The sequence below is a fragment of the Vidua macroura genome, chromosome 10, assembly GCF_024509145.1.
Source record: "Vidua macroura isolate BioBank_ID:100142 chromosome 10, ASM2450914v1, whole genome shotgun sequence".
NCBI lineage: Eukaryota > Metazoa > Chordata > Aves > Passeriformes > Viduidae > Vidua > Vidua macroura.
In genome coordinates this window covers 4,592,075-4,712,014 of record NC_071580.1, presented here as the reverse complement: position 1 = coordinate 4,712,014, position 119,940 = coordinate 4,592,075, and the positions used below count along the sequence as shown (strand labels likewise).

General features: G+C 46.0%; 1 protein-coding gene and 2 long non-coding RNA genes across 4 annotated transcripts; 2 read left to right on the top strand and 1 right to left on the bottom strand.

Annotated features, from left to right (window-relative positions):
- Positions 1-32,053: 32,053 nt before the first annotated feature.
- LOC128812169 (uncharacterized) lies at positions 32,054-34,259 on the bottom strand. The gene is made up of 3 exons (XR_008438635.1): positions 34,132-34,259; positions 33,617-33,675; positions 32,054-33,235 (listed from the first exon to the last, which is right to left on the bottom strand). It is a non-coding gene; the product is annotated as an uncharacterized LOC128812169 (long non-coding RNA).
- Positions 34,260-35,815: 1,556 nt separating this feature from the next.
- On the top strand, positions 35,816-39,744 carry LOC128812170 (uncharacterized). The gene is made up of 4 exons (XR_008438636.1): positions 35,816-36,002; positions 36,341-36,447; positions 36,886-36,955; positions 39,431-39,744. It is a non-coding gene; the product is annotated as an uncharacterized LOC128812170 (long non-coding RNA).
- A 16,559-nt stretch (positions 39,745-56,303) lies between these two features.
- On the top strand, positions 56,304-118,452 carry PLD1 (phospholipase D1). 2 transcript variants are annotated; one of them, XM_053986238.1, is made up of 27 exons: positions 56,304-56,364; positions 73,448-73,633; positions 73,966-74,093; positions 74,391-74,536; positions 75,277-75,385; positions 76,804-76,869; positions 82,378-82,436; positions 82,966-83,058; positions 85,473-85,625; positions 86,326-86,475; positions 87,261-87,344; positions 89,037-89,118; positions 90,941-91,051; positions 92,291-92,497; positions 93,897-94,113; positions 95,033-95,146; positions 97,167-97,295; positions 97,589-97,707; positions 97,859-97,972; positions 103,517-103,627; positions 104,305-104,393; positions 107,635-107,748; positions 108,831-108,880; positions 109,766-109,900; positions 112,124-112,277; positions 112,904-113,018; positions 113,580-118,452. In XM_053986238.1, the coding sequence occupies exons 2-27, from the start codon at positions 73,480-73,482 to the stop codon at positions 113,802-113,804; spliced, it is 3,228 nt and encodes a 1,075-aa protein (XP_053842213.1). In that variant the 5' UTR covers positions 56,304-56,364; positions 73,448-73,479; the 3' UTR covers positions 113,805-118,452. The 2 variants fall into 2 exon arrangements, with proteins under 2 accessions (XP_053842213.1, XP_053842214.1); XM_053986239.1 differs by lacking the exon at positions 95,033-95,146.
- The last annotated feature ends 1,488 nt before the right edge of the window (positions 118,453-119,940 follow it).

Below are 119,940 nucleotides of genomic sequence, written 5' to 3'. Positions count from 1 at the left end.
AAATGCATGTGTTGTTGCCCTGAGAAAAACACCTGTAAGTCACCCTAGAGACTCTTCTCACCACAGTCTAAACCCAAGATGTTCTCCTGTTATGCTACCAGGGGTATGATGTTTGGGCAAGTGCTGTCTTTCTGATAGAATGTGTAGCACAGAGCATTTCTTCCTTAATCACCAAGTCTTCTCCTCCAGGTCAGGAAAGGTCTTTCCATTAGATTAGCCCAGTCTGGGCTAGTGAATCCCACAGGCAGTTATGACTGAAGTTTTTCAAGAGCCAAATGTCTCTCATGAACTCAAACTTGGGCAGCTGAACCTCCATCTCCAATGATACTTCACACAGGACATTACTTTTTGTCTATCTTAACCAATGTCCTGCAGCAGCACTTGGCTAACTTGTTTCTAAAATAAGCTGCATTTCTATTTCCAAGGGATGGAGATACAGATAAAACAATGTGGTCTCCAGTGCTTCTGGACTCCTATGGCCAACTTATAGTGACTTCAATTAGCCCAGATTCCATTGGATTGGTGCTTAGGTCAATGCTGGGGTGGTTTGTGCTGTAAATGTCAGACCTATTTCTGATCTATAACAAACAGGAGATCTGAAGTTCTACAACAGTCAATATCTGAACCTTCATCTGTATTAGTCCAGTAAAGTAGAATATTTATTTCAGAAAAGAAATTATGAATGTACATGTTGTTTTTCCACCTGTATGAGCCATAGACAGCAAAAATAATTTCATGGAACTGGAAACACCCTTATCAGATTTGAAATCATGATATTACTTCTATATATGGAAGTAGGGCAGTGGCTCTCTGGTTGTTATCATTAAATTTTATTTTATTTTTCTGAAGATTCCAGGTACTGGTATCATAGAAACAACATTAAAACACTAAAACCTCAAGATGTAATGCCCATCACTGTCTCTCTGATATTAGATTTTAGGCTTTGTGCTCTGCTGGCAGTGCAGGGAATAGTGCCTATTTCAGCAGCTGCACCAGAGGGGGAGTTTGCAGCCTTGCCCCTTTCCCCCAGCTGTTCCCTCCAGTACCTGGTGGGTTTTCAGCCCCTGCTCCATGAATTCCCACCTCGCTCCCTGTCCCAGAAATGTCTAAGGATCTGAATGCTTCCAAGGAGGGTTTTCCCCTTGTGCTGAGCCTTGTGCCTGGTGGAATGCAGGTGGTAGACAGCAGTCCGTGATTGCTTCAAGGACTGCAAATAGAGGAAGAAAAACGTACTCAAAGAGATGAAACTCCAGTACAAATGAAATCAGAAGGAATTTAGCTGTTTACATGAATGGAGCCTAGATTACCCCTCTAGCCAAGATGACAAGAGCCTGAAGTTTATCTATACATTTACTCTTGTTTTCTGCCAGCAATAAACACAGTAAAGGGCAAGATAAAAGCTGTATCAAAGAAGCTGACTGAGCTACAAGGGAGATTTCTCCAGGCTTCAGCCGCAGGATTATCTTGCACAAAGCAGTACGTAAGAGAGCCGTTGTGCAAACGCTACACACCATTGTTTATTTTGTCCTATCACAGCTCATCAGAACCCCTTAAAACACTGAGCAGATCTTCTGGGGAGTCAGAACTGCAGAAGGTAAAGGCTGCTGAATGGGAGACCTCACTGCAGCTCATCTGATCTTCAGACTGAAAAGGCTAAGTCCTAAGGTTGTGCCCTGATTAAGGGCACAGACTGTTCTGAATATGGACCTTGACAGACTGCAAGATCTGTCTCATTTACTGTGCCACAAGTAACATTGCCATAGCTTTGTTCGTCCACACTTTGGCAAGGAAAAAAGGTTCCATCACACAGCTTTCCCCAACATCATTAACACTGTGCTGCTCTACCAGAGGGATCTGATTTTAAGATATTACTGGTCACAGCTGTCTGTTCAAGAAGCGTTTGGACAATGATCTTGGGCACATGGTGTGACTCTCGGGGATGGTGATGTGCAGGGCCAGGAGTTGGACTTGATGATCCTTGTGGTTCCCTTCCACCTCAGCATATTCTCTGATTCTGTGAACTCCCTGCATATGACATAACATATAGATGAAGCATCCATTTGTTTAAAGCTATTTTACTTGGGATCAGCCCAGCTTTAATTGTCTCCTAGAAATCATCCAGAAGTGACCATGTGACCTAGAACAACCATTGCATTGTGATGATTTTCCAATCCTCACAAGGAGAAAGAAGACAGAGCTAAGGAAACAAAAGAACATGTGCCATCAAAAGATCATGTGCTGCTGTGGCCACTGCCTTCCTAGCAGAGCTGGCAGCTCACCTGCCTGCACTGCCACAGACTCATAAAGCTCTTTTCCAGCCTAAATGATTCTAAGATCATTGAGTCCACCTCTAAACCTAACCCAGCCGAATCCAAGAAGCTAAAAGGACATCAGCTTTCCTGGTTCTGATGGATCTAACATGTTGCAGCGTTCTTTCTTCCCATCATGTGGCCTGACACAAAGGGAAGAGACAGATTCACAGAGCTCTCCTACCCCCACATCCTGCTGGAGACCTCTCCATGGACACAGAGCACTGGACTTGGCCCATGTGTCAGCAGGATCCAGCCCCATTTCCCTTCTCCTCCTTGTGCTGAATAATCCCCAGCTCATACCAGGCAGCAGTAGACAAATGGAAAAATTTACCTCTTGGTTTATCCACCACCGGTAATGTAAAGTTTAATCATTTATCCCCTGCCACTTGTGTCCCGAGGTTGGCACCTGAAACTGTACTGCAAGTTCAAGGCAGCTGTGATCGGCATCCATTCCCTGTGGTAAGTTCAGGAGCAGCCCAGCTGTGGAAGCAGGGTCATTTTTCAGATCCTACACCGTTCTTGGAGCCAGTGACTGCCCTCCCTTTTTCATCTACAAAGCCAGGCATCGGCGTGTAAATCAGCCGGCTCCTGTCTCACAGTCTGCTAGACAAACTCCCAGCAGAGGTGTGAACTTCCCCAATTAATCTTAATGAAGTGTTAACTTCAAAGCAGAGCTGAAGCCATTTCTAGGTTAACAGAACCTTACAGAAAAAAACCTCCCAGCTTGACTCGTTAAAAACAGCTCCAAGGTGAGAGGATTGGTCAAATTTGGGAGTTATTCTGGGAGCTGGAAAAAATCCCACTTCAGTGGCAGCCTTTGCTCATGCACCACTTCCATTGCAGTTGCATTGTTAGGAAACCAAAGGGTCAGGCAGCCAGACTGGAAAAACTGTACAGTGAATGCATGCTAAAAATATCACTGGAATGGAGCAGATGGAGCAAGATAAGGAGGCCTGGATGATAAAGGCTGTAAGGAATTGTGCAAGCTCTTTGAGCCAAGTGATGAACTTGATCACACTGTCTTTTACCTTATTCAGGTCAGTGAAGGGCAGAGCAAGATTCAAATCTTGAGCCCAGATTTAATCCATGTATTTCCATAACCCTCAGCTACGCAGGGATGCAGATCTTTTAACCCCAAAACAATAAAGTGGAGTCCTCAAATTAGTCTCAGACGCCTGCAGTATTGCCATCAGCTTTGCTAGCACTATGAGTTATTGTGATATTAGTGCATTTGGAAGTGTGAATCCACATCATGAACCCCAAATACAGGTCTCTTGGAACAAAACCTTCATTTGAAGAGCCTTGTACCATTATTTTCGTGATAAAATGCCTCAGAAGTGGAGCATTTGCAAAGAAACCTTCCCTTTTGTGTTTCTGTCTGGTTTGCAGGCAAGGAGCCCACCTAAGAACTTGGAAAGGAGGGTGCAGTTCTGGGAATTAGGCTATGACCCATCAGTACTTATTCACATCCTATTCCCATCATGAACTGGTTGATCTTTGTGCTCATTTGTTACTCAAAAACAGCACAAATGCATTGAGCAGGTCTAGTTGTAGGGACCATATCAACAGACAGGAAACACCCTCCCTGGGGGAAGGTGTCACCAGATCAGACTTTAATGACTTCCACACTCAGGTACTCCAGCAAATGAACATTCCACTGCCTCGTTTTTAACTGTCAAAGGCAATAGGAAAAGCATTTCCTTAGAAACAATTGTATGGATCTGTTTGATACAGCCCCCTAAAGCCAAAGCTGCTGTGCTGAGCAATTCAGATTGCTCTCTGGATACAAGAACTTAAATGTAAAAGAGGTAGATCCTTCACAAGCTCCCTTGAAGAACTCTGACTCAGCTGATTACTAATTGCCAGAACACACCCACATCTGCCTGTGTAAGCTTTTATCATATAAAAAAGCCAAAAAAAACCCTCCAAAAAGCAAAAAACAAAACCAAAAAGGTTAAATTAATTATTCCTGTTTTGAAAAGTTCAAGAGCGAATGGCTGTGTTGCCATGGATGCTGGTTTGTTTATAGTATTGTTTTTTCCCTCGTTATTAGCTACTATGAAATACCATGAAACAAGAGTTCACCTCCAGCATTGTACCATGGCTCTGACCTCCAGGTACTGCCAGTAGCTGCAGTGGGGCACAAGACAGAGAAGTTCACTTTTGCTGAAAGATGGATGTAGGTCAGGTGATGCAGAAGCAGTAGTTCTTCCAGATCCACAAGATTTTCTGCCGGATACCTCAAACCCAGCTCTGCTCACCAGGGTCAGGAAGCAGCTATTGCAAAGTTACTTCATGCTAGCAGCTGCTTTGTGTTCTTCTCCTTCCTATGAAGTGTCTCATTAGAGAAGACAGACTAATAGTCTGAGCTTGGCAGCAGCAGACACAGTCAAGAGTGGAGCAGAGCAAGAGGTCCCACTCATTTCAGGAGCCTTGGGTCACCCCTGACAGGAATAGGAAGTTATTTCAACTTACACAGTTATAAGGTAACTGGGAAAAAAGGGGGCTTTGATCAGCCTCAGGCTGCAAGATCTGTTGAGCTGCTTTGACACAGCTCAGTCATGAAACCAAATTTACAGCTGCCAACAAGTTCTTTCCTAAGTCAGGGAGGCTTTATTTTTCCATTGGAATGGGAATGTTGGTGGATATTTACTATGGCACACAGGCTGCACAGGCTGACAGGGCTCTGCACTGCTTTTCCTAGTCCTGTGCCAGCAGGAAAAGAGCAGTGGTGCTTGTCCCCACCGGGAGCACAGTGCTGATGCTGAGCCACTGCCCATCACCTCCTTCCCAAGGTGTGTTTTCACATGGAACAGTTTGGGCAGCACAGATTGCACTGTCCTCATTAATCCTTTAGAACTGAGCATATAGCACTTCCAAATGCAGTATTTTTTCCAACCAATTCAGTATCCAACTTCAAAGTCTGGTCTGTGTTGCATTTGCCAAAACTTGATCTATATCTATCTACACATATAAAAAAAAAAAAAAAAAAAAAAAAAAGAAAAAAAAATATGGAAACACAATGGAATAGCTGTACTTGAGCTTGATTTGTCAGATAGTCTATGCCCTTTTTAGATTTGATTTCATACCCAGTGTGTTCCTCACTTAGAGAAGACTTTATAGAGCCCAGAAACCAATTACTAACAAAAATCATGACTCTACATTTTACGCATTAATTATTAATGTTTAAAAACTTTGCATTATTCCTCCTCCAAATTTTCACTTGCATAGTAACAGCGGGAGGGAGCACACACCCCACGAGAGAGATGGAATTCTCCACTGACTCCCCTGCTGACTGGGGAGAAGCTGGTGTTTCCCCAAATGCTGCTCTCAGGGCTGCCAAGGCAGATGTAAATAAGACTTTTCCCAGTCTGCGTTGCACAAGAGAGCTTGCAGGAATTTAAACCCACACCAATGAACTGATGCTTTTGGATCACCACAGCCACGGAGGGACAAGTTCTCCAGCATCCCCCAACTCCCAGTTAATTCCAATACTAATAAGCAGAAGTGTGTGTGCACATATGCTTGTGCCTGCATCCATTTCTGATGTAAATATTCTCATAATTAATAACAATAATTAAGTAAACTGTGACTCTCTGGCCCCAAGAGAGATGACTAAGGAGTACAGTAGAGGTTTACAGTGTAAAGTGACATAGAGGAGGAAAATAAAACCCAGTTGTTCACATTATATCACTTTAGGAAGCAATGGGTGTCAGACAGAGGGAGCAGATATGAGGCTTAAGCCAAATAAGATGTTCTTCACATCATATATGGAACTCCTTGCTACAGGACACTGTGGATGCTAAAGGTTTACATGTGTTGTATGAATTGTTTCCAGCCTTTCACAATGTGGATTTTATCAGACCGTGGAAAGCCAGTCTTTATGGAAATCATGGACAATCCTGTGAATCCCTTCCCCTGGCATCTCTGATCACAAAACATTTGTCTGGCAGGGACAACAGCAACATTTATGGAAAAAGAATGGCAGCTGCATCATTGGAGAATTAAGCTGCTGGAAATACGACCACCAGCACCAAACTATCCATTCTCTCTCTGTGGACCACTAATGATATATTTACTAAGGTTGCTGAGCCATGGGAACATACAGTCCTGTACTTAATAACATGAGTCATTCAAATGGAAATTTTCTACTCTGAAATTTTATGGCTCTAATTAAGAGCATTAACAAAAATCTATACTTGCTTCATGCTTTTTTTGGTAACATCTTTGTTTTGAATATTACCTGTATGATATTTCCATTTAGAAGAATCATAGAGGGTAAGTGTTGCAAGTTCTGCTTGCAAAAAAAGGAGAATTCATTGGCCTAAATTCATGTCAAATTCCCCCACACATATACAATTAAGTAAACTAGGTATTTTTCTTGGTTTTTTCCTGCTGATGCAGAAGTGAACTCTCCTCTTAATTAAAAGTGCCATAATGGCAGTTGAAAGTGTTGAGACTTTTGTAGTGTTATTAACAGGGGTAAACAAAGTGCATAGAAAGGTCTGAGGACTGAGCATTTGAAGAAATGCCTTGGTTTCTATAAAACTCAGCAGAAATGGATGACAGTAGTGTCTGTAAGAAAATGGATTTGGCTTATCAAATCCAGCACTTCATCTCTGTTAGGAAAAGTCTCTCAGAATGGGGAAGGAAAAAATGGGAGTGATGGACTGCAAGTGACACACTGCAGGGGCAGCAGTGACAGCAAGCCTAAAATATGCTGCAGGAGACATTGCTGTCCTAGCAACTCTTCATGGAAATGGCAAGGCCAACAGCTGGCTGGAGATGGAAGACCCATCCAGACTTAAAGAGAAATGACCTGAACTACTGCTTGTGATTTGATCTGCAATCAAAGAAAAAATGTGGTTTGTGTTTGGAACAGTCAGTGCTGTCACCTCAGTGTTTGCTGCTCTCTGGGCTCTTGGTTCCAGGCTGATGTTTTCTTCCCATAGAAAAATCACTGGACCTCTACAGAAAATTAAAGCTATGGAACTATAGTTATAAGTGAGCATGGCCATGGATCAGCTCTCATTCAACAGCTTCTTGTTTAGCTTCTACTTGATCATTGCAGCTTTTACCCCAGCCTGCCTTGGCTCCTGGAAGAATACAGTGAAATGCAGTTTATATTTTTAACCAAGGCAGTTTTCATCCCTCATCACATTACTACCAGCTCACCCTGGCAGACTCAAACATAGTGTGATAGAACAGCTTGGGTTGGGAGGGACCTTAAATATCATCTAGAACATCTCAACTTGCTTTCCTAATTCTAGAACATCTCAAATTACTTTCCTAATTCTGGGCTAAACTGTCTGCACATAAAAAATAAGATTATGAAGATAATTTCCATACACACCATGTTGTACCTTACATCACATCCAATCTTACTCTTTCTGTCCACCAGTAGTTCAATATTCTTCAGTTCAGTCAATAATGTCAGTACATTTTCTGGCAATAGTTTTACACACTTGTGGTAAAAAAAAAAACTGGTACCACTTGTTTTCCATTTTCCATCCACCACTTCCAGCCACCAGCTCATTGTTTTCTTTAAAACTCAGCAGTTCAAAACACTGCAGCCATACTGTGGTCAAACAACACAAAACCAGGGCATCTCCATTCTGGTTTTCCAAAACTGATCCTTTTCAGGCTTTACTAATAGAACTTGCACTAATCTCTCAGCTAGATAATTCATCAAGGAGGTGACTTCTAGTACCTGTGTGATTTAATCTGGGTCTTGGAATGAGCCTCAGGGGCTCCTCAGGTTTATGGCTGAGAAAAGGAGTTTCATGGGGATTAATGTAGGGTTTTGTGGGGACTAAGGGGATCAAGTGGGAAGAGATCTGGGGCAAAGTGGCAGAGCATTGGATACTGGGTTTTATCAGTTTGGTAAATTGTAAACATCAAAAAATTAAATTTCATTGTTTTGACCATTTTCCCCACATTAGAATTTGTATAAATTACACATATATTATATGGTATATATAATTACAAAATACTGTAATCTTGATTTATCATTTAAATATAGATACATCCAATGAATCAAGCCCTGAAAGGGACCTCTTATTTTCCTGCTGGGAGCTGAGTCTTTCATCCAATTTAAAGTCTTTTTATAGGTTAGCTGCTCTGGAAGGCAGTCTCCAGGATTGCTCATCAGCTCAGCAGCACTGTTCACATGGTGCATCCATAACTCGACTTTCTCTGCATTTTACTGAACACCACACAATGTAAAAAATCTTTGCTTTTGCCCATTGTTATGTGATCTCAGTCTCCCACAGCATCACCCTTGTTTCACCGCAGCCCTGGTCAAGTTAGGAATAATCCTTTACAGGAACATTTTTGCAAGGAAAATGAAAATTGTATCTTGAAGCTTCATTTAAAGAGATTGAATAAACTGTGAAATTTGTCACCTGCAGATGCTGCTGCTTCTGTATTCTTACTGATTGACAAAGTTATCTTTAGAGATAATCCTTGATTTCAGGAGACCATGGGCTAGAATCAAGTACTCAAATCTGGGGCAAGACTCTTAGAAACTCCACAGCCTGAGATATATCCCTGAGATATGAGCAGCAGGGCTGTCTGGAGTGGGAATAACTGGAATTTATATCAGGGTGATGGTGATGTAATTTGGGACAGCTCGGATATCACATGAAAGACAAAGAAAAATAAGAAACAACACATCCACAAACACAGACACAGACACACAGATTAGCAGGAAGTTTCACCTCAGGAAATCATTGTGGCTCCCTGTTCCTGACAGTAACGTGTCTGCAAATGTCACCCAGCAGCAGTGCACCACCCCAGGAGCAGCCACAGAACACAGAGGCAACCAAAAGGGTGATGAGGAAGAGATTGCCAAATACTTTTGAAACAAATCAGGGATTGGGCCTGTGGGAAGAGAAATTACGCAATCAAATAAACAGCTTTTGCCAAGAAAACCAAGACTGAGGGAGGAAGTTGCCTGTGCCAGTCCTGGCCACAGAGGAGAAGGCTGTTTCTCTGGGAAGGACAGTGAAGTCAGATTAAATATTTACTTCTTGTCCTTGTCATCTTTCTTCTCTACTTAATGTCTGTGACAATGAAATTGGTGTCAGACAGCAAATTTGGTTCACCTGGTCTTCAGACCAAAGCTCCCTTGCAAATGGTGTGTGACTCACTGAACTGGATTTTAGCAGGTATACATGGCATGGGAGAATAATTACTCCAGAGAAGCTCTCTTTTCTTCTTCCCTTTACAGCAGAGCTCTGTTGTCTGCCATTGGAAGACCTCTTTTATCTTTATTATAGGCAAACAATTAGAGATAAAATGGGAAAACCACACTCCCAGGAATGGCTAATTCCATTCTCTGTTCTCTGTGAGCACATCTACCCTGCTCACTGAAACAAGAGCAGGGTTGGTCACCATGGACCTTTAGATGCACGTGAAAAAGCCACAGAGGTGCATGTCTCTCCCAGGACTCAGTGCTGGGAAAAATCTCTGCAGTTTAATCTGCTGGTGCCCTGTGCTGGTGATCTGACCTGGAGCCCACAGGCTGGAGAGCCACTGTCCCTTCTGGGGACACTCAGCCTCGGATGCTGTGCCAACACTGCCACTGGTAATCTCCAGTCTGGGAGGAAATGAAGTCACAACAGTCACTGGAATAACTTCAGGAAAGCTTTCCATGAGGCAGCAAGGACAGAAAACCATTACTGACAAGGGGTGAACGAGGAACAGTGGAAAACTCTGTGTGTCATTAGCAGTTGCCACAATGTATGGATTAGGGGGATTAATCTGGCTGCTGGTGCCATATGCTGCTCCAGGTGGGCTGAGGGAGGACTTGGCTCCACCGAGCACTCAGACTTTTAACAGGTTAATACTGGCAAGTTTATTTAATGCACTGAGCTCAGTTCCTGTTGGCTGATGTTAATGTTGGCACAATGAGGCTGATGAAAACACTGTGCAGATGTCCTCTGGTGATCCAGTCCCTCCCCAACTCTTGCAGCTATCAGATAGTAAACCCTTTTTCCAAGGTGGCTCTGGCTGGTGATTCACTGCAGATTCCTTACACTGGTTCTCCACTTCCTTTAGGAATGTGTCTGGATTCCTTACCTAACTCACTTCTTTCTTCTCCACCACTCTTGTCATTGGCCAGCCACAATTTCTCTGGGATTTCTTGCTGCTTGCAGAGAGTGGAGTTTAGCAGGGAGGCTCCAGGACTGCCCTCGTGATCACATCACATCTCACTGCTTTATTTTAAACTGCTACAAATACTTCAGCTGGCTGGAATGTTCTCTTCTTGTTCTCTTCTTTTTCTCTTCTCTTTTTCTTCTTTATTCTTCTTTTTTCTTCTTTTTTTCCCCTCTGTTTTCTTCCTTCTTTTTCTTCTCTAGGAGCTTTTTCTCCTAATTAAACTTGTCTTCTATACAGCTAATTCCCTGCTAATGTTTACTATATTATTATATATTATAATTAAAACATATTAATTAAATCTATATTCATTACGTTGTTATATGTATTATAATTATTTATTATTAATATAATGGTAATTTATATGAATATTGATACTGAAACACAATGGCAAATTTAAGCCCCTGCCTTATTGAAGCCTCCATTTAGACTATCCAGAGCAAATACCAGTTTTCCTATGGATGTTTAACTAATTCTTGTCCATCATTTTTCCTTTTTGCACATCAGCTTTGCAATCTTACTCCTACTTTTCATGAAGTTCACATTTCCTACAATCATTGGTAATGAACAACAGGAAAATTAGGGGAGGATGTTGAAAAAACAGTGGCTCCTTATAGGTACCTGTTGTTCAATATTCAAGCGGAGGTATGGAAAAAGCAATCCATAAGGCAATTGCTGGCTGTAAGATCTTGGGAGCATGAGGAAAAATGTCAAACCTTTATTCTCTGAAGAGTGGTGGCATCACATACTGGGACCACTCTTCCAGTTCTCTTGGCAGCAACCTCTATCAACATGAAATCCAGGACAGATTTTGGCTGCTCTGCTTGACCCCATATATGCTTTTTTCCAGCTCAGGAATAAATTCTGAGGCTCTGAAGCATTTCAGCTTTTTTACCATTGTTCTGCAAAGGCCTGTATCAGTGGGGTGGAAAGCAGACTGTAAAAGGACATGCTGGAAGCAGTTTTATGCCTGGAAGGAGGAATAAGTGTTTCACAGCATTCAGACAGCTCCTCAGCCTGGGTGTGTTGTCAGCTCAGTGCCCAAATTCCAGGCTTTTCTCTGTATTTTCCTTTCCATGGGAGGGAAATTTGTATGTCTGGTCCAGATTAAGGTCACTGCGTGGTGTAATCAGATTCTGGGGCAGAATAATCAAGGTCCAAGACCATGGGACATCCAGAGTGTATCCCCACAGCTCAGCTGAATCATCACCTGGTAGCAGCAGCCCTTCTTGCCTGTGGGGGACAAAGCCCTTGATGTGATCTGCAGAAGGCAGGCTGCTCCCGTGGTGCTGACTTTTCTCTGCTGCTGGAGCATATTAAACAAGCCTTTTCCCAGTGTTACTCTGCTTTAGTTGCCATAGGGATGCCTTGTGCCTGCGACTGGCAGGGATCTCAAGGCCATCTCTCTGGTGATGTGATGTCTGCTGTCAGGGAGTGAAAGCCCTGACTCATTTGCATTTCACAGCTACAGGGATGTTTATTGCCAGCATCGGAGCAGAAGAAAAGAATGATTTGTTTTACTAATTTTTTTTTTTTTCTATCAGGCCAGTTACAATTCTATTTTATATTCCCTTTTAATAGAAGTCAACATGGATCAAGCCTAGAAACTCATCATCTGAGGCAAGAAACACAGTGGTGACCTTCTCTGCAATCTAAAGATGTCACACAGATTTCCAGGAAACATAAAGCCTAAGGATTGATCTGTGCATGGAGGGAATCAGAGCTGATCTGTGCATGGTGGGTGGCAGTGGTCAGCTGTGTGCTTCAAAAGGCATCCTCAGCATCAGCCATTTATCTGCAAGCAGCCTTCCTTCCACTGTGTCATGTCAATCTGCAGAAGGACGTGGTGGACAGCATTGTTCCTTAATTAAAAATATTTTGGGAATGAGATCTGATAAATATGAACCTCTAAGGAGAAAAATTAAGTGGATATTTTCATAATCATCCAAGCTAAGTGTGAGTTGTTATTCAGCAAACAGTTCTGAGGAATCTGTCCTTATTTTTTAAAAATAACTATCTAGATAGAAACAGAAATGAAATCTGTAACACTTTTCCTTGTCACAAGTGACCATCCTGCACCTGGCACTACAAGAGCCATGGACTTACACTGTCTTCATCTCCAATAGGGTGAGAAATGAGGGATTGTTTTAGCAGCATTGAGGAAAGGAATTCATTTCTCCTTGATGCCTCCTGCCCAAAAGTTAACAGTTAAGGTGAATTTTCTTTGCAGGACCACTGCACACAGGAAGGGCAGGGGCCAGGGACCAAATTGTGAGGCTGAAAAAGAAAAAATCAGGGGGAAAAATGCGAGAACATGCCTATATGGACACATGCCTATATGCCCTGTGGCATCCCTCTGACACTGAATTTGCAGTGATTATGACTCTGAATGTAGAAAGTAATGAATCTTAATAATGCCTGGTCCATGAGAGGCTGAATGAGTTTTGTAGGTGAGTGGTTTTAGCTGAGCTTTTCCTGGAGGAACAGAAGTGCAAATTGACCTAGACTTTCATTAGGGGTTTGTCTTCCACATGAGCTTCTGAGATGATGGAGAGGACAAAGTGTAACTGGAAGAATGGATACTATTAGTGACCTCTGAAAGCATCCTTAAACCAGCTTTCAGATTAAGTCTCCAAATTAGCTTGGCAGAAGACAGGGCTGCCTTCTACTCCTTGTCCATGTGAGCAGATTTAAGACAGGCTATTCCAAACTACAGGGCCAGTAGTGCTTTCCAATTATGGGTTACATCCAAGCAGCTTTCTACTGTCTTCCCCTGTGCTCAAATCTCCATGGAAAGGAAAGGCAGCAAAGTGCTCCCCATGCAGGTTTTCAGCTGAACAAGACCTCACGAGAAATCTTTAAAAGAGTGTTTCACACACAGTCTACACGTTACCAGAATGAGCACCACCCCATCCCTCTGGTGAAAACAGTTGTCATCATCTCTCTGTCACTCCCTGCTGGTCCTAATCATTGCCTTCTCCACTTGGAGCTTTCCACTGCTTTCCTACTCCATTGCTATCTCTGCTTTTTCCTCTTCCCCGTCTCGTTTCCGCTCCTGCTCCACCCTGCTCCTTCCCTTGCTTCCCTCAGTCTTTACTCCTCACATGGGCGAAAAATCCTAATGGAATAGGCAGGATGCTGCCAAACAGGCAGGAGGAACTGGCAGAGGATAACTGGATGTACAGACAACTTCAGACTGTCACAGTGCTGCCTGTCAGCAAGTGACAGGGAAACAGGGGCTGCATCGCACGGCAGAGAAGGAAAATGATGCTGTACCCATGAATCCCAGCCAAGGCTGCCAAGGCTGAACTGAAGAGCTTCAAAACACCCACGCTGTCAAAGGGGTCCCACTGAATGACTCAGAAAGGCAAAAAGCTTTCAAGCTTGACAAATAAAACTGCAAAGCGACATCCGTGAGAAGTAACAAGGCTAAGCGCAGTGTCTGGAACTTCCCAAGGCTTTGCTCGCCCTGCTCCTGGTGCTCTGTGTGTGTTACCTCCCTGAAAACAGCGAGGCCCGTGTGAAGCAGGAGGCACAGGGCAGAATAAACATTTGTAGAGAGGGTGACTCACACAGAAACAAAACCGTTCTTGCAATTAAAGCCCAGGAAAGCATCCTAAATCCCTCTCACTCAAGTATCTCAGGATACCCGGTGCACACTCAGTAACTGATCCGTGGCTGCTGACTGCAGGCACTGGGCTGTTCTGTGCATCCAGCCTGCTCAGTGCTCCAATTGAAAACTTGGGAAAAGCATCACAACTTCCCATTGAGAGACTTCACATCTCGCTGAGAGGCCCATTTACATTTTTAACCCCACTGACTGTTGACATATTTGCTCTAATAGTGTTCTCAGACAAACCTGGGAAGCTCGGGGGCGCAGAGTGCTCCTGATTTCATGAGGATTGCTGGCGCTTTGAGTAGACATTTACCAGCAGCTGGGAGCTCGGAGATACAGCATCTATTCTTTCCTTTCACATTTGCCTACAGAGCTGTAAATGTCAAAGCCTTTCAAGTGCCCCTCAAACAAAACGAGTTAGTAAATCAGCAAATGAGGCACCGCACACACTCATGTGGTGCATGTTAAGCTACTGTACTTCATTCACTTCTTTATCCGATGGCTCCGTGAGAAACAGAGCTCGCTGAGGCGCCGAGATGCCTTAGTCATTTTGTTTGTTTTTTCACATGGCTACTGTTCTTGTTTTGTTTTGTCCCAAAAGCTGCGTCAGATGTGCTTAGCATTCAACTCAACTCGATACATTGGATGAAAAGGCCATTTTCTCTTCACTGATGAAATATAATTGAACCCACTTATAATGAACTCACATACCAAATAATGAAACTCCATTTGTGTGACCGGGGCTCTTTTCCGAACCCCACAATTCCCAGTCCCCTAAGGGAATGTTTTATGTGCTTTTCCACCAGTTTCACTGACATCACAATTTGGCACATCGGCTTTTTGCTTTGTTCTTTATTGTCTCTATACCAGAGAGAAGCAATTTTGTAAAAAGAAAAGACAAAGAGTAGGAGCAATTTAATTAGCAATCAGTGTTGTTTGAAAACCATCTCTTTAGCACACACTTTTTCCCAGTCCTGTGTTTTAGCATTCCACTTCACTGCAACTCGTGGTTTCCTGGGTGTCTTCTTCACCTTCAACCAGTTTTAAGCTATCTCCTGCAAATTCTGCACGAAGCTGCCAGTTTTGGCACAGCCCTGCAATCTATTCCCTTGAAAGCTGTAAGGGCCTTGTTAAGGAGCAGGGCAGCACAAGGCAAACACTTGTATTGTGTCTTTGGGGCTCCCGCAGAGATAAAACTCTGCCTTTGGTTCAAATATGGGAAGATGTCCCCAACCTCCTTTACGTGCAAACATCAAGGATAAGGAGGGTGCTTAGCCAAAAAGTCTCTGTCTGACCTCATGAGTGTATCTGGAGAATGTCAGAGCTGCTGGCTGAAGATAAGGAAGAAGGCTCAGCCCCAGACAGGGAAGATGTAGAAGGAAGGGTGGGCTACACTGTCTATACATGCTGGATTTTAGGAAAAATAAATTTATTGTGCACTTATTAAAATCTGACTGGCTAAAGCCAGGCATTTCTTTTCCTCTGAGCTCTGCCCCAGGGGAACGGGTATGTGAGGAAATCAAACCAACTGAAACAGTCTCTGGATTTAAAAGGAGTGATGTGTTTTTTCTAAGGCGACATTAACCTGGGAAATTTGGGAACTTGGTAAAAAAATTCACTAAGTTTGACCACACTGCTACTGTCTGTTGTCAGCTGAGCATTTCCATCAACAGAGTGGCTGACAATCCTGGGTGATCTGGGAGGCAGTTGCCACCAGAGCCCAGTGGTACAGCAGAGCCATGGCACTTTATCATGGGATCATTCTGGGAGACGTCCTGATCTGTGGCTGTTGTCTGCCTTTGCTCTCACACAGAAATAAATCTGTTTGGCTTCATGCATGGTGTTTGAAATCAACATCATCATCAGGTTTATTTGTCAGAACTTTATGTGAATATGATGCCCTGAGCAGCCTCACCTGGGACCTCAGCCCCACCTGGCCTTGGGCCCTATTTCAGCTCAGCCCAGGGCCCTTTCCTGTGTCTGAGCTGTGCTGCAGTTTGGGTGCTGTCAGTGGTTCTTGGGCTATTGCTGTAAGTAGTTCTGAGAAGGGGCATAACTTTTTTAACTGTGAGCCAAAAATAGTAGCTAACGACTTCTGGATTGTATGACACTTCATTCCTGCTCTGAGAGGGTCATTCTGGCACAGGCAGGGTCTCTGAACGCATTTCTGTGACTGCTACCATGCTTTCACTGATGAGTGACATTTCTAACCATCTAATGGGGTTTTTTTTTCTATTATAAAATTTACTGTTAGCAAACAATGCTTTTGTAGACATGGACTTTAAATTCTGGCATGAACAAATAATTCTAGTTCATAGGAAAGTCCTCATCTTCCTAACTGAAGCACACATCTCTGAGTGACTCTTAGCTGTGTGTCTGGCTGGTGACAAACCACGTCTGTCAGGCTAAAGAAGTGGCTGTACCTCTGCTAAAGCACTATGCAGGCTGAGGAGAGCTGTTGTGAGTGTATGTGTGCCAGCCTCAGTGGAATGGGAGACAGACAGGGGATGGGGAGGTGTCTGGGAAGTCTTCCCTCTTCCTGGCTACAGTGTGGGGAAGTGGGTGGTTGCTGGATGCTGTTTTTCCAACACCTGGGACTACAGCACTAGACAAGACTCATCTGATTTGTTTTTCTTGGGCTCCTTGGCTTTTCTGAAGTCTCATTTTATTGGTTCTGTGTCTAGGTGACCCCCCAATGTGCTGAGTTTCTGATCATGTTGAGGCAGGTCACATCCCTTTTTTATCACTCTCATTTTCCTTTTGGAGCTGCTGGGAGGCTGAACTAGGTGAGTTCATACCCAGTTGAATTTGCTCTGCTAAGTGAATTATTCCTAATATCCATGGAAGGAACTTCTTGGAGGTGCTGCCGAGATAATACAAATGCAAATGGTGTACAAAATAGAAGAAGATAGAGGCAATGCCTAGCAGAGAGCAGTAATCTAGCGAGGTCTGTGCCTGGGAGCTTCCTGGTTTCGGTTTCTTACTACAGTTAAATAGAGCTTCAGTGGAAGTCCTGATGGCAGCTGGTCTGGATTTGGTAAAGGCTGGCCTTTTAAAAATCAATTCTGAGAAGGATATCAGCTGCTACTGCAATCAGCAAAGAACTAAAGTGTGAGAGTGAATAAATATTGCTCATTTCTTAAAATAAATTAACTGGTGTTCTGCAGCCTGGCTCCAGACGGGTTCCCCTGCTGATGTGCAACCCCTCACTCTTCAACAGGAGCTGGAGTGGCAAGTCTCACTTGAGTTTGAAAGAAAATTGCACGGCACTTCAAACTGGGAGCTGAGAGTGAGGATGGAGGCTGTTGGTTGTTGCTGTGATGAAATTAATCCAGTCCGAAGGAGGATAAAGGGTTGCTTAGCAATACTTTAGCAGTGACTAACAATGCTTTACGAGGCTTTTGCTGTTGACTAAGTCTTTAATAGTGGCTCAGTGGGTTTTTTAGTGGAATGTCTTTACTATTTTTGTAATGGTCTCTCCTCTTGAGAAACTGTCAAACTCATCATGTATAATGAACAGACAGCAGTCAGCAAGCATTTGATTGCTGCTCATGTGTTGATTTTTGGCCTGGCCTCATTAAGATTCCTTATCTCTACCTTCTCTTTCCCTAGGAGTTCTTAAATTAGCTACAGAGATCAGATTATTTAAGTGCTTTTTTTTTATTATTTTTTTTAATGCCTCCTAGTCTGTTTGTTTTTCCTGAGACACCCCTGTGTCCATGTGGAAGCCCATTTTGGGTCTTAAAGGAGAGATGTAAGAATGTCTGAACTAGTCCAGACTCATACCTTGTAGAAAACTTCATCATGGTATTCTGTAAAGCTCTTCAGCAGGGCAAGATGTATATTGCTCTGCTTAATATTCCTTGACTATTAAGAAAAGTTGCCTTCTTGATGGCAAGAGGCTGCTGCAAGCCATGTAGTATATTAAAATAATTCCCATGAAAAGGTGTACTGAGGTCCAAGTGTTCCACTCATGGTTTTGGGGTTCAGTTGCAAGTACACACCAAATAAATGCCTTTTCCCCTTTCCTGCTGAGGTATCTGAGTCATGGCTGTCACTGTAGAAAAAGTGTAGTAGTGTTTTGAGGAAAGGAAAACCCATTAAGGCTGAGGACTGCATCTGGATTCTTTAAGCATTCCCCGTGGCCATATCCATGCTTTGGAGTTGATGTTATCAGGGGAAGCAGTTAACAACACAGTAATCCCCAGAAAAACACAGATCACATTTTAGCTGTGCTCAGAGACTACTGTGCAAGCAAGTGCTGCTGTGGGACTTCACAGTGCCACATGATGAGTCCCCCAGCCAGACCCCTCAGCATGACAGCCAGAGCTCTTTGCTCCAGCTGGGAGCAGGGATCCCCCTCAATCACTGCTGTGGGCAGTGTAGGGCTTGTTGGCAGCATGATGGGCTTCAAAATATTGGTAGCCAGTGTTGATCCAACAGCCCAGTAGGAGTTTTCACCTCAGGAGCTCTGCAGAGAGCAGCATGTGGCAGGGCTGCCAGGGCTTTAGCAAACCCACCAGGTGGGACACAACAGCCCTACAGAGGATGTGAAATTCTGAATAACTGTGTCTGTGCAGCCTCGTGACCATTCCACTGTTATAATACTGATTACTATGAGATGGGGTGAGTCTCTGGTCTTGTGAACACCAGTACAGTTTCCAGGATTCTGGAGGATGCTGTCCCTCAGTCCTTTGGCTCCAATCTGTGCAAACTGGGAATGAAGAAGAGAGAAGCTCAGCACATTAATGGAAGTTCCTGGTGCTTGCTGTGTTCTGAGATTCACTTTTTTAATTATCACAGGAATTTATGTATCTGTCACTATTCAGCTGGGAAGCTGAATTTCTTTCAGCACTGCTGGTTCCATTAACTTCTTCAACTTCAGCACAATTAGGAAAAGTGGAATTGAACGTCTAGGAGCTCAAGTGGGATCCTGCAGCACAGTCACCTTGGTTTGAGGTGTGAGGCACAGCCTGGTGTGGTTTTGTGGGCACCCCAGGTGAGCTCTTCCCTCTGATGTGGTGCCTGTGCTCAGCACAGAAATGATGCTCCTGGTGTCCCCAGAGCTGAGCCAGCTGCCCTGTCACCCATCTGTCATCGTGCTGATCACACAGGGAAGGTTTGGTGGTTAAACACTGTGGAGCACAAAGGCACCTCTGATCTTTGAAGTTTTTAGAGGCAAGATGAAGAAAGCACTCTCCTTTTGAATTTTCTCTCAATTTCATAGTGTAGCTGTAACCTCAACAGTACTGGCATGGAAAGGGAGAATGAGAATGGACTTTGAAGTTATAATTCATGTTTTAGTCATTCCCAGCCATAACATGGCTATTACCCCAAAATCCAAAGCTTTCAAATTTGTCAGTAATCACTTGAAATCTGAATATCAACCGCTAAACCCATGAGTTAACCACAGGAGTGCCCTGGATAAATGTCATCTTTGATCCTTTAACAATATTGTCAGAGCCTCGAGCACAGCAAAGAATTAGCAGTGACATTTCTAGTGATCTGATGGTATCTGAGTCTCCTCAAGAGTCCTTCAGGCTTTTTAAAATTGGAAAGACATCTTCCAGGTCAGATTTAAACAAGAGAATCACTTTACCACTAACCTCATACCACTGCTACTTAATGATGTGTGCTCTGTGTATCAACACAGACATTTCACTTGTATTTTATTGCTGGTATTTTTATAAGGTATTTGTCTAGCTATCTGTGGGAATCCTTCAGCACAGAGCTATTCCTGCATGTCTGTTTTTAGACAGTCTCATGAAATCAGTGTTTTGGTGCTTTCTTGGTATGTGTAGTCTAATAAAATCCAGCATATTCATCTTTTCTGCTCACTTTTTCCAAGCCTGTCTTTCTCAATGGCCTTCAGTGAGTACAGATGTCTGACACTGGAGGTTTATCTGAGGCTTTTCTAATACCCTGCTGTAGCTGACTGCAGTCATTCCACAATATTTATTACCTGAATGTAAGGCTTAGCAGCTGTGAGAGGAAGGGAAAGCCACACAATAACAACAGTATGTGTGAGACTTAGCACATTCCCACCAAGTGCAAACTTCCACTTTGGAAGAAGGATGAGGATTCCTCATAAAAGCAAATTTGGGCTACATTTCCTAGCATGAGCCTCCTGTGATAATCTGGGAAGCCTCACTTGGCAGTGCTCAGTAACAGGGGTGTGTGCAGGCATGTCAAGTTCAAACTCCTTTTGGGTTCTGGAGCTTGTTTTTCTGTTTTCTGTGCCCTGCCTAGAAGTGTAAAGAGAAGACAAACGTCTGCACCTAGCTCAGGGTAACAAAAACATCACTAACCTTTGGGGATTTCCCTGGGTGGGGTAACCAAACTGCTGGAAGCTGCCTGAGGTTTAGCTAAGGGTGCCAGGCTTGCCTTATGCTCTTTATTGACCCTCACATGAAAGGGTTGAGAGCCTGATTTTTAAATTAGAAAGGGATTTTCTCTGAAGTATTTTTAGGCAAGGCAAGAAAAGGTTCACAATCTTTCCAAGAGAAGCAGGCAGGTGAGGGAGGAAGAGACAGGAATTCCCTCATAATCGAGCATTCATTTTTTTACAGGGCTCTCCTAAGCACACAAGGAACATGCTTCAGAGCAGAGGACTAGACACACAGGGAAGCATTTTAATCCCCCAAAGGTAGGAAAATGTGCTTGAGGTCTGTATTGTTTGCATAGTCCAGGTCCTAGCCAAGCTGTGCTTGTTTTGGAGCTGGCCTGCTGGCTGTGCACGTCACACGCCTCTGTCCTGTGGCTCAGAGCATGGGCAGGAGCCCTCCAAAAGCACAGGGCTGAATAGTTTGGATGGTTTAGTGAGCTGAATCATCTTACCCAGGGGTCAGACAGGCAAGGTGAAAGGAAAGTGGTAGGAATAGCTGACTTGGACCATCATAAGCTGTGTGGGTGACACTGAGATGTTGAAGTGACTCAGGTACACCATGACACCCTTAGAGACAAGTGCTGGAGTGAGAACAGAGGGAAAGGCTCAGACACCAAAAACGCAGGTTCTGATTCAGACCAAGAGTCTGTGTGGGTCTCAGCTACTGAGAAGAAAATAACTCTAGTGTGGCTGAAACCAGGACAACATCCTCCTGCCCTTGGCTCAGCATTTGGGGCTTTGGGCTTTCTATGAGGTAAATGACTTCTGCTGCATATGGGGACTCCAGCAACTTGGTGTTACTGGTGTGAGTGGGAATTTGCCCTGGGAAGCAGACACCCATCAGCCAGGCATCACTTATGTTGGCATCTTGGTCTTCTGATGGGTCTGAGCTGCCATAAACGGGCCAATCATCATCTTAGGGAAGGCAAGTAGAAGACTTCAGCAGGATTGAGCTCAATCTCCAAACTGGCAATTTTCAGGAAATAGAAATTGTTAAGCCAGCCATTGTGTTAGTAGCCTTTGAGGAGGACACTCACCTATTCCACAAACAGAAGTTACTGTAACAGTTTATAGAAGACATATAATAATGCCATTGTTTTGAAATTATTTTCTGAGTGTGCACGTGCATCTTGTTTCAAAGGAACTTTATAAGAATTGGCTCATTGGATTCTTATTCATCAGCTATTGCCTTCAAAGACAGGGCTTCTTTTTTTTAAGAAAATATGGCCATTAACTAATGCCTTTACTTTTCTTTGATCTTTGCCAGCAAATTCTTTTTTTCTTGAATTTCTTCTGTAGTCCTTCTCCCATGTACAGTTTGTGGCATGCACACTTATTTGTTCTTCGATTGGTTCCCAATTATCAGAGGCAGTTATAAAAATTTCCATCCAATATTATAAAAAGGCAATTTCTTTAATAGCTGTAAAATCAGCCACACACTGTTTCCTTTCATGTGGTTTGACTTTAACCTACACTGCCCTGAAGGTAAGAGATGAGGAGATGAACTGCTCCCGAGTTCTGACGGGCATTTGCAGTCAAGTCGGATGTTAGCACAAGGCAGGAAGCACTTTGTCAATAATAAATCAGGTGTCCCAAGGAGGAAAAGGCTTACAGGGGCTTCAGTGCTGTTTTGTCTCCTTATTAGTACCTGCACAGTAGGATTAATGTCTGGTGTGATGTTTTCTGAGGTGAGCCAAGTGTAAAAGCTTGAAGCTGGACGGAAGGATCAGGGTGTGCTCAGGAGCTAGATAGGGGTTGGTGGTGGAACACCCACACATCCCCCCAGCACAGCCATAGCCAGGGATGGGGAATGTGAACTTCTATAACCTCCCTGCACACAGGGAAACACAATTGCACTTCGCACACTTGAAAATACGTCCGAAATTTCCAAGTCTTCAGTAAAATATCTTGTTTGCTGACAACAGCTTTCTTAGTGTTTTTCCTGTGAAAGGATTATTTGGCTTTGTTTATTTACATGCTGTATTATCAGCATTAAACCTCTCCATCTGTGTGAGGAGCAAGTAGTCTCAGGTCACTCCTCTGCTCTGGACAAGTGTCATGGCAATTGGATCCAGCTCTTCCCTTCACAAAATTGTCACCTTTCCTGCTCTGCCTTTTACATTCACACAGTGGCTGGAATATTTGGGAAGACTTGTCCATTTCTCCTGCTCTGACCACAGCAGGAGCTGCCAGCATTCCTTTTTACTGTCCTGCTACCAACACAGGTGACCATGGTTGGTGAGGCATTCATGAAAACACCACCCAGAGACACCTGAGCATCCTGTGGAAAGCTGGGGTGCTGCTGCTAATGATTTCCTCCTGACATGATAAACAGGATTTTACTGTCTAGAATTACACATTCAGTGCTGAAGGTATTTTTTAAACAAGCAAAATTACCTGTGTCTCAGTGCTGTAGCACTATTTAGATCCTGATTTGTCCTACTAAAGAGGCATCAGGTTTGTGAAGAGCAGGAAAAGGGTGGCAGACTGGCCACGTCACCTGGAGCTGCTGTACATGGCATCTTCATTAGAACCCTGGTGGTATTAATTACCCAGAAACCCCATTTGTGGGCAATTACAGCTCAATCAGGAAGCATGCTGAACCGAGATGGAAATTATAACACTTGCAGAGAAAATGGCTTCTGTGAGCTTGCTGCCCCAGGAGCAGAACTGCTGACTCAAAACCCCAGAGACTGCAGAGGTTATGGGGCAGGAGTGTGCTGATTACCTGCCATAAAGCCCTGGACTCAGCTGTGCACACCATCACCTGCTGCAATGTTGCCTGACTAATGATTATAGGTTTAGGCTTTAACTCTGCCATCTGCTTTGTGTGCACATGGACACCTGCACTGGCTGCTGCTAGAGGAGGACCCACACTCAGGGATGATTTTTGTTTCCTGAAATGCCTCACAAATTCTGCCTTTCTGTTTTGGTAGGAATGTCTCTCAGCAGGTCTAAGATTTATCCAGTGACTATGACAGCTCAAGGCTGTGGTTAACCAAGACCAGTGAAAACAGCATTGCTGTTTCCAAAATCTAAGTAACGTTACTGTTTCCATAAACACCACACAGCATTTCCTCGCAGTTTAGAAACTGCAGTTGAATTATGGAGAGTGAAATTGTAACACAGGCTTACGTAGGTCATTAGCTATCAGGGCTTCCAGACTTCCCTTGTCTGGATGAGATAGTATCTTGGCTTGAGCTGTAGTTATTGTCCCTCTGGGCAAAAAGACCTTGGGAGGTGAGGCTGGCTGAAGCTGCAAGGAACTTTCCTTTGCATTTCTCGTTAGGAGCTGGTGGATGGAAAATCTAAGTAGTGGGATAAAGGATTCCAGGGTGATGCTGACCCTGAGCCACAGACTGAAGAGTCAGGGAGTGTAGATTTGGGGAAAGGACAGTGATGTTTGTGTGGGAGACAGGATGAATGAAGGTGATGGGCTGTTTCACAGAAAATGAGTCAGAGATGGGAGGAACCCATGACCAGGAATGATGTTTGGAGCTGCAGGAGTCAGGGACACAAGTCTGTGATCTCATGCCTGGAAGGTGGTGCTCAAATCTGGTGGTGTAGAAGCATCAAAATGTGAGGCAGTGAGCTGGGACCTGAGTCCAAGTGCCAGCCTTACACACATAGATAAAGGTTTTCTTCCTGAAAGTAATGCAACAACCCAGATCTTTCTACTTTGCTGCTGTAAATTAAGGTGTTTTCTGATGTATGAAAAAGCCTGTGTCTGAGCAGGCAATGGAAAGACTGTAACTTCATTGCTTCAGGTGATGCACTGACATTCCCAGATGAAACCCACAGTTTTACAGCACAGTTGCATTTTAGATCCCATCCAACTTGCATCCTGATTAGCACCATATTTTTTACAGCACTTGTGTCATGCTGAGCACAGCAGCATCACCTCTGTGTCTGCTACAGGTCTGTGCTGAAGCGTTTTGTGGAGTCAGGGCCTTTACACCTTTATTTTTAGGCCAAGCATCTAATATTAGGTGTTTTACCACTTAAGTGTATTTAAGTGTCTTACCTTCCACTTTTACCTTTGCATGTCTGCATGATATAAGTTTGATAACTCAGTAAAATGGATACCACCTACAGTCAAATTTAACTGCATTGAAATCAAATAGCAAAATAAGTTTTTCTGCTGAGAACCCTTAGCATCAGGCTGAGATAAGGCTGTGTGCAGCATCTTACCTCCAAGTGGATTAATCCATCCATTTTTGCATTGAATTCAACTGGAAGAACCTGTAGGATCAAGAGAGGCCTTGCTGTGGAGGACATGCTCTGTCTCTAGAGTCTGTATCAGCTACAATCACTTGGGTTTGAAAATGTTCTCCTTGTCAAGGGCAGGATATTTCAATTTCTGCTCTGTACAGAGCTGCCTGCAGTCAGGGCTGCCCTGTGCAGGTGTCAATACTGGCATTAGGCTGTGAGGTTTCCTTCATTGCTGTATCTTCCTGATGCAACCATTAAATTAACAGCTTCCTCTGAGGGAGCTGGAGGTTAACAGGATGTCAATTCATAGAACAAATTTTATTAATGTCAGCGCAGAGCCTTTGTTGTCCCTTTTAGTCACAGTGCCAAAATAGAAAGGTGTTCCTGCTCACAGGGGATCCCATCCCCAAACTGGTGTAACTGGTCAACACCCTTCCACTGATTCCTGTGGCTTTTGGGGTCAGCCTTTGAGCATGGAACAGTTTGACCCTCCTGACTAATGCAGAAATCATGTTTGGAAAAGCTCTGTGTCGAGCTGATTCCATGCTGGGTGTTTTTCCCCTGTGTTTATAGTTATGGGAGCATTTTAATACTGGTAATTATTAAATAGGGTCACCTGGAAAGGCACAAGCACTCCAGCTCTTGCCAACAAACCACTTAAGCACCTGCTTAGAGATAAGCACACACATTAAGGTAAATGAAGTTGCTTCTGGGCTTGGTGTTGAGCAGATGTTTACAGTTTCTGGATTAGGTAAAACTTGCTTGCAATCATAATCTTTTACATTTAATGAGTAGAAATTAGTTTCTATTATGAGAATTAATTTTTATTAACAAAATATAAAATTCTCTGTGTGCCGAAAAACTAGATGGAATAAGGTAAGAATTAGGTCAAAGCTTCTCCATGCAGATCCTTAGAGCAGTGCCATTCATTAGGAAGGAGTGATGTAGGGAGAAGTTATTGCATGTGCACTTCAAAATACCTTGTTGGAACTTAAAATATCCAGGTTTAAAATTACAGACCTGCTTTGGATGTTGCAAAACAATGTATGGAGAGACAACATCTCACTCTGAATCATACCTGACCTTATCCTGCTGGGAATACTGCAGGAATGTGCAAAAGCTGAGATGGAGGGAGCTCCTGGGTTAGTGGATATCCTGAAGAGAAATATAAATGGTAAAAAAACATTCTGAATCCTACTTCTCCCTTGGAACACCACTGCTGTGCTGAAGTGTGTCAGCATCAAAACAGAGGAAAGATCTTTCCAGAGAAATGCAGCACAACTGAGCCTTTCCACTACCCTTGATGGGAAACTTTATAACCCTGGCCCTTCTCTTGGTGACTGTCTGAGGGTTTCATAGGGTGGAGTATCCCCAGCTGAGGTATGGGGCAGTGTGTGCTGGCATGTCCCCCATGAGCAAAACTGAAGGGAAAAAAAAATGTGGGAGAAAAAATTATCATCAGACCTTGTGTGGGAATTATTTTGAACATTAAAGATGGATAACCTGTCTTTTTGGGAGGAAGGCGGTGAGTTGAGCAGCACTTATGTTACAGGGATCTGCAGCATCAGGCTTTAAACCAAGTCATTAAAATCTTGGTTTGAGCTGTGCCCACAGTGATGGAGGAAAGGGAGCTGTGCCCTGCTCCCACATGCAGATGAGGATTTTCAGGACTAGAGCTGAAACATTTGGTGAGTGAGTGCACAAAGCTGAAGGTTACCTGCAGGCAGCTGCTGCCCAGCCTGGGGGCGTTTATATGGCTATTTAATTTCATGTTGCTCAGTCCTAAATGAGTGAGACTTACATGAACAACTACAGCAACACAAGTGCTGCTGCCTCTGAGATAAAGGATCTCATCTGAGAAACAAATGCTTAACTAATAGCACCCCAGGCCCTGTGCACTTTTAAAAGTCTGTACTTATCTCTGATAGGAAAGAAAAGGTCTAGTTCTTAAAAATAAACCCAAAAACATTTGAAGGATGTTTTTTCCCCCCTCCATTTTTCTATTCTTTTCCCAGGTTGCAAAAATAACATCCAATAATGAAATGAAAACAAGCTGAATAGTTACATTCAGTGGAGGAGGGAAGAGGTAGTCACAGACAGCTGGAGCATGTCTGGGCCAGTGTCTCAGTTCCTTTCTTTCTGCTCCTTCAGTGCCCCTCCAAGAATGCAGACAATGCTGGCCACGACTGTTTCATATTTGATTTCCACACTTAAATCTGTGCCTGTTAAATGAAACCCCATTGTCAGGCTGGCACACATCCACCACGCTGCCTCCTTGGGTGCCACTCCGGAGCCTGCTGTCTGGGCAAGGCTCAAATCCCTTCAGCGAGGATCAGGTATGAAAAGAGCACTTTGCTGCTTTTGTGCTGCTTGTGGCATTGCAGCAAAAGCTTTTGGACTCCTCTTGCAGCCACATCCTCATAAATCTTGGTCTGAGGGCAGACAGGGTGCTGCAGGGAAGGGATGAGGGTTTGGAGCTGCCTCAGGAGTGGTGGATCAATGGGGCACTCAGCTGGAGCCAGTCTCTGGGAAATGTGCTGGGAGAAAACACTTGGGTAAGCAGGGCCTGACTCTGCAAAGGGCTGGTCCCCTGCCCTGCTCAGGGAGAGGGGGAAAAGGGGATGCTTTGGGTCTTGGTGAGGTCCCAGGGTGCTCTGCTGGGACAGGACCATTGGGTCCAGAGCTTTGCTCAGTGTAGGCAGGAGAAGTGTTGTGTGCTGGGAGCAAAGCAGGGACTGAGCAACAAAGAATCCCTCCATATCCCCTGTAAAATACCACGGAGGGCATGAAAATTATGAATCTGATTAATAAACTTGGGGGATTATAAAATACAACAGCTGTCCAGTCCTTCAGGCTGCAGACCCTTCTGGCCTTTCTCCCCCACCAGGTGGTTCTGTGGTCCTGTGTACCTGCCCCTGCACCCCCTGTGCAGTGTGGCTTGTCAGCACCATCACTGTGACAGGGATGCCACAGCAGGCAGAGCTCTGCCTTTTGGCCCTTTGCAGCCCACTGCAGCATGAGAGGGGAGAGGATGTGGCTGTGGTACCACGGGGTGTGATGCTGGAGCAGCAGAAAGCACTGGCAGTGTTTTGATTCTTCAGGTGCCCCAGAGGAGTCCACTGCTGGGCTGTTGTCATGGAAACACTGTTATTTTTGGGGTTTTCCAGACTGGCTCCAAACAAAGGTTAAAAGGAAGAAAAACCCCGAGTGGTGGCATGCACAGAAGGCAAAATTTCCCTCAGCACAGCAAAACTTGTGATTATCTGAACCAACAGCAAGCTCTCCAAGGTGAATGGGCTGGAGGAATGACAGGGCTGGAAATCAATGCCGTGCCTCACCCATTTTTCCTCCTGCACTGTCAGGGTGCTCCTGCCCAAGGCTCTGCCTGGAGCAGAGATACCACATGCTGAATGGTGGCTATTTTTTACACCTCTCCTGCTGTTGATGTCTATGTTGCTGTGTTTATCTCAGAGCTAGGTCTGTGCAGGTTTTGATGGCCCTGGGTGTTACTGGCAGAGCAATGTTGTCAGTCACAAGGAGGAGCAGAAAGGCAAATCTTCAGGTTCTGCTGTCTGTAATGTCAAAAGCAAACGGTGTAATTTCCATTAAATTTTGCCAAGCCTTTAAATTCAGAGGCCCAGGCTATGCATGCAAAAGGCGTGATGGGGCTGAAGGGCCAAATTAAAGGTTCGTAAGATGATCTAATGGAATGAACCACACGGCTTCAGGGGTGCTTCTGATCCCAATTTGAGTGCATTCAGGACCTGTCCTTGCCCAGCCATGCCACTCTCCTGGCAATCCACCTTCCCAACCAGCCTGATTCTTATCTTTAAATGTGCAAATTGGAGCAGCTTCACAGAAGTCCTCACAGAACCCAAAGCTGCACAGAACACAACCAAACTCAAACATGGGTCCAGTGTTTGCAGGGTGAGGGGGCACCACTCATAACGTGATGGTTGTTTGCAGAGATTTGGGAAGCCAGTGCAGGGAAAAGGGAACAGGACTAACCCAGGTGGCTGATCCCAACCAGGGAGCAGTAGCAGGATGGGCCAAGGAAGGGAAGTAACAGCAGGAGCAAATTGCACTGAGGCTCCTATGATGCTCAGGATATTAAAGGCAAAACTGGTTTCCCACTGAAATGGAGACAAAAGCATTTTATCACTTTTATGACCTGCTGAGTGGTTATTTATAAAAAAAAAAAAAAAAAAAAACTCTTTAAAGAGTGTTTTTGTATTTCTTCATTTCCAACTTGGGAATGGGATAAACCCTCTTTTAAAAATATATATTTCATCTCCTTTATTCCATGTCCAAAAAAAGGATGTGATGGTAAGGAAAATTAGTAGCTTGAATGTCATGAACTTATTAAAGAGAAATGGAGATTTACAGTTTTTTTTTTTTACAGGGAAGACCAAGTCATTGAAACCATATTATACTAAGAATACCAGAAGAATAAGTTGGAACAGGTATACAGTTTGTCATATAGTGTTTAAGGACAATGGGTGGCCTTTAAAATTTAAATTGCACAGTTAAATACACAAAAATTCCTTGTTATAAAACAGAAGATGTGGTAGGAAGTGGGAGACTGACTGTGCTGGTGGGACATTTCATGTGCAGCCTCAAATGAGCCCTGGACAGCACCTGTAACCCACAATGTTAACAAGAAAAGTGGTTTTCTTTTGAAATGCATCATCCAGGTTGACGCTGCTGCTCCCTTCCTGCCTCCTGCATGTGACACCCTATTGACTCCTCGACTTGTCCCCCTGCACGGTGGCACCACCTAGCCCTGCCCTCAGCAGGATTTTGGCGTGGCTGAGCCCAGCTCTGAGGTAGGTGGGTGAAAAGCTTTGCTTGGGTGCTCAACTCCCCCAGCTCTTGTTCCTCCTCCTTGTCCCAGCACATCCCTGCCCCGGAGGGGTTTGCTGCGGAGCCAGTTCCACCCTTTTGTGCCAGCTGAGAGGCTTTTCTATACTGGGGGAAGCCTTAGAAGAGCTTTTAGGAATAATTTGAATGTTCTTTGATCCAGCAGCTCTGCAGATAGAACACTGATGCTGTTAGAGCAGGCAATGCTGTTCTGGAGCCTCTCAGGGAGCAGAAGGGGCTCTTCTCCAGCAGGCTGGAATGACTGTTCTGTGCTTCTCCCCTGTCCAGTGCTCAGGGAGGCCTTTAAAAGGGATTGGATTGTGCACAGTAACGGCAGGACCATGCTTCTGCTGGTGAGCACTCAAAGCCAGCTGGGAGGGCCTTGGAGGAAAGGCTGAAATTCACCTTTGGTGGACTCTGACATGACACAACGTCCTTGCTGTGCACCGCATGGTCACACAGAGGCTGTTTAGTGTTGGCTGCCAAAAGGCCACTGAAAACTGTTCTGTGCATCTCCTGCCTTTGCTACTCCATGCTCCTGAGTGTCCTGACCCTGAGGAACCTCAGGGCACTGGAAAGACATGGCCATCCCTTACAGGACACTACCATGCTGGCACTGACCATCACCACGCACCAACTTTCTCATGCTGGCAAATGGGGAGCAGAGAAGAAAACCAGGATGCCACAAACAGGAGTGCCTGAAGGAAACCCCAGGCAGTGCAGAAGGAAGGTTATTAGGGTTATTTCAATTTCTGCTTTATGCTGCTTTTTTCACTCTGGGCAGGAAGTGAGTTTGAGGTTGGTTTTTTTTCCTGAGTGCTGCCAAAGGCCCAGCAGACACTGTGTTGTTCACCAGGTTCCCATCAGGGCAGGGTATGTTTCATCCCTGTCCTTACTTAGAGCCAGTTTTGTCTGGGGAGACTATCTGTGACACACACAGGCAATTGTTCATTTGCATACAGCAGCACTGGCTCTGCCTGGTGGGGTGGAATCTTTTTCCCAATGTAAGCATCTTGGACCCACGTGTGTCTGTGCTCCTGACTTCAGGCTGCTGAAGGGGAAGAAGAGCTGAATTTGTGCTAAAGGCAAAGTCGGTGTCTGAGATCACAGAGAACAGCACAATCTGGGCTGTGATTTCTGGTTCAATGTAGGAGACTCTACCAACACAGAACATTGAGCAGCATTGTCCTGTGGTTGTTTTCCATTCTGGCATGCTAAAATGCAGTAAGACCCAGGGGGGGTTTTGTGGCACTTTCCATTTTTGATTTAGGGAGTTTGAAAAATACTTGTCTTAAGGCTGAGCCTGAAGTTATGATCTTGGCATGTCCATACCATTAAATTCCCGTGGATAAAAGCAGAAACATCTGGATTAATGAGTGGATGTTGGCTAAATCCACCAGAAAAAAAACAAAAAACAAAAAAAAAACCCAAAAAAAAACCAAAAAAAAAAAAAACAACTCTTCAGGGGATCCTACAGGGTTCTAGCCAGGATAAATAATACAACAAAACAAGAGTGCTATTAAGAGTCATTGTAATACTGAAGCTGAATTATAAGATGAGGGCCAAGCCCTTTACACAATCTGCTTTTCCAGCAAAGAGCCCTTCAATTTACACTTAACACACATGTGGCTGATGGAACAAAGGAAAAGTTGAAGGAAGATGAAAGCAGTGCAGAGATTATTCAGTCTTGCTGGTTTAGCTCCAGGCACATCGTTTAAATGAGTAGATGATCAGTTTCCAGTTTGTTTTAAATTTTTCTGGCAAGAAATTTTACACTCTATCCCAAAGTTGAATGCGCTTAGAACTCTTGTGTTTTTATTTTAAGAGTCTACCATTTTTTTATTTCTGAAGGCAAGGTTCTGGAAGTGCTCTGCAGGATACACCTGGGTGCTGGGGCTAGAGGGGCAGCCCAGTTGTGTCACCAAGGGAGCCTCATCCCTGTTCCCAACGCTATGGGGGAACAGTTTCTCCTCTTCTCCCACACCTCTGGGAGGCTGAGCCATGTGCTGTACCTGAGTTTCACAGCACCCAGAGTCAAGGGAAGTGGCCAAAACTGTTGTGTCCCACACACTTGCAGCCTCTTTGGCTGCACCCTGTTGTACCAGCACTGCTTGCCTGACTTAAAGCTAGTGGATGGAGAAAAGTTTGTACTCCTCTCCCCTTACATCTCCTTTTCAGGTTTTTAGGATTAGAACCTGCTGAACAGCACAGCCTCTGGTACCCAGCCCCTCCTTTGTGGGTCTCCTCCTTGCAGCAGGTCTCCAAAGCTGCCACCAGCACCAGGTCGTGCAGGAAGCCTCCCTGGAATGGGGTGAGTGACACCCATGGCACATGAATAAAAAGTAAGTTTTGTGTTCCTGAAAATACCCCTAGAACACAAACCCTTCCCAAACACTATACTCAGAGCTTCTCCTGACCTGGACTTTGCCCATGCAGATCTGCCTTTCCCTCACTCACCTTGCCCATCACCCTTTCCCATTCCTGGAAAACCTTGGATCTTTGCCTGCTCTCAGGGTGCATCCAATGCAACCAATGCATCTCAGGGCAAGTTACTTCATTGTGGAATAAAACCCCCATTGGTCAGCCCTTGTTCCATCCTCCTCCTCTGCTGTCCTTTTCTTCCTGTTGTCCATACCACAGCTGACCTGAGGGAGCTGATCTCTTGGTTCCACTCCAGTAGGTCCTTCTCTGTGGCCAGCCTTTAGGTTGTCCTCCATGGAGATGTTTTTTGGGATGTACTGGGACTGTTTAATGCTCCCTGAAGGCTGCTGGGAGGCTCTGAATGATGTGATGTGTGTTTAGGGTGAGGCAAAACGTGAAACATGACTGGGAATACCAGTGATGCACAAATGATGACGTCTGGGCTGCCATATGTCCCACAGAGGGAATAATCCTGTTTACACTGTAAGGAGTGGGAGTTCAATCTGCCTTAAAATAGCCTCAATGTATCTAGGAAATCCATAAAAAGGATACACCAGCATTTCTTAGGACTTTATTTTCAGCAGCTCTTGTTATTTATTTTGCTGCCAACATCTGTCATTTCCTGCACTGTGTATTTCCCAGCACCCACAGGCTGTGTCTGAACTGAAAGCTGACAGGACCTAACACTAAATAATGGAGCGCTGCTTCCCGTTAGCATCTCGGCCATCAAAGTAAAACAGGGAAATGCTTCTGCTCATAGCCGTTGCAAAATATTTGTTTTAGATTAGCTGCTATCCCTGCCACAGTCCACGTTGGCAGCTGTGTCCCTCCACCCAACTGGAAGGCAGCAGGAAGGTCTGCTGGACCTGCAGGGCTCTGGGCTGGGGGCAAACAGTTTGAGGAGCTGAGGAATGAGGGATGAAGCAGAGCTAAGTTTAGAACCTGAGATAAGAAAATACCTGTATCTTCACGGTGCACTATGGTTTTATTTTGGAGGCACAAAACACACCTCGGTGTTGCAGGGCTGTTTGCAGATTGTACCGGCTCAAAGGAGGCTCGTGGAAAAAAAGGCTTTGATGTCTTCAGTAAACAAATAGCAGTGTTAAAAGATCTTCAGTTCTTGTTAGCATGCTGCAAACAGCTATGTTTGAAGAAAAATAAACATCCCAAGGTTGATGGAAGGGTAGGGAAGCCATAAAGTACTGCAGTCATCTTCTTGGTAGGAGGACAGCAGAAATGACAGTGCCACGAAAAAACCTTTTCTTTGTCCTTTTGGATTAAAAAGAAAAGAATGAACTGTGTCAAGGCTTACCAGTTAGGTGGTGGGAATACATGAGTATAAAACGCCCTGACTAAATCACTGCATTGAAGTCACAATAATAACATTGAGTCCCCTGGAAAACCAAGAGTAGCATTCCACTGGAGATCCTTCTCCAGCTGTTGGGATGAGGTGGAGAAGATGCCCCTTTTCTTCGACCCCCACCTTGACTCTGCTTCCTCAGCCCCTCTGAACTCCTGCAGCCGTGGGGCCTCATCCCAAAGCCCCCACCAGCTTTTATGCTGGGCAAAGAGGCAGTTTCCAGGAGGAGGCACCAGGTGTGTATTGTGCCCTCAGTGAGGAGGATGCGGATTTCCCAGCCACGAGCCTACCTGAGCTTTTAGTCCTTCAAGCTTGTTGTGCTTGTCCCACTGCATCACTTAAAGCACCCCTTTGGAAATGCAAAAACTTAGGCAAAGCACCAAAGAAAAGCACTAAATAATTATCACATTAACAACTAGCACAACCTGAGTGATCCTAATTTACATTTATACCCTTCTAACAATCCAAATCAGGGTAAGAAAGTGAAAGTTTGGGGGTTCTCTGAGAAGGGAAATTAAAAATCAGCAGGTCATGACAATAATCAATATGCCAATATTTACTGCAAATTTAAATCTTATCAAGAGCCTCCAGGGAGCCTCTTGCTTTAGTTTCATGTAATTCTGAGCATTTCTCTGTTTAAATATAGTTCACAGAAAGTAGAAAATAGATAATTCAGACATAGTTGACTTTTTAATGCCTCTGTAGGATCACTAACATCTTTTCTTTGATAACACTTTTGTTCTGCCTACCAAAGGTCCATTCTAAATAGGTCTGGTGAGACTCCATCCAAAGAACCAGCACTTACATAAAAAAACACAGCAAAAATGCAAAAATCCAGGGTGGGGGGAAAGGCTTATAATCCCAAAGGTAGTAAGTATCCCTCTGGCAACTCCATACAAGTTCTTCCCTTCCTTGTGAGCCTCTCCCTGCTGGGTTTGCAGGGAGGGTTTGTCACTAAGGCCGAGGCAGGGATGGCTCATAATAAACAGCAGCTCCTTAGAGACCGTAGCCATGGCATGCAAGAGCTGTTTACCTGGCACCACAAGCACTATTCTGTTTGTCTTCAGATGTTCCTACAGAAACAGAAGGTTTTACACTCTGGTGAATAAGGCTCCTTCTCCCCCAGAGATGTTTGGGGGTTTTGTTTTCCAAATGTGCTGCTCTTCCCTGTCAGCTGCAGAAAGCCTGTCCTGTGATTGCTCTTTAACCTGCCCTCCCCGAGAGGAGAGGCTCCTTCCCAGTGCAGAGAGACAGGACTTGCTGACAGAGCTGCTTGTTCCCAGCACTGACCTGCCCATCACAGCCAGCATCAATCCAGCCTCTGCAGCACAGGGGTGTGTCCTCCTGCACGGGACCACCTTCCCCTGGGACAGTTACTGTTGGTGTAATGGGTGTGTAACAAGTGACTTAGAGGGAAGAGGTTCCAGCTGGTAGTCTGAAATCAAATGAATCATACACCTAATGCAGTTGGTGCCTTTCATTGACCCAAATATGAAAGAGAAGGGCTCTGAGACCCTTGAGAGCTGCTTTGAAGGTGGGAGGTCACTCTGAGGATCTGTTCCTGGGCACAGTGAGGAAAGGCCTTTTGTTTTAGAGGGATTAGAGCAGGGCCCCTCCTGTTGCTGGAACACTGTTTCTCCCTACCTGCCACAGCAAATATTTTGATTGCAAGATCCAATGCAATTGTGTACTTTATCATCTGCAATCCTATCCTCAACCTCATTTCAGACCTGTCAGCTGCAGCTGGATGCTGCCATCAGCCAGGGTGACACTGGGCACAACCACGTGCCCCTGAGCATATCCTGTTTCTCCTAAAGCAGGCTGGAAAGGGATAATTGTGCTCCAGGCCAAGCGTGTGTGCACAGTGGTGGCACCTTGGGCTGCTGAGATGACAATGTCCTCTCTGCATGCTGGGGAAGGCAGAGTGGGAATTTTGTAATTAAACTCACACTTCTGAAGATCCCTTTATACCAAATTGACCCTGTCAGGAGGAATCCAGCACTGAGCTGATTTAGGGCAGAGTGCAGTGGGCTGTGTGGAGAGTGTTTGTTCAAATAATACCAGCCCCCTTTACCAAGCACTGTTTTATTTCTAGTTGAATTAAACACACATTTAGCAAGGCTTGAAATTTTCTTAAATGTGCCTAATCTTCAATGAAATTAATATTAATGTCTGTTCAGGGTGCAAGTCAGTAAAGTGACACGTGGAAAATTGCACATTCTTGACTCAGCAATGCAGCTTGAGGATGACTTCATGCCCCTGAATGAGAGGATCAGCATGCCAGATGTGCTTGGTGCCTGACCCCTTTACAGGCTCTGAAAGATCACACATTGCTTTAAAATATCATTTCATGCATGCAGGAGGAAGAAAGAGAGTCTGATCTCGCTTCGTGTTACTGAGCTGCCCGTTTAATTTTGTCAGGGTGCTGTGAATGTCTTAATAACATGAAGCAGAGCTCTGATCTCTGCTCTGGCTGTGTGCTTCCAATAGACACCCTGATGCCTTTTCAGGGCCAGAGTGGGTGACAATCTGTATTTTCTTGCTATTAATTTTAAGCTGTATTTCATTCTGACTTTGAACAAGCCTCGCAGCATAGCTGACAAGCTTGAAGTCCTCACTTCCAGTCAGGCATTGAATTCTGCTGAATTGTTTTTTCTTGAGGCAAAAGTAGCAAATGTGAGTATAGAATTAATACCCTTTTAAATTGTGATTGTATTGCTAAGCCACAAAATTCAGGTGGTAGTCAGACTTTCCTGGTCTTGGCTCCATTCTCTGTGATAGACTTGAATGTCCTTTCTTTTTCCTTGCCTAACTGCTCGCTTCCAAAATCCTGATGAAAAGAATCCAGAGAGTGATCCAGGTCTCTGTAATAATCACGTTCCCATAGCAAATTATATAATGGAATTTTGTACACTTGTATTTTTTCCTCTCCTCCAGTGCATTCCACGCACCTACACAGTCACGCTAATTAGATCATGTAATAAACTTAAATGTGGCAAAAAATCTGTTCACAGGGGGTTGCAAGACAGCTGGACTTGGAAAGCAGCCAGTCATTAATTTTGTTTTGTTTGAGAAAACCTAAAGGACATTATCTTACTGAAGATGAAGCAAACTTCATATGGTAGGAGCTGTAATCTAAGTAGACAAATTATTTCATTTAAATAGTCCACAGTGAATCCTGATGTAAAGGTTTGCTTATATGAAAAAACAAATCTGTGAGAGTTTAACAAAGTCATTAAAAATTAAACTAAAAAGCTAAACTAATGTTGTTAGACTTGATTAGCTTAGTTAAATTTAAGTAATCAAAACTAAATGAATGCTTATCCATTATATATACCTACAGAAGAGCTAAGTAGCAAGAACTTAACTTTGAGCCTCTGAGGTGTCTTTTAAATAAAAAGAGGTGTCTGCATAAGATATGCACCTCAATCAATTTTTTAAAATCGATTGTCTTAAACTGTGCATAATGCAGTAATCCCTGCATTTGTGGGGAAATACAGGAGGGTGAAAGCAGGGCCTGCTCTAAGACACCACTTTCCACTTGCACTCTCATTTCTAGGGAAAGGAATAACTTTGAGTGCTTTGCCAGTTTGACAGCAGCGTTTACTGGTAAAGGGATCAGCTCTGAGGTAGGAATCACTTTCTTTATTTCAGTTCAGATGTTTAAAGTTTTGGCCACTGTTGTGCTGAATCACATTTAAATCTGTAGCTTTATTGCACTGGTGCTTAAGTAGAAGCCCAGTGATTCTCCTGATGATCCAGGCAGACTGGGAGCATTCCCAGGTGGCTGCACTTCTGCAGAGCTAACCCAGGCAGTGGCACGGAGCTGACACAGTAGGGAACACGGGGAGAAGGAGCTGAGGCTGGGCAGTGGTGTCACGGTCCAGGAAACACTTAATTTCTTCGAAATACCATTAACAAAGCATGCGATAACTTCCAGCTATATTCCTGATCAACACTAGATGTTGCTGTGCTGCTGCTCATATAAAACTATACATTAGCAAGGTTTTTAAACGGTATTTACTGCAATTTCCTCTTTCCTGTTTCTGTTAGTCACTATATCCTGACACTATATGCTGGGGAAACAGCTATTTTAATTTACTTTTCCTTTGAAGTTTCAACTGTATTTGGATAATATCAAGTTTATAATTCCCCCTGCAATGCACACGTAAAACTTTACAAGATAAAGAGACTCTTCAAGTGATAACATGAAGCAACTCCTATATGAATGTCAAATATTTACTTAACTCTGTTTCTGGATTTTTTGCAATCCAAGGGGAATGACATTGTTAACCGGACAATTCCGGGAACAGACTGACAGCTGCAAGGCCACGGAGGGAAGTTTGTTTATAAGGGGACAAAAAAAATATAAAAAACAATTAAAAAAAAATGTTTAGTCCTGCTGGGTTTCAGGCTTTCTACTCCCACGTGTTTGAGTGGGAGAAAGGACAAATCTTAGGACGTTGATTTCCCCATGGCAACAGAAAACGGAAATTACTTTAACCCCATCTAGTGACAGATGACTCATTGCTCAGCCTGCTGCTATGTTCCAAGCACTAAAACAATACAGCTGCAAAGAAAAGGCCAGCCTGTATTATCTCATAGGCTGAGCACCAGGCTCGTGGGAGAGGGCAGTTCTCTGGCTGCCTTTCTGTCAAAGAAAGGCAGAGCTGGAGCCTTTTGGTTGCTGTTTTATTGAGTAAAGCAAACGTGCCCATGTGCTCTCCATCCCTGCGCTGCTGAAGGCAAACCCGGGGTGTCCCCAGGATGGAGGTGATGCAGCGTGGGATGAGGTGCTGGTGGGTGTCCTATTGCTCAGTCCTGCTCACTCTGGATATCATGGAATGGTTTGGGTTGAAAGGGATCCTAAAGATCATCTCCTTCCAACCACAGGCAGGGACAACTTCCACTAGACGAGGCTGCTCCAAACTCCATCCAACCTGTCCCTGGCCACTTTCAGGGATGGGACAGCCACAGCTCCTCTGGGCAACCTGGGCCTGGGCCTTACCACCCTCACAAAGAACCTTTTTCTAATATACAGTTTATAAATCTTTCCTCTTTTGGTTTAAACCTGTTTCCTCTTGTCCCATCTTGCACCCAGGGATCTGACAGGACATCACTGTGCTTTCAATTTAAATACAGGAACAACTTGTTCCCAAATGCAGCCTGGTGAGGGGACAGCAGGGATGAGCAGGGTTTCCAGGCCCCTAGCTATCAAAAAGGTATCTGATGGCAGAAGTGCACCCTGTATTGCTGGGGAAGTCATAACAAACTCCCCCAGGGTGTGCTGTAATAGGAATATTCATCTTTGAAAGCTTATTATGGGTGAAAGGTTAGTACCCTCTCCTCTTGCTGGTTTTCCCAAATCCTAGTAAGGATTCTGTAAGGCTTCAGAAGTGAGGCTGGTAAGGCTTACTGAGCCTGAGGTTCATTTTGTGCATAAGATACGACACCATTGCACGGGGAAGGTACAGTGTTACCCCTGAGATGATAGACTGAATAATTGGTCAGTTAACATCACTTTATTCACCACAAACTGGGATCAGATATCACAGTATTAGGAAATCCAGGATCCCAGGAAAACTGCATGGTGGGATGGTGTCATGGGCTATGTGAATCATTTTCTTTCTGGGAAGGACAGGCTAAATTGCTGGTATAATAGCTGAGTCTTTACTCAATCTCATCATTTGTATGCTGGTATGATTACCTTTCTCTTTCTAATAGCAGAAAATCAGGTCCAAAGGGTTCTGTTTGGACAGCATAATTAACAAAAAGAATAGCTCCATTACCAGGTTGTTCTGGAAACCAAAGTCTGCCTTAGTGGCACAAAAATTACCTTTCTGCAGGAATCAACGCATACCAACGTGAACTGCTGGCTAAACCCAGACCTTGAATGAGGGCTCCAGCAGCACACTGCTATCTGTTTGTTATCTGGGAACACCCTGGGGTTGGCTGCAGCTGTCCCAAAGCCGTCATGTCAACAGCAGCTGGACAAGGCTGCTCAGGCCAGCACTGATTTCTGGGGAATGAACCAGCCGGGTTCTGCTGGGGAGGTGCTGCTGGGCTGTGAGGTGCTATCTTATTCTGATAAGATTTTCTTACAGTTCTGCTCAGTGCTCTCCTACAACACAAAATATCCCCTTCCAAAACTGCAACAGCCCTGTGAAACTGCCAGCTGTGGGGAAGGAGAACCAGAGATCACCAAGTCTTACTGTTGGAACAGAAATGAAGACTATTCCTGTCTAAACTTACAGCAGCCCAGTAGAGCCAGAGAAAGATGTGGGAAATCAGATTAAATTCCACCTTTTGAGACTCCATCCATCAGCATTCTGGTTTAGAAGCCCGTGAGTTAGAACACTGAACAAAAAGAGTGTTCCTCTCAGAGAAGAAACGATTGCCAAAATGTCCATGTAGAAAATGAGAATAACAGTTCTAATATAGGTTTTTCTGCTTTAGTGTTCCCTCCACTTCTTTACCTAGAAAATGGCTATATTACCTGGAATAAAAAAAAAAAATTGTATTTTGCTGCTTGAGGGCAAAAGAGCTAATTAAATTTGTAAAAGTGGAAAATAATGTTAAGAGGTCTTTGTAGGCCTGTGGTTCTGACTGCTGGTGTCAGCTTTACTGCCAATATGTGCAGATGGTAATGAATGAGCTACCATCAAGCTTCCTTTATTGTCCTAGGGCCTCACTCAGCTCATAAATGTCTTCACTGGTTATTATTTCCAGTTATTTAGTGTTCAGCTGGTGAGTGCAGCACTCCCATTGATGCTGCACTCCAAACCACCAGAGCAGGGTAAGTAATGGCAGTTTTTCAACCAAGCCCTCTAACCCAGCTCAGAGAGGCTGCAGAGGATGTGCTGCAGCAGCTGCACGTGAGCCAACATCAGTGCTGAAACCAAGCCCTCCCCAGCTGAGTTGTTTGTACATAAATACGACTTTCTAGCAACAGCCTGGGCCCCTGGGATACGTGGAGCACCAAGCCAAGGCCAGGCACTGCCCCGAGGGAGAGGGACAGTGTGCAGGGCTGCTGGCTGTGCAAGTGGGCTTGAGAGGAGTGATGGAAGATGGTGGATCTCCCAGTGGGCTCCAGGACTTTTGGATAATGCATTCAGGCTTTCCACAGAACATGCTGTGCAGAATTTTGCATAGCCAGAGGACAGCATTTCTTCTCTCAAACAAGGACCTAATAGTCTTTTCCAGAATAAGATAAATGACTTTCCCTCTAAGAGCATGTGAAGCTGTGGGCAAGCACAGTATTCACTCTCTGATTTACCAGCCTGACGCCTGTGCTGGGTTCAGCTCTTCAGTCGTGCATAGAAACACTTCCTCTGCCTCTTTCAGCCTGCAAACACTGCGGTGGCTTCTGGAAACCACAAACAACCGCTGTGCACTTTCTATCAGTAATTCTTCATTCCTACCAATGGGTTCTTCTTCCAGTTGTATCCATATTTCTGCTCTGCCTTGCACCTCATCCCCAGGCAAAAGCAGCAGGAAGAGCAGCTCTTCTCCTCTGCCAGGCTGGTGCAGATTGGGGTCCAAAGTTTCCATCTCCATTTTGAAAACCTGCTTTCTTCAACTCTGGCAGAATATTTTCATGCCTGTTAAGCCATAAAGGCTCAACTGTGGCTGGCTCTCTGGCCAGCCAATGCTCTCTCCTCAAGCAGCCTTCAAACCTCCCATGGAACCCCAAGGCTAGTTTCCCTATGACTAGGGACTCCAAGAAATACCACCCTTTTCCAATCCTCATCATGGCAGAAAGAGTTTCTTTCTTGGTATCTAATTCTCCTAAACATGTTCAAGTTTTCCTACTGGAGCTTACTAATTTCCAACCAGACTTGCCTGTAAAAATTTCCCTCAATTTCAGCACATTTTCCCTTGCACTGGGACTATGGAAACAGCTGCAGGCTGCCAGCTTTCCTGGCTCACCTTCCCAGAAAGGCTGCAAATTTGTGTTTCCTGGGACTACAATTCCCAGAAGACAATTTTCTTCCCCCAAACCAGGAACCAAGGCTTGCTGGGTCTGTTGCATCTTTCGAAAGATCCTTCCTTCTTGAGTGAGGAAGGGATGAGCCTTCCTGCAGCAAACTGGGAGCAGGAGGAGAATGTATAGGAGACAAAGCATCCTTCTCAGCACAGCTCCTACCCTGTCACAGCTCTGTGCAGTTCGGGGAGAGCATCTGAGGTCAATGCCTGAGGGCACTGCTTCCACTTTCATAGAACTGCAACATCCCAAGCAAAAGTCGAGATTAAAGGGCTGGCTGGTGTTAATTTAAGTGTTTTTGGGACTGCGTGAGAATGTTTGAAATGCCCTCCTCAGCTGTGTGTCTCCACTGAAGTAATATTTCAGCATGTCTATTCTTAAGAGACCACAAAATCCTCCTCTGGAGCCTCTGATCAGACACGTTTCTGGTTCCTGCTGCAACAGTGATGCCAAACACCCCAGTGGCTTCTTCCTCCCAGGGCAACAGTCTTAGGAAAATTTTTAAAGGAAGGACTGAACTCCATGGCCCTAAGCAATCTCTGTCCTGTTCCGTGTGATGTGACTCAGTACCGTACTTGGTCACTTAACGACTCTTAGTGTTCCTAATTAAAACCAGCCTTTGCCCAGTCTGTCATTGTGTGAGTGCTGTCTCCATCAGCTAAGTCATTAACAGTCACCCTAAACAACCCTATTTGAATGGGGGGGCTGTAATCTCCTGAAGGAATCCCTGTGGGTTTTTTGCAATCAGAAGGCAAAGGTGTTCCTTTTACAACATCCTTCTAAAGTCTGCTTTTCAAAAGATTGCAAGATCACGACTTTGGAGTCACAAGGAGCCTCCCAAAAATCAGCAGAGTGTGTCACTGGCAGGTTAAAAGGTCCCAGGCTGGTGTTTGCAGTGCAGAAAGGCCAGGATGGGTTTTCAGCTAGCCAGAGGGGTTGGGTAAAGAGCAGCATCGTGTGTTCAGTGCTTTAAAAATGCAGCAGGATTTGGGGTGAAAACATGAAAAAGTCAGCCATGGTGTTTCACAAGGACGCTTCTCCCCGTGTGCACAAGGCAGGATGACTCAGCTGCTCACTGATAGCAAGTCTGCTGAAACAAATACTGACCTTCAAACAGTCACTATACATTATCACTAATACAAATACCAACCTGAATACAATAAACCTAACCCTCGCGGGTTTTTTTCCTCCACTACTCTGTTTCCAGGTGGTTTTTCATTTAGATCTCTCCCAGGGGATCTCAGCATCCCTTTTCATCCTTACTGAAGCTTAAGGAGAGCTCTGTGGGTTCAGCCTATCAAAAGAAAAAGGAAATGGAAAAGAAAAGCCATTCAGAATAAAGATGAGACAACCTTCCCAACACTTAGACTGAAGCACTTCTGAGGAGTTTATAAGAAATATCCCCACTTGCCACCTGTTTGCACAAAAATCATATTTGTGCAAAAAATCATATTTGTGCACAAAAATCGTATTTGGACACCTAAATATGTCACAACTGTCTTGCTCAGTGATCGTGGAGTGTGCTCCCTCCTCACTTTGTTCCTGGGAAGCAGCCTGGCACTGGCTGTGTCCTGTGGGAGCAGATGCTGTGAGAACCTGGCTGCCCTGGGACCAGAGACAGGCACCAGAGACAGCAGAAGAAAAGCAGAACCATCCTGCCAAGATATTTTAGCAAATTTGAAACACCCCAGTGGTTTCATACCACAGGAGCACACTGTACCTGGGCTGGGTGTTCGGAGCCAGCACTTGCAGCCCTGAAGAACCTTTTCCTCAGCTTTCACTGTGCAGCCCCTCACTTGCCTGCCTCTATTCACCCACTTTTAAAGTAGTGTGAGTGTCCTAACAGCGCAGATATACCAGAAATGATGAAGAATGCCTGGCCAGGTTTTCTGAAAACTTCAGGAGATTTTTCCTTTCCATTTAGCAAGCTTAGATGCAGGAATATAATACATTTTTTTTTTCCTCAGAGATAAAAAGTCACTTCTCCCCACATTCAAAGCAATAAGAATTGAACTACTTATTATAAAAGAAGAAGAAAAAGGGCCATGAACCACTTGCTGTTTGGTCCTTCCGTGTAACACCAGAGTGACGTTGGAAAGAGGAAGCGCCTGGGAGCTGGAGCTGTGCCGGGCGATCCCGCGCTGCTCCTGGCGTGTCCTCACCCGCTTATCTCCCCACTTCACCCACTCGTGGGGCATCTCCGTCCCAGAGCAGCGGTGCTGCCTCACAAGTCCTCTCTGAAGGGCTCCAGAGACAGCTGTGTGCACAGCACAGTGCTGGGATCTCTCGGCTTCCCATGGATTAATGCCCAAGCAGAGCATTCCCATCGTTCCTGGAGGCTTCGCAGGGAGTTCAGCTCAGATCCAGGTAAGTGCTGGCTGCTTGGAGCAGGAGTTTGCTGGGGCTGGCTCAGTGGGGTGCTTGTTGATGGCATGGTTAATTTTGGGAATTCCACAGACAGCAGGAGAAAGTGATGTGAAATTGTCCTCTGCCTCGTTGGTTTGATTTCATTCCTGACTCCAAAGCGTAGTTTTGCTTTAAATGGGGGAGGAACAGCGCTGCCAGGAGATAAGGGTGTTTGGATCTGGGATGGGCAGTTTGCTCACAGCAGCCCTTGGTTTATTAAGTCAGTACCAAACACTGACATGCAGTTCTGAATCACTCCCAGCAGCAGCCTCTGCTCCCCTCAACCAGCCTGGAGATGTTTGCTTATGGGGAGAAGCCAAAGATTTGGAAACAGGCATCCTCAGAAGCAGCTTTTCAGTTACACATTAATGCAAATTCCAAGTAAATGCTGGTCATTTGCATAAGGACCTGCCTGGAGAGATGCCAGGAATTGTGGTGTGACCCTCAAATAAATGCCAACCCCTTTATGAGCACAGCAGCCTCCAGTGTCCTCAGCTGGAAAGTGAGTGCTGTGCAGCAAATGCCAACCAAACCCCTCAAATTCATGGCATCTACCTACATGCAGGAGAGCCAGAAAATTCCAGCAGTGACCTTCCTCTGGCCTCTGAAATAATTGGGTATCCAGGTATGCATTAGGGACTGACAGAAAGTTAAAAACCAAAGACTGTTAAAAAATAAAGCTAAGTGTCCCATTTCTGGGTGCACTGCTGTTACCAGCTGCTGTTTGTGATCCTTACAATTAAATTGCTGAAGAACCGGTTCTGGGTCAGGTTCATGTTCCCTCAGTAAGTGTGACAGAGGGTAAAATGGGAATCTGGAACTTCAGGACCACTTTCATTTGAAGGTTTAATAAAGACTAACACCTCCAAGGCTGTGTGCCACTGGCTCCTCAGTTTGTTACTGCTGCTCGTGTATTTGTTCATTATTATCAGAAATCTACAGTGGAACACCAACTGGCAGCTAAGGGGGTGCAAAAACCAGGTGAAATGCAAAAATTGTCAATGTTTTTTCTTTAACTTTTCCCTCTGCTTAAAGAAGACCTGATGGGTTAGCTGGGCAAATGGGCATTTCACTCACATTGGTAATTACCCCTCTTAATTACTCCCCGTGCTGATCCCAGCCCCACCTCTGTCCAGTTATTGCCTTCAGAAAGGTTCCACGTGAAGGCGACTCATCCTGTGCTGTACACTTGGGTGTTTGTATCTGCTGAGCATGCTGAGATTTGTAACGCTCTGCTCTTCCCAGATTTATGGATGGAGTTAGAGGAAGGTGAGACTGTACCTCCAGCTGAGGTATATTCTGAGGGCTGTGCAGCCCTGTGCTGGTGAGTGCAAGCAGAAATGACTGACTGGACTCTGCTGGGGCTTCGTATGTTGGGTTCTGTCTTTCTTTAATTGTTCTGTGGATTTTATTTTTCACTTGTTCTTCCTTTTTCAGTTTTCACCCTATGGCAAAGCCTGGTTTTACGTGTTTTATTTGAACTGTGCAAAACAACTGGAAGCTGGGGAAAAGAAGGAGGAATAGAGAATTATGCTACTGGTTTTAGTGGGGGGCCGGAGCAAACTGGGAGCAGAGTGCAGGGAACTGGGACTGATGGCAGCTTTGAGTTTGGCCTAAACTCTGGAAAGGCAGTGCTCAGTGTTTCTGATTGCCTTTTTTGCATGTGTGCTTGGCAAATAGGAAAAGTACTTTTTTGATACTAGCTTTATGTTTCCTGATGGATTTTCAGCAGGAAAAATAAAACTTTTCTTCACGGGCCTTGTGTTGGGGGATGGGATCTGCTCCATCCCACGTTCCCCTTCCCTATGTTGTGTGGTGCCATGGTGTGTCCAGTGGGTTTTTCCAGCTCATGGTGTGTTAAAAGTTTCATGACTCATTCAAACCCTTTTTTTTTTCCCTATTGCCACCACATAAAAATCCTCTTTCCTGTGGCCTCCCTGCCCCTGGGCTCCCTGTGAGACAGTGTGTGCAGCCTTGAGGGAGTCAGCGTGGTGGCTGCAGGGGACAGAGCTGTCCTGGCTGCTAAAACCCATGGCCCCAGCACGGGGACTTCAGCAGAAGCACTCACTGCCGAGTGTGTGAAGGAGCAAGGTCTGGGAGATGCCTCTGGCTCTCCAAACTCTTGAGCGAGTCAACTTCTGATCTACAGCAGTCACAAGCTGGGAGGACACTAAAGCAGGAATAATCATTGATAAAACACTGGCTTTCCATCACTAGCAGGATCGAGTGCAGTTTTCTAACAAAGTTTTGAAAGTTATAACACAGCTCAGATATAAAAGAAAACAAGTGAAAGCAGCTGCATGATTGACCTCTGGGCTAGAAGTGGCTGCCTCAGCAGGACTGTAGGTGAATTTTGAGCATTTAAGAGCAGAAACAGCAACTCCCTTATCTTGTTTGACCATCTCTCTACCAGATGCAGTTGCAGTTTGTCCGGATATTTGTAAGTTTTTCAGCATGAATACCAGAATAAACTCTTCTGATCATCTAGTCTGACCTGCAGTGTCAGGTGAACCACAGGATTTATGGTTTCCTTGAACCAGTGTAGCCTTTGGAAGGAAAAAACCTCCAGTCTTTAATTACAGCATTTTTAATGATGGTGATTTTACTTTACCTGATGAAGGACTGGTTCCATGTTTGGATTTGTGTCAATTTCAGCATTGCCTGGTTCAGATTCTGACATGAGTAACTTTCCAACAGTATGAACAAGGATGTGAGGAACCTGGAAAGTGGAATATTTCAAAAGCATGCAAATAAGCTCATTCCTGTGATAATAAAATATTAAAGTGATGAGCTAATTCTGAGTATTTTAACAGTGTGAGGGAACAAAGCTAGAGTTTAAATGAAAAGATTCAAAACTAATACTCCCACTGCTTATAGGCACATGTAAGCTGACAGATTGTTTTAGATGCAGAGCATAACTGGAATACACAGAGCTAATACCATGCAAAAATAAGAATATAGGGGAAAATGCAGCTATAGAAAGACATGTGTTACAGAAAGAGATTTTGTCGTGCCTTCTCTGTATGGGATCATACACAGTCAGAACAGCAATGAAGAAAAAAAAGGTGTTGACTAAAGCTAATAAGGAAAATAAATTCACAGAAGAAAGAACACAGAATATTGTGAAAGAAGCAAACAGTAGCTCTGAGTAGGATATATTTGCATATCTTTAACTAAAACAGAGGGGGAAAGAAATAAAGGGGGAAGGTTGGAGCAGTGCTGAATCCAGAGACATGAGAGCAATGCAGAATTGGTGTCATGCTGGGAAGCATGAGATATCTCAGAAGCAAGTGAGATTTACAGCAGATAAAACCAAAATTATGCAATGACTAGCACAATTCCTATCCCCCCCTCCCCCCTCATCTTGAAACCTGATTTAAAAATAAAACACTAGGAGGAACTTCAGAAACTGTTGCTTTTAAAGTAAACAAGGAAACATAGAGATATAAAATCAGGGGGAAATGATTCAGGGAACAGGCACATAAATAAAGCAGTATTATATCCTTGATATTCAGGGGGCTGGAGCCAGGCTGAAACAGTTGGGGTGCTCTGCCTGGAGAAGAGAAGGCTCCAGTGAGACCTTGGAGCCCTGTCCAGTGCCTGAAGGGGCTCCAGGAGAGCTGGAGAGGGATGGTGGACAAGGACATGGAGTGACAGGACAAGGGAGATTAGATTCAAATTAACAGAGGATATGTTCAGATTGGTTATTAGGAAAAAAAAATCTCCCTGGTGAGGAACTGGGACAGGTTGCCCAGGGAAGCTGTGGCTGCCCTATCCGTGGAAGTGTCCAAGGTCAGGTAGGATGGCATTGGAGCACCTGGGATAGTGGAAGTTGTCCCTGCCCATGGCAGGGGTTGGAACTGGATGATCTATATGGTTCCTTCCAACCCAAACCATTCTATGATTCTATGTCCAGACCAGATGACAAACTTCTACTAAAACTGGAAAAAATGCAGCTGCTTAATTTCAGCCAGTCCAGCCCTGCAAAGAGAGTAAAGCATTTGTTACAGAGGCACCAACCAGCCTCACCTGTGGCTGATGTAGCCTCACTTGGGCTGAGTCATGGGTGTAAATGCCAGGAAAGAGTGGTTTGGGAAGGGGGGTGGTGGTGGTTGTCTGCCAGGGGAGGTGATGGGGCAGCAGGAAGTTTGGAGGCTGAAGAAGGAACTCTGGGGAAGAATGACCAAAGAGGCTGCATGAAAGCAAAAGTTGTTGGGGAGGAAGGACTGACTGAGACCTGGAAATAGTTTCTGGTGAAGAAATGGGCTGGCAGGTGGCAAAAGGGGAAGGAGGTGCCAGCTGAATAGTGATGGAGGTGACAGCAACATGTCATGTCCTATGCCTCCCAAGGCTGAGCTGGGGAATTGCTTTGGGGAAGTGTTGAAGCATTCCTGGGGCTTGAGCAGTGAGGGTGCCAGCTCTGGGGATCCGGGCTCTGCAGAGCAGCCCTGGTGCAGCAGGAGGGGTGCTGCAGTGGTGACTGCCAGTCCTGAAAGGCAAAAAAAAAAAAAAAGAGCTGAAGGGGCACCAGATGAGTCTGTGGCAGGCTGTGATGCTGCACAGGGGAGTTTGCTGCTCTTTTGAGGATAGAAATGTCACTGTGGGGACTGTTAGCAGGCAGTTTCTTTGCCTCATGAGATCCCATCAAATATGTGAAATTTTGAGATGTCAACTGATGTGGTACCACCCACACTGGATGCTGGTGGCCACAGCCCCGATCTCAGCAGGGCAGGAAGTGCCCGAAGTGCTCACATTACAGGAAGCTAAAAATCTTTTGGCCTTGTGCCTAAGATAATTTTTTTCCTCAAGAAAAATCCTGCATCCCAAAGTAATCTGTGAGGGGGTGTCTCAAGGTTTTTGTGAAAGAGGAGCTGTTTCCTTGCAATAACACAAGGAAAAGCCCGTGATGAGCATCACCCAGCACAGTGAGCAGGGTATGTCTGGTGCAGGCTGATTCACAAGAACAGAGAGTTTTGACATTGCTGAAAGACAAAAAAAAAGTGGTGCATGCTGATGGCTGTCACAGGAAAGAGTCGCTCCTTTCAGCGCCTTGGTGCTGCAAAATACACTTTTTACAAGACAAAGGTCTCTTCTCAGGATTTTGAATGGCTGTTCCTTAGCTATTGACAAGCCTGGAGTTAGCAAAATAGGCTCTTTTTTCTTTTATGTAAGGTGATAAATATAAATGTCCTATGATAAATAGTCAATGGAATATAATAAGTTCTTACACAAGTAAATGTGTTTAATTTTGTTCCCAGACAACAGCGACAAAGGGATGTTGCACTGAATGCCTCGAAGTGATAGAGTTTCAGTAGTGAGAGGAAATGAGATCTTTCTGAAAGGGAAGAGAGAGAGGCTTTGTGAATGAAGAACAAATCTGAAAGGTGCTGCTTCTTCCCTCTGTTTATGCTCTAATATCAATACAGGGAATAACAGTGGAAGCTGCAGCTGGAGAGGGCACTAGGGGTCACCCCTGTCTTATCTATGTCATCTGGATTTAATTCTGAAGTAAGATAAATAACATTACAGAAAACAAAGCCTGGCTATTCTGATTTATTTTTCTTCTTCTTTTTTTTTTTTTTTTTTTTTTTAATTGTGTGGGCCAGACAGCTTGCATTTAATTTCTTCATTTTCCCCTCCTGCCTGCCTTCTGTCTGTCTCTCCTTTAAAACAAAGCCCCAAAAAGCCAGTGGGTTGCAGCCAGGAAGGATGCTATAGATGCAGGAGACTTGCATCAAAATTCCCTCTGTGAAGGGAATTTATTTAGAGCAAAGGTCAGGCAACCTCAAACACTAAGTCAGTCGGGCAGAGTCACAGAGCAGCCTTGGCATGTTCCTGCAAGTACCGCAGAGCAAACTGATTGCAGCCATGAATGGCTCCCTTGTAGTCCAGAGAGTAACTCCTGACACGTTTTGCTCTGCCTGCCCAAAAATCCCGTGCCTAAAGATCTTTCTCTCCCCTTTTCTTCCTCCCAACCAGAAAAGTGTCCCTGACTTCTCATTCAACTGCATCTGATACCCTGCATTTAGAGGATTTGGTGTCTGGGCTATGAAGAGAATTGCAAATTTTCTTCTCTGAGACTTTTTTTTGACCTTGTGTCTAGGAAGCAGCCACTGCTGTCAGCTGAATCTGCCGTGTGAGTGTTGGAATTGTGCATTTTAAGGTGTGATGCAAGATGTCTAGGGAGGAAAAGTATTTCTTTATGGAGACAGATGATTTTTCTCAAGACAGACAGGCTTTCAGGCATACAAGATGTGATGAAGAGGCTGCATCCCCTACCAGCCTGCCTTTTTTAGCTCTAGTAATTAATGTTGCAAGACATAGATCCCCTTTTCTCTGTAGATGAATTATGGTAAATTGTGGTGGGTTTTGTTGCATGATGTGGTGGAAGTTGAAAGTTCATGAGAACTTAAGACCTGACCTGTTAATTTATTGAAAGAATCACATGCCAGGAGCTGGGAAACTACAAAACAGAACTTCTGTCTTGGAAAATCCCTTTCCTGAAGATCCCTGGAGACAGGAAGAGCTGCAGAGAAGCTTCCCATAACCATGCCCCACTTTTATGCTCCTTCCTAAGCCGCAGTTATAATTCTCTTGGGATGACACCCTGGGGTTGGGTGGTGTTTAGCCTGCCCTGCCACACAAGAACAGAGACACATTCTTGGATCATCACAGGGATGATAAATCTTCTTGGAGTGCGTTACTGTAGGGGCTGTTTCCGGAGCAGTACGAGGGCAGATCCAGACTCGCCCCCCGAGCTGTGCTCAGGGCTGGTGGCAGCACACACAGGACACCTCTGTCCCTGTCACCGGCTCCTGCCAGCTCCAGGCCTGGCTGTCGGCTGCCTCTTAGCTCGGAGCTGGTTCAGGGTCAGTTCAGGTATCCGTGGGCTGCAGCAAAGCCATCACCCAAAGGTGGGGGAGTGCTCCCGCTCCCTATTTCAGGGTTTTATGTAACATCCTGCTTATATAAGCCTTTGTCTGTTAACAAAATGGGTGGAGCGTGTCTCGCTTGGATTCCTGCTAAAGAAACGCTCATTACTTAACACTTACTCAAGTGCTCCTCACATACTTTAATTTATTTAGTTCCTTTCCTGTTGCTAATAATAACGCGGCGACTTGACAACCTGTTATGGACAAATGATAAAACATGTAATTCTCCATTCAATGAACTGCACCTTGGAATAAATGAGAAGCAGTGCTGGTGAGGTAGACGAGGGGAAACTGAGACATACCCCAGAGGTACTTAATGGGAGAATAAGGCATTCCCCAGAGGCGCAGGGTGGAAGAATAAGGCATAGCCCAAACCCTGACCCTGGGCTGTGTATTGCTTTCTTCTTGCTGCCTCCTGGCAGGAGACAGCTTTAGGGTGCTGGTAGAGGAGGAAGGATGTTCTGGCTTTGCCAGGATGGTTTGGCTTTGCCAGGATGATTTGGCCTGCAGGATGTGCCTGGGGACACAGCGTTGGTAGCACAATCCTCCTCTTCAGGGTTCCACCCAGCATTGTTTCCCACGTGGAGGGAAAAGGGAGGGGTGGGCAGGCAGCAGCACTAAACACTCTGCAGCGCATGTCCTCATCCCAAAGCTGATTTGGACCCCAGGGAAGTCCCACTGGTCCCTGTCATTAATTAAATACCTTTCCACATCCAGAGGTCTGTCCTCCAGCAGGAAAAGGTGGGTTGTATCCTGCTGTGTGGGAATGGTAAGGCATTAGAAGCTGTCAGATAACCAGACCCCATAGTAGAGAGGACCATGTAAAGTGTTTTCAGAAGGACTTGCTGAGCTCACTCAAACCTGGCATTCACGTTCCTGCAGGGCTTTAAATAGAAAGAGAGTGTGTGTCTGAGCTCAACACCATACGGAGCTGGTTTGCACTCTCTCCTTCCTCCAGATCCTGTGCTTCATCTACTGACGTGCTTGGCATTCCTTGAAGTTTTTGTGAATTGCTGCAAAAAACCCCAACCCTCCTTTTTATTTTATTTTATTTCCCCCCTTCTTCTTCTCCCTTAAAGCCTTGCCTTTCCCTGCAGCCCTGTCCCTCTCGCTGTCCCTCCACCGCTGCTCGGAGCAGCTGCCACACGGTGGCATCCAGGTATCTGTGGAACGATGCACCAGTGAGGAAAAGGGCGGGACAGCCTGGATTCGGGCGTTTCCTCCCCAAAAGCAAGTTTTGATACAAGAAATACGTATTCTTTTAGTTCTGAGGCACATTTCTCAGTCCCCTGAGGCTCTGAAGGGGTGAAACAGAGGGGAGATGCGCTGCTGCCAGGAAAATCAAGCTAGACGTGGTATCTCATGTATTATTTTATATATTTTTTCTTCTTCTCCTTTTTTTTTTTTTAATGGTTAAGTTTTTCATTTACCATTTTCATCCACATCCCCCCTCACCGAGAGAAGGAAAAAGGCCCCAACCAAACCCAAACAGCAACAGCATTGTTTGTGTTTCCATGGGAATTCTGTTAGAGGAGAAGGGTGTGAAAGCAAACTAAAATATTCTGGCCAAATCTGATAAGGTTTGGATGCTGAGCAGCCCCTGGTGTTGTCTTGCAGCAACCAAAATCCAGGGGTCCCTCTGTCCCCTGACTGTGCAGGGGAGTTGCTGCTGTGTCATGGGAGGTATTACACTGCTGTGGAATTGTGCCAGGAAAAGCAGTTTTTATGGGAGAAGACAAGACTACAACTCCCAGGAGGCTCCGTGGTCCAGTCAGGCACTTGATGCTGAAGTGCCTTTAAACAAAACTTCCTCCCCTGCCTGTTCCCTCAGAGGTAGGAGGACAATAGTGGTCTTTGAAGGGAAGAGGAGAAAAAAAAAGTACTTGACAATGTGATTTCTACAAGCAACCCTGCCTTTTCCTTTTGGAATACTGGTCTTATGGGACAAAACAATAACAATTTAATTTTTTTGGTGCATATATGTGGCTTCATGCCAGCTGGCCCACTTTGGGTTGTCTTGGGTGGCTCCATCCTTTGCAGTGTCACCAGTGGCTGCCTCAGTGTGGATCCAAAGGGTTTTTTTTGGAATGTCTGGTGCACACTCTCTGAAATGGCTACAGAAAAACACATTTCCAGTCCCTAGTGAGGTGACATTCTGGCATACAGGGTAAAATAGCCCTTTTGTCTTAAGGACCTGCAGAGTCACTGTGCTGTGGGGCACAAAAACCTTTGCTCTGCAGTCAGGACATCTTCAGCAGAGGTTGGGGACAGGTTGCAGGAGCAGGAGGCACGGTGATGTCCCAAGCTGGAGCCTGACTTTAGACACAGCCAAAGTAAACCATCATCCCACCAAGGGTGATAAAGCTGATTCCTCCCTCTCCTGGGGCTCTGCAGGTTCCTTCCCAAATGTGACCCAACTGGAGGAAAAACAATTCTTTATTTTTTCCCCTGGTTTCCCTCTGGCCCCCACAGCTTTGCAGAGGCACCAACATGACCCACACTCAGTGTCAGGGAGCCCCTGAGTGGCTAAAGGGGAACTATAAGGAGGAAAAAGGCCCTTTCAATGCCTGCAGGTATGAAAGACACTCCAGGCTCCACCGTGGCATTTGATGGTTTTTTTTTTATTTTTCCATCTTTGATGTGTGGATTGCTGTGAACAGTGTCAGGAGCATTGGGCTGGGGAATAGCCCATTATTGGTGACACTGTGAATAACACAGGACTGGGATTTGTACTGGTGTAGCTGGACTCATTTAACAAAGGAAAAGCAAATGGGTGATTAAAAATCTCTATGGGTAAAACCCTCTATTTAGGTGGCACCTGTGTTCAACATGTCAGACAGATTCCTGATGTGGCTCTGCTGAGATCCTTCCTGCACTCCAACCCATTGGAAAAACTGCCTTTTGCCACAGAGGAAGGAGAGAGTGTTTTTCAGGTTGTGAAAAAATGGTTTGAGAGGTTTGGAGAAGGTGATGCTTCTCTGTGCTGTCACATGTTTGAAACTCCAGCCTGCTCTTAGTTTGGCATTTATTTTTCCCCCCCTTTTTTTTCCCCTTAAAGCCTTTTCTTGTTTGGCATTTCTCTAGTGTCTTGCAGCTCTCTGGTCCTCCTCCTTCTCCCTGTGTCGTGGTGACAAAGATTAAAGACAATGTCCTTATTTTAAAAGAATGCCTGTTTCTTTTCCTGCATTATCTTTCAGCTGGTGGATTTGGTTTAGTGTGCAGTAGCATAGGCTTTTAGTTCACCAAGAGCCCTTCTGCAGACAGCTCTACATGGCACTTTTGGCCACCTCATTGGGCATGGAAGTGAAAATCTTTAGAGAGAAGGAAAAAATATGAAGTACAACTAAATAATAATAATAAAATAAAGATTGCTAATATCAGCACCTTGGTTTTACAGACTGCAGCAGCCTCAATCCCTGACTGTCACTCAGAGCACTCTTTGCACCAGAGTCTCACCTTAAATAAGAAAACTTCATGCCACTGTGATGGCACCAGGCATCCTCTGAGGGATGTGTGGAAGTTCCTGAAGAATGAAAAACAGCTGGGAGAGAACCAAAGAAACTCCCAACAGATAATACTGTGTCTCTTAGATATTTTCGAGGGCATGTGCCAAGTATCTGCTTCATGAATTGCCTCTGGGACAAAGAAGGTTCTGGGAAGTGTAGAAAACCACTAATGGGATGTGGGCATAGACAGTGGTGTTTCTGCTCTGTTGTGGTGCTGCAGAGGGGAGAATTGTGCAAAGTAGAGGCCAAAATGCTCACCTACACTGCCAGGTCTCTTCTGCTACTGATCTGGCCCTGCTCACTGCCAACATAAACCTATAGCAGGGAGATTAAATACACGTTAGGTGAGCTAAGGTTTATAGATTTGGAAAGATTTGCCAGAAATCAGCCAGTCACATAGGGGATGAGCACTGAAGTGAACTCTGGGCAGGAGGGAAGGGGTTTGTCTGCAGAGAAAGTTGTGTTTCTCTGTGTCTGATATGTCCCTGCTCTGCATCAACACACACGGAGAGCTGTGCAGAGATGGGAGGTGGCAGAGGTCCTCTGCAGCCCACTGTCCTCCTGCCCCAGGGAGCTGGGGGGTTTACAGAGATGCGTCCAGAGAGGATGGCAGAGATTGGGCATCCTGGGCAGGTGGGTGCCCTGAGAGATACTCCCTGTGCTATATCTCCACTCATTCCTATTCCATATGTTTAGCATGAAACCTCTCTGCAGTGTGGGGTAATGTGACTGGGACAATGGCTCTGCCCACTCTTTGGGGTGGAAATGGCAGTGATATAGGGCAACTTTGAGTATTTCCCATTGCCTTGCAGTGTTCCACCCCAGCTTCTTCTCTTGCTTTGCTCTCTCTCCTGACAGTGAGTGCCACAAATGTCTGTGCTGACTTTTTCCTTGCTCAGTGCAGCCAGCACTGCTGAGCCACCTTGACTCACAGCTCTCCAATGCCGAACGGGGTAGTGTGTGAGCCCAGCCCCACGAGCTGAAGGAAGCTGTGTTGCAATGCTATTGGGAACCCACCTTAGATTTGTACGTTTGATTTTAGGTGTGACGCACATCACTCACACTGGTTTTGTTAAGGTGTTGGTAAGCCAAGTCACAGTAAACCCAGTGTAAACGAGCTGAGCCAGTGTGTTACAGGTGTGCCCATAAACAAGGCAGGTGCTGCTCTGGTGGAGAATGTGATGCTTCAATATTGTACTGCCAGAGTAGGGGACAGAGCCTGCCTCTGAACCAGCATTCATCAAAGTTAGGTTATTTAGCTCATCTACATTGGACGACTGTGGTTCAGTTTTCTGTGATTTAAAGAAATAAAAATTAAAATCATTTAAGGAAGAAAAATATCCTAATAACCATGCTGAAGTCTTGCTGTAGATATAGAAGTGGAATCACTGAGTTCGCTGGAAGAAATCACCAAGATCTCCCTGTACAGCCGCTGCAGTGAGGGCTGCAGTGCTGCAGACAAATTTTGGGCGTTTCACCAGCACTCAGGGCTGGGTTATAGCTGGAACCTGCTGGGAATTTTGCTTATCCGCATGTCAGTTCAATGCTTCTGCAAGCACAAAAATTTTCTCTCTCGCTCAAAAATCTGCTCCTTGCATATTAAAAAGGGTATATGGTAAATGCAGCATGTGTAGGGGAGGACAGCTCGGATCCAAACAGCACCGGACTGTAATTATTGGGTTGTCTTACGCTTAAAAAAAAAAAAAAAAATAGCATGTGCAATTAATAATTGTTAATTTGCACAGGCTTTTTAAATCTGTTTCCCTGGCCAAACGCAGTTTCTCGGTGACGGTTTCTTGGCTTCTCCCTCCTGGAGTGTCCGGAGAACCGTGCTCCCTGTGGAAGCGGCACTCGGAGCGCGCAGTAGTCTCAAATCCCCTCCGCACGCCGCAAAGTTGGGCTGAAACAACCGAGTTACTCCTCTTTCGATCACTCTGCGCTTCCCTCGGCTCCTCACGCCCACCCCGGGGCGGGGCGGGGGTGCCCGTCCCTCCCCTGGGCCGTGTCCCGCTCCCGGGAGCGGCCGCGGTGCCCTCAGCGGGGCGGGCCCGGGGGCCGGGCCTGGGCAGCGCTCCTGGAGCACAGCGGGCGGGGGCGGGCTAGGGAGGCTCCTTGGGCTGCCTTCTCCGGCTGCTGCTGCCCCGCGAGAGGGACGGCACCCGGCTGGCTCTGACGGCACCATGGGGCACCCGCGGCCGCGGGGGCCGGAGGTAGGTGCGGGCGGGTGCGGCCGCGGGGGTGCCCCGCAGTGGGCGCCCGTCCCGGGGCGCTGCGGTGACTTCAGCGCAGAGCGTCTGTTTTCAAGTGAATGCCCTGCTCTTTGCTTGGGCAGGCTTTGCTGCGGGGAGGTGTTTGTCGCCTGTCGGACACACTCGGGATGGTTTGCGCGTTTGTCGTGCTGTGGAAAGGGTGGGTTTGGGTCGGTGCGGTCGTGCCCGGTCAGCGCGGGCTGGGGAGCTCGGCGATGTGCTGAACTTCAGCGTCCCCGGCACTGCTGAAGCCGTGACCCTGCCACGTCCCTTCCGCACCCGCCGTTCTTGGGCTATGAGAAAACCCTGAGAGTTACCAAACGTGCTGACACAACCCGTTCTACCGAGCTGCGGGGCGGGTTTCTTGCCGTGAAAGCCTTTTCTGCCTGTTGCTGTTTTTTTTTTATTTGGCGTGATGCTCTCTAGAAATCTTCAGCCCCAAGGTGCCTCCGGTCCGAGCTGGACCGTGGTTCGAGTCAGTGCAGCTCCATTGGCTTTGGAAGCGTTTCCAGGGCTGAGCAGGGCTCTCTGCACACAGAAGGACAGTGCCTCCCCGCATCCCTCCTTTCAGTAAATCTGCACGATGCCTCCAGTGGGGCTGTCTGGGGCCAGGCACCGGCAGTTGCACTGGGTGGATGAAGCTCTGCTGATTTGACACTGGTGGAAGATGGTAACTGTGGATGTCACGGCGAGGCCGGCGTGCCCGTGGCTGCTGGGACAAAAGCTCCCTGTTTGCGTACGGCGTTGTGTTTCGAGCTGCCTGTGTTTGCAGCTTGAAGGGTGGTAGCTCTCTTTTGAGTGTCTTTAATCACTCAAGAATTCGTGTTTTCCCTCCTGTGCTGCCTCTGTCATTTGATAAATGTGAGCTCATGCCAAAGGCTTGCAGGTAACCAGGGAACTTAATTTCCAACCACCTCTTGATGCTCACAGGAGCGTTAGCCCTGTGACTTGGGTCTCATGGCCAAATCCAGCCCAGCTTAGCCAGAAATTGGAAAGCTCTGAGTTTGAGTCTGTGGGCTCCCCTTCCTTTGCTGCTTTTCTCAGGGTCACTGTTACCCTGTGATGCTGAGCACTCCCCAGCGATGCTGGGATCCCCAATCCGGGCTCAGGGGGTTGCTGCAGAGTTCCCCCCAACAGTTCCCTCTGTGCACCTGCCGTGCCCTTGCCTGCGGCTGAAAGAAGCCCTTCCTCCCGTCCTTCTGCCATCAGGTAGCTCTAAGCCTGTAAAATCAGGTTTTTTGCAGTGGGAAAGTGTGTCTGGCCTCTCCCAGGCCTGGGGGTGCAGACATGGGTGACGTCCCACGATGTCCCCATCACCTGTCTTGCTGCTGGGTTTGCTGGCTGGGATACTGAGCCCTGGATCTGCCCTCCCCTCTGGAGAGGAGGCCAGCCCCAGGCTTGGTCAGAGCTCCCTGTGGGACAGGGCCAAGGTCAGATCCCTCTGAAAAAACCTGTTAAAAATTTAGAGATTGGTGTAGACTCTGCTTCAGCCGACTGAATGAAAGTTTGAGAGGTAGAGTGATTGAATTTGGTTTTGCCAAGATTTAACTTTCCTAAGTAGAGACGATTGAAGGGTTTCACTTAAATGCTCATTTGTGTTTTTAATTTTATCTTGATATCTATATATATATATATATATAACATAATCCTTTTCAGGATTATTGAAAATTAGTGTTGAGGCTCTGATCTTCCTGGAGAAGACTTAATAAATTCACTTTTCCTGGAGGCCATGATGCTCTTCTTATTTTGAGAGGCTTGAACTCCTGGCACAGAAAATGCTGTTGTTGACAGATGTCTCCCGAGCTCTCGCAGCTGAGAAAGAGTGTGCTGGTATCAGAATTGCACATTCTTTGAACTGCTGAAGGTGCTGTTTCACGTGTGTGAGTGAAATTGTAAGTACTAGGTAGGTCATCATTGCTGGTGAAATTAATCTTTCACAAAGCAGGCTGCAGTCTTGTGCTTCTCCTAGAAATTTTTGTTACTTTTAATAGGAACAAAGTGTAAAAAGTTGTGTCATTTTGACATTGTTACTCCTGTAAATTAGGAAGTGCTCGTTTGACTACAGGTGTGTGTGTGCTGTAGGAAAGATGTTTTAAGGGAGTGGGTTTTATCTCCAGCAGTGATTTGAGAAATCTCTTCCATGATTAAGTGAAATTTCAGCCAGCTGAACTTGGGTTTTACAGTTATTTTTTCTCTGAAAATTGATTTAAAGCAGGTTATCACACCTTCAGGGAAAGAAATTTCAGGAGAATGCACTTAAATGCTGGCATTGCCACAAGTGTTATTCCTTGAAATGGCATAATGAGAAAGATATAAGTTACTGATGTTCATAGAGGCTTCTAGTTTATCTTCTCTCTGTTTGTACCCTGTGAATACATCAAAGGGGAAACTCAGGGACTGAAATTGCTAGAGTTCTGCAGGAAGCCATCGTAGTCCATGAGGAGCAGCACCTTTCTGATGCCTTTGTTGCAAACAGGTGGTTCCTTAATTTCATGTTGCTACAGCTATTTTGCAGCAAGTCATTTAAAATAATAATAATAAAGCTTTAGTGAGAGTCAGAATTGGCCAGCGGTCCTAAATCTGTGTATAACAGAGCTGAAAAAGCAATTTGATTTTCTTCTGGAGTGTCTGATGTCAGCACCTGGTCTTGGCTAAGAGTGAGGAAGGAGGAGGGCGAGAGCAAACCTTTACATGCCTTTTGCCTGACTGGCAATTATTTGATGATGTGTTTTTAACTTGCTCTCACATGCCCTGTACCCTGGAAGCTCCTGCAGGGACTGAAATTTGGTCATGATCATTTGCCTGACAGGAGTTGTGGCTCTGTCTTTTTTTATTTCCCTTCACAAAACCTTGGCCAGCCTTTTTTTGGATTTTTTTTTTCCAAAATAAGAGCTTTTTCAGTCCATATTTAGGTACTGCTTGCTGTGCTTCTTCTGAGAGGTGGGATGTGTGTGCAGCTTGTGTGCAGCCTGGCTTCTCTGCACCCACCTATGCAGGGCCAGACTTCAGCTCTGCTGAGCTGCAGGATAGAGATAGATATATAGTGTCAATTCTTTTTTTTTTTTTTGTTTTGTTTTGTTTTTGTTTGTGGGTTTTTTTGTTTTGTTTTAGATGTTTAAATAAGTTTTTAACAAGACATTTAGCCAGGTGCGTCTGCCCTGTCCCTCGCTTCCATGGACTTGTGATCATCTGGTACATGTACATACCAGCTCTGCGTGTGCAGACACCCTGGAAGGCAGAAAGTGGTGGAGGGACTTACAGAAAAAGCTCCATTTGCCAGGTTTTATTTACAAAATATTTGCCACATTGCTCCCTCACCTGCTTGACACAGGGTGTCCAGGGTGGCACAGGGCAGTCATGGCCCTTGTGATGGGACATTCACCCTCACCCTGGCTCCTGTGCAAGGGGTGGAACAAACAGGAGTGAAATGTGGTTTAGAAGATCATGAATTTTATATTTATATATATTTCTGTCTTTGGAATTCGGAGTTTTCTCTGTTTCCACGCAGTAGCAGTGGGAGCATCGTGTGCCGTCGCCACTGCCCCGAGCACTTCGCACATCCCTCGCTCCTCGTGCCCACGCGCTGTGGTGGCATTTAGTAATTTCTGGATCCTTTGAGCAGATAAACACCCAAACCTGGGGGTTTACATAACAAAGTGAGAGTGGGGCTTGTGTCTGTCAGACAGCTCGGCACCCATCTGATGGTGTGGGGAGAGGGGGAGAGAAGCTGTCTGGTGGCTGCTGCTCCCACACTGGAGAGCTGGGATTGCACCAGGCAGAGAGGAAGCCACACACCCCAGAAGGGAGGCCAGTTTTGTCTCAGAGAATAAAAACTTCTGTTTAAAAACAGTTGTGGTTTGCACGGGTCTAAATAGATGCAGGTCAGGGCAATCTTGCTGAAAAAGGGTCAGGGAAGGGGCATGGGGCAAATGCCAGAGGATCTGCTGTTGCTCCTGCAGCGAGCATGGTATCAGCTCCGCAAGGGTGAGAGCCTGCCCAGGGCTTGTTGCCAAAACAGAATGTGGGGCTTTAATATTGAGGTAATTACCTGGCATAGTCTTTCTGGGCTACCGTGCTTGCTTGGATGCCAATAAAAAGTGTCTGAGCGTAGGGCTGGGTGGGAATAAACCCTGGCACTCAGGCTGTGCCCATCTGTGCCAAGTCTGCACTGAAGCCGGTGTTGGCTGCGTGTGGTGTTCTTACCTTTGTGCTCTTTGGTTTTCTGTGATTTGTTTGCCCTTAAATCTTCCCTTTTGCTCCCTGGGGACACAGAGTGGACCACACTGAGCTCCATCAAATAAAATGGTGCTACACCTCCAGTAGGATTTGACAGCAAAATAGTCAGTTTGCATTAGTTACCTTAGAGTAACAGCACTGTCCCTTCCTCTTCTATGCAGTTTTCTATGGCAGAGGAGGAATAGATAAAATAAGTGATCTTCTGCACTAAGGAACTCACTGTTTAGGGAGAAAGGCTGTAATAAAAGGGCAAGCGTAATTAAAATAGTGAGTAGTGGTGGGGTGTATGTTTTTCAGAAGAGAAAGAGCACCCTTCCATTGTTCACCCATGGTAAGCCTCTGGGAGAGGAGCTGCAGGGCTGAGGATGAGAAACCTCATCAGTATTGGCAGATTTACTTGACAGAAGGAGACTTTTCTGTCTGGGTGGGGGAGTCCTGTGCACACTATACTGACAGCAGCAAATATTTAGAATATTCATGGTTTTGAGGTCTGTTTCCCTGGCTTACACCTGCTGGTGAAGAAAGAATTAAACTCCGTTTCCTGGATTGCGTTTTTCAGGTCAGGCTGTGAGTGGGCTTGATTCCTGATTACATTTTTCTTTCTGCCAGTGCAGTGATCCTTCGTGTGCAGTCTTCACATCAGGGTTCTTTTTGAGAAGAAATAAGATAAACCTACTGATAAACCCTGGCAGCAAGATCCTAGTGAGCTGGGGGCACTTTACATTTTCTTCCCCAGGGCTGGGTGAGGTGGTCCTGGCACAGAGGGTCCTCTCTTCTCTGAGTAAGTGTTCCAGAGCACAGAGACAAAAGGCAGTGCCAGGCAGACAATGTCCCACAGAGCAGTGCTCTGACAGCCTCTGTCGCAGCCTGTGCAGGTGGCTGATTCAGAGCCAGTTGCAGTTTCTGGTTGTCTGGCTGTGCAAGAACTTGCTTCTCTTTTCCCTCCAGGATCTGCTGAGGCTGTGTCCCAGGGCTTTTCCTTGCCACTAGCACTCTCTCATCGCTGAACCACTTCCTAGAAACTTCTCCCATTTTACCAGCCAGACTTCTGGCAGGATTTTATTAATCAGAAATACTCATTTCTTGTTCTTCCTGCTTTTCTCTGTCCCACCCAGAAAACACCCGCTGGTGAGCACAGTGCTCACTGCGTTGCATTTGAGTCAGATGAACCATCTCTCACCATCAGCTGGGCTGACTCCTGCTTGAAGCCTCCAGGAAGCCCTCAGGCGGGGGAAAAATAAACCAGCAATAGTAATTAATTGGACCTTTCCAACACTTGCAGTAGCTGAGGTGTTGTGGTCATGGCAGGACCTCTAACTGCAACCCAGTACCTGGCTAAAGCCGACCCTGCTGCTGGCGCTTTTCTTTATTTAAAAAGTAAGTGTTCTTACTCCCAACCAGCTTTGAATGTGACACTCAAGAGGTGAAGTAATTGGATAGTTTGCACTTGTATTTTCTCTTTCAGTTCAAGTAAGATGCAGTTACATGATGCAGTTGACTTCACATGAAGAACACAAATCTGCCTTACTTGTGGTTCTCTTGGGTGCACTCATGGCTGCTGGGGTCTTCTAGGGAGATCAACTGTCCTCTCTCTGTCGCAGCTGAAAGGCTACTGAAACAATTTGGAGAGCAGGCAGTGCATCGTAGTCTTGTCAGAAAGAAGTACTTTGTTTTCTCATTTCTCTTTTGCTATTTATGTAGTCCCTGTGAGATGTTCTGAAGTATATTTTTCCATGACTGAGGTTTCCTGCAAATTGATTTTTTTTTTCTGTGTCCCACCCAGTGTTAAGTCGTACCAAGAAAGAATAGTTAGATGACTCACGGTGGCTTTGAAATCTCTGTGGTTCGACCCGATCCTGCAGAGTTTTGGCAGCAGTTATGGCAAGTGAGCCATTTTGTTCACCAGGAGAAAGAACTGGCAAGATGGGAACTGCTGTCTGAGCCTGTGTAGCCTTTTTTACTTCTCTCCCAAAACTACTGCATTTCTTCCTGCCAAACAGCTTTCTTGTACATGCAGAAGACTCTCTGCAAACACTTTTCTGGGCAATGCTGCTCCAGAAGGTCATGGCAGTTGAAAGAAAAATAGTCTTTAATTTTTGCCTCATTATGTGCTAAGGTCTGGAAGGTTAAGCTTGTATTAATGCTCTGATTTCCTCTAGGAATTTGTGGGGAAAATACCGTAAAGGAGTTTCCATAAAAGGAGAATGAACTGCAGGGTGACTGCCTTGGCCAGACACCCTTGTTGCTTGTAAGGTGCTGGAGGTCTGGAGATCTGGGTGGGGGAGAGGAGAGAGGAGACAGCTGAGGCTTGATTTGAGCTCTGAGACGAGCATCATCTTTCCCTGACTGCCATCAGTGGGCTCCTGTGCAGGCTTGATCGAGGCATTGTTTCTCCCCTCTAGGAAAGTGGTTAAAAAAAAATTTGTCCACAGCATCTATTTTGTTCTAAGCAAGCTGTCAGTATTGTCAATGTATGTAAATGAGATATTTTGCATAAATTTGCAGGTGTTTAGTTGTATTTAAGAAAGAAACATAAGGGAGCTATTCTGTTTCTGAAAGTTACTGCTTCATAACAGGCAATTTCTTATTAAATTTGCCTGGATTTGATCTCAGTCTGAAACCTCAGCCATAATTCCAGAATTATTTGCGAAATCAGAACCCAATTACTGTAATTACTTACTCATCCTTAATTCTGATAATGAATCAAACACTTCAAGGTATAGAAAAATTAACTTTTCACTAGCTTGAGTACCCTGTGTCCTAGGTGCTGTTATGTTACCATGTAGGGTGTCCATGGGAGAGGCTGGTTTGCAAAGCCACCTGGAGCCCTCTGTGAAGTCTTGGGGACAGTATCACCTCTGCCCTCTGAGCTTGGCATAATGGATTCTGTTACATGTACCTCTGGGACTTCCCCAAGCCACCTGTTTTGTTCTTGTAAACAAGACAGCCACAAATACTTTTTTTTAGCTGGCCACTAAAGAAGAGAAGGAAAATGCAGTTCTTGTGAGACCTTGGTGTTACTCTAATCCACTGATGAAGCTGTTTGGGAACTGGTTGGGGTTTTCTGGGTGAAAGGGAGGCTGAGGGCTGGTGTCTGTCTGTGTTGCTGCTGACTATGCTGAGGAAAAGCAGCTGTTCTTGGAAATGTGGATCAGGAGCAGACATGCACCCTACTGTTGTCACCTCTGGCACCTGCTGTTGCTGGTTTTTTTGGAATGATGCCTGACTGTACAACAGCCTTTTAGTGCTGGGTGTCCCAGCTCGATGGTGGGAGCTGCAGCCATTGAGCACTGCAGCTTTAAGAGTAGAATGGAAAATAACTGAAGTCAAATGAGGACAGAGACATCAAATTCTTGTGGAGTTTATCAACCAGAATGCATCAAACACGTTTAAAAGCGTTGCTAAATGAAACATTAAAAATCACTAGGGAGCTTCAGTTTGGAAAGGTGCTGAATCCAGGTTTGCAGGCAGGAGTACAGGAGCGTTTTGGGGTGATGAGAGTGTCTGCACCACATCATGGGGCTTTGCACTTTGGCTCCTTTCAGTAACAGTGCTTTCAGGGTGGTGCAGTGTCCTGTTTGGGATGGGGAAGCAGCAGGATTCTGGCTGAGGAGCAGAGAGAGGAGCTGGGACATTCCCTTGCTGGGACAGCCTGGTGACCCCAAGGTGCCACAGTTCCTCTCACACCCATTAACCAGAAGTCATCCCGTGCTTTGGGTTACCAAAGTACACTTCTGGCAGAGAGTGTGCACAGTCAGCAAAAGCTGGGCAGAGGTTCATGTTCAGCCTGAGCAGTCACAGGCTTGGTTAACACTGCCAGGAAGGATCAGCGTGGGATGGCACCGTGCAGACATCTGTGTGGGCCTGCGTGTGGGTCCCAGCCCTGCACTTGGAGCTGCCTCTAAGAGGGACAGAAGCATCAGTAAAACTGTGGTGGTGGTCACCCTGCAGTGGTTGTCCTTGAGGCTGGTGGTGGTGTGGTGAAGCCACCCTGGGAGATGAGCCTGTGCCTTGCACTCCTCAGGCAGGGGAGGGAGTTGGACTTGGCCGCTCATGTGAGAACATTTGATTTCTGCACTGTAGTGGGGACTACAGTAACAGTAAGACTCTTTAGTGGGAGGATTGCTTTCCTCCTCCATCATGGCCCTCTGCTCCCTGCCAACTGTTTGGTATTTTTTTAAATGGAAAATATTTGAAAAGTTTCATTAGGGCAAGCAAACTCCCAAAAGTCAAGACAATAGAAACAGCATTTTATTGAAGTGTTAAACTTTTAGTTGAACTATTAGTAAAAATACACGGTCTAAATCTGCTACTCCTTGTTGCTGTGATACCCACGGGAATTTCTCATTTCTTTGAGTAGGTCACGCAAAGGGTCAACAAAATCACCTCTCTGTGTTTTCACATGGAAAAAAGCAGAAGGAGAAAGAAAAGTCATGTTCCCACTTAATGGGAACAGTTCAGTCAGCAGCAGGGTGGCAGCAGGAATGGTGACATGACCTCCTGACACATCCCTGTGCTCTTTGCCGTGATCTAGAGCTGCTGCCAGGAGCCAGTGCCCGTGCAGGGCTGAGATCCTGTTGCAGTTGCTGAATCCCTCCCGAGCACAGGCTGCAGTGCTTTCCCTGGAATTAGCTTGGCTGGTAGGAGATACGTGAAGGTCTGTGTTTGCATTTATCAGCTGCCACCTAACCTCACTGTGGGAGGAAGGAAGGGAGGGATGGAGGTGTTGGGCTGCCTGCCAGCATGCCCGCTTGTCTCCGAGCTGCCGGAATTCCCTGCGGAAATGTGGCTTGGCAGGTGGCGGTTGCTGGAGTACACGTGGCACTGGGAGATACCAGAATAGTGTTGAGTGATGTACAGGACATCAGCCCTATAGATATCTATACATTTAGGTCACAAAAATATGTGCTGTATTTGTGTGATGTGTTCAGATAAGAGCTGCAGCCATGCGTATCATCCTGTGAGCATTGTGGTGGTCCCTGTTATCCCTGATCCTCATGGAGATGGTCACTCTAAGAGTCCTGTGCATTACACCATCACTTTGGTTAGCTCCTTGCTTTTAGGATTTTATGAGGCTTTTGTGAGTTCTGTCTTGTGCCAAGCTCTGTGTGTCTGTCAGTGCCCAGAAGTGCTGTATGCTTTGGCCTTCCTGCTGTTTGCTCTTTGCAGCAGGCAGTTTTCCCCCTCTTTTCCATCAGCCCAGGACTCTATTGACCACTCTGTTGCCTCTTGGATGTGTGGCTTGGGGATGCTGAGATGGAGCCGATCCCCAAGGTGCTGTCACCTGGTTCCCTTTGCCTGCATGCAGTTATAGTGCTAGTGGGTATGTGGGGGTGAGTAACCAGGTTCCAGAGGCTCTGGGCATCCCCTGTCCTGGTTTTCAGGGGTGTTATGTGCAGTGCTCCTGGGTTTAGGGCTGCAGGGTGTTTCCCATGGACCACATCAGGGAGTGCAGGACTGGTGGTGATCCCTGAAGGATGCACAGCCCCAGGTGTGTGTGCTGTGCTTAAACACTTTTGTCCATGCCTGAGCAATCCAAAACAAGGTGATGAATTAGTATGTGTAGGGCCAGCCTTAATTACCAATAAACACCTAATGATCAGCTTCCTGGGGAGGCTGCACTTCCTATGGCAGCCCAGGGAGCAGGGATGGTGCTCCTGGGGTGCTGCTGGAGATGGAGCCACAGCAACCAGTACATCAGCATGAGATCAGGCGCTGCCCATCTGAGGATGTTTATGTTTTCCCTTTACTGTTCTGTAAAGCAAATGAAACGAGTCCTTGGGAGGTGCCTGACGCTTAGGCTGGGCCTGGGTGTGGGGACAAACCAGCACGGAGGGGCTTTCTGGCTGAAGCCGTGGCTTAGTCACCAGTGCCTTACCTCATCCTTTCCCTTGACCTGCCTGGCTTTTCTGTGTCCTTTTCTGTAGCACAAGTGCTGTGGGATGGATGCTGCAGAGCCATGTGCAGGGGCAGAACGGGCTTTGCTCAGTGTGGCTAGTGCAACAGGGACTTCCAAAGGTGAACCTGTTATTTCCAGGCCATCCCAGCCTTGAAGCATCTCGTGCCCTGTTACAAACAGGCTGTGTGGATTCCTGTGACTTTGCTGTTCCTGTGGGCAGGCTGTGGCTTGGCAATAAGCCTCACGTGGCAAGGACTGTGGAAATCAATAATGCAGAGCCAGGGAACTGGGCTGCAGGAAGCACTAATTGGTTTCTGCTTTTAGAGGTATTGCTATTAAATGTGGGCACTTTGTGGGAATAATTGTTTTGGAAACAATATTTTAAAATATTTTGGTTTTATTAAGATTGGAGTAAAGATAAGCAAATTAGGTCTGGATGATGTTTTAATGTGTCTATTGTTGATCTGGATTTTTATTTCAGTTCTCCAGCTCCAGATCTTTCCAGGGTAGGAGCAATGCTTTGGTTCTTATTCAAGGACTTTTTTGTGTGTTTTAAAAAACAAACTCTAATCCTTTTGCACTGCCCCTGCATTATGAGCATCCAGAAGGGCAGATTTTCAGGAGGCGTCTGCATTTGCTGTTGCTGGCTGTTGGCTCCTCTGGCTGCGTGTTTTCCATGTACTGAACTGAAGAACAGGGTTAAGGCATTGCTGAGCATTTTTCAACCCTTCTGTCTTTTAGTTTCATACTTAGGAAATGTAACATGCTACCTACAAGAGCCCTGTATTTTTGATTAAATATTGAGGGAAAAATAAAATCAGTGTCTATTTTGCTTGGTGTGAGTATGGCGATTTTTCCTGGGCCGGAAAAGCAGGATGCTCTTTGCAGGTGCTGGCAGGCATCCTGAGCACAGGGAACACTTCCTAACTGTGATGGAGGGCTGACCTCTGCCCAGAGCTGTGGAAGGAAGGTGTACCAGGGCATAAATCTGGGGTGCTGGCAAGCCCAGCTTCTCCTGGAGGAGAACTCCTCAGAAATGGCTCTTACTAAATGAGAGTATTTCCCCAACACAGAGTGGTCCAAAGCTAATTTTAGGTTTAAAATGGGATGAATTAGGAAATATTTACATGCATGAAAGATTCACCACCACTAGACAGAACAAAAAGCTGTTGAGGGCATCGTACATGGGAATTCCTTGGAATTTCATTTGGGTTCTTGGTGCCCTTATTCCACCCAGGCTCCTGGCAGCAGCAGGAGGAGAGAGAGAGAATTCAAGGCTCAGATTCTTTGGGCTTTGTTTTGTTTGTTTGGTGTTTAGTGACCCCATTTCACTGCCCAGTTTTGGCCTGAGCCTGTCTGTTCTGCTCCAGGCAGCCTGGGAGGTTTTTGTGTGTCCCACCATGGGCACTGCCTGCAGGAGAAAACCAAGTATGGGAAGAGAGGTCACTTGTCACAGCCCCTGCCAAAAGGTCACTGTACTGAGAGAGATGTCATGAGAACAGGAATGAGATAATTTTCAGGGATTATAGTGTTTCTCACCATAGGGATGAGTTGAGACAGCATCAAACCCTGGGAGGCATTAGCAGGAAATGTCTGTTTTTCCTGGATGTATTTTCTCTGCTTCTCATTTTTTCCAAATGAAGTTCTTCTGGGTTTCATAGCTTCGTGTGGTCCTTTTCAGCATCGGAACCTCATTAAGGAGCTGTAATTATCTGAGCTTGTTTCAGATCTGCCACGATACAGAATAAACTTAGGCTGACCAAGTTTTAGGTAGTCTGTGCTATTATCAGCTGCATACATTTTCACATCAGGACGTCAGTGTCTTCAAAACACAGAACTGTTCATGAATATTTACAAAAATATGTGTTTTCTGCCTTCCAGTTTCCACGCCTTTAAAGCTGTGCTTTTGTTGTCCTGTGCAACAAGTAGAAAAAAATTTTCTTTAGTGAAGTCTGAGATGGTCATATGATCCCTGAAGTAATAACTTGGGGTTAAAGCATAACCAAAATGGCAAATAACGAGTAGATATCGGGCTTGCAAAGTTGCAGCATGGAGCTACAGGTTTGCAGTATATTTACAAGGTCTCAGGGATTAGTATAGTTATTTTGTATTTTTTTAGTCATTGGCCCTGCAGTTGAAATCTTGGCTGATTCTTGGTGCAGTCATTATTTCCAGTGTATATATTTTACTAGTTCAAGAGGTTGGGGGTCATGTGCAGTGGGAACAGCCTGGGACAGAAGGCAGAGAGCTTAAGTGGTGCTTCAAGAGGAAGTAATTAATATGAGAACTGAGTTGGACAAAGGCAGTGTCAGCTGTCTTTATAGGGTTTGTAGTATGTAAAACTCTTCCAGTTTTTAATCATCTCCTGTTTTCCCTATCTGTTCTTTTTTTCCCAAGGTTTTCCTTTACTGCTGAGTCTTTTCATTGTGTTTTCCTTCTTGCTGCATTTGCCCAGGCAGACTTTGAGCCCGATAAAGCCAGAGCAGCACCTTCCCTCTGTTCAAACACAGGTTGCCACACCAGCTCCTGGCTGCCCCAGCAGCAGGTTTGGGGTGTGGGTGCTGGGGTCCAACTGTTCCTCTGCCTTCCTCAGCCCTGGGGTTCTGCAAACTCCTCCTCAGGCAGTGCCATGTCTTTGCAATTAGATAGGGCTTTCTCCATAGTCTCTGATTCAGACCAGCAGTGAAACTGGTCTAAGAGAGAGTAGGTTTAGATTAGATATTGGGAACAAATTCCTGCCTTTGAGGGTGCTGAGTCATTGGTTGTCCAGAGAAGCTGTGGATGCCCCATCCCTGGAAATGTTCAAGGCTAGGTTGGAGGGGGCTTGGAGCAACCTGGGATAATGGAAGATTTCCCTGCCCATGGCTGGGGGTTAGAACTGGATGATCTTTGAGATCCTTTCCAACCTAAACCATTCTGTGATTCTCATTCAGAGCACTTCTCCCTTGTCCACCCTGATCACAGCAACCTTCTGCAGGGCTGCAGTCTGCTATCACATTTCTCTGCCTTCTCTCAGTATTGAGACTGTTCTCACAGGTCACATGCTTTAGGTCTGAGTTTTCCTGTGTTCTTCATCATCTCTTCCTTCCTGGCTCACAGGCAATAGTCCTGTTTGTTCATCTTGGCACAGATTTTGCCTTTGTTCGGATTGCTGGTTCTTGACTCAGTCAGACCCTGCTTTTTCTCTTTTGGTTGTTTGGGTTTATTTTCCTTTAAAAAACACACTGTTTATTTTCTATCTTGAATGGCAACAGCTGAATGCTGAAATGCAGCACTTATTTCTCTGAAGTTTCATCCTGTTATTTGCAGTCTCCTGTGATTTGCTGGTATCACTTGAGTTCAGTATCAGAGGTTTATAATTCCCTTCTGTAGTCCATCAGCAGTGCAAGCAGTGAGTGGCACTGGACAGACAGGGCCTTCTTGGTGTAGCCTGCCTGATTTATGGTAAAATCCTGGATATCCGTGTCTGGTGCCTGTTTGCACCCAGTCTGTTGCAGATTAACCCAGGCATTCCTCAGCTTGCCCATGGGAATGCAGAGTGTCCATATGGAAACTCTGCCCAAGAGTTTAAATAGCTCTTATGGAGCAGAGCTCTGTAAAGCAATTTGGCAAAGCTTTCAGAGGGGTGTGGTATGTCCTGTCTTTCCAGCTGACCCCAGTGCCATCTGCCCTGCCCAGCTCTGGGTTTGCCCTGTATCCCCTGGCTCTGCAGCAGCCAGCTGTGACAGGGAAGCGTGGCCACTGCCCAGGCTCATGGGGCTGTTGACAGGGCCACGGGCAAGTCACATTTTCCTTCTCAACCCCAAAATTTGGCTCTAATCTCGATGGAGGGAATCTTGCTGCTGGGACTCACTCAGTCCATCTGACTTTGGACTCTTCTTTATTGCAGGATTTGTCTGTGCCAGCTGTGAAAACAGCTTCAGCTTAAAAAAAAATAAAAATCCTGAGTTATGGAGCCCTGCTGTGGTCCCTTGGAAATAATCATTGCATACACTGGTTAATTGTTTATCCATTAACCAACTGTGTCAATTAATCTGACAAAGAGCCCAGCTGTACCTGGCACGATGGGGAGGAGAGAAGGAGGAGGAGGGAGGATGAGCATCTCCTCTCTCTGTTGAGTCCCCTCTGTTGCTCTTCCTCCAGCCCTGTTGATGTGGTATTTGTCTGCTGGTTTCCTTCATGTGTAATTGCTGGCATGGCACGTCCAGAGTGTGTTTGGGCTTATGTTCTCTTTGACCATGGAAAACTTCTTTGGAAAGGGCATTAAGTTTCCATGAAGTAAAGGCATCTTCTAATGGAGAAAAAAAAAACAAATTCGGTTTTGTTTCTAAATGTGAATGCAGACAGAAATACAAAGCAAGATGCTGCTTTATTCCCAGCTAGAAATACACAAAAAAAAAATCTTTGCATGAAGTGCTGAGTAGGAAACTGAGTAGGAAATAGGATTTTAATGTATGTATTAGTGCAGAGTGAGGCCCTGGGCTCCCTTCTGCTATCCCCAGGGTTATTTCGGAAAGCCTGGTAGCATGGCCTCCCTTGGGAATGCTGTTTATGTATGCCTGCTTTCCAGGGAGAAAATCAAACATCCCAAGCCAGTCTATATCAGGTGGAATGACTTCACTCCAAACAAATGAAAATGTACCTTATGCTCTCTGAATAATTGAAGGTCCCTGCAGTACTTTTTTAGAATAGGAAAAGTGTAAAGCTTCCAAGAGGGAGAACTGGCTTTCCATGAAGTGGTGACAAGGGAGGTGTGGAGCAGTGCCAGTGCCAAATTCCTGCTGCAGAGAGGCTGCACGGGCTGGGTAGGGTGGCATCAGTGGGGTGAGAACAGTTTCATAATGGAAACTAAATAAAATACAGTAATAATTGTCATGAAAGGGGAATAACACTGGTGGAAAGAAGTAATTCATGATACAGCAATTGCTCACCGTCCCCTGACCAGTGCCCAGCCCCCAGCAGCAGCTGGCACCCCCCAGCCAATTTCCCCAGCTGATATCCTGGGAATGGTGTCCTGTAGAGTGGAATATCCCTTTGGCCACTTTGGGTCAGCTGTCCTGGCCATGCTGCCCCACAGCTTTTTGTGCACCTCCTCATTGTCAGAGCATTGGAAACTGGGAAGTCCTTGAATTAGGGGAAGCAGGACTTAGCAACAACTCAAACATCAGTGTGTTATCAACATTCTTCTGGTCCTAAATCCAAAACACAACACGGTACCAGCTAATAAGAAAATTAACTCTATCCCAGCTGAAACCAGGATGTTGCCCCAAAGTTCAGTGTATCACTGGGAAAGGACGTACCCACGTGTGTTTATATTTGAATTATTCATGCAGGTCTCTTGAAGTGACCTGGGGGCCCAGTGATTCCCCTGGTCTGGTCCTAAAGCCTTTTGTGCTCTGGTGGCTTTTCCTGCCCCTGGTGGAAGGTGACAGAGCCACCCAGGTCCTTGGAGAACTCACTCCCAAGATGAAGCTATTGGTTCTACATTTACTTTGGTATAAGAGAAGAGATTGACCCAGTTTTTCTTGATTCAAGTCTGTGTGCAAATGGATTTTTTTTCTGAAGGCAGCTGCTTCTAGCATGTTTTTAGGCATACATGGTATCAGCCCTATGTAGTAATGAAATAATGGACTTATTTCAAGAGGAAACAATAATAAAGAATGTTCTTTCAAAAGCAGCTAAACACATGATTTATTAAAATGTTAAATTATTTCCAAGTTACGGCATACCCAGCTCTTGTTGTGGAGCTCACTCAAGAATAATTGCACAGTGTTCTTTGCAGATCTTAACATCAGAAATGTCACACTTTTTTGGAAAAATCATTCTTTAACACAATGTGACAGCTTCCACAAGGATAAATGGGCATCCTTGTATTGGCTTCTGTAAAATGTTGCCAGTTTGTCCCATCCATATTTTTTCAGTGTAGCTGTCGAGCTGTGACATTTATTGCAGAGCAGGACAAAGATTGAAGGGACTTTTTATCATCATCAGGGAGATGGCCAGAAGCTGGAGCCTGGCTGTGTGCAGGGGCCAGCAGCCAGCTCCACAGCCCCATGGTGAGATGCAGAGCCTGGAGGAGGAAGAGGGTTTGCAAATACTCATGAGCAGAGAAGGCTTGTGCTAGTGTCAGTGGCCATACCTCATATATCGATTTACTTTTGTTTCCTTATTTTTTTTGCTTCTTCCTTCCCCATTTTTCTCGTGACTCAGGCTCCTGGAATGGATGGGTGGGAATAAAGGTGGGAAGTGCTGTAGTCACCAGTGCCCAAATACCTCTAAGTGCCACTGCCTGAGTGCCCTGAGCAGGCTGCAGCCTTTTCCCTGGCCGTGTCCCCATCACTAAGGGACAGTGGGCTGGTTCCCTACAGACACCTGGGATGTTGGAGGGGTGAGCACAGAAGATGTTGGCTCCACCTTGTTGATCCCAGGCTTTCTGTGGGGGTCAGGATGCTCCTGACCCCAAAGAGGAACCTTTAGAGCTGTAACTTTTGAGCCTGCTGAGAGGATGAAGCCTTGGGGGAGCACAAGGCATGCAGACACTACAGGCAGTTGTGTAAGGTGCACAGAAATAGAGGCAATCTTAATAATGCCAGGAGTTTCTAGCACTACTTCACTCAAAGGAAGAACATCTAGCAAAAACTCCTACTGATTTTCTGAGTGAGCTTTTCTTTCATGTAGCCTGACCTGGGAAACTCAGCACCAGGTGAATTAAGTCTGGGATGTGGCCGGGCAATGATATGGTTTGTAGCTTTATAGCTGAACCTTTGCCATTGGGTGTGTAGGGTGGGGATAGTTGGGATGAATGTGTGTAAAGGGATGGAAGGAAGATGTGTCCATGCATTGCCAGTGGTTTCCCTCAGCCCTGTGTTGCAGAGAAAGTGGTGACAGCTCTGCCCTGTCTCTCCCCAGCGCCCCGCGGCTCCTGAGCGCAGGCCCCTGAGATGTCTCTGAGAGCAGAAAGCCATGCAGCCACATCCACGCTGAAGAAGCTCGCTGCAGACATGAGCAACATCATCGAGAGCCTGGACACCAGGGAGCTCCATGTGGAGGGGGAGGAGGTGGACTCAGAGGTGCTCACTGACCCCAAAGGCACCGGTGAGTTGACAGCCGTTTGCTCTCATCCCATGTCCTGCCTGGGTTTTAACAACCTGTTGGCAGGTAGGCTACAGCCTCAGGGGTTTTGCCAAGCCCAGCACTGACCCTGATTTAGAACCAGGAGGCTCTTAATACTTGAGCTCCTCAAGTCAAGTCCCTTCTGTGTAACCTTGTCTTTGAGCTCTCCTTAATAAAAATCGCTCTCTTTTGCTGAAATTAATGCTGCTGTATAAATGCTCCCAAGTTAAAGCATTGCTGTCTGCTGCCTTTCATGCCCCGATTGTTACAAGGCTGTTGAGCTAACAGTTTTGTGGGGTTTGTGGTCCTTGCAGTGTGCATTCCCTTCTCTGCCATCTACCACACCCATGGGTTCAAAGAGCCGGGCACGCAGACGTACCTCACAGGATGTCCTGTCCGAGTGCGTGTGTTGGAAGTTGAACGCTTTACTTCCACTAAGAAGGTCAGAACTTCCCAAGATTTTGTTTGATTTCTGTAGAATTGTATTTAAAATGCTGTTTGTGCCTTAATTTTGCGCTTGCTTGTTGATGGGCTGAGGAAGCAGCGATGACTGTGTCTCAGAAAATGCTTAGGAGAGAAGGTTATCTGTCTATTTATAAAACCTAATAAAGCAGAACAAGAAATTGAGAGACACAATAATCCTTAAGTAAAGCCGAATAAAGGCTCTTTAGATGAGCAGCTGCAGGAAAATGGCTTATTTCAAAACTTGCATCCCATGTGGTGATGTTCTCCCCTGCAGGTACCAAGCCCCAATGTTTACACCATCGAGCTGACCCATGGAGAGTTTGTCTGGCACGTGAAAAGGAAGTTCAAGCACTTCCAGGAGTTTCACAGGGAGCTGCTGAGGTACAAAGCCTTCGTGCGCATCCCTATCCCCACCAGGAGGTGAGTGTGCGTCCCTGTGGACACAGTGGGCTTTGGGAGATGTCATCTGTTTTATTATCATATCTATTTGGCTTCACTGGTCCTATTTGCTTTGCTGTAAGGAGGAGAGGGCAGAGGAATTCAGTCTCCATGAATATTTAGCAGCTATAATAAAAGTATTTAATCTATGTGATGGGCAGCCAGAATCTAAGCGATGCAAACATCTCTCTGCTGACGCAGAAAACGTCTCCTGGGTCATCAGCTTTTGAGCTGGATTTGCCTTGAACTTGGGGAAGGGTTATGATAATGCTAATAGAAATTGCTAGAGCTTTGTGGCTTTCTGACAGTGTGGGCAGGAGGTGGGAGGTATGGGGGTCCCGGCTGGCCTTGGTGCTTGGGATGGCTGGAAATATGAGAGGAAAGGAAAAAGAAGTGTGAAGAGAAGTGGTGTAGGTGTGTGAGAGCCTTCTGATGTAGAGAAATGTTGGGATATGATAGGAAAGGTAAAAGTATGAGGGGTTAAGAGCTGGAGGAACATAATGCCCTAAAAATAGGATGTAGGCTCCTTTTCCTTATGAGACCAAAAGCTGGCCTTCAGAAATCAAACTGATACTTCTGTGTTGTGTTTCAGTTTGTAAGACACTTGGAGCTGGCTTCTCAGATAGAAAAAATAAAGGCATTGCAGCAGAGGGGTTATGTGTTGAGGCATACAGACACTTGCAGCACTGAGACTTGATGTTGGGTTGTGCTTTTCCTTCCAGTCACACGGTGAGAAGACAATCCATCAAAAGGGGAGAGCAGAGGCAGATGCCGAGTCTGCCGCACACCGCAGAGAGCACGGTGCGGGAGGAGCACTTCTCCAGCAGGAGGGTAAGTGCCCATCTCACTCTGGGGGCCAGAGGGATGCTCTGAGGTGCAGAGAAGCCTGGCAGGTTGCTTGCAAAGCCACCCACTATCAAAACGCTTGTTTGGTATCGTTACAGTATTTTGCTTGACAAAGTTTGGCTTTGACAAGCCCAGCTTTAATGCCAGATTCTCTGCTGTGCAATGATGAGGATGCTGCTCCTGGGGTTCATGCAGGCAAAGCTTTCCTCTGCAGTTGCTGAACACCATGATGCTGGGAGTGGTGGTTCCCCTCTTCCCACCTGCTCTGATTTAAAGATAGAGAAGGCAGTTTTCAGAGGCAAGTGATGGAGGCAGCCCCGTGGCCATCAAAATCTGAGAGATTTCAGTGCCGTCCCCCTCTGAAAGAGGAGATGACAGTCAGGCTATTGATGCTGAAGTGGGTAATTTTAGCCCAGGCACACGTGTTCTGTGTAACTTCATCAGATGTTAACAGATGGGCCCTTCCATGGAGAGGGTGGATGTCTTCCTACCTCTTCATTGCAGCTTTGCTGCTCGCAAGTTAAAAACCCCATGTTTGTTCAGGCTGTGCTTGTCGTTCTCTTTCTGCTTCTCCCTCCCTCTCTCCCTGGGCTTTGTGCCACTGGAACTTCAAGGCCCAAAGGATTAAAGGATTGTGTCTTGTGGCTGTGCCATGCAGAAACCCTGCTGTTCACAGCTTCTCTGATGTGTGGGAAGTTTGAGGAGAGAGATGTGGGTTTAAAAGAGGAATAAAACTGTTGTATAGATGCTTTTTATTTTTTTAGCTCATGTTTCCTTTCAGTTTGCTTTGTGTCCTGTAGGACTCTGCCCAGTTTCCCATGCCCAGATAGTCTAATTTTTTCTTTTCCCTTTTACAATGAGGATGGAAAGAGATTGCTTCTCCCATAATGGTTTCTTCTCTTCTCCCCTCCTGGCTGGGGAGGACAGGCCCAGCCACTGCTCTCTCTGTGTCCTTTGGACAGGACAGCATGGTCCCTGTGTCTGTCACTACATGAACCTTTTGTTCTGGTTAAACAGGCTCTCTCAGTTGCCTCTGAGCCTGTTTTCTCACAAAACTGATTCCTGTGGGTCAGAAACAATGGGGCCTGATTTGGTACTTAAAATGGTTCTGAAACTTTATCTCAGTCACAAAAGTTGACCTCCAAAGTGACCCTGCCACAGAACACGTCTGCTGGTGGAAGGTACAAACAGAGAACTATGATAAGTAAACAACCTATGACCAAACTGTTTATGGTGCTGAGTTATGATATCCTGTGAGCACATAATAATGGATTTATTTATCCACTCAAACTGAAAAGTGGATCTGATTTCTTGATTGTTTCCTAATGCCAAGCAGTTGGATTACAGGAATTTTCAAGAAAAACCTCCATATCCTATCTAAAGTTTCAACATTTTAATTGTAGAAACAGCTGGAGGATTACTTGACAAATATCCTGAAAATGCCAATGTACAGGAACTACCATGGAACAGTAAGTAGAAATTAATTTGCTTAATTGTCTAAAGAATATTCGCTTTACAAATGCTGAATTCCTTGGAAGAAAACATGCAGCTTCTGCAAGAAACATTTTACAGCTGTTTTGTGAGCATTTTGGCTTAGCTGATTTCTCCAACACAGATGTAATATGATTAAAACCAAAGGAATGACTCAGTGTTAGAGGTTGCTGGTACAGCACAGTGATAACCTCCTCAAGCTGGTTCAGTCCAGCAGCTGGTTGTACATGTATGATGTAGTGAGATTCTGTTTAATTCTGCAGACTCTGCAGTTACGGTTTTAAATACTTAAAAAATTGGAGTCCAAACCATATTTGTAATTGCTCCTTCAGTCTGGGCTTTTTGTGTGGTTCTGGGTGCAGATTTGTCTCAGCTTTCTATTCTGTGCAGTTTCCCTGGACATTAGTGATGTTGAGTTTGTGTGTGTGGTATACCCAGAGAGGTGAATGAGTATTTTGTCAGTTCCAAAGGGAGATGGTAGTTGGCTTATTTCCCCGAGTCAACACTGTTTGAAATGAGGAGAGATGTCAAATCCAGCTTCAGGCCTATTTTAAGGAAAAACATTTCTTTTGAAATTCATCCTCGAATGTTTCTTCAGAAGCCCTCACCTGTCAGCTGCAGGTGTGGCATCTCTTGGGGATGGTAATTTATTTCCCCTTTTTTCGGCTCCATAATGACTGTGTTACTTCATCTTTTGTATTACCAGCAAAATCTGATGCATGCACTGAGTAGCTGCCAAGTTTAGTGACATTTCTGAGCACAGATTGATAGCTGGGAACACCTGGTTTTCAAACAAGCCAAAAATACAGACTGAACTTTGGATTTCTGTAGCAGGAACTTCTCTTCCACTTTTGCTGTTGTTAGGTATCTTCTATTTTGCAGGATTTCCGTTGTGTAGAGATGTTGGGCAGCTCATAGCTGGATGTTGTGTATAAAAACTTAAAAACTGTGTGTGTTCTCTTGCAGAGCTCAGTGTTGAGCAGTGCTTGTTCCATGGGACCAAGTTCCCATTGGGATTGGCCATTGTGCTCTGGATGGCAGGAAATCTTCAGGCTGAGGCTGAGGAAGCTGCATTCCTTAGAGTGCTCCTTTAGGGGACAGGCTGTGGAGCTTAATTTCAATGCAGTGAAGAGCTGTGTTAGTCTGCATGTGGAAAAGAGTCATCTTTTGTTCTAGAAGCAAGACTGGGATAACTTGGCAATTTTGATCAGTAGCATATGCAGAGCGGGGGAGAGTTATTTTACAGTGTGGATCCATCTTGTCACTTTTAGGCAGGCGTTGCCTTTTTAAAATATTTTGGAATGTTTCTGCTCCTATGAGAACGTGGGTGATGCTTTGGCCAGGCTGCGGTTTGAGACAGGCTGCACAGTGGGGGCTGGGAGAGGAGATGGGCGGCCTTGCCTTCCCAGGCAGCTGTGGGGTGCTCCCTCCTGCGCTGAATCACCCTTCTGTCCCCAGCCCCTGGAGCCAGATGTCCCTTTTGCACATAAATTCTCAGTTTATTGTTGGCTTTCACTGGATTTGGCCACAGAGAAGTGTTCAGGGAGGATTTGCTGCCCGTGGTGGCAGCACGGGTCCTGCAGGCGATGCTGGAAGAAAGCACAGGGAAGGAAGTGCTTCCTTTAAAACAGCACCCAAACACCCCCACCATTCTCAGACGAGACTAAATGAAGATTTCTGGCACTTTCCCTGAAACTGTATTTGTCCTCCTGAGAACAAAATGAGGGCTTTGCTCTTCCTGTGGTTGAGAAGTCTTTTGCCCGGATGCTGACAAATGCTGTAACTGTCTTAATCTTGGAGCACATTTGGACTCCTCTGTGCTCCTCTCATCAAATCCATGCACTGAGGACTTTTTTAAAATCAGGAACTCTGTTAAATCAGGCATGGAGTTGCAAAGGCAAGTTGAGACCTGCCTGGAGTGTAACCCTTGTCATTGTGAAGAGCCTGCTTAGGTCAGTAGCATCTCTGAGGAGATGTTTTTTACATCTGAGCTGCACAATTTAATGAATTTGCTTTTTTTACTTTTTTTATTTTTGCATTTGTGGTCAATTTATTATTTGCCAGTGAGAGCAAAGTGCTTTATACACTGTCTGGAGGATGTGCCATGCACTTCAACAGTCGAGCCTGCAAGTCAGGCTTGTGGTTTTGCAGACCTGAAGTCACTGGTTGGGTTAAGGATCAGGTCCACAGTGACTACATGGCATTGGAGAGGTTGTACATCGTCTAGCTTTTTATATTTAATATATTTTTTAAAATTATTTATGTGATTAAATCTCGTGTCTTCTTCTTCTTTCCAAAACCTTTTTATAGTACTTTTGGGCTGAAGAGCTTTAAGACAATTACGATTAAAATGAATGTTGTGGGAATCTCAGTGTGTTAACTGTTCACACTTTTTTTCCCTGAAAATGTGGAGGAATATAGCCTCAAAATGTTGAGGCTTAATTGGATTCTGTTTAAAAAATTTATTAATTGGACTTTTGTGTGTGTAATGTTTTGTATGAACTTTAGAGAGAGTAAAAACCTCATCTTAATTAAGAACAGCTGAGAACTGAGAGAGGCCCCTGGTTTGCCTCTGATACAGTGCTTGGATCTGCAGACCTTTGTGGAGGTCCCCACCCAACCCACCAATATTTCAAGCTATTACACTTGAAATGCAGCACATTTAGGGTTTCTTTTGATGTGTGTTTTGTATAAGCAAATTTTTTTTGTGTGTATGTAAGAAATTGTGCTGAACAATATCTTTCTGAAGAGTGTGTAATTCCACGTTATGGCTAGTGACCAGTGCTAATCAGCTTTTGATGCATTTCTGAACCCGCTAAATAAAGAGCAAGAGTCAAAATGAAAAAATACAGCATGGAGAAGCTGAATCCTTTCTGAAATGCAGATGCTCTGTGAAATTTTTACTTAAATAAATCATTCATGTTCCACATTGCTGGCAAGACAGGATGGTTTGAACACCTTGCACCTGGTCCTCCACCTTCCGTAGCCTGTCCTCCTGCAGCCCATCATGCCTGTCTGCCACAACAATGTCATTGAAGCTGCATTCTCCAGGCCCATATCTCATACCAAAACCATCCTGCTGCGGGTCTCTCTGAAACCAGAGTGGGATGCCAGATCCCAGGGAGGCAGCTGGGCAGCGCAGGAATTCCGATGTGACGGAGATGAAAGCTCCTGGCTGCCCTGCCTGCCTCTCCCAGCCTCTCTGTGAATGATGAGCACCTCAGATGAGGCACTGTGACAGTAAAAATAGCTAATTGTAACAATAAATCATTCCATCAGATGTTTTGCGCTACGCTGAGGAATTTTCCTTCTAACTGCAGGAATTTATTTAAGTTTTTTTTTTTTTACATACCAACGCTTGATCAATGTGTTGGATGGGCTCCTGTCATTGCTGTTCCAGAGACTGCTTGGCTGAAGAGGAGGTTGCTGTTCTGCCAGACAATCTTTGCTTCTCTTTTATGTAGTGGTAGTTCTGTTTCTGCAAGTAATTTTTCTTCTTGGTTTTTCTTTTTGTTTCTTTGAGGACCATTATTTCTCTGCATGCAGTGCTCCTCAAATTCCTGCCAGCTTTCTGGTTCCAGCCAGCATTTTCAAAGGGTTTTGACATTTCTGGTTTTTTTGTGTATATGCCCACTGTGAGAGAGATGTCTGGGTTTCTGATTTGTCTGATATGAAATGCCATGAAGTTAAAATGGGATCCAGACAAAGAACTGGCCTGAGAATTTGCTTGGGATCTCTGATAAGGGCTTGTAAGATACACTGGATTTTTTCAGGCACTTCCCACCTAAGTGTCACTGCAGAAACAGCTGAAACATTCATTGGTCACACCTGGTGCTCTTCCAGAACACTTAGGGAGAACAGAGAGAGCAAGATGGTTGGTAAAATAGCATGGAATTACTTGTTTTAACCACTTTCTGAAAACAGGCTGAAATCACCTTAAAATCAAAGCATTAAAATTGCCTCAGCTGAGTAGAGGTTACTTTATGTCCTTGAGATACTCAGAGGAAAGCAGTAGTGTCTTTTGTTCTTCTTCATGGCCTTGGCTGATATGAGAAGTTTGGGAAGATCCCAGGAGCAGCTGAGCATGAGGAGATGGAAGGATCTTCAGTCCTACCGCTGTTTTCTGGGAAAAAAATGATGGTATTGGGAAGGGAGCCTGTGCTAACCTCATCATAATGGCAAGACAGACTTTGACCCCAAATTTACTGATACTTTTTTGTTATACTTAGTGTCTGAAAATGTCATTGAGGCTTAGGGGTCCACCCATGTAATTCCTGTGCAAAATTGGATTTTGCTGATGAGGACCCTGAGGCTGGTTTGCCAAAGAGAGATGACAGTGGCCCTTTCCTGGAGAAGAGAAAGCCTTTTCTTGGAGTTGCTGTGGGTATGGGTAGCATATCCTAAAGCTGGTACAGAGGCTGCCTCCTGTCCCCATTCCAATCAGGAGCATGGGCTGAGCCCTGGACTGCAGCCCCAGCAGGGTTCATTGCCAAAATGTGCTGTGAGAGGTTCCCTCTGGCTTGCTGCCTGGCCAGAGGGACAGTGACACCTGCCCTTAGCACCTTTCTGCACTTGGACAACTTGCTGTGACAATAAATTAGGTGCAGACAGGGTTCTGCTGTGCAAGGCGACTCCTTCCCAGGGCTGTGCCTGCCCCAGCCCTGTCCTGCACAGGACACCCTGGGAGAATTTCTCCCTGCTAAAGGGGCCCAGGGCTAATAACCAGCAGACTGCCAGGAATGTCCTGCTGTGCCAAGAAAAGCCTGCTCGGTCAAAATTGCCCAGTGTCCTATTTTTAGAGGTGAATGTAATCGTGCTGAGCTTTCTCACCGGCTTTGCTCACTGTTATGTTCCCTGCAACCCCTGCTGAAGCAGGAGGCAGGTTTCTTGACTTTGGGGTTTGAACTTACTGTTCTCCTACCCCACTGTGGTTTTCCTGTGGCTTTTTGGGTCCTGGAACCAGGTGGGCAATGATGTGTGTTCAGCACTGACCTGCTGCAGTGGCCTTGGAGGATGCTCATGGATTGTGGGGCTGAACCTTCCTGTGGTGTCTCCATGGGGTAGGGGGCTCAAAGGGTGCTCCCTGCTCCAGGCATGTATCCTCATTTCCTTTGCAGTCTTTCTTTGAGGGTCTCTGGAGGGAGGAGATTATTCAGGTAGCCATCCAAGATCACACAGACTCCTGAGCAGTGTCAAACTTGAGTCCTTTTTCAGCCAAAGATCTAAAAGGGAGAATACCAGGGAGTCCCTGTGATGTATTTGAGCTTAATTGTCCTGAAATGTGTTTTCCAAAGTACATCTAAAATAAACAAACAGAAAACTCAATCAAAATACTTTCCTTGGTTTTCTTGGAGATGCTTAAGTGACGGTGGATAATATCTGTTCTGGATGTTCTGTAGGTCTTTATGGCAAGTCACTTATATAAAGCAAAAAATGTTGTGGATTTCAGGGTTATAAAGATGGGGGAATCTCTTTTTCTTTCCCAGATGGAGTTTGTTGGAGTAAGCCAGTTGTCATTCATCCACGACCTGGGACCAAAGGGCATGTGAGTTGTGAGCTGTCTTTGTGAGTTATGATTCACTAAGAGCATGGCTTTATACATAAATACTGTTAAAATTAATAGCTTTCCTTTCTCAGCACGAACTGACTGGGGAATATTTTGCCATCTAGATATGAAAAATTATTACTGTTTAGACAGAAATGCTACAATTTGGAGAAATGATTTTGAGAGTGGGCTGCTTTATGAGACAGAGCTTTTGGGGTTTTCACCCCTCCCTCCCTGCAGCCCTCCCTGTTGAGCCACTTAATTTTCTGCTTCCTGTTTTATAAAGTGGGACCTTGTGCTTCTTAAAACTCCATTATTTTCTTTTTTTTGGGCGGGGGGGGGGGGGGGGGTAATTTTTGCCCTTCATCCAGTTTTTAGGGCACAGCACAGAGGCTGCTTGGGCACAGTTGGAGAGGCAGCCCTAGGCACAAGGGCCGGGGGTTCAGCAAGCAAAGCACCCCCTCCAAATCCCCCCTGCAGCTCCAGGTGAGCCCCATCCCTCACCCTGACCCTGTTCCTGTCCTTGCAGAGAAGGGTTCATCATGAAGCGCTCCGGGGGCCACCGCATTCCTGGCCTCAACTGCTGTGGCCAAGGGAGGATGTGCTACCGCTGGTCCAAAAGGTACTGCTGGGGTGGCAGAGGTGGGGATGCCACGTGCTCCCTGGGCACACAAAAATCCCCATTTGTCTCTTTCTCCCAAAAAAATCTGTCGGAGAGAATCTTGCTATTTTTACGAAAGCCACAGATTTTCAGGTTGGAAGGGCCTGTGGGCTATTCCCTGCCTCACCCTTCTGTGTGGTGGGGTTTTTTTTCTCCTTTGGAGTTCACAGAAGGGACATGTTACTCCAGAGAAAATCTGGGATTTCCTAGAGCTGACAGAAATCCCAGACTGTGCCCAGCTTTCCCTGCTGCAGGAGCACAGGTGGCTCTGTGCCTTTGGGAGGGAATGTGCCTGGTGACCTGCCCCAGACAGATTTCAGCCTGGCCTTCTGAGCTTCCCTTCCTCAATTTACAAAATGAAAACCAATTAATTGAAACACTCTTTGGACTGCTTCAGGGCAGGATTAAATCAGATGTGACCTGCAGCTCTAAGGAGCTGTTTGGTGCAATTAACCTTGGCATTAAATACATTGCCTCTTGCTGATTAGTGTAGATATTGAATCCCAATATTTTCTCCTGTTCCCATGTCCCTTCCTGCTGCAGACAGACATAATTTGCTGTTCCCATCCCTTTACTCTCTGTGTTAGGTCTCTGTGTTGCCTGGGGCTGCAGCACAGGGAGATGTGTGCTGTGGGGGAGTACCTGAGGTACCAGCCAGTCTCCAAAAAATGCAGGGTGTATTTCCTGGAGCATGCCCTTCCCAGGCAAATCTTTCCATTTCAAAATCCAAATAGCCCATACAGCATTGCCTTACAGCAACAATTTCTTAGTCGATGGAGCTTCCCCAGGCATTATGCACCTTTGGATTTTAGCATCACCCATGGACTGTTATTAGTTTTATCTTTAATTGTTCAGTTTTCCAACAAAACCTTTCTGCATTCTTGTGAAGAAAAGGTCCTATTTCTTTCCAACATTTCTTAATTTAGGTTTACAGAAGATCTCTATAATGAGGGTACAGGGAGAAAAAGATGTGACCTTCCTTCAGGTCAAATCATTAAATCATCACCAATTCTTGTTTTTTTAATGGAAAAATGCCTTTTCCTCCTGATACTCCCCAGTTAACCCTTTCTTGTGTTGTCCAGAGCTCAAGCTGTAGTGGGGACAGTAGCACACCCAGCTCTGATGGATCTCCATTTTTCTTTAGAGCCTAGAAGGGGGGTGGGAGAAGTGTTTGAGTGGGATTGTGTACAGAATATCACAAGTGAGACACTAAATTCCCATCTTGGCCCACTGGGACTGATAGTTTATGCATCAATAAATCAGCAAATAACATTAATATTTCCCAGAGAGAGTTATTAAAGGAAGGATTTTAGGACCTGGAGGAGGATAGTGGCATGAAGCTGTGACTGGGCACAGGCAGGACTCCTCAGGCATGTAGAGCTGCCTGGGAAACACAGAAGGAGAGTGTTTGGAAATATACCCCGTGGGATGTTTAAGAGTGAAATTATAGGCCAAATAGAGATGGGAGGTATTTTGGCACCAAATGAGAGCTGATGCTGGGTAACTCTTTCAGGGCCCTGAAAGCAAGGAAAAAAAACCTACGGGATCTAATAAAAAAATATGGGAAGTAGATGAGGAGCTGAGGCTGTTACTAAAGATACAAGAATGAACAGATTTTTGCAGTGTTTTGTGCTGCTTTGCGTGCTTCTGAGTGTGCAGAAGAATGAAGCAAAGGTCTGGTGATGGAGACCTGTGTGGGACAGAGGGGGCTGGTTACCCCAGCTACGCTGCAGAGGGAGAAAAAATTAGAAATGTCATTCACAGTAAAAAATGTGTTTTTTCCCAGAGTTGCCTTCAGGCTACAGTATTTATGTGAAACCTGACGGTCATCCCTCCTCATGTGTTTCTAACAGGGTGCCTGTTGCTTGGCAATAAAAGCTTTCCAAAATGCCTTGTTCATATATTTTGATAGGAGTGAAAGTGATCCTAGCATCAGAATTAATGTAAGAAATGTCAAATAACTCCCATATAGCATACAAGCTGAATAAAAATCAGGGATGGAGGAATGCTTGTTGCACCTTGCCTCATGCTTAGAAGTTTATGACCAGGGAGGTTCTCATGGGTTCTGTTTAACAAGGGAACCTGTATTTTTAAAGACTCCTGTAAAAAGGAGTTATATACATATCTCTAAAAGTCCTATATTGAATTAAAACTCATTACCCAAGTTCATAAAATAGACACTTTTCTGCTCTAGAAAACCACCCCCAGTCTAGTTCCTGAGAATAATTTTTATCATTTAGTAGATTTCCCAGATAAATGATTTGCATGTGTTTTGAAGAAGCACTTTCCCATTTTATTAACTCTTTTTGTGGCTCACATTTTGAGGCTTGGCATGGGTGCGAAATCCAGGTGACGTGGTTGCTGTGTCTGTGCAGGTGGCTGGTGGTGAAGGACTCATTCCTGATGTACATGAAGCCTGATTCAGGAGCCATTTCCTTTGTCCTGCTGGTCGATAAGGAATTCAGCATCAAGATAGGCCAGAAAGAAACAGAAACAAAATACGGTTTGCAGATCGACAATCTCTCCAGGTAAGAAAACAACTTTGTTTATCCCTTTTTAGTTTGCTTTTGCTTTTTTAAGGAGAAATCGATGCTGCTCTGCAGGAGGGGTTAACAAACCTGGGTGGCTGCTGTTGGTGTGCTCAGACCTGCTGAGGATTTGGCCCTAATGCTGATTATTTCCCATGCCTTAATGAGGCATTTGGAGCTTCTGTTTGTCCATCCCTGTGGTTATTGCTGGGGCCTGGGGGCACGGTGCATGCTGAGTTGCACAGTCTGGTTTGGCAGCAATTGCTTAGGTAATTTTTTAGGCACTCTGTTCTCTTTAAGCTGCAAGCAGGGATGTTTTCTCCTGCATCCCAATGGAGTATTGCTCAAAAGACATGCTAGTGGGGGATAAAGAGATATTTAATGTTTTTATGTTAGCATACAGTATAAATTCATCTCTTAAAAAATACAACATTAGCTGGCTCCAACTCCAAGTTAAGCTGTGCTAATAATTTAAACATGGGTGGGTTTTTTATGCTTGGCAGTGCAATACTGTTAGTCACTCAGAGCAGCTCAGTGCTGTGCGTTCTTTGGCAAACAAAACAGCGACGTCCCTACTTTTTGCGTAAATAAAATATGACTGGTACAGATGCACTTACCAACATGGACAGGCAGCGAGGAGCAGCCCAATTAAAGGGAAATGGCTTCAGCCTCCTGCCCTGTGCTTTGTGTGTTCTTACAGGTCACTGATTCTGAAGTGTAACAGCTACAGACATGCCCAGTGGTGGAGGCAGGGCATAGACGAGTTCATCCGGAAACACGGCAAGGACTTTCTGACGGAGCATCGCTTCGGCTCCTACGCGGCCGTGCAGGAGAACACCCTGGCCAAGTGGTGAGTGCCTGTTACCTGCCTGGCCTCAGCACCTCTGCTCAACAGAGCTGGTAGCCTTTGGTAGCTGTGGGGACTGGTGATAACTAAAGAAAATGCAAAAAAAAAAATGAGGTTCCTTCACCAGGGACAGAGTAGCAGTGCTGGTGGCAGGAGCTCTGCGTCACAGCTCATTGTGTTTTGCAAGTCAAGTTGCATTTACATTCAAAGGGGTTGGGTATTTGTCATTGTAAGGATAAAGAGAAGAAGAGGGAATCAACAAATGCAGATCTGAGTATAGTTGGGAGGGTGGGCTGGGCTTTATGCACACAGCAGCCCCTGAGAAATCATTCTGTCCCCCAGTGTAACCTGACTGCACTAATCCATTCCCAGAAGTGCCTCAAAAACTGGATTCTAGCTGGAATCAGATCAGTGCTTTCCCTGCACTGTCTGCCTCGCAACAACCTCTGCCCGAGTACTTTCCATAAATCAAAGGAAACATCGTTCCATCATCCTTTCCTGAGACACAAACCTGGCTTGCATGTCAAGCAGAACCCAGGAATATTGTGTGAATTTGGCAGAAGTGCCAAGAGGCACTTAATATTCCCTTATTGTGCTGTTTCATCAAGCTACTGATAGCAGCAAAGAATTCTCCCTGCATGTTATCCTGATTCTGGAAATTAGGATTGTGTTTGCTTTCGAGAAGAGAACGTAAATGTCATTAACACAGAGCCCCATTGCTCTTCAGTTGTGTACTTTGTTTAATGAAGGGGAGGAGGCATAACTCTGCACTCTGTTTGCTTTTGCAGGTATGTCAATGCCAAGTGGTACTTTGAAGATGTCGCAAATGCCATGGAAGCTGCTAAGGAAGAAATTTTCATCACAGATTGGTGGTTCGTACTGACATGTTTGGGTGTTGCCCAGCTGTCTCCCCGGGGACGCTCCTGACAATGCGGCACTGTTCGGAGCCCTACAGTATGGCAGCTAGCCCTGCAGCCAGATGGTTTGGCAGCACACCCAAACCTCTCCTTGTGTTGTATTCAAAGGCCTTTTCAGGAGGGCTGGCAGCAAAAGCACACGCTTCAGATCAACAGCTTGGTTGTCTCCCTCCACGGAAAAGCCTGAAATCACATGGAGGCACCACCTGAACTGCAAATGTGGTGGCTTGAGGGGCTCCTCAGGAGTGTAAATAGCTGCAAATCTGAGGGGCATGGGTGTCTTTCAGTGTGTCAGGGAAAAAGGATGCTCAACAGTGCTATAGGATCCTGCATGGGATCCCCTTTCAGCTCCTTCTCACTGCCTTGGGAAGCCTCATGCCAAGTGTGAGGGCATCTTGTGGTGTGTCCTTTTTATCTGCTCTTAAATGGGCCAGATAAGGGAGGAGGGGAGTTTTGTCGCCTTTTTTGAGCTGTGTGTCTGCCAAAGGACCTGGCTCTGCCCACTTGTTACCTAGTTTATGTGTTTATGCAGTGCTCTGGTTCCTGTTTGTGTCAGGTGCTCTGTGGAAAGGGTGCTCTCACAGACTGGGCAGAGTCTCCTGGCTGGGTGCTGCTTGTGGCTGCCCATGTCTTGCCTTTCTGGAGGTTAATCTGCCTGAGCCAGCCTGGACCATGGGCATGGGAGGCTTCCAAGACATGATTCAGATTTCCTTAGGCACGTCTCTGTGCTCCTCTTTCTCTGTCTGTGAAATGAACCTCTGGCTGCTTATCTGCTGCCTCTGGGAACTCGAAGAATTCGTTTCTAGGAGGAAATAATGAGAAAACTACATATCATGTTAGCATTTGGTGGGGTAAATCTGTTTCTTGCCATGACCACAGTTAAGCCTAATGCTCATGGATTCCCCCTATGCAACATCAGGTGGCAGTTCAAGAGCATCTCATTTCAGACCCATTGTCTCTTAATTAGTGTTTTATTCAGATAATTGTTAAAGTATCATGGAATTCCAAAACTTACCCAAAACTTGATGTATGAGATAAAAATAGGATGTAGTTATATGCTTTATCCGAGCCCAAGTTGCTATGCTTGGTACAAAAGTAAAGGAATGAAATTCTGTCACCTTGCTGTGCAGGTGTTAGATGAGATTGCTTAACTATTTCTTGTAATCCTTAAAGCAATAACATGTTCTTTTGAGAGATCCTATTGCTTTGTCCTTAGGCAGCAGGGAAAATTCAGCACAAGTCTGTTCTGCTGAGATAGCTCAGGTGCCGGGAGAACTCAAATCCCACTCTTACTTATTTTTTGTGTCTACATATTTCTTTCAGAAAATCCTCAGGGTTTTCTTTTGTTGCATCTTTCTTTCACAGATAGAGTCCAAATTTCCCTATTTATACAACACTGTTCAACCTGGTCTCATGGGTTGTTGAATATGAAGATGAATATGCTGGACATGTCCCCTGCCCTCTGTAATGCTCAGTTATTAAAGAACAAAGAGCAGGATATTGGAGAATGCATCACTCTGAGACATGAGCTTTCACATCCACTTTATTTAAACTTCAATTCCTTTGCTTCCCAAGTTGGTTGTTTAGACCAGTGCTTTGTTTGCAGGCTACATCTGCTGTGGTTTTTATACACCTTTATTTTCTTAGGCTGAGCCCGGAAATCTTCATGAAGCGACCGGTGGTGGAAGGGAATCGCTGGCGGCTGGACTGCATCCTCAAGAGGAAAGCAGTAAGTGAGCTCCAGCTGCACCCTTCACCCTGCACCCACCCAGCCAGGGGCTCATACTGGGGCTGCAGCCCTTCCACCATTCATTTTGGTAGAGAGTTAAAGCCTCACATCAGATGGCCTTGGAAAAGCACATGTTTTCATTTGTTCCCCTCGTTTGGATTTGGAAGAGCTCAGAGGCAGAAGGTTAGATCCCCTGATTGCCCCAGGTTTGGGTCACAGCCTTGCTTAACACTGGTGCTAAAAAGAGCTTGCCCATATCAGCAGTGAGTCACAAGGTTTGTTCCCGTGCTTGGACTCTTGCTGTAGTAGAAGGACAGAATTCCATGCATTCCATGGACACAGACTTTAAACTAAAAGGGGGCAGGTTTAGGTTAGCTATTAGGAAGAAATTCTTCCCTGTGAGGGTGGTGAGGCCCTGGCACAGGTTGCCTGAGAAATTGTGGCTGCCCCATCCCTGGAATTGTTCAAGGCTGGGTTGAATGGTGCTTTGAGCAACGTGGTCTAGTGGAAGGTGTCCCTGCTCATGGCTGGAGGTGGAAGAAGATGGCCTTGAAGTTCCCTTCCAACCCAAACAATTCTGTGATTTTGTGACATGCTGAAATAGTCTTTGGCTCTTTCCCCTTTCAAGCCAGTTGTCATCACAGTCCTCACTCCTTCACATACCTAGATAAAAAATGAGAGCTTTGTTGATTTGGAATTACTCTTATTTTCTGGCAAAAATAAACTGGCCACAAGGCATCACTCACTCAAAGGAGGAACTTGGCTTCTTTTTGTCACATTGACATGGATTTTCTTATGACCATAAAAACACTGTGGTAAGGTGAGTGAGGTCAGTCCCTGGAAATGCTTGCTCTGTCACTTGTGGTGTTCCTTTGACTCAACAGGGCAGTCAGCAAGCTGTTGTCATGGTGTAGGGCTGAGGCTGTCCTTGCTGTGTGTGCAGCGTTGCCTTGGACTCCCCTGGGTGCAGTGGAGAGCAGAATATCATCCACAATTTGGAGATTGCCTTAGCTCTTAGAGCAGCTTTATGGGAATAGACATTCAAAGTTTAGGTTCCAAGTTTAAGCTGGCAAACTCTAGTGCAAGCTGTTAATCCATGCTGATTTATGGGAAGTGGAGGTGTCCCAGTGTGTGACCAGTATTTGCCAAGGTTTGGCAGGCACTTGGCACATTTGAAAGTGCTTTAACAAGAAAAACCCTGCCATGGGTACGATGCTGGTCACAAAAAGCACCATGTTTTTAGCTGCTCAGTGTGGAACACACTGTTCAGTGTGTTCCAGGAGCTTGTTGAGCTCCACCAGCAGAAAGAACCTCTTTGCTGGTGTTGAGTTGGTGACAGCCCCTTCAGGAGGAGGATGTCTGTATGACCTCGCTGCTCGTGTCATCCTGCAATGACATTTAACTATGGGCAACCCTCAGGGCAGCACGAAGCAGCAGAACACTGAACTTTAATGGATGAACATGATTGGAGTGAATCATGCTTGCAAAATCTACCTCAAAGGGTGTATAAAAGGAGCTGCTGTAGGAATCACCTGTGGATGGGCCTTGGAATAGCTCAGACAAAAACATCAAAACCCACACAAACCCAGCTACTGAGCCCTTCTCAAAAAGCTGGAGAGCTTTCCCAAGCAGGCAGGTCCTACCAGGCTGTGGGGTCCCCATGTAGGATCTGGAAGAGCATAACAAAGAACAAGTAACCTTAGTCAGCATTTCCATCAGCAGACACAACACATTTACTGCCTCTTAGCTTTTCCTCCCTTTGGAAACAGACACTATCCGTTGATGTGCCTGCATTTTGTGTGTTCTTTTTTATTTCTGACAGCAACAAGGAGTGAGAATTTTTGTTATGCTGTACAAAGAGGTGGAGCTTGCCCTGGGGATCAACAGTGAATACAGCAAGCGGACGCTCATGCACCTCCATCCAAACATCAAGGTAATTGCACAGGGCTGTGTGGAGAGTGTTTGCATTCAATTGTTCTTGGTGGCTGGTGCTGACCCCGGTGTCTTTGGGTGGGAACTTCAGGTTCAGGAGTGTTTCCCTCCATTGCAGTGTGTCTGACAAGGCACACCCATGTGGTGATGCCACATCTGGCAACTTCATTTCTTTAGATTCTGATGGACCATAAAATTGCTTAGTTTAGATTTGCCAAAACAACTGCTCACCTTAATTCGCATGAAGTGTATTTCATGTGACCAGTTAATGGGGTTACATCAAATTGAAAATTACAAATTGAGAGTGTTGTCTCATTTCAGCATTTCTGCTCAAATGTAAATGATGAGAGTCCACACTGGATGTTAACATTCTCACCACAGAAGAACAGCATTGCACTGTCCTCTGCTGTTACACTGCTGTTCTGGCACCAAGCAGAATATCAGTTGTGGCAGGCAAACCAGTAGATAAGGCTAGATCCAGTCTCTTAGAGACACATACACCTTAATGAGCAGTAAGATACTTGTTATGCTAGAATAATTGATTTATTTTCACTTGATCAGTTGTCACAGCGAAAGGAAGCATCTGTTCATCATCTTTGTAGCAAAACTGGACAATACACATGAGTTGTGTCACAGGTTTTGGGAGCAGCCAGGTGAAACTTGGTTGCTTTTTCTCCAGGAGACTGATCTAGTGGCTCTAACATCTTAAATAAAACTCTGAGCTTAGATACAGAAATTAGGGTTCCATAGACACTTGTCAAAAAGAAATTCCTAAACAAATACCAAACAACTTGATTTTAAGTTGGGGCGGGGGGGGGAAGGCCCAGCTTCTCATTTCACTTGTGTGGTGGCAACAACCAAAGAAGTGACTCAGATCACCAATATGTTGTTTTCTTTCAGAGCAGGCTCTGTGTTTGAAAGCTCAGCTATTACAGCTCAAATGAAGCAGTTTCATTGACTATGGTCCTCTTATGAAGCTGTTGTAAGGGTGACCTATCCCAGCATCAGTAATCATTGCTGCTTGGGATTCCTGCATCCTGGGGAAACACCTGGCTGCCATGTGGCTGACACCAGCTATGGGGAAATTGAGTAGCTTCAGTAATTAAGCAGTGGATGCATCCAGTAACAACTCCAGCATTTCCCCATCACCCCAAACAGCCAAAAAAGGCTGACCAGCTCTCTGCCTGGAAGGATTTAAACTTGACAACGATGCTGAGCTCGAGTGCTGGTTTCCTCACAGGTGATGAGGCACCCGGACCACGTGTCCTCCTCCGTGTACCTGTGGGCCCACCACGAGAAGCTGGTGATCGTGGACCAGTCCGTGGCGTTCGTGGGCGGCATTGACCTGGCGTACGGGCGCTGGGACGACGACGAGCACCGCCTGACCGATGTGGGCAGCGTCAAGCGTGCCGCCGCCGTCAAGTCGGTGTCCACCGCCAACCTGGCGGTAAGTGTGTTGTGGTGGTGGTGGTGGATGCAACCCTCTCCAAGAGCCAGTGGGTAGGAGCCACGAGAGCACCAGCACACACACATACACATACAACGCAGCTTGGCAGTGAAGACATGGGAGGGTCCAGGCATGGAGTTCCAACGTGCTTTAATGCAGGGCAATGCTGAAGGAGTCCAGGGGCCAAAGACAAAGGAGGGTCCAAGGTATAAATACAGGGAAAGAGGGGGTGGAGAAGAGCATCAGGGATCCAATGGTCTGAGGGCTCAGGGGCGGTACAGAGGGAAGGGACCAGTAGGAAATGCCAGGGTGGATGGGTGGGGTTACACAAACCAATGGGAAAACAGGGAAGGGAGAACTCACTAGAATATTAACATATAAAGGTAAAAGGGGTAGGGAAGGCCAATGAGAAACACAGAATAGGGACAAATTAACATAGTGCTGCAGAGCACCATGGGAGAAGCCTCTTTCTTCACCCTATTCTATGGGGAATGCCCAGAGCCAATGGTGCATCTCTCCAGGGTATTGTCATTGCCTGTTCCCCAGTAGGTTTCTGGGCCTGCACATAAGTGGGCAGGGTCCAGCTGGTGGCCATGGTCAGCCATGGCAGGTCTGGAGGGGTGAATTGGCTGTGTTCTCTTCTGAGTATAGGGTTGGGTTTTGGAGCTTTAATGACAAATAAGTGATGAGAGGAAGGATCTAAGAGTGAAATTACTCTTTAGGTCTAGGTGCTGACAAGGGCTTGCTAGGGCACAGAAATAAGAGAGCTGGATTTCCACTGGAGCTTGGAACAGCAGCCACAATTTGAAGTCTTAAAATCTTAGAATCTTAGAATGGTTTGGGTTGGAAAGGACCTTAAAGATCATGTTGTTCCAATCTCCATCATGGGCAGGGACACCTTCCAGTAGAGCAGGTTGCTCCATGTCATGTCCAGTCTGGCCTTGAACACTTCAGGGATGGGGCATCCACAGCTTCTCTGGGAACCTCTCTTTTCTTAACAAAACTTAGAAATGCAGAGTAAGCACTTGCAGAGTGCTCTGAAATGTTGTTTGTTTGTGCCCTTAGCAGCTGCCTTGTTTGCTGAGCTCTCTGCTAACCTGGATCTGTATGCAACCACATATCTCTAAAAATTTGAGAGGTCTAGGTTGATGAGAATTTCAAGGGGAGTAATAATCCAGAGTAAATTTATGGATCCAAATGCTGCTAATAGGCTTTCCTAGTGAGTACCTCCTCAGTACAGACTCTCCCCAGAAAGCATGCCTAGTTTCCACTGAAGTGTGTTTGTCACAGAGCAAAATTTGGCTTGTGGTTGTTTCTGACCACTGATCTGCACAAGAATCTGTAATTAAAGGGGAAGTTCTTCTTACCTGACCTGCAGCCATGTCTTGTGTCTTTTAAGGCTGCAGCAGAGTCGACTGAACGTGTCCCACTGCAGCCTCAAGGTCTGGCCCCAGAGAGCCACTTGTTCGAGAGAAATGCTGATGATGCCCCAGACACATCAAAGATGAAAGGAGTAGGAAAACCCAAAAAGTTTTCAAGGTTCAGCATTTACAAGCACCTGCACAAGCATGGCATGCACCATGCTGACAGCGTCAGCAGCATCGACAGTGAGTCAAGTAAGTGATGTTCAGCTAAATAATGTATATAAAGGATGTGTGGAGGTGGATGGGTGGGTGTATGTGCACGTTCACGTGATTTCTAGGGCAATGTGTTCTTTGTATGGAAGGAAAGTTGACAGGTTACCTAACTATCATAATAATAGCTGTGTGCAGCCAACATGTAAATTTGTGTCACTGCAAAACAGAGAAGGAAGGTTTTACACAGATTTTTTATTTAGCTAATTAGCAATTTTCATGAGCCATCAGATGATGTGATACAGTGTATGTGATTCTTAATGTTTGTATTGTTGGAAAGTGTTTGTTCCTTAAAGGGAGAATTGAATCTTTCGTTTTTCAACTTGGATTTATTATAACAAGCAAATAATTTCTGAATGAGATTATCCCCTCTCATAAACTAGTGTTAAAAGCTAGGTTTTAAATAAGTTCACTTAAATGGAAATATTCCAAATTTACCCACTTACGAGAGAGGAAAGTCTGTTCAACAGTTGAATGTTTAAATGCAGCTTTTAATTCCTGACATTAAAGATAACTTCAGTGCTAAAATTACAAGGATCAGCTTGGCAATTGTTCCAGAATGAAATCCTTCCTGAAAGTCCTCAGCTTCTGAAGATGGAGGAACTTACTGGAATTTCCATCCCTCCCTGATGATCTTTCTCTTGTCTTTGGCTCCTTATGGGGGTCTTGGTTGCAGTCAGCTCAGGACAGAGCCATGGCTTTGTACTTCATTACAACTGTTCGGGTTAAAACCAGCTGGGTCCTGAATTAGGTCCTTTGCCTGGCAGCCACTTTTAGTTCCAGCAAACTGACGTGTGGTTTGAGTTCCTGTCTGCCAGGTGTCTTCAGACAGGAGCAGGCACCAGGGTGCAGAGGTGGACGTGTGTTTTTGCCATGAATAGAGCATCTTGACTTTCTGCAGGTTACACTAACCCCACTAGGAGCCCGCCGAATATAATCCAGAGTTTAAGGCCCCATCTGAAAATGTTCCATCACCACAGTGAATCCAAACAGGGGCTCGCTGAGCCTCGGGAGGGTAAGTGGAGGAAGGCAGAGCTGTGGACCCCTTCAGGCTTTAGCTGCTGATGTTTTTGCATTATAACTATGGTAAGAGTGAGGCTGGGTGCCAGGATCAGCCTTCGCTTCTTGTTGTTCTCCCAGCATCCTTATCCCTCCTCTGTGGGCATCCTGGCAGAAGAGCCTTCTCCAGAAACTACAAATGCTGCAGCATAAATAAATAAGAATTAAAAACCCCCAAACAACAACAACAAACTAAAATCAAACAAATGAGCAAACAAAAAATTGCAATAAAGACAGCAGGGAACAGTTGCAGAAATAATTCTGATTCTGGTATGCGATGATTTCAGCAGCTCTCATCCTGTAAAGGAAAGAGCTGTTACTGGAACTGGGAAGTTCTGTATTGGAATATTTTTAAAGTAAGCCTGATGCAGGAAGACATGCAAACAGAGAGAGGAAGCAGCAGAGTGGCTGCTGCCAGTCCTATGTTTGGACAAAGACTAGGGTCCCCTCTTTTGCTTCTAATTAAAACCAAGGAAAGCACACTCAATTGAAACAGGAGTTGGGTGGATGTGAGCACTGAGCTGTTCCCATCTCTGGACTGGTGTTGGAAGGGCCTATCCCAGTCTGGTACCTTTCCAAGAAGGCTTTGGGTTCAGGAATTAAGTGAGGAGCAGTTCTTCAGCATCATCCTCTTGCAAACATCTTCCTCTAAGGCATTAATTGCCAATTATAGAATATTGGTTACAAAGTAGTGGCAGGCAACAAAGCACTTCCATGTCTTTGTGGAGACAATGTGCAGTCTCCCCTGTGGCCATTCATGCTCACTCATGAGTCACCGTGCAGTCATCAGAGCGTGGCACACGGAGCGTGTGTTGGCCTGTGTCCCACTCATTCCCATTCCCACCCAGGCATGTTGAGTCAGTGATTCCCCAGCTCCACCTGGACTCTCACTAGAGGCTGGAGTTTCCCAAGGCAGCTGTGGTGCAAACCTGCTGCATGGCATTTCTGGCATGGCTTGGCTCAGCTCGGCTCGGTGGGGTCACAGCAGCGCTGGCAGGGCTTGCTTTGTGTCCCCTGGTCTTGTGCTGCTGCCAGTGACTGTGTTTTGTGTGTTTTGCTGACTGTTGAAAGTTGGTTTTTCTGTGTGCTAAGGGGTTTTGTGGTTACCTGGTGGTGTGGTTGGGTTAGGAGGAGGTTTCTGCTCGTGGCGTTGCTGTATAATTACTGCATTAATATTTGGTGTCACAGATGCAGGCTGCTCTCACAGTCAGGAAATAACACCAGGTAACTGTTTATGGTCTAGGCCAACATTTTTGGATTTTTTAAGAGCCTGGAAAAAGAGTTCACTGCACCAAAGTATGTGCTCTGGAAAAGGGATCCTGTTAGGAGGGAACATCCCTACGTACAATATTTCAGGCCATTTTTAATCAACATGAATTTGGAATTCAGGATCCATTTGTTCAACATGTAAAATTGTATCAAAAATACACTGCTATTTGGAAAAAAACAAAATTATACTAAGAAAACCCACAATACTTCATGAGGGAACATAAACATCTCATTCTAGATAATAAATACTACTTCTATTAGAGGAGATACACCCTGCTAGAGAGGCAAAATAATAAACTCTCTAGCAGAGAAGATGGAATTAGTTCGCTATTAATGTAAAATATATGAAGTACATGATATATACATGATCTACCATATGGAAATATTTAGGTTTTATTGAACTGGGGAAAGGCAAATGGTTATAGGGTGATGTAGTCCAAGATAAAATTCAGCATCTGCTTTTCATTTCCATAACAGACTCCTATTTATAACCTCTTCTGATTGTACAAGAAATACTAAAATAGGGAAGAAAAAATACTGACATACATCCCTTGAAAGTAACAGGAGGACTAGGGAGAAACCAGCTTCAGCTGCTTGGGACTGGCAGGTCCCACCAGTGCTGTTCCATGGCTGTGAGTCTCTCACTGCTGTGTGCAATGGATGGCCATGACTTTGGAGCATGTTTTTGTTTTGTTTGCCTGGGACAGATAAAGGATCCATCCGTAGCCTGAAGACAGGTGTTGGAGAGCTGCTTGGGGAAACCAGGTTCTGGCACGGAAAAGACTACTGCAACTTTGTCTTTAAAGACTGGGTTCAACTCGACAAGCCTTTTGCTGGTGAGTGGGAGCCTTTGCATTCCCCAGACTTTCTTCTGTACCTTTTTGATCTCAGATCTTATTTTTCCTGCCTCCAAGCCAGAGGTAACAAGGCTGGTTTGGTGTGGTTGCTAGGAAAAAGCAGCAAAACTCCTTTTGAGGGATTTTAGGGCTAATTATGCTGTTGCAGTCCAAGTCATCTGCCTTGGGGGTGCTTGGTGCCAGAAACCTCAGTCTGAGGAGGGGGATGCTGTGCTTTTCCATACTCATGTCCTTTGTCTGAGGAAGTTCAGCTGTGCTCCCCTGTCCCACAGACTTCATTGACAGATACACCACGCCCAGGATGCCCTGGCACGACATCTCCTCCGTGGTGCACGGCAGAGCCGCGCGCGACGTCGCCCGGCACTTCATCCAGCGCTGGAACTTCACCAAGGTGGGTGTGGGTGTCACTGCTGGGGGCATGGAGATAAGCACAGCCTTGCCTCATCCCCCTGCCCTCTGCAGGCATCTGTTATATTTCCTTGTGTTGTTTGATATGTTGCAAGCATTTTTTCTTTATCTGTTTTTCCCTCACCGCTGTGCAGATTATGAAACCCAAATACCGGTCCCTGTCCTACCCATTCCTGTTGCCAAAATCCCAGCAAACTGCTAACGAGTTGAAGTATCAGGTGCCCGATGCTGTTCCTGCCACAGTCCAGGTGGGTGTTGGTCTCCTGCTCACATACTCCTCAGAGGGCTTGTTCTGCATCCTCCCAGGAAGTCTGAATGCCTGACAGACCCTCTGCAGAACTTGAATTATAAGATGCAAAACTCATCTCTAATTCAACTCATAGATTAGGTGACCAGATCCTTAATCACAGTAGAATAATGCAGCTCTTTTAAGTAGAGAGGCATTAATTTATATTTCCACCTTTGAGGTAAGGGGACTGAAGTGTCTGCAGTACTCAAGTGGTGGGAACACTGTGACTTTGCACAGCCATGTGGTTTAATAGTTTGTTTTCTGCTGCTCTTCATCGAACACCTAACATTTGGGCTTTATGATTCAAGAAGGCCTGATGCATTGAGGTTACCCACTGAGTATTTATCTCAGATCTTAGAGCAGTCTGCCAGGCCCTGATGCCTCGCTCAGACGGGTGGTGGTCAGTGAGAGCCAGAGTTAAGTGGAGTCTTGGGGCTGGAGTCTTGCTTTCTGCCTTGAGCTTCATCTGCACTTTATTATGCAGTCCTGCACCCCTGTGGCTCCTCTGCAGTTCCACACAGTCAGCCCACAATCTGATTTGTGACAATCAGTCTCACAGTCAGAATTGCCAAGATACCTCTGTTTAAGAGCCCAGTTTGATCTGTCAAGTGCACCTACTTGAATACTGCTGTTACCCAGCAGAAATAGGAACTTGTTGAAGAGTACAAAGTCAAAATAGTTATGCTGAAGCAGCAAAACCATTGTGTGTGGATGAAAAATGTATGAAGTAAGAGCAGTTAGACCAAAACCAGGAAAAATGCATGACTTTGCTCTTTGTAAGGAGTGGTCTTCCCAGACGACAGCACTGCTTGGGGAAGCTTAGTGAAATAAGATGCTTTTTTCTGGGTTTGAGGGTTGCCAGGGCATTGTCTGCTCCTCTCTGTGTGGTGGGAGGGATGGGCAGCACAGGGATCTTGTGTCAGGGTTCTGGGGTGTTTTACATCAGCCTCCAAAGCAAGACTCCCAGCTTGCTGGGAAGTAGTTTCCTTCAGGCATCATCCTGTTCCCTGTGGTTCTAAATGACTCCTTGTCTGTATCTGATGCCAGCTTTTTGGGAAATCTTGTTCTCATGGAATTGATGGGGCTTGTGTCCCCTGAGCACACTTTAACCACAAGATAAGCCACAACTTCTAAATCACAGGGTTTGCTGTAGCAAAAAGTTAAGCTCTACTGATTACAGAACTGGAAGCATTTCCCAAAGGAGAAATTAAACTGAGAAAAACCTAGATGCAGCTTCTCTTCAGTCCAGCTGCAGAGCTGCTGGCTCAGGGCATCAGGCCGTGGGAGAGGAGGATGGAGCTCAAACGGTGACTGCGGAATCCGCAGACTCCGGTGCTGAGTGATGGGTGAGCAGTTGGAAAACCAGCCTGGCCACCACATTGCAGAGGCATTGCAAATAACTGATACATCCAGGAAATGAGGAGCTGCTCTCAATGATGCCATAAACAGCAAAAAGAGAGCAGGTTTGTCTTGTAAATTATTCACTTGAAACTACCTTGCTCATTTCTTATTTATGCATCTGTCAAAACAGCCCTGCATGTAGACAGATAAATAAACCTACGTGATATTAGGGTGCAAATGTGTTGTCCTGAAATCTACCAACCTTCCCAGTAAGAGGGAAAACTGGTGGGGAAGAGCATTTGTAGTGCCAAGCCTGGTGGAATCAGTGAGGGGGGCTCCTCTGCCCAGGCTGGGGCACCCTGCCTGGGTGCAGGTCCCCAGGCTGCTTCAGCTGGGTTATGATTTCTGGGTGACCTCCTCAAGCTCCAAGGCAGGGATTTGCAGGCACATAGTAAAATGTTTACTGTCTCCTCCCTAATATCCACACTGGCCTGGTTTCCCTTGGTCCCCAGGTGACACAAGTGCCCTGAGCATCCCTGAAGTCCCACAGTGAATCTGAAAGTGACAGTCTCTCCTCCTGATGGAGGTTTCAGATTTGGCTGCTGTAGGAAGTGGGGACAGGGGAGGACACCTGTGGCCTGGATCTGAACTTCCCATCCTGGTTGCCTTTTTCTGGAGCTCCCAGGGGGTCCATCAGGGCATCCCTGTATGATTCCTCCTTTTCTGCAGGGACAGAAATATCCACCACTTGCCTGTCCAGTTTATTCATTTTGGAGCAGAGGGTTCAGGTGCTCGCATCTCCTCTCAGTGGTACAGTTCTGCACAGAAATAAGCAGATATACTAAAATCTTTTACCAACTTTTTATCCAGAAAAACTACAGCAATATTCTTGTTCTTCTTAGTATTGAATCCTTTGGCTGGCCAGCAGCCAATCCTGTTATCTCCATTTGAGTTCTGTGTAGGGATTTTATCGGCAGAAGTTACTGCCCCAAGGTAAAATCCAGCATCCCAGGACTGTCCTTGCCTGTGAGGTGATTGAGGAAAGCCTGGCTGTTAGGTTTCTTGTTTCTGACCTTGTTTGCAAGGGGTAGATCAGAGGAGGGAAAACACAAAGGATCCTTGGAGATTGCAATGTTGCTGCAAGCCCACACCATTGACCTGTCAGCAGCAGATTCCAACCTCATTGTACCATCTGGTTTTGCTCTCCTCTGTGAGAGGAGAGGAGTGGGAAAGCATTTCTGGGAGGATAGAGCACTGACAAGGGCTTTCCCCTGGGCAGGGAGGATGAATGCAGTGTGTGTGGGAAACACTGTGGAGGTACAGGCTGGGAAGGAGGAAAAGCAGTCTGGCATGCTCTCCCATCCTCTTTCATTTGAACTTCAGGGCTTTGCTTGCAATAAGCAACATGATTTTTGCAAGAGCACATTGATGCTTGCAAGAGTCAAATAGAGATCTGCCAAAGGCAGTGCCAGATTTTTTTCCACTATTCCATCTCCCAATTTCCACTCCAGAGTTTGCAGTTATCTGCCAAAGCCAGCATTGCAAAAGAAGTGATGTGGTGAGGCAACATCCCATTCCTGATGGAAATGCAATGAAAGTTTAATGCTCTGGCAGCAGCTGACGCCCTCACCTCTTTGAAGTCTTCGTGAGAGCCCTGCTTTGTTCAGGGTTTATGCACTAGCCCTCAGCAAACATCACCTTTATTACCCTTGTATCAGTTAGAGAAGTTAAAGGGATGACAAGCTATTGAGAGGCTCAAGGGAGGGGAAGGGAGAGGCTGGAACATGCAGACTCCAGCTCTGGATGGGAGGGGCTCTGCTGGGCAGCATGTGGCCTTTTCTCCCCAGGAAATAGGTTGGGTTTGAACCAGCTGCCCTTAAATACCTTAACAGGAAAGAGAGGTGTCCAGAAATGTGAGATGGAACATCAGTGATAAGGGAAGGGCTGTGTAGCAAACTTCCAGGTGTGGGTATGTGTGTCTGTGAGTGCCACAGCTGTGTCTCCATGGGATGCTGCCTTGGTGGCATTGTCCTGTCCCTGTGGCTGCAGACCTGTTAAAAACAACTTTATTTTGAGGAGATCCAAGATGAAACACCTTATACTCATTCTGCTGTCCCATCCAACATTTTCTGACACCTCTTCTTCCCTTTGCAGGGGGATTAGAGGTTGTACCTGATGGGAGCTTTTTGAGTGGTGCTGTGCCAGCTTTTTGGAATTAGCCATGACACATTGTTCTGGGGTGAGGCAGAGAGATGATGGCCCTGTAACCAGGGCAGCCTGGGGTGTGGAATGTGCTGGGGTGCCAGTTATGTGGAGGGGTGAGGAGGAATGTAGGGAAGGGCGGGTGGATGATGCACTGGGAAGTCATGGTGCTGCAAAGGGATGGTCCTGAGTGATGGTTCTGTTGTGTTAATTACCAAAAAAAAAAAAAAAATCAGATTTTGTGCACTAAAAAGCTACAATCTGCCACTTTCTGAAGTGCAGTTCCAGATTGCTGTGGTGCTGAGAGTGGAAGTGCTGTGAGCTCCAGTCTAGGCTGCATATGGAATAATTAGCCTGCTTTCTACCCAGAAAAAAACTGGTTTTTTCTGTTCTTATTAATGCCACTAACATGTTATTAATGCCAGTGGTGGAATTTTGTTCAAGATCTCAGTCTGCCATGGTGCTCAGTGTTGTTTCAGCAGTGCCCAGCTTGGGATGAGTGGGAACTCTCAGCCTTGGCTTTGTATACCAAATGAGTGATTAAAAACCTTTGGGAATGATCAGCATGGCCTTGCAGAGGCTTGTGCAGGCAAAGGGCAGCTGTTTGGCACTGCTAAAGGCTGTGACAGCCCTTGCATTCAGGCTGGCTCCCTCAATCCAACATCTGTGACCCCAACACTCAGTTAGGGAGACTGCAGAGTGCACCCTCCTGTTGGCCAAGAGAGCAGCCAAATACAAGAGTTGCAGGGGCTGTTTTTTACTGGGAAAAACAGATGTGGGAGAAAGCCCCTGTCCAGGTGAAGGGATCAGCTCAGGAGTCATCTGCTGTTAAACAGCCATGGCCCTGAGTGCCACCTCCAGAGAGCCTCTGGAGACAAGAGGATTGGTTTGGTGGGTTCCCAAGAGAGCAGGATTTTGCTGGAACTGAGACACACATTTCACAGATCCCCAGCCCCTGGGTCTTGTGCTGTGTGGGACTGGCCCCGAGTTCCAGTATAATGGTTATATTGAGATACTTTAAGGCTATTGTTTCAATGTTTTTGTCTTGACAATGTTTAAAGAGAGAGGCTAATAACAAGTAACTATTCTCCCAAGCACATACTCTGCCAACACTTAATTAAAAACTACATTTCCATCTAGGAAAGTGTCACTTGGGGTGTAGTGTGGCTGCCTCTTGACTCAAAGTGCAGGAGCAGGAGGTGCCACAGCATCTCTGGCTGGGGGAGACAGGATGCTAACTGCTGTGGGGCTTGCTCAGCCTGGCCCACAGCACAAACAAAGGTTGTTTCTCATGTTGGGTGGCTCTCTTGCACAAAAACTGCAGGGTGGAGGGGTAGGACGTGCCCTGGTGATCCTGCAGGAATCTACTTTAAAAGTGGATTTCCAGTAAAAACTAAGAAATAAATGTGGGCAGCTGACCAAAAAATTTACAAGTTGTATCATCACAAATGGGATTGTGCAAGAATTGGGCAGAAGAAATAAATGACCTCAAGTGCTGAGGGCAGAGGCATGGCCTGCGTTATCAGACTGACTGTATGATTCTGTACAGCCTCCTTGGGGAAAAAACACCCTGCCCCAGCTGGAGACCAGCTTTAAAGTGCTGGGCAGAGATCACTGATGGGGATGTGCATCCCTAAAGCTTGGAAATGTCAGTTGTTTTAAAAGCAGTTTATAATAAGACCTTAAGCAAGAGCAAGCATCTGGAGCTGCTCAGGTGGGAGAGACCAGTAGTACAGCAATGGGACAGGGCTCTTAATGTTTCTAATCTTGCTAAGCATTAATACTATTTCTGACTGCCCTCTCTCTCTCAATTACAAATGCACTATAAATGTTGCACTTACTACCTAATTTAGTGAAAGCCTGGCTGTGCCAGGGAAGAGCCTTGCCCCTGGGATAATTCAGGTGCCATGGTGCTGTCCTGGATGGACAGAGCTGAAGGTGTCTCTCTCTTGCTTTCCAGGTGATCCGCTCTGCTGCTGACTGGTCTGCTGGCATTAAATACCACGAGGAGTCCATCCACAAAGCCTACATCAGCGTGATAGAGAACAGCAAGCACTACATCTACATAGAGGTCAGTGGCAGGGAGGAAAGGCAGGAGGGTCCTGATGCTCTGGGCATGGCTTGTAGCCATCAGGAGGGTAATTACTTCTTGAGGTTTGGTCCTAAGTTTTTATGCATTTAGACATTTTATGCATTTACCTTCAGTGGTCTTCAGGCCAGACTGATGGCTGTGTACCCTGACAGCCATCTGACCACGAGGTGGAAAAAAGTAGACCTTTCCTTTATAAGGCTCTTTGAAAAATTGCCAGCAGCATTCATGGCCTGTGCAATGGTCTCCCTGTCCCTTCAGTGGCTTTGCAGTGTCCCTTGTGCATGCCTAAACCTCCCACTCACAGGGCAGCTCTTCATCCACACAGCCTTCAGCTGCAGCAATCTCTTGTGTCAGAGTGACACTCAGTGCTGGCTGAATGAAGATGCTTGTTCTCCTCATTTTTTTTTTTTTTCTTAGGTTCTTGTTAGGTTGCTCTTTACATGAACTTTCTAAGGAGTGTGGTTAATAAGGACTAATTCATTCCCTAAGCAAGCACAGACACACATATCATTTAATCATAATTTTAAAAAGCCTCCGCTCCAATGGCACACAAACCCAGCTATCTTTAGTTGCTCTTGGTCTGAAATAAAGCATGCAAATATTTTGGGTTGGTTGCTGGCAGTGTCTGACAGTAGCTTCACTTGCTTTTCCTGCAGAACCAGTTTTTTATTAGCTGTGCTGATGACAAAGTTGTCTGGAACAAGATCGGTGATGCTATCGCTCAGAGGATTCTTAAAGCTCACAGGTAACCTGTTCTTAATGAGGCAGTGAACTCTTCAGGTGCATTTCCATGGTGGGGTGCAAAACATAACCCCTCAGTGGCCACAGTTGGACAGAACTGAAGAGGACAAGCATCTGCATTTGCAGCAGTGAGACTCCTGAGTGGTTTCTTAGCATCCAGAAAGAGATTTTTCTGGATTTACCCCAGTGTAAATGTATTTTTAACTACTTGTTTAAAGGCAAGTCCTTTGTGCTCTGGTTCAGTGACACCTTTGCTCCATTGCCAATTTGCCTTGAGCTGGGTGGTCAGGCAATTTCATGGGTGGGAAGCATGAACTGGGATTTGTGGTTTATTTAAATCATCTAGAGAGGAGCGGCTTCAAATTGGGGAAGCAAACACATTTTGAGGATTTAACTGCAGGGTTCTGCTATTGTTTGAACAACTTTTTCTGGTACATGCTGGAGGGTGTTCACCACCTCCATTCTTTGCAAGGGGACCGTTGTTTGTTCCTGGATGGATTGAATCCAACCATGTTTTAGACACTCCTTCAGCACACCTAACCCTGTGTTAACATTAATGCCACAGGTAGTGGCTTGCCTTCACTTTGATCCTGGGCAGCCTTGCTTAGGGTTGCTCCCCTGGAGTCTCTTTGAGACATACATTTCATAGTATAAAACTGTACCCTGCTCCTGCTGGGCTGAAATACAGGAAACTTTCTAAACTTCTCCCTTTCATCTCTTGTGGGCTTTTTTGTCACACACGGATATGTTTTCTTGCGTGGATTATTTTTTCCATATTGTAGTTGTCCAGAACTCTGCAGGGCCTGCTTTTCCAGAGGTTCTCTCTCCAAGGTTGCAGGAAGTTTGTTCTTTTTTGCACTTGAGCTTGGAAATTCCCGCTTGGATAAAGGTACCCAACCTGAGACAGCCACCAGAGTGCAGGAAATGTCTGCAAGGCCACAGGAGCTGCCCTGGGCCAGGCTTTGTTCAGAGCACTGTGGAAAGAAGAGCACTATTGCATCAGGGAGAGCCTGGGTGTTATCTGCTGTGCTATTAACAAGGGGTGGAGTTGCCTGTGACCCATGTGAGCTGCAGTGAATGGCCCAAAAAATTGAAATTAGCTGAGGATGAAAAGGTGGGATGGATTTTCTCACCTGTGGTAAATGAGGAGCAGTGCCAGTGCTGCTGGAAATGCTGCTGCTGTGTTTGTATTGCAGCTTGAGGCTCAGAGGCAGCTGGACGGAGCATCTTAGGGGCTAGAGGAGAGCTGGAGAAGGACTTTGGAAATGGCTTTGAAGTGAAAGAGGATCAGATGGAATATTGGGAAGAAATTCTTCCCAATGAGGGTGATGAGGGCCTGGCACAGGGTGCCCAGAGAAGCTGTGGCTGCCCCATCCCTGGGAGTGTGCAAGGCCAGGTTGAACTGGCCTTGGAGCAGCCTGGGACAGTGCAAGGTATCCCTGCCCATGGCTTTAGAACTGGAGGAGCTGTGAGATCCCTTCCACCCAAACCATTCTGGGATCCTGTGATCTCTGTGCTGATTGATGTCCCCCTGGAAAGGCTCTCTGGGTTGCCTTTCCTGCCTTTGGGAACTGACTGCCACAGGTCCTTTGCATCAGGTGCCTGCTGTTAGCAATGCTGCTGAGGCAGCAGCAAATTCTCCAGGTAATCTGTTAAGGTTTTCCTGTTATGTGAAGTTTATGTAGGGGGTGTCATTCTGTCCAGATACTAAAAGTCTGTCACAAAAAGGGGTCACACAGATTCTTAGTGACCCATTTCCAGATATGACGCTCACTTCTGCATTACTCCAGTTGTATGCCAGTAGTGTGCTGGCTTGATGTTGGCAATTCCTAACTGAATATAAGGTTCAGATTCTGCATTACCTAAGATTAAAAGTAAATTCAAACCTAAATGTTTGTATCATAATGCTGATTTTCCAAACTGCCCCAGGAGAACAGCATTAATTATAAATTAAGGTCTGTGGTGAGCTTGTATACTTCTTACTCTTCTAGACTAAATATTTTCTACTGATGTTATTAAAAATGTTCTTTTCTTGGCTTACTGTTTTTTTCATGGGTGGCTCTCCAAGCAGTTTAGTAAACACTGTCCTTATACAAACAAGCTGCTTTTTGGGGAATGCTTTTGTTGGTAGACCTTTCTCTTGATACAAAGAGACTTGATTTCACAGTCTCTTGTGTCTGGGTAAGGCCTCATTAACTATTTCTGAGCTCTGCTGGTGAACCAGTCTCCCTCCCAGCTCAGATAGGACCCCAGTGCCTCACAATTCCCACACCCCTAAATTCACAGGCATGGCTTTCCCGAGGAAGGAGTGCTGCTAGCAAAAACTGCAGACTGGCTCATCCTCCAGAGTGTTTCTGAAATGGTTTTGTGCTGATTAAACTGTGTTTGCCATCTAGTGGCAGCATCCTTCCATGGAGCATAATCCTTGTCCTCTTCCTCCTCCGTGGCACAGAGCAGGGAATTCCCAGCACAGAGGGGCACCTGGAAAGTGCTCTTAGAGCAGATGCACCTGGCATTTGTCAGCAGAGGAAACCCAAAGGGAGCTTTGAGAAAAGCCCCAAGCAGTGCCACAATAGTATCTTTTGTTCTGAATGGGATCACGATTAGGGTATGGATTCGTTTGGAGAACTCTGGAACTGAGATTTTTGGGTTCTGTGGTGTATCAAGGATATATTTGCCTTCCCCCAGTGATCAATGCTTTGCTTGTGCCCTGAACTTTTTCTGTCTTTTGTGGTGTTTCTGACTTCTGGAAACTGGGAGGCAGTGGGAACGTTGGGTTAGGTTTTGGGTTTCTGCCTGTGATAGCTCTGTAAGCTTTGCTGTGCCCTGCCAGGCAGCTGTCCCCACCAGTCTGCACCACTATCAGTGTGACTATTGGGGTGCTCAAACAAGCTTCTATAGTGGCAGACACAATCTCAAAAATCCTTAGCCTATCCTGGAATTTCAGTAAAAATGTGTTTCTTTTCCTTCAGCTTCTTTTATTGTTTGCTGAGAGTAAATTATTCCCTCTGCTCCTGAAGGAGCACTCAGAGAAGCACTGATGGCAGGTGATGATTTCCTGAAACTGGAAATGCACTTCACACTTTGCTCCCTTAAAATCTGTGTGGTGGCGTTGGATGGGAACCAACTCAGTCATCTCAGGGGAAGTGAAACCAAGGGGACTTCACCTTGTGTGAAGCTGTGACTTGTCCAGGCTGGTGTAACCCTCCCAGGCTGATATTCCCCCACACTCCCTTGTTTCTCAGGGAGAACAAGCGTTTCCGAGTGTACGTGGTGATCCCGCTGCTGCCCGGCTTTGAAGGGGACATCTCGACGGGCGGGGGGAACGCGCTGCAGGCCATCATGCACTTCAACTACAGGTACCTCAGCCAGGGTGTCAGACCCCTGCACACCTCCACTGCTGCAGGGGCTCCCCAAACCCCACCTGCCATCAGTGGGACCAGTATGGACAGAGCTTTGGGCAACCTGGCCTTGGGGATTGTGTCCCTGCCCATCGCAGGGGGATGGAGCTGGATGAGCTATAAGGCTCAACCAACCCAAACCATTCCATGCTTGTTTTCCACTTTGCTGATTAATCGGCCTTGCTGACCAAGATCTGTCTCCAAATCTGCCTTTTTGGCTGATATTTGGCCTGGCTCTGCCTGTTGGCCCCATGCAGGCAATGTCATCTTCCCCAGTGTGATTCCCCTGCTCCAGGATGGATGTTTTGGGGGGACATTTGCAACCCAGCAGGTCTCATAGGAAGGAGTGAGAAGCAGCAGGGTAGTCCTTGTGTTGAGAAATGGTAGAAGGCAAAACAGCCCAAGATGGTTTTACTGGAAAGCTGCTATGTTAGATTATGGCCAGGGTACAGTCAGTGTGCAGAGACTGCTGCAACCCTCAGAGTGAAATCCCCCTTGTCTGCTGGCCCTCCAGGAGGATGAGTGGGGCAGAGGACACAAGCAGATGGAAAATAGCATGTCCCCTGACTCTTTTGCCTGAGCTTCCTCCTGCAAGGGCAGCCAGAGGAAATTGCCCATGGGTTGGTTAGTTCTCAGTGGAATTCCAGCTGTGGCTTTTCCAGCCCAGCCGTAATCACACAAACTCACTGACCTGGTGTTCTGCACGTGTCAACGTTTTTCTTACCGTGATTTCACACCCAGGCCTGGCACAGGGGGTAGCAGCCCTGCTTGTCACACGTTTACAATCATTGCCACGTACTCTAGAAGGCAGAAGTGCTCCCCAGCTCCTCTCCAGGTTGGTATGAGCTCCTTTTGGAACATGAGCAGTCCTAGATGTAGTAACAGTCATTTGGGGAAAAAAAATGTGCTCTGGAGGCACCCTGTTTCTCCTGCTCTTTGAGAGACAGCTGTGTTTGTGATTTACCCCACTCGGTTCTGCTCCAGCACAAGCTGCTGTCAGGAGCCACGGGGGTGCTGATGGCTGCCTACCTTCTTTCCAGGACCATGTGCCGGGGGGAAAACTCCATCCTGGGCCAGCTGAAGGCAGAGGGTAAGAACTTTATTCCTCTCCTCTGTGTTGTTTACTTTGGATGCTGCTGCTTGATGAATGTATCTGTAATGCAGCACGTGCCACGGGCTCGTGGGGCTGAGAGCAACCTCCTCCTTGTCTGTCCTCCCATGGCGAGCTCTGTCAGGTCACACAAGCCATGGCCACTTGTCAGACTTCAGACCTGGCTGCAGCCCTGATCCAGAGGAGGGCAACGCCCCAGGGAGGAGCACAGCACAGTTGCAGCTGCTCAGGATTGTGTTATTTGGAAAATGTCCTGAGCAGGGTCACGCTTCTGGGAGCCATGAGCCTTCAGCCTTCCCCGTGGATCCCACACAGTTGTCAGATGTGGAGAGGAAGAACCTGCCTAAGCAGGAGGCTGTTTCCTTGCCATGAGGAATCCTGCTGGAATTTGCTCTGCTGGGAATTGGAGCACTGTGAAAACCCACATATCACAAACCTTAGGACCGTGCATAATGCCTCATTTGTTCTAGGTCCTGGTGTAAATCTGAACTGCACACAAGAGCATTAGGACACATTTGCCATACTGACCATGGACAAAACACCTGCTTCCAGCCTCCTTTCTGCAGGATCTGCAGAAAACCAGGCTCACAGTCCACCTATTGTGCTGTGCCCAGGAGACTGGAGTCATTTCTCACTGAAGTAGGAGTCTCTGAGCAGGCAGCAGATCAGAGCAGCACAGTGAGCTCACAAGCAAATTTTCAAGTCTATTTTCTAAAAAAAAACTATTTCTGTTATCTGTTCATTTATAAGTTTTAAAAGTCAAAAGTGAACTGTTATTCATAGGGGTCTTCATGTAAACAAGATTTTTTTTTTTTCTCTTCCACGTCCCTCATCCCATCAGTTTTCTTGTCTTCTAATTTTCAGTTGGAGATAAGTGGATAAACTACATATCATTCTGTGGCCTTCGAACTTATGCAGAGCTGGAAGGAAAACTGGTCACGGAGCTCATCTATGTGCACAGCAAACTGCTCATTGCTGATGACAACACGGTTATAATCGGTGAGCAGAGGCTCTCAGGAGGGGTTTGGGGCACTGGGTTTATACCTGGATCAATCCCTTCCCATCCCCATGCACAGTGCAGGCTGCAGGGCCATGGACTTTTCTGTGTTGTCATTTCTTTCCTGAGAAATACTCTACTGTTTAAAAAAAAGCAAAACCAAACTCATAAATTCATCAAGAGGGAAGAAAGGATTCAGAGGGCTGTCATTTCATTTGTTTTTCTAAAAATCTTTTAAATCTGTGTGTAACCATGAAGAGAATCCCAGTGCAGGGAATATTGTCCATCTGTCTTGTATCAAACTCTGCTCTAGCAGGAAGACTTGTGAGACTTGTCATCTGTTCCTGAAAGAACAGAATGTGCTGTAAAATTTGGAAGGTTTGGACAACATGTGTCATGTATCAGCTCCATTTCCTAAGAATGGGACAATATGCTATAGGGAGTAATAGATATCATTTCATCCTCTTCTCTTACCATATTTATTATGAGAACATGAAGCAAAGACAAGAGAGTTCAGGCTCAGAGTTCCACACTGCAGCAGAATTTCAGCCTGTTTCTTTAAAGAAGCCCTTTTTGAGCTGTTACATGAGCAATAAAAACTTTGCCAATGAATACCTTAATACCAGATTTTACAAGACTCAAAATACTCTCTCCCTTCAAAGAAGTGCTCTTAGATGACCTGTGGTGAGGTTTGCTCTTCTGTCACCTTCTCAGGGGCCAGATGCTGTCTCCAGTGCACCGAGTGGCTCTGAGGTGGTTTGATATCACAGCAGGAGCTGTGTTGTTCCAGCTGAGATGGTCTGAGGGGCCTGAGGCAGCTCTTAGTTTTTATTTTCTGCACCTATAAGCTTGAGGGTAGATTTTTATACAGCCTGTGCATCTCTGCTGCCTGGTGAGGGGATGGGAAGTCATCCCTTTTCCACGTAAGAGAGAGTGCATGGAAATCAAGTGCTCATGGAGCTACTGGGCTGGAGGAGGGGGTGAAAGGACAGAGGAGCACTTAGCTGGTTTTTCCTCTGGAGGTGTTGGCTCCCCTGGAGTTAATCCAGTTCCTGAGAAGGCTCAATGGCTAACTGCAGCCTGGGGGTCTCTTACAGCTGTGTCTGGAAAGTTTTTATTGTTGTTTTGGTAATTTCTGTGGGTTAATGACCTCATTATGCCTATCCTTCCCTGCATCTTGCTGTTCCCTTGGAGCCAACAGCTGCAAGCAGTGTTCCCCCATGCCCTGTTTTCTGATGTCTGTGTGGGACAGAGAAACCTGTCTGGGGGGACAAAGCCTCAGCTGGTCTTAAGCAGACCACCCTGTAGGGCACAGCAATCTGGTCTAGTGGAAGGTTTCCCTGACCATGGCAGGGAGGTTAAAAGGAGAGGAGCTTGAAAGTCTTTTCCAAGGCAAACCATTCTGTGATTTACCCACAGAGCCCATCCTGCCTCAGGTTACTGGGTATCCAAACCAAATGCAGGTCAGACCTTTGAAAGCTGTGGCTCCTTCAGCAGAAGCATCTGAGAAGTTGCAGAAAGAGCAAAGTTTGAAAATGTTGGCCTGGGCTTGGCTGTGATTTAATTTTCTTCCCTTGAAGCCTCCAAAAATTAGTTGGGTTTTTTTCCTCTCCCCCAACTCCTCTCAAGGTCTGTGTTTCCATAAGGAAGCCCCCCAGTTGATGCCTGGAATGGGCTTACCTAGAAACAGAGGCCAGACAAAGTTAAAAAGATAAAAGCAGATACATCTGTTGAAGGGCCTTCAGGTACATTAAGGGCAGACAAAGGGGCTACACCCAAGATGGACAATGGTCATGAGTTTCTAAGGCAGATATAAGTTTGGTCTATTTGCATATTGGGCTAATTCTCTAATTATAACTTCATGTAATGAAGTACATACTCCCAATTAGCTCCCCACCCCAATTCACTTTTGTTTATACTTTTTGGGGCCTGAGGCTGTGTCCTTGGTTCTCAGGCTTAGAAGGATCTGACCAAAATGTGAAGAGAGCTTACTAACACTCTATATGGAGTTCAGAGTTACACACTAATGCAGCACAGGACCTGAAAAATCTAAAAGCTAAAATCTGAATGCATCAGGTTGGGGTTTTAGCTGTGGAAGCTGTGGATGGTTCCCCACGGAGCCGAGGGGTGCGGAGGTCCCGGGGGTGGCGGGTGGTGATGGAGGGTGTGCAGGAGCACCTGGAGCAGCAGCAAGACACGGCCTGTGCCTCTCCTGCCCTGCCCAGGCTCTGCCAACATCAACGACCGCAGCATGCTGGGGAAGAGGGACAGTGAGATGGCCGTCATCGTGCAGGACAGCGACACCGTCCCCTCCGTCATGGACGGCCAGGAGTACAGCGCCGGGAGGTTCGCCCAGTCCCTCCGCCTGCGCTGCTTCAGGTGGGTCTGGGCACGGCAGGGAGGGCATGTGGCCACTGAGCAGGGATACGGGAGGGCTTGCTCAGGCTTCACCTGCCCCCACAGCCTTGCAAGCCAATGGGCTGCCGCTGCCTGCCCAGGTTTAGCTCTGCTTGGCCTGCACTTAGCCCAGGGTTTTGCTGCTGTTTCCTCACACTGCTCCTGTCCACAGCTTGGTAGCTTGATTCTGCAAATTATTTTGCTCCAGGATATCACTAGCAGAGCTCATAAACAAGTGGTATTTCCCCTCCAGATCCCGTTTGCACACTCTCTCAATCTTGGGTGGCAGTGTCACTTTTTAAAGGAAGCTTCTTTGCTGGGAGCAGCCATCTGGCCCACAACACAGCCATTTTTAGTTTAAGGCCTTTTTCTTTTTTTTTTTTTTTTCCCATCCTATTTCCCATCTGGACAGTTACTGCACAAAAGAAAAGGAGAAAATCAAGCAGCTTTAGAGCTGAGGGATTATCACAGGGAATGGGAGTGGGAGGGTGCTGGGAGCACACAGGGTTTGGCAAGTCCCAAGGAAACTTCTTGTCTCCTGGCATTTATCAAGAGGGGAGTGCCCAGTGCTTCAGCCTGTGTGAGCATCCATCCCTTTGTCTTCTCAGGGTTGTCCTTGGCGGCTCTGACCTCAATCCAGAACACCAGGATCCCGTCTGTGACAAATTCTTCAAGGAGGTGTGGATTGCCACAGCAGCTCGGAATGCCACCATCTTTGATAAAGTGAGGAGCACAGCAGCTTCCCCCTCCCTCCATCCCACACAGAGGCAGCAGATGGCAATGGGAGCAGCAGCACAGGGAGGGCTAAGAGAGCAGGTCCAGTTCCTGGGGTTGGGACATCAGAGATGTTTTGAAGGAATGAGTAGTGTCAGATGCAAGAGCTGTGAACAAGGAACTGGAGCTGGTGCTTTCTCAGAGTGACAGCACCCATGAAGGCAGCAGATCAGATTTCTCCTTTTGTTTGTATCGGCTGTAGCTCCAGTGAATGGCCATGGTGTAGTGACAACTTGTAATTAGCCACAGTGTAACTGGAGTAGAAGCAAATCTTACTTCTCTCTTTTAATGAGCTTTTGCAGTGATCAGAAAAGGCCCTGGAGCTTTCCCTCTGCCTGCTCCAGCCTCATCGAGGGCAGGCACGTACCTCTTCCCTCCCTGTTTTCTGGGCTGTTAATTCAGTCACTCCAATCCTGGGGAATTTGCACTGGATGCTTGGTTCTTTCTCAGGAGCTCTGCATTGCTGCATTTCCCCTACACTGACAGGTGACTTCTTTCTGTTTTGATCAGGTGTTTCGATGCCTTCCCAGTGACCAGGTGAATAATTTAACCCAACTGCGTGATTTCATCAACAAGCCCAAATTAGCAAATGATGATCCTGTGAAAGCAGCAGAAGAATTAAAAAAGATTCGTGGGTTTTTAGTACAATTCCCCTTTCGTTTTCTGGAGGAAGAATACTTGCTTCCCTCCGTCGGAACAAAGGAGTCCATGGTACCCATGGAGGTTTGGACTTAAGAAGATGCAGACTGCTTTACCTTTTAAAGTCTTGTTCTCAGGAGAGAAGTTAATGAATAATCTGGGATTTTGCAAAGTGAAAGAAGACTAAAAGTTTCTCCACCAAGGTAATGAGCCCTTCAGAAGGATTTTGGTGGAGGAACTTGAAGCAAATCAACACTAGCAGACAAGAGGAGCAGAAAAACTTGGAAATAGTGGCAGATGAGAAGTTTAACTTCTGGAGGAGTTACTTCTTCAGACATGTTCTGAGCATCTAAAGGATGCAGGCTGCTTCCTAGGACAGGAACTGACTCCCAGTCGCTGTTGTCACCACTGCCAGCTGTATCCTGTGGTTGCGTTCGTACTGTGATCGTGCTGTGGCTGCACAGGAGTCCTGGGCTGCGTGTGCTGCTTCTCAGGCTTTGGGTATCTGCACCTTGGCTCGCTGGAGTTCCCCATCTCACCCCTTCCACACGCCATCAGAGCACGTTGTGCAGCCCTGCCGCTGTTGGGAAGTGCCATTTGCTGCTGCCTTGGGCTGTCCTGCAGCTTTCCAAGTGTAGGTGTTTCACTTCTTAAAGGGAAGCAGACTAACAATCCTGTATCAGAATCAGCATTTCGGTCTCTTCATCCCTTTGAGGGGAAAAAATCCTCTTCCTATTGCAGCTGGAGCAATCAGCAGCCCTCAGGCTTGGAGAGGGCAGTCTCAGTGGAGCTGGAGGGGCTGGAGATCACTGGAGTTTGCTGGCCTTTGCAGACACTGCACGACAGCTTGGTCCCACTGAGTGTGGCTGTTTTCCTCAGGAGAGGATCAAGGTTCCAGCTCAAGCCTGAGGTGTCCAGAGCTGGGGGAAGCCAAGGCACTGCACGTAACAGGACTGAGACTCGAAAGCCAGAGTGATCTAAACCAAGCTCTGCACTCTGCTTGCAACATATGGGTAGATTTTAATTTCCATCCCTTTCCCCCTATTTAAAAGAAGGGAAAGGCCATTAAGCTGACACCATGCTCAGACCAAGCTGATGTGTGGATTTGTAGATGGGATGAATGCAAGGGGGAAGGGCAGCAGATGACAAAGCCTTGTCTCTGCTCTGCTTTGTTACTGAACCAGCCACAACCTTGAGTTCAGTCATGCAGGACGTGTCTTCCCAAGCAGAGGTAAAACTCAGCATGCACATTCCTGTTTTCCATTGCTGTAAGAAGGTTTCCAAAGCTCTTTTGCACCTCCCTGTACAGAGAAGCAGCAGTTCAATCCAGCATCCTGGGAAAAACACTACAGTTCCTGGGTTAGGACCTCGTGTGGTGGGCACCAGCCTGGGTCTTACCCCATGCTCCATCCTGCAGTGAGGCCATGTCTCCCAGTTTCATGTCCAGCTCCATCCTGAGGTGTTCCTGGCAGTCTGCAGTGCTGTGCCGGCCACTGGAAAAATTGAGCATTAGGAAACACTTAAGGAGAGTTAGATCTGGAAGAGTGGGAGGCTGAGCTCTTCTGCTGCCCCTGCATCCGGGCATCCCTTCCCTTCCCAGGTTTATACCTGTGCCCAACACTCTCTGGTCAAAAGGCCCAGTGAACTGGTATTTATTTTAGTTCACAGAAGAGTTTATTTTTTTTTTCTGGCTCTTCCAACAGTTTTTTAACTGGAAAAGAAACCGCCTGGTTGCCTAGTTATCCCCAAAACGTAGCTGGCATGACAATTTAACTGATTGCCTTCTCTGTTCAGACCTGTAAATAGGCACCAGCTTATTCTGTCCTTGCTGCATCACCCAAATAGGGAACAAACCCCAGATGTTCTTCCAAATCTCAGCCCATTCCTACAGCCTCCACTGTTTTATACTTGTGTTTTGTAGATGCAGTTGCCTTTTATGCTCCTTTCTGGCATCTGTGGTCTGGTTCACCTTTGGAAAGTGCATGTGCAGCATTTTATGTGATTGAGTCCAGGGGGTTGATGGTTTTACCTGGCATGCTGTAAGCACATAAATATGTTCCCTTGATTTTTGTTCCCTTAAAAAAACTGACCTGGGGTCACCCCCCGCAGAGCCAAAGCAATGTGTGCCCTGACCATTTCCAATCGAGAAAGATCAAAGGTGTCCTGTGATTTCACATCAGTGCAGGCTCAGAGCTTTTCTCTCCTGATGTTTTTAGTTTGACTGAAGCTGCTGACTTTAAACAATTACAGCCTGCCAGAGAATCCTTGTCAGTCACACAGATCTGTGTTCAGAGTCAGAAAGTGTTCGACCCCACCACCTATACACTGAACCTTGAAGTGCAACACTCCTGTCACCTTCTAAGTGCTCTTATTCTCCTCATCCTCATATTAGCAAAGGTTTTTATAATTGTTAAATTATCCTTACATTGTATTTTAAAATGGTAGATTGCTAATTGCTGGGGCTTCCTATCTCCAGAGGTGTTAACTCCCCCTCTGCCAGGCTGTTTTGGGGAACAACCACTCAGGTTCTGCAACGCTCAGCCCACTGTGTGATAGCTGCTGGTCCCCAGTGACACAGCGGAGCCATGGAGGGAGATGTAATTGACTGATTTGGTATGAGAAGGTGCTAATTAAGAAGGTCTTTCATTACTGAGGTAGCAGACAGGCCTGATGTTGGCTCTCTGTCTGGGAGGAGGTTTCCCTCTGTGGGAACAGAGGCACTGCGCTGACCATCCCTGCCCTGTGTTGGTGCTAAATCCCTGATACCAGGAATTTAGAAACATTCAAATACAAGCAGGGTGTGCAGCCTCAGCACAGTGAGGAGATCCCAGCATCCCCAGGGGCTTGTGGGGCCACCAAGTTCCCTATGGAAGCAACACTGCTCACCCCAAACAGACAGCAGGGCTGGAGCCACTCCGGTGAAGGCCCTGCTCATTCACGCCCCGGGCTGTGCTGTTTGGAGCTGGCTCCTTGGGTCCTGTCTGCTTCAGGTTTGTTTCTTATATTAAGAAGCCTGTGAAGTTGAACACCTTGAGAGAGTTGATCTGTGCACCTGAACAATCACTACTTCTTAGTCTGTCATACCAGCATGGGCCTCGAACTGGAGAAGATCACCCACGATACCCAGAGCTGGAACAGGTAATGTGGATTCAAGCACTAGCAACCCCAGAAACATCAGCTGTTTCTTGTGGCATTTATTTGTTAGAACTATAGAAAATGAGAACTTCTCCCAGGCTCAGACTTTATTTTGTAATTCAACTCGAGTAGAACACTGCTTTTCCCTTTAATTTATTCTTTAACAGGTTTCACTTTGAGAACTCACACTCCTTTCCTTAAATTTTAATTGTCTGATATTTTAAAATATGTGTTTTGTTGTATAGATATTGGACTGGATAAATGTTTCACTGTAAAGTTAATGCATGATTTAGAAAACGAGGGATAAAATGTCATTGTCTGCAAGACCTCTACTAAAAAACAATTTATAAGAGAACCACTCCAGTGCTCCATGGAAGAGGCGAAGTGCTCAGATCAGTATCTGGTCTCTTGGTCTCAGTTTGTCCCATGACTTGGTGAGCTGTGCTGTATTAAACCCCAAACACTCCATTTTCTTTTCTTTTGATCAAGTTTCACAACATGATTTTGCAATCCTGGTGCTGTCCCTGGGAGAACCTCAGTGCAGGTGTTGCCTAGTTGGGATTTGTCCATGAGTAATTTCCAATATATTTTTTCCTTCCAGAGGGAGCATCCCTGTACAATCAAGTGCAGATGTGCTGTTGTTATTTCAGTGTAACAAGCCTTGAACACTTGTAGCAAGGACATTCAGGGTTATATCTGGGCACAGAGCTGCGTTTGTGGGGACACTCCCATACAAGTATGAGAGAACTGTAGGATAATGCCATTTTCCTCTCCTGCTGCATGCAGAGCCCCAAATCCCTGCTGGGCTAAGCTGACCCCTCTCACCAGCAGCAAAGCCTTTCACAGTCTGGTGGCCAAGGGGAAGAAAACCAGCGGTGTCCAGACCTTGGGTGCCCCACGAGATGTGCGCACACTGTCACAGCTCGTGGCACTCATTCTGCAAGTGGTTTCAACCAAGCAATGGCTGCTGCACTGCTGAGATCCTGCTGAAACCAGGAGCTCTGCAGAATCCTGCTTTAAACCCAGAGTGTAACTTCATGGCAGTGAATCAAGGCCAGCATGTGAATCTCAGTGTATCAAAGTGGAGCTGCCCCACTAACCACACATCGACCACTGAATGCAATGATCCTCTTGGGGTGTCACTATTTTTTTTCCTATTTTCCTTTCCCTGCCTGCTTTCTTGTTATATTTTCCAGTATTTGTGATTATTCTATTTTTAACCTTCCAGTATCTTTTCATAAAATCTCCTCTATGTAAATAATTCCAACTTTCCCTAGTCCTGACATTAGGGAAATGAGAAAAAGTGTCAAAATGGTGCCATTTTGGGAATGTTTTGTTGTGTTTTGGGTTTGTTTTTTTTTTTAATTATGTCTCTATCTAAACTAATCCACAAAAGGAGAGCTTCCACTTGGGGAGTGAGCGCAGGTCTCCGTGCATCCCTCCCTTGACAGTGCTGCTGTGATACTGAATATCCCTTCTGTGAAGGCTGCTGGATTTGAGTTTTGTGTCCTTGTTCCTGCTAACAGTAGCTTTCCTTTCCACTCTGTTTGTATTTGGTAAATGAATGTGTATTAATGGACTGAAAATACAACCGATCATCATGTCAGAACGTTTGGCTTTGGTGTCGTTTCTCCTTGTTTTGGGGGCCTCATCGTGCCTTGGGATGAGTTCTGTCCTTGCTTTGTATCAGCAGCCAAGATGTGAGGGGGAAAGGCCCAGAATAACAATAAAAATGGCTAAATTTGAGTCAGTTGGGTTTTCCTGGGAGAGAGAAATTGCTGGGGTGAAACAGCATAGAAAGAAAGTTGGACTTCTTAAATAGATTAAAAAATCGTGTTTTAAAGGAGTTTTAATAATCCAAAAGCATTATGAAAGGTATAGACAAAAACGCTCTGTCTCCAAAATAAAATTAACTTGCCCCTGTCTCTTCTAACTTCCAGTAAAGGAAATTCAGCAGAGAGGGAGGAAGAAGCAGCTGCCTGTTGTCCTCCAGGGGCAGAAGAGATTAATAAAGCATCAGTGGCATTTCCAAGCTCTCTTGCAAACTGAAAACATATTAACTTCTCCATTTCTTAGGTTTCATCTCCTTCCTCAGATGCCAGAGGGCTCTCCCCATCTTCAGAACTTCCAAACCCAATCTGTGTCCTCGACAGACACAATAAACCAAGACAGCAGAGCCAGAGGGTGAGGCAGGGATTGGTAAGAGACATCAGGACTGACATCAGTGCCACTCAGGAGTGACACTGCCACTCCAGCATCCCCCTGCTGATTATGTGCCTGCTGAATCCCACTTGGGCTCCTGAAGAGGAGATAGCAGCAAGCAGGAGAGATGTGGGACCTGACAGTCACTGCACGGTGCTGAGCCCAGGGGTGCTGGGTGGCTGTGGGGTCACACAGGGCAGCCACAGCTGAGGCTGAAGGTGTCCTGCTGGCATTGCTTGGTTTCCCTGCCAGCAGCAGGAGAGCTGTGGGGTCACAGTTGAGACTATCTTGGTGTGAAATTAATGTGAAACTGGAAGTGGTCCTGAACCTAGGGAGTTCAGGTGTGGGTTTGTAGGAATGATCCCTTCCCTTTTCTACATGCTTGTCCTGGATTTGGGGGGGACAGAGTTCATTTTTCCTCAGTAGCTGGCAGATTCAAGTAGGGGCCAACTCCAGGGTAATATTGCTGCTTTTGCTGTTTTCCCTCTCCTACAGTGCTCCAACAGGACCTGGCTTCATTCACATCCATCCCTAAAAAGCAGAAGAGAACGCCAGCCTGTGGCCCTGGCTGGCACTGACTGTGTGGGGAGGCAGGAATGCAATGGCAAAACTCCCCCTGACGTTCCCCCGACCAGAATGTTCCTGTTTGCTGCCTGGAGGCTTTGCAAAGCCTCAATTTGATGGCTCCTCGCTGAGCAGCCCACGCCTACCCTGTACACAAAGTGCCCTTGCCAGAGTGTTTAACAACCTGTTCTTTCCAGGATGGATTTCTCCAGCCATTTTTTGTGCCGAGGCTCTTCCTGCCTCCTCCCACAGGTCAGCTCCTCCATCGTGGAGGTGTCCACAGGAATCCTGTGCCAGGGGCAGGAGGAATCCTCTCATCCCCCCCAGCACC

What these genes read in the sequence shown, in the direction of transcription:
- PLD1 (XM_053986238.1), top strand. Translation starts at nt 73,480, where the DNA reads ATGTCTCTGAGAGCAGAAAGCCATGCAGCCACATCCACGCTGAAGAAG. An exon ending in GACCTGGGACCAAAGGGCAT is followed by an intron (nt 82,437 to 82,965) that starts GTGAGTTGTGAG and finishes CTGTCCTTGCAG; the next exon opens with AGAAGGGTTCATCATGAAGC. An exon ending in GAGAACACCCTGGCCAAGTG is followed by an intron (nt 86,476 to 87,260) that starts GTGAGTGCCTGT and finishes TTGCTTTTGCAG; the next exon opens with GTATGTCAATGCCAAGTGGT.